The sequence below is a fragment of the Aythya ferina genome (genome assembly GCF_964211825.1).
Source record: "Aythya ferina genome assembly, chromosome: 2".
Lineage (NCBI taxonomy): Eukaryota > Metazoa > Chordata > Aves > Anseriformes > Anatidae > Aythya > Aythya ferina.
The window spans coordinates 114588564-114705559 of NC_140297.1; the positions used below are offsets into that span (position 1 = coordinate 114588564).

Below are 116996 nucleotides of genomic sequence, written 5' to 3' on the forward strand. Positions count from 1 at the left end.
TGGGATAAGAAAAAGCTCTTTTATTCATATTGCAGTACATTCACAAGCCATAACAGATACCAGAGCTCCTCTATAGGGAGCTGAACATAAATATAATGAGCACTCATTAGTCCAGAGTTTACAGTCAGAAGCCATAGGTCTGCAAGTGACTGCAGACTGCACCTGCCCCACTGAATTCTCTCATGTCATCTGCACAAACTTGCATCTGATTAGCTGAGAAGAGCAACATTACTCATCCTCTTTAAAAGCAGAGGAAGCATCAAGTATTATGCAGTAATAGGAACACAGAAAACACAGAAGCAATAATTTAAAAAAAATACATAGATAACCAGTACAGAATCTTATTCTAAGCAAACAGACTTTTAAATCATGACCTGAGCATAGACAGGGCGCCTGAAGGCTACAATGCTCTTCTCAAAAGTGGACTTCATTTTAACTGCAATTACCTGAATGAGCTAGTAAGAAAATCAAATCAGAATAAAAAATTATCTCACAACAACTTAAAATGTGTAAGCATAGTTGTACAAAGAAAATTTCCATAGTATTTCACAGATGTGAAGCTTCACAAGCAACAGATATAATCTTTTTATGAGAAATAATATATAGAATATTCTAGCCCATTTCTTCTAATAAATAGCTTACACAACAACAACAAAAATTAGTAATCCTCACAGGGCAAATACAATATGTGTTTCATCATACACTAAACTGCATTATGAAAAATAATAATAATAATCAAAAAATATAAACTACATAATGCAATCATAAACCAAAGTTTTAATTTATTTTTCTCTGTAATTTATTCATGTTGTTCATTACTGTATTGAAATGTCAATAAGCTTTGTTATTTTATGTAAGGAATATTTTTCCTCCTGTACATAAAAGAAAAAAATTATCATTTGGAAATGCAAAAATAAAATACTGAAAATATGTGAATCTTTTTATATTATAATTCAGTCTTTTTTTTTCTACACTTAGTTTTTCTTGTATAATGGTATAAATAGGACATATTTTTAAGTACTGCACAAAGAATAAATACCAAAAACATTCCCTGGAGAATGCGGGCATCGATCCCGCTACCTCTCGCATGCTAAGCGAGCGCTCTACCATTTGAGCTAATTCCCCATCTGAAAAAAAAAACTTTGAAGCATAGACTTGTGCACTCCAGACTTGCTGATAACAACACAACCATTCCTGATTACAAATTCACTGTGTCTTGCTGAGTCATTCTTTCTACTCACCAGCAGCTGACAGCAACTCACAGCTGGAATCACGCAGTGTATATTCCAGCATGTATGCTACCAGAATAATCTTAATTTCTGTTATAACACAAGTCTTTGTTATTCAGCTGGTTTGATATATAATGGTCTCCAAAATACTGACCTATATAAGGAAAAAAAAAAAAAAGGTGTTATTATAAAAAACTTGTATTGAATAACTCTTCCAAATTCAACACGAAAACCCAACTTCTTTCCAATTTTGAAGGTGTACACATGAAAAAAATGGTCCAGGAAACGTTTAATGAGTGAAAAATATTACATAGCTGACTGAAATGGTTTTATAATCTAAATGTATACACATATATTTATCTAAGGAAGCACAAATAAATAAGGGAGCAGGCTGGATGGTGGTATTTTGGTAGCTCCTTAAGTGGTTCCTTTTCTGACAGGCTGTACAGCTTACAAGCCAGGCGGGGTTGCCCTGCTCCTGCCACCTTCCTTTCCACTCCTCCGGCATCCTCTGTAAGGAAAAGACACGGAACTTAACGATTTAAATGGGAAAAATGAAAAAATACATATATATAAATAAAAGACCATCTCCGTTCCGGTGGTCAGGAAGCCGAGAAATTCAGACTTGGGCCGCGAGGCGGCAGCAGGGGCGAGGCGGCCTCCCTCAGGGCCTGGCCCCGCTTCCTCAGCAGCTGGTTCCCCTTCCACACACACCGTCCTCGGTGCCCCCCAGCCTCGCTCGCTGCCTTTCTCCTTTTCTCCTGGGCTTTCTCCTTTTCCACTCCCTGCCCCGAGGCCAGCAGGTGACACGAAACCTAAAGCTGGGATGAGGGAGTCAGTCAGGAGACCAAAGCAAGAGGCGCCTTGAGCTTGAGCTCAACCGCGCCGTGTTGCTGTTCTGTAACAAATTCCACGTGAATATTATTCATCAACACGTGTTTTTAGAGTTTAACCAAACTCAGGCTGCCTTCCACTTTACACTTCCCTGTTGTTTTAACAACAGAAGTCTCCCAAGTATCTCTGAAATACAAGTTTGCTACTGTACCTAAAAGGATGCACTCAACAAGAATTGACACTCTGGTTCTCTGCAGGGCGAGAAGAATTCACAATTTTTCCCTAGTTTTACATGGTAGTTACCGTACTTTTTAGCTCTTCTCTGCAGGTAATAGGTATTCCTGCATGTACACCTAAATTATACAGCACATTAGCCACCATAAGGTGACACCCTGTTACTTAAACTTCCATTTTTCCACTTACAGAGGCAAGGAGATCATTCTTGCGCTGCATTAGTGCTACACCAGACAATGAATTTTAGCTAAGTTAAGCCGTGTTTCTCACTTCACAGAATATGACAACAGAGCAGAAGGCATTACTCACCCATCAAGCCGAAGTCAAGCTAAGGGGAAAACAAATCAGATGGTGAATGGATGTAAGATTGCTACCTGACTGGTTTCTAGCTGGCCTGCCTGGTTTTCATGTTGCCTTACTGGCTTTTGATGACAACAAATGGGCTGGCTTATGTACATTAGCACTAACATGACGAATTGCTTGGATTGCAATTCAGTTGTTTCTGGAGCTGGATTCTCAGACAAGTGGCAACACAAAGCTGGAATAATTGAAAGCAACTCACTCTCTTTATTCTGTACAGCAGTTATCTGCATGGTGCTTGAAAGGCTTTAGTGTTGATCTGCTACAGATTTCATGATTGTGCCAGCCACAAGAAAACGGCATGTGGAACAAAGAATAATGGTATTTGGAAAGGATGTAGTTAGCTGTCAGCTCTCTAATACTATGAACAGTCCTAGTGAGAATAGGAATTAGAAATAAAGCTGTTGTGAAATTAACTGTTTTTAAATTTAAGCTGTGTTACATGCATTTTTTAAAAATACTAAAACTAGTCCTGCCAGAGTTAAATACCATTCTTATTTTTTGTTATTGTTTTCGTTTGTTTGGGGGGGGGGGAGGGGGGAGGATGGACGGATGGGGGCGTAGGGGTATGAATGTTTGTGCGTCGTTTCTGAATGTTTTTAGAATGTTTTAAGATTAACAATCGCATTAAATTGATGTATCTGTAGCTCTTGTGAAGTAAAGAGATATCTTTTCAATATAAATAATTAATTTTTCTATGCCAGCTGCTATAACATACAAAGAAGATTCAGCACATTTTCTGCACTCAAAACACTAGAGGGAAAACAGAATAGCTTTTGGTATCTCAACAACTCCTCTTTCTTATGAACATTAATTAAACTAATTAATCAACTACTGTGAACACAAAGCTTGAGTAGGCCATTGGAAGGCACCAAATCAGACATCTGTGAAAAAAGTGAAGTCTGGATAGTTACAAGAAAAACTAGAAAAGCTGCATCTGTATTTCTCACCTGCAGAATCTTTCTTACAGAAAGCACTTCACTGGTAGTAGCAACTGTGATATAAAATCCCGCAGAAGTAAGGCATATGTTTTTCATGTGACCTTATTTATGCAAATTCAGTCACCTTTAGGACTCTCATCTGGGCCTAGGAGTACCTTAATCATCTGTAGGAATTTAGAGTGAGGTAGCTAACCAACGTTAATTATTCCAAGGTAAAGGTCAATCACCTTTAGTAGTGATGACAAAGATCATAGTTAGACCAGACATTCCTGAGTAACCAGAAGATTGGTTTTGTGTTTTTCTCCATTACCTTAGAACAACAACATAACTTGTATTTATCTTTATCTTTTGAAAAGATGAACCTTTCATGACTCAACTTCTTTAGAGATGAAGATTAGAGATTCTTTAGGTACCATCAATTCAAATACTGCTATAGTTTTAATTGACTGGTTAACAATTCAAAGCCTACATTGATCTTGTTTAAGTGGTACTATACACCAAATTTTCAGAACCTTTTATTTGAGAAGTATTGAAGTAGCTGAAATTTTACTAACAATATTTAGCCAAAGGAGGACTCCTGAGCTACAGAAAGGCATGAGCTTTTGTCATCAGAAAACTATCTTGGCTTTTGCCTGAAGAAAATTTTGAGTTCCTTGTTTCTTCCTCATTTTTTTTTTTTTTTTTTTTTTTTAATATTTAGCAATATGCAAAGACAGTGAAGTTACAAATGCACAACAGATGGGCTACTGCCAAAATTTTCAGAGACTCCAAGGAACTGAGACAGATGGGAGCAAGCTGGAGCAGCAAAACCTACATAATTTGAGCAGCTGTGCTGGAAGGAGAGATCAACGGTGGGTTTTCCCATCCTCGTGAAAAATGGCCTTTGCTTGCTAGCAGTTAACCTGATGTCTGGTGTTGACACTTGAGAGATCAACATTTTTCTTCTGTAGAACAGGGCAAGTTTTTACAGTTTACAAACCAGCCCTATGTTTTATAGTCTCTTTAAGAAGGAAAAAAATATGAAAATAACAGGGAAAGATATATTGTATATCCAAGTAATTTAAAGAGTCACGCTCCCAAGTGCCATCAACTACCAGGAATGTGTTTATGACATAACAATTCCATCCTCCGTAAACATGGATTGATATACGTATTTTTAAATTACTTTTTCTAGCCTTCACCTTCACTGCAATGCCTTAAAAAATGCATGGACGTAAATCTAATTATGAATTTACATGTTTAAAAATTTACAATAAGGTATTTTTGCTTATTTAAAGGTCTATACACTTGGCTGCAATTTTTGCTACTTTGGCCATCACATGTGAGAAACCTAGGGCAAAACCTGCTCTTGCCAACACTGCCTTCCCTATCCCTGAAAAGTCCAGTAGGCAGCTGTAACGTTGGGCTGCTTGGGAGGGAAGATGAGGGCTGGATGCCATGAAATGCCCTCACTGTACAGGCGAGGCTGTACTTTTGGAGACTTACCGACTGGCCCAGCGATAACATCAGGAGCTAGGATGTGCCTGAGGTATGGTGTCTCTCTGTGCGTGTGATGGTGAACCTCTCCTCCCAGCTGTTTCATCACCTCACATGAAGAAGAAAAGGAAAAAAAAAAAAAAAAAAGGAATAGGGGTGTTGGAGGGAAGAGTTATGCTGGTGGGGTGCTGCAACAGAAGGTTCCAGCACCGGGTGGAGCCCTGGCAGCTTCTGAGGGCGGGAGGAGGAGAGCCCTCGGGTGTGGGTTTGGTGTCTGCCTGAGCAGCCCTCGAAGGAGAGGAGGTTTGTGTGCAGTCTTTTCTGTAGTCTTTTCCTCAGAGAAAACTGTGGGTTTCACAGTGTAGTGTGAAACCCACACTGTAGGGGTTAGGGCACGCTGGCTCTGAGGAGGGGCGTGCAGGTAGGTGCCCTCAGCTGGCAGTGTTAGTGGGGTGGTCCTGGGGGTTCTTCTGTGGTGCTGCCGTGGCTCGGGCTCCAGCTTCCAACACCTTGCACCAATTTTGTATCATGTTAGTTTAATAGCTGTTGTTTCTTTTATCTTCTGATGCTGCTCAGCTGAAGTTTGCTCAGTGTATTGTTATTATGATTTCCTGAGCAGAAATCATCAAAGTTGGTGCGTATTGTATCCTTTCACTAAATTCTGCTGTGCGTTTGTGTGGTGAGGCACATGCAGGATGTTTATTTCATGCGAGAATGTGGCAAAAAGAGAAGTAAGCTGTGAATAATGATGACTTTTCAACTGGAATTTGAGAGATGTGATTTTATGATGTTACAGAAGTACAGTATGTAAGATGCGTTAAAATCATATAATTAAAGTCTAGCCCCCCATTTTTTCCATGGAGAAGACATAAACCAGCTTTGTAGGTGGGGAAATACTACCTGAAGATGTATTTTCTGCTGTGCTTCTGTTTAAACTGAACACAAAGAGGAGCTGCTGTAGGTCACTGTCTGTGTGTGAAGGATGGAAACAAGCTCAGGGATGTTTCTGCTGCTTGAAAATCTTACTGAAGGCTGAGCACCAATGCCCCTGTTCCAGCACAGACTAGTCCTCTGTCTGCAGTAGTACCAGTAAAGACAGCTAAGTCCAACTGATACTAAACAGGTTTTATAAAGCAGAGTAATTTTTTTTTCTTTTAATTACAAAAGCTGTATTTTTTCTATTTAATCAGAAATAAATCTGATATTTGTCTATATTAGATAGAAGTAGTAAACTGGGCTCTTTGTGGTGCTCAGTTGATCTTTCCAAATTTAAAGCAGAAACCAGAAGTGTTAAAATACACATTGGATGGAAGCTATTTCAAAAAACATTTATCTAAATTTCAGAATAAATTTCTGGTCGAGAGAAAATAGAGGGAAAAACAGGAAAAGAAATTACGTGATTGATGAGCAGGGCAAGGGTGTGCTTTGAAAGGTAAAACCTCATTCTTCAAAATGTTGAAGACTATATAAACAAGGAAAATGAGATCGTCAATTCTCATCCAATGTAAAAATGTCAGTGGAAAAAGAGTTTAAAAAAAAAAATTGATTTTTTTTTTCTTAAGGTTGTCAGGCAGAAATATAGAAAGTCTGTCAAAGAAATAGACAAGGTGTAAAAGAAACATTCTGGGAGAGAAAGAAAGGGGCAAGGTAGAAGGAAATAGATTACATTCTTGTATTCTTGTTCATTATAAAGCCTAGGGCCTATTGGTGCAGGGAATGTGGTGGAGGGAGTGTCTCAGGTTCAAGTAGTAGAAGAGGTTAAAGAATATATTATTTTCTTTAAAATATATATATTAAAGAAAATTGCCAGAACCGGTGTGCGCAGTTGAGTTGTAAGCCTGAGCCTGTGTGGGCTTCCCTTAACTAAGCTGTGTAGCTGTGCTTTACCATTCAGAAGCAGGCATAATGTAACCAAGTTCCTGTCTGGGCGGCATGGACACAGGGATAATAGTAAGACAAGTAGAAAGGTACTGTTTGTTTGCTTACAATATAGGTATTTTTAAGTCTTAGTTGACTTTTACTCAGAAAGAATACTAACTAAAAAAAAAAAGTGGGGGGAGGGGTAAATCTGTAAGGTTTACTGGCCTTTTTTTTTTTTTTCTTTAATTGCTTTGAAATAGTTAATAAAATGCTGAGAGCTACATATTCCTGTCTGTTGGTGAATCGTGTTATTTTGTGAGAGATTTTAGATCATCTATTTTTGTCAATCATATGGCGAGCAGAAGGCATTTGGGCTAAAAGAAGGAAAAAAATATTGAGTGGAATTTCTAGTAATCAAGCCAGCTAACGTAGAGCTATTTCGTTTCTTTAGTGTTTTGAAATGTACAGTGCCATGACTGGCATAAATCCAAGTCACTTCTGAAAGTGGGATTTATGTCACTCTACTGCTCTGGAATGTTCTCATCATAACAAAATGCTGTGTTTCTAGGTACTGCGTGACTAAATAAAGCAACTTCTGAGTCTTTCAGAGCTTTTTTCCCACAAAAATACAACTGGTCCTGTAAAAACATCATAGGGTAGAAGTCCCAGCAAGCTTTCTTACTTCGCCAGACCTATTGACCGCTGTCTGTCAGACAGCTGCAGGAATGTCTATGGTAGCTGCAAAATAATTGCAGCTGTAAGAACATAATTATTTTCTACAAATGAACTTCAGGTGCTTCTATCTAAGCTGATTAAGTTTTAATCTCAGAGGGAAAATATTTTTTTCCCCAAACCAGCTGTTTCAGTCAGACTGAGGGAGGGAGCAAGTAACAAGTTTGTTAATGGGAGAGATGAGCGTGTGTTGGACATTTGGCACAGGGGTTTGTGGTTAAACCGCTGGTCCTCATCAGGCAGGGAGAGAATTGGGATCACGGATGCTGCAAAAGCATTTTACAATTTCAGAAAGTGAGGTTAACGCTGGTGATATAACTAAGGGGAGTGCTGGCTGGTGAATTGTAGCTCTTCTCTCTCTGGTCAGTGATAATTAGCATCTTGCTGCTTCACCTCTTTGGTTCTCCTGCTTCCTCTAGAGGATTCTGCTTGCTCTTCTTTTTGTTACCAGATGTACTGTTCCTAAAATAGTAGTATTTCCAGAATACCTTTGGGTTTAAAAAAAAAAAAAAGCTGGAATTGTTGTGAACCACAGTTGTTGTTTTATCTTGTTTTATCTTTACTTGGACTTCTCTTGGTTAAGGTGTTCAGAGGTTTTCTGTACTGTGTTTTTGGAAGCAGTGTGCATCCTGAAACATGCCATGCTGTGACACTTCTAAAATCTTACCAACATTTGACTTCTGGTACTTAGAAACTACAGATATCGTAGTGCTTAGAATCTACAGATACCATGATGGGTATTGGGCAAAGGAAAAGAAGAAGGAAGGGACTTTTATTGCTAAAGGATGATCTATGTGACTTGTCCAAAACAGCAGGATGTTCGGGAAGAAAAACATTGTCATTCATAAAAATTGTTAACACTGCCAGTGGAACTTTCAAGAAAAGTAAAGAGGTTGTGTTTTGCATTAAAGTATCTCCACAGAACATCCTCATCCTTTCTAGAGTTAGTACTTAGAACCATTTCATAGATTCTTAAAGAGAAATGTAAACACGGGATGCTTTGCTTTAAGTGTTTTTCTGTGAACCACTTCTATTCCCTTTCTGAGATTCCTAGTCCTGATGCCACAATACTGTGCTTAAAAAAAAAAAAAAAAAAAAAAAAAAAAAGGTTTAGGTAATATTTTTAAAAATCTGATTTCAATTGGAAGAGCAGGACCGCAACGAACTTAATTCTCAAGGTTTAACAGGTGACAGACAGTAAGTCTGCAGGAAATGGCATATGAATAGTTGCTTCTGTGTTAAAGTTAGTATGCCCAGAGTACCAAATACTTTAAACACTGGATATTTTTAAAGGGTTTTAACCAAGTTAATTGCTTGCCTTTCCATTACTGCCTGCTTTTTCTTTTTATCCATTGAATTGTCGCTTTCTGACTGCCTAATAAGCAAGCAGTTGGTCAGTGATTAATGTGACACACACAAATTATGGCAGTTGTCAGCACTCTGAAGCAGCAGCTATTTGGGCAAAGCTGTTCGTTGTGGCTTCAACCCTCCAAGCTGAGTGACAGGATATAGAGATTGTGTACGTAAGAGGCTAAAACCTGTGTTGGTACTTGATTGTTGTGGCAATGAGATTGTCAGTCATAATAGGTTAACAAATCTGCATGTTCCAGTTCTAGCAAAGTAGATCTCTTTTGCTTGCTTTACTTCTAATTTATATCATAATTCACTTATAGCATAATCATAAATGATTTTTTATCATCACTTTAAGAGAGAAGACTCTAGTAATTGACTTAAAATAACAGCAAATGTTCTGTTTTCTCCGTGTTTTCAGACTCCGATCCTGCAGAGCTGAAACCAAAGCACTGGACAGAGCTTTCCATGCTGTTTCATTGCAGCCATGATTTTATAATTATTATTATTTTTTAATTTTTAATTATATACGTCTGATTTGTATATGTATATGTGAGTGTGCTTGAGTATCTGGTAGTATAGTCACCCCTTAAGAGCTCCCAAGAGAGGCAGGTAACAGGAACTATTATTTTGTTTCTCAAATGCTCCTTTTGCATCAGAGCTTTTTGGTTTTGTCCCTTGTGTAACGTGGGCCCTGAGCTCTATTGCCACAGGAACAACTGGAAAACCTGCCGCTGTATTCTGCAGTCACGTCTGCTAGGTTGTGAAATGTGGAAGTGGCACTTGGCTCATGATCTTCCACTTCGGAAGTGGAGTTTCCTCGAAGCAGGCAGAATTGCTTGGTGTGAACATAAAGCTATGATTGCTTAGAAGCACAGCCCTTCTGTTACCCAGATGCAGTTCAGCTGAGTTCAGCCAAGGAGTCCAGCTTTCTGGCTAGGCCAGATTCCCCCCGAGGCTGTCAAGACCAGTTTGTTAAAACGAAGACCTAATTGCTTTGGCATTGCACTGGAAAGGGGTGGCCTGTTATCCCCCACCGAAGGTGCTGAAGGTAAGAAATTGGGCTGGAGTGCTGTTTGGGTGCAAATTGGGTGGGTGTGGGCTGACAGCATTGCTTGTCCCTGAGGGAAGCAGGTCGCTGTGGCTGGTACATAGCGAGCCCGGGCGGCCCCTGGCGGCCAAGGGGAATTAGCTCAAATGGTAGAGCGCTCGCTTAGCATGCGAGAGGTAGCGGGATCGATGCCCGCATTCTCCAGGGAACGTTTTTGGTATTTAATCTTTGTGCAGAACTTAAAAATATTTCCTATTCATACCGTTATACTACCAAAAAAAAGAAAAACAGGTGACAGTAAGTCTGCAGGAAATGTTGTACGAGTAGTCACTTCATTTGCTGCCTCCAGCAGTTCCCTCTATAGCCATGAGGAAATGCTTCCTGGTTTTTTGTTTGGTTTTTTTTTTTTTTTCCATTACCAGTCAAAATGGTTTTCTTTTCTGCTCTGGGAGAGACATTTGTAAACTTCTGTTTTCGCTAACATTGTGGGAGGTGCCTGCACACACAGACAAAAAATGCACACAAAAAATATATTCCTATTGACAGGTTTTAAGGAGTGAAACAAAAGCACCCTGACAGGTATCACTGCCTCTTCTGCTTTTTGGCCACAATACAACTTTCGTACCCTATTATGCTGTAGGGCTTTTTAAAATACAGACACATTTTCCCAAAGCAGTTTTGTAAGGATTAAAATAAACCAGTTTTAGTAAGCGTCTGCAGAGTGTTAATGGCTTAAGCTGTTAACGTTGATCAGAGTGCCTTTTTAGAGTGCAAATCGTTTTCTTATAAAGGGTTGAGCAACAAATTGAATGAATGATGAGAGGATTGAAAGTGAGGCACTGTGAGTGACTGGGGGCAGAAAAGCAGGTGAGCTAACTAGCTAAATAAGCTAATTTTGGAAAATTGATTTGTAAAATACAATGCGTGATTAATGTCACTTGAAACTCTGTTAGGAAGATGTGTGTCCTGTCAATCGTAGATACAAGGCATGCAAGGAAGCTGGAGAGATGGCAATTCTGCAGTGCACTGAGGAGATATTTATATAAAATACATGCTGCTGTGCTTCCTTACAGACAATTTTGGTAAATTTACATATAACCAAGAAAAAAAAAATCACACACTAAAAGCCAATGAAATGGTCAGAAATTAATTTTAGTTGCTGTGTTACAGAATAACATTGCTTTTTTTTTTAGATTTGACAAGCGTAGCCCACTTATTGAAATTTCTTCACGTTCAGTTTGTCTCATGAAATGGTGTCTGTCACCAGATAAGTATTTTCTTTCACAAACTTGAGAAATTTATGGAAGAAAAGCTTTATCTTCGTCAAGCACTGGGGTTTGGTCAAAACACTGGAGAATGCGGGCATCGATCCCGCTACCTCTCGCATGCTAAGCGAGCGCTCTACCATTTGAGCTAATTCCCCTTGGTGAACACTGCAGAGAGTGGCCGCACTTCTGCAGAATCGCTCCCGGCTGCTCTCATCCTTCCCTTTTGCTGAGCTGGTTGGCTTATCCTGGAGCGCTGAATCATTGGTGTGCTTATGTGCAAAGTCTTTTAGCTTAAAAGTCAGTGTTCACCCAACACAGGAGAAGCCGTGCTGCTGATGCACTTTCTGCTGCGTTACTTTGATAAAGTAATACTTGGGCAACACCTCCACTAGTGTTTTTGTAGGAAGACAAGAGAACTGTTTTGTTTTTTACTTCTTACAATGCAGATACCGAAAGGCTTGTAAATGTAGAAAGTACACTGATAGTAGTCACTGAACGGCAATTTTGTTTTTCAGGTCTTCCTTTCTTTTCCACCTTTATTTTCTGTTAACATTTTACTTAGCTGTATGTAAATGATAAATATAACAGTTCAAACACTCATTCTTTTCATAGGTTGTGGAAATAAAGTACTCATTTATCTCAACCTGCTAAATTATATTCTAGGTATGTCTACCTTTCTGTATTGACTTTGATGATTCAGATACAATAGTATGGCACCTTAAATATATGGGGTCACTAAAAACACTTCAGAAATAGAAGAAGTCAGGTGTGGCCAACCAACAAATTCCTTGGGAAGTTATTTAGGAAAAAGGCTGCTGTGGATTTGTGAGAGGCTGTGGGGGTAAAATACAATGCGAAGTCTGCTCATACAGATCATGTACTCTTAATCCTAAATCAAGTCGTACTTTGCAGTAAGAAGTACTTTGGCAAAGCTCTGTTGCCAGGTTGTTAAATCAAGGGGTGCTTTTTAGATTTAAAGAATAAAAACATAGTTTACAATGAGAAATGATATATCAGTGTAACCAAAGACAACAGAGGCAATGAAAATTATATAATGCAAGATTTCTGACTTGCAGTTTAAATGCAGAGAAGTTGGTTCTGGTAGTAAAGTAAAACACGCAGCAATCCAACAGTGCATGCGCTGTCAGTTATTTTTTCTAATGGCTTTAGCTTACTGACAGCATCCTCTCAGAAGAAAATAAATTATGAAATTAAATACCACCTAGTTAGAACTTGTATAGAGTAAGATTGTGTTTAAAAACTAGCACAATACAGATTCAGGATGGGACATGGAACTGAAACTGCTTTAGTATCACTGCAAATACTCTCCTATAACTTACACTCTTCTACATTTCCTCAATCTCCACGCAATAATAGATAAAGATTCGTTCTTACAGCTCCTTGCAGTACCTTGTAACTGACTATATCGGCCTCATTGGAGTAAACTGGAAAACAAATGTGCATAAGTGCTTTGAGTCCTTCCCACATCTCAGGCCAGGTGATGGCCCACGGCAAATCTGCAGCTTGGATCTTTCCCATGTGGAATCTCACAAGGTTTGCCTCCATTTCCAGTTTTCTTTATCTACCCTGTGCAGCCTGAATCAGTTTGAAAATGGCAGATGACCTCTCTGTACTTCTCATCAGCAAATCTCTCTGCTGCCACTGACATGGCTAAGGCTTGGAAAAGCCAGCTCATAGTTTATTTGATGCCTAAGTCAGATAAGGGTGAGGGAAGACCTCTGCAATAGTGAGTGCTATTTCCGTTCATTAAAAATGTCTATTTCATTTTGACAGTCCATTGTTTTGTGATCTTGATTTGTTATGATTGCAAAGTTTTTTCATGTAAGAAGATGAGTAACACTTTGTAACTTCTCCTTTAGGTTGGGAGAATTTCCTTACCCACATTGCTGCAAATAAGCCAACCTTTTTAATTCCTTTTTTCTTCTCTGTCCTGTGTTTCAGCTGAGAAGGCCTCATGTACGCATACTTTTGTTTAGTGTGGATCACTTCAGTGCATCTGCTTGGCAATGCTAAAACAAACTCATACAAGCTCGTGTTACCAGCTTGGACTTCTGCTTTCTAGGCAGTTGTTGTAGGGAACCCCCGGGTAAATGCAAGTTTTGCATTATCTTTAAGCTGCTCCAGTGCACTGTGACGTTAGTCACAGAACTAGCTGTCTCATCAAAAACAGGGTAAATCTAGTGTGAGTGGGTGGCACTGACGGGCTGCAGGCCCTGAGTTTGTCATGTAAAGGAGCATGAAGTGCCTCAGCACGTGACTGTGAGAGTTTATAGGGAGATTGTATTTGACTTTTAACTCAGAAGCAGCCTGTCTTTTGGAACTTCTCCCTCATTTCTTCTCTTGCCTTTCTCTCAAGGAAACATTGAAACTTAGGAAAAACTTGAGGAAAACTTGAATCTTAGAGAAGGATTGATGCAGAGACAAGCATAGTAGAAAACCTCCTCAAACAATAACAAGTAAATAGCACTATTTCATCCCTTATATAGATGCCTTGTACAGTGAACATTACAGGGAGAAGGAGCATGCGTCTACGGTTGAGTGAAGCAAAAAGTGGTATGTATGTTTTACAGTTATTGGGGATAAAACTGTTACCATGATGGTAGATCTGTCATGGATATGACATGAGCATGCAGTGTGCTACTATACCCGGAAGTATGAACGTGTAGATGTTTCCTGCAAGGTGCAGTAATGCTTTCTGCAATTTCCCATCATAATAACTATTTTACTCATCCTGTTTTACTCTGTAAATACACTCCTAAATGTTACCAACTCAAACCTTGTGTTTGAGCCAGTGACATGGAGTGCATTTTTTGTTAATTATGGTCTAGCAAGATATCAGTTATTCCAAGGAATATAATCTTTACTTTGCTTCCCCCTCTGCCCTTCACAGAAGCAGAAGTCACCTCACTTGCCCTAAGGTTTTGTATTTCTTTTGTATTGTGCTTCCTTAATTATCCCTGGCATCTCAGAGCGGGGGAAAAAATAGACAAGCTCAAGGTCAAATAGAAGTATGAGCTCTGAACAACAGCCTTGGGGTTACTACCCACGATAAAGGAACAGTCACTGAAGGCTGTTTGTTTTTGTGACTACTAAAATCTGTGGTTGCAGGGTAAAATAGCATGGTGGGGGGGGAATTAGCTCAAATGGTAGAGCGCTCGCTTAGCATGCGAGAGGTAGCGGGATCGATGCCCGCATTCTCCACTGTCATGTTTTGTTTGTGGTGGGAGAAACCAATTCACTACAGATGTTTTCGTGTATTGAACGGGAGTTTTGAAGTGAGATAAATCATTATGTGTATAGATGTTCATGCTTGCTTCTCAGATGCCAAGTAAGTAACTCACCAAGTAAATTTAAATAGTGACATATTTTAAAAATATATAAATAGAAATTGACTTACCAGTTTGGGGTAGGGGTATAAAATGCCCAAAAGTAATTCATCCCAAGAATTGCAAGCAATTTTTGTTGTTGTTTTTGTTTTTAATTTTATATACCTGGAAAGCATGTTTTTTTCTGTGTTGCCTTGTTTTATTTACCATTTTGTTTGGAAATACTTAAATGAAGTATTAAAGATTTGATTTTATAAACTTGTGAAATTGCAGTTGATGGTGTCTTCACTTATGGAGAGACCAGTGCAACAGAGGAGAAATAAAATAAATGTATTTAAAATCTGCAGTTCCATATACTCTTGATGCTCGAGGTTTTATGTTCCCTAATAATGATAAAAAGTGGGGGAATTAGCTCAAATGGTAGAGCGCTCGCTTAGCATGCGAGAGGTAGCGGGATCGATGCCCGCATTCTCCAGTGTTTTGTCGAACAATTAGAAACTACTAAAACAAAATATGTAACTATTTCAGTTAAATGCTAATTTTGTTTTAATCAGAGCAAAACTGAATTCCTTCTTTCCTCCTTTGGTGTGTGCTGCTAAAAAAATCAAGCTTATTGTAACTGTCTATGTTAGTTCTCTATCCTAACTCTGAGCTGTACCTGGTCAATTTAAGTCAAATTTGGCAGAAAGACAGAATTCTGCGATATGAAATTCTTACAGGCTTGATGAAAAACACTGGGTGAATGAAGGTTAGAGGCCTGAGTCAGTGTCTCTTCTCCACCTGTCCAACAAGGACATTTAAGAATTTTTGTTCTTCCCCAGCTGTCCGTTCTGGTCCCAACCCAGAAACACAGCATCTTCTTTTCCTTTAAGGCTTTTGTGAAGCTGTAGTGTGAGCTGGGTCAGGGAGCCAATTCAAGTTTAAGCACAAAAATTGTTACCAATCTTACCACTTCTTCTAGGTAAGATCTTGTAGGCCTGTGTCCTACAAAAACATGCTGCAGCTGCTGTCTTTTAGCTATGTGCAGGTTACAGTCAACCTAAAATCAAAGGCTTCTTAGCCTTCTCTCCTATTTTTTTTTTTTTTTGTCAGAATTGCTTTTAGAAGAAGCTAGTGCCTGCCACACTTGTATTAGAGCTTTGGTGATAACCTTGACCAATCTATTTGATTAATTGACTTCAAACACCTTATTAGTTCCTTCTGATCCTTCTCCAGGGGTTCTTTGTGCTGCACTTGGCCCTGAGCCTTCCAGAAGCACCTGCACAGCTTTTTAGGTATTAGTGAGCTAAATCTGCTGTGTCAGAAGTAAGCACCTTAAGGTGTGTGGAAAGTCCTACTAATTTCTTCACATCTTCTGTCAGTTTATGGCTGAGGAAGGAAATAACGCATGCAACTAGCAAAACACTGTTGTTATTCCATTTCTTGGCAGGTCTCCTTAGGCTGAAAACTTACCCTTCTCCTTGAACTCCTGGGTGTTCCTAAAATAGCATGTACAAATCTTAGTAGACAGGACCCCCAGAATTCTCCTCCTGAATACCATTATTCTGACAGCAGATGTGACTTTAACTACTACATACTTATGATGGTGTGTTCTCCTCAGACACTTCTTGCCTTTGGTCTGGCCTTTTGCTTTGCTCAAACGCTGGCTGTTGCACCCTAGCAAGGACTAACAAAGGAGTGTTAACTAAACGTGTTGCAACTCTGATCCCTTAACGAGAAATTGTGCTGGTAAAAGCCCGCTTTATACAAGGAGAAAGATACGTATGGTAACAATTACGAGAGAGTTGGAACACAGAACCACATCAAAAACCTGTGGGTTTTATTATCAGGTTTATAAAGGAAATAATTTAACCTGAAGATGCAGCAGAGCTCCCAGAACAAGTGGTGGATATATTGCAGTGGTTCCCTCCTAAGATTTCCTCTCAATATGGTATTTGGAAATTCAGCTCTTCATTAGAAACGGTGCTCAAATTTAGGCAAAAGCTACCCAAACACGCTCTTTACCCCCATCTGGTTGAGAGGTGGGACATGAACAAGAGTCATGGATCAAACCAAGTGGATGTTTTCTCTGTTATCAAAATACAGGACACTGAGGGAGTGTTTTAGGGTTCAACAGAACATTAAATAATTATTTAAATAGGTCCCCTGTTCAGATTTTATGACTATTTTGAAAATACGTTTTGTACTAGCAAATAAAACACTATTTTCCTTCTCAATTTGGAGTCCACAGATGCCAGTCACACTGGGAGCCTGGCTGTAGTTAGTCTATAAACAAGCTGTACTCCTAAAACCTTACAACTTCAATTAAATAGCTTTTTGGTTTTGAGCATTAAATAATTCAAGCTGGTGCTAGGCTAAATGTAAATGTTGTTATAAAGCAGCCGTAAAAACTGAGGCTTGGATGACAGCTTCCACATTGACTGTTAGTTTACCTAATGGATGATGAATATCATGCTTTTTGAGTGAACTACGCATGCATTTTTTCAAGACTATGTGTGGTCTTGCAGTGCCAGTAACAAACAACTGCAAATTGCTTACTTTCTTCAGTCCGTAGTGCTGTATCCAGATGGTAAGTTACACAGCAGCTCTAACATAACGACTTTACAGAAACATACTTCACAAGCGGGATAGAATTGTTTCCCTGACCAGCTATTTGACATACAACCTTCAGTACAATTTCTTCTTTTCCAGAAATAATCCTGGAAGCTGTAGTACCTTCTAGGGAGATAAAACTGGAATTCCATGGTGACTGCCAAAATTAAGAATGAAGCTTGATGAGGCTGACTTAGAACATGGTCTTAAGGGGTATATTATTTGAGGTGTGATGGCCAGAGGATAACCCTGACACATCACCCTCACCTAGGACTTCACACCATCTGCTCTTAGTGAAGAACTTAACAAAACCAGTCACGATTAGGATTGAAGTCACTTTCAAATCAAGTATCATTCCAGGGAAATGAAGCATACCTTTGAAACCAGTAACAGTGGTAGCAGGTGACATTTTTGAGTGTATCAGCTTGTCTTAGTTTTCACCCCCCTAGAGTACCTGGTGATGGCATTGTGTGCTAGAAAAATAGAAGTTTACCTTGCATTTCACTTAGCTGGCAGCTTTTCTTTGTAATGTTAGAAAGGTGGCAAATCACTTAAGTCACTCTTAGAGGTCCTTATTTATTACAAATTTCTGCCGGTAGGTTTGTAACTTTTTATTATGTCTTCTGTAGAACAGAACATACAGAAGACTTAAATGCCTTTCTTCTCTGTTGTTGCTGATGTTATGAATGTCAAGTTTCTGGCTGGAACTCTTCTCCCTGATCATACTTCACTGAAACTTTGAATGACTTGGGTTTAAATGAATTTAGATATAACTAACAGCACAGGGTAAATAAAGCAGCAAATTAGGCCATACATGGAGTTTGAAACTGTCACACAGAGTAAGGAAAATATTCTCAAATATGCTAAGTAACTTACTTAGATCTTCCTTTTGCTCTCTGTACATTTCATTAGTGTATGGGTGTTTAAGATCTTTTATGGATTAAGATCTAATCTATTTTTCACTAAGCAAGACTGCTCACAATCATTACCATTCTATATCCGCCTAACCCCAAAGTGGCACTTGTACTCCTTGATAATCAAAAAATAAAAACACAGTTGGAAAACAAGTCAACAATTACTATGTAAAAGATGCAAGAGCCACCTACTGGGGTTATTCTGTAAGTGACACTGTGAACACTAAACTGAATAATGTTTTTGATGTTTTTTACTTTAATAGAAATGTAAATAGTCATTTTAGATTTTAACTCCTTTCCAATTTAACTTACAAACAAAACTTCCTTCAATTTCCTAGAACCCTTGATTTTACAGATATACAATTTAGTTTACATTTAAAAGCACTGGATAAACAGAGCAATCTATATTCAACAGTAGGAGTCTCCATGCTGACAAACAATTTTAACTTCAGGAATTTGGGTGCTGTAGCTACACGTATCACTATGTTTGCATCCTTGGGCTTTGTTTGTACTTTTTTTTTTTTTTTTTTTTAAGGACAAAATCATCTTTTAAAAATTAAGAAGCATAAGAAAAATTCATAGTGCTGTTTTCATCTGATAAATGGAGGTACCGAATAGAAAAGGTAGCCTTAGTAAAACTATGGGAGTGGAATAGCAGGGGAGAAAGTCTTGTGAACTGAGGTAGTATTTCACAGGCCAGGTAATGTCCATGGAAAAAGTATACAAGTGATAGCTTTCAAAAGTTAAGTGAAAGATAATTGCTTACACTTGTACCAGTCTCATATAAAAGGTAATTGAAATAAAGGTTTGTTACAGCAGGGAAAGGAAAGAAGGGGTCACAAGATGGTTACTTTTTAAACAAAATACATAGCTAATACAATGGCAGAGAAGATCCCATAAAACGAGTGCCATTAGAGAATCTGATTCCAGCCTTTAAAGTAGTTTGGAATTTTATTAGACTCGTGTTTCTAACATTTTTAAACTGTTGGACAGAAGTACAGCTCCTCCCTTGCATTTAAAATGAATCATAGAAAGCTCAATTAAAGTTAAGCAAATACTATCTTGCTCATACATGTATAATACATGTAAACCAGTAGGCAAGAAAAAACAGGCTCTAACAGGTTGTAAGTTGCCCCCTCTTACAAATCAAGTATATTCACTTCATGTTGGATGCAGTGGCACAGCGTACTCCTGCACTGTGCATTCCCTTATTTCAATCCTTTTAGCCTGAAATAGCTTAGTGACCAGCTGAGTTAAGCCCAGTGATGACTGCACTGAAATGAATTAAGGGATGCTTCTGCTAGCTTAACTGTTTAAATTGTAGCAGTTAGTGCTGACCAATGGCTAAGGGCATTTATGACTCAAGCTGGGTAGAATTGGGGAAGATTCTCCAGTCATGCACCACTGGGAGCTCATTTCTTTTAAGACTTATTGCATGGTATTGCAATAAATAGGGGTATCCTAATTTATCCAGTCATATTTAAGATTGCAGTAAGAACACTTAGCTTCAAGTAAGAGATACCTGCCTTTTTTACCTTGAGGGTAACAAAGCTTACCTTGGGGGTAACAAAGCATACTAACACCTTCTTTTATGCTCTCAGATATCTTCAGAGAAATTACAAAATCGTGTTCAACACACTGTATATTTATTTTCATTTGAAATTAATACTAAAAACACTTTTAAAAGTGTCAAATAACTTTATTTCGGATTACAGCAAAGTCAAGTTTCATTTATCAAAGTAATTTAAGTTGAATTTTTATAATTCATTCTGAAATACAAATCGTACTGTTAGCATGGTCTAAAAAAACATGGCAGTTACATTTGGTCAAATGTAAATAGCATCATTCAGCTAGGGAGTTTAAGACCTTCGTAATGGTTATTACTATCAGCGCAAGAGATTGAGTGGCACTTCTTATAGCAAGTGATAGTTCCAAATCTTGAAGATCTTGCAGGCTAGCAATATAGTAAATAAGGTGAAGTAAAAGCCCTTGCAAGTGGCTTGCAAGGAAAGACTAACTTAAAGCAATCTAACAGTTTTTCCAGTCACAGTCAGGAAGTCATCATCAGCCAAGGCACGAAGTGCTTCCTCAAACATTTCCTTAGTGACAGCCTTAAAGAGAAGGGATAAATCAAGTAAAGATGGAGAGGAAAAAGGACAACAATAACAGCTTACTTCCTGCTACTTTCCTTATTAGGTTTTCCCACCTCACACCTGCAAACTTTACTTATTTTTTAATTTGAGATCTGTCTGGCTGGTGTGGAACACAGGCAAAGATTCAGAAATTGGACCTCATGCAGTGGAACTGGTTTTCCAGTTATATTAAGAAGTTCAGGTCTCACTTCTCCTTCATAATGTGATTTGAGGACAAGTTGATTGGTGAAAACACCATGCTTTGAAATTAATTAAAATGTAAAAACAAACCAGGGAACTTACCATGTCAGACTGTGCTCGGAGATCCTCAAAAAGCTGTTGGTATTTCAAAGCTGGTGTTTTTCCCTTTGACTGGATAAGCTTCCTCAAGGCTTGAGCCAACTCCTCTTTTCGCTTACGAGCTGTTGCACTCATTCCTTAAAACAAGAAAGTAAACAGCCTTTAGAAATAAACTAAGGAGGACAGGTTAAGTTGCATTTTCAAGTGACAAAAACCCCATAACATCCCAGCTTTATCACTACAAAACCACAAACCAGTAGTGAGAATGGATATGTCCACAATGCCAGTCCTTGGATCAGTAGCAGACTGCTTCAGAGCTTCCCGATGGAGGCGTTTCGCTTCTTCTACGTCAATTGTTTCGACTTTCTCAGAAAAGCGTACTTTAGCATGTGCTTCCGCCAATCGTATCAGAGACTCAAGTTGTCGAGGATATGCAGAAACCATTCCCCTGCCACTACCAATCTTCCTCATGTCCACATATGCCTGAAAGGAGACAGGCATTAACTATTCCAGTAAATCCTGTTACTGCTCTTATTTTCAGAGTCCCTTTCACCCCCCACCTGTTATCTCAGACTATCAGCAACCACAGAAAGCCATTCAAAACTCTATTTTTGTTTGTGTACCTTCACAGTTCCTGCACGATGAAGAATACCTGCATAGATACATCTTTTCCTGATAAAGCAACTGAGCTGTAACGGACAGTTTTGAATGTGTATGTGTCTGTGCTGACAAGATACTTCATTACAGTAGAATTTTATGCTTTTATAACATTGAATCAAGGCAACACATCTGAAAGTAAGCACAGAATGGCTTCCATACTAATCCCTCCTTCCTTTTAAATCCTTGTGATTTGTTGATATGTTTTACAGAGAAGTTGTATATATAATCAGAAAGCACACATAGTAGGGGATTTTGCCATTTTTGAGAAGTCAGCGAAGCCTTGGAACGTTAAGAGCAGTTACTTTACCTCAATAAGGGCCTGGCTTGCTTCTTCGCTTAACCTGGGATTTACATAACAACGAGCATAGGCAATGTAATCCCTCAGTACTGCCATGTCCATGTATTCCTCCTCCATCCTTTCTTCACTTTGATAGTACAGCGAAACCAAATGGCGAGCAAGGCGCCTGTCGTAGGCTTCATCACGTGGATCCAACATTAAAAAAATCAAGTCAAATCTGGAAGAGAGAAGAATCCAATACTTAATGTATATACTGTCTTGCAATTTAAAGTAGTCTGCTTTATGATTTTTCACTTCATAAGTAGAGTCAGGAGTTACTGCATGTTCTATTAAACTGAAAGATAATTCTACAACGCTGAAAATCAGAATATCAGGGTTTGGATTTGCTTTCAACGTATGTGCCTGAACATTTGAAGATGAGATGCTCTGTGAAATTCAGTTCCCTTGTTCAGTGCTGATGGCTTGTTTCTTTTTGTTTGCTTGTTTTAACCAAACAAAGAACAAAATTACTGCTAAAGGTGCTGCACTGAAATGCAACAGCAAACAGGGTGCATAGCTATCTAATTATTTTATGCATAGAGTATGCAGATAAAATAAATGAAAACACTTTGTTCAGTTCAAACCTGAAAGAAGAAAATACTTTGCAAACAGTAGGTACACTGTAGATTATCAACTATAGGTTGATGTGAATAAGAGAGTTTTAGCTAGCCAATCGTGTACTTAAATCCATACATAAACTTAAATCCAATAAATGGTGAAAGTGAGACACTGCTCAAACCTGGCTTCCTCCAGTACACCTCTACTAAGGTACTGTTTGCCACTGTCAGTGGCTAAATTAAACAGCCCTTAATTGAATTGTAAGCAGTAGGTGTTCTCAGAATATCCAGCATACCATCCATGTACTTCAGATTTCCACTTACAGGAACTTCTCAAAGATGCAATTGCAGCACAAGGTTTAATTTTGTATCAGCAGACAGTGAATGTTAACAGCTATCATCCAAAAAGGATGTCACTGCTTGCTCCTAACTGAATTTCACAGAATAAAAATAAGCAGGCACAGAGCTTTAGAGTCTTCCACATCCAGTGCAAGTTCCCTAAATGCCAGTGTTTCACTTCAAACTTCTGTGGGTCTAAGAAAAAACATCCTGTATTTTTGTTCAAGCCATCAACCACTGTAAGTTTCAGGATAGCTCTTCTAGGAGGTGATTATGAGACAAAGAAAAAAACAACAACTAACAGAAGTAGATGAAGAGATCCCTGCAGATCTCACCAGATGATCTGATCAAGATGTATATACTAGAAGGCAGCGTTCCACTCATGCAGGAGCTATAATTCTGATTTTACCGTACTGAATCAGTTTCACAAGAGGAAGTATAACATCTCAAAAATGAGACGTGCAAGGAGTTCAGTACCTTGATAACAGTGTATGAGGAAGCTGGATGTTTTCAATAGTAGTCTTTTTTGGATTCCATTGTGATTCTATAGGGTTAGCTGCTGCTAGGATAGATGTACGAGCATTCAATTGACAAATAATTCCAGCCTGTCAAAATGAAAAGCAGTTGTGAAATCAGAAACTTCAAGAGATCAAGTGTTACTGAACAGATTCTGTAATCAAAAATTCTATTACAAAAGCCTTTTAGAGTAAAGCAAAAAGAAAAGCATCTGAAAATAATACAGTTTATGCTATGAAAGCCATGTTCTTATGTGAGAGATGCTACATAATTTAGGATTGATCCACAGACACCAGAAGTCTACATACAAACCCTTGTTCTTCTGGTAACGTTAGGGTTTTAGCTGCTTAGCAGACACCATGCTTAGAGCAAAGAATCAGGAATTGAATGGACACTTACCTTTGCAATGGACAGAGTCTGTTGTTCCATTACTTCATGCAGAACTGATCTTGTGCTTTCATTCATTTTATCAAACTCATCAATGCAACAGATGCCATTGTCGCTAAGTACTAGAGCGCCTGTCTGAAGAACCAGTTGTCGAGTTTCTGGATCCTTCATCACATATGCAGTGAGACCAACTGCACTTGAGCCTTTCCCGGATGTATACTGGCCTCGAGGAACCAGGTTATACACGTACTGGAGCAGCTGTGATTTACTAGTACCAGGATCACCACAGAGAAGAATGTTGATCTCCGCACGGAAATTGCCTCTTCCTGTGTTAGTGAAATCCTTTCTTGACCCACCAAAAAGCTGAAGCAGAATGCCCTAATAAAAAACAAGAAAGAACTCTTTAGTCAAAACATCAGCTCACATATAGTTAACAGAGCCAGTCTAACTGTTGAACTGAACCATAATAAACTAATAAACTGAAACAGTGTTAAAATTAACTTGGACATGAAAAATGACACTGGAATTTTTTTTTTAGAAGTCTAAAAAGGGTTTGTTCTTTACAGACAGCCTCAATTCCAATTAATTAGAAATATATCACAGCTTCTAACTTAAGTTTCAAGTTATATTTTTTCCATATCTAGTCCAAAACTTACGTAATCAAAAATTTGGTAACTAGTTCTGATGACAACAGAAAAGCCAGAAGACACTACTGTTTACCATGAGACTATATGTTTTATCTAGGACCACAGTATTATTACCTCTATCGTAGCATTTAAAAAAAAAAAAAAAAAAAACAAAAAAAAAAAACACTCTGTACCAGCTTTTTGTTCAAGACAAACAAAGTATTATTTTTATTTATTTATTTATTTATTTATTTAAGAAAAACTACTGTGTTCACGAAAGGACCAACATAAAAGTTCTTTACATGCTCATAACAAGGTGTTTAAGGTTTTTGTTTCTTTGGAATGTACCAATAATTCCTCCTGTATACCTCCTGAAGAAAGTCAGCGATGGAAGTTTTAGTAAAGAAATTTTAGTAAAGAAATAAAAGCAACTTAATTTTGGTATTTTGAAAATATTGAAATTACTAGTATAAACATATACTTTTAGTTGTATGAGTTAGCTAGAATTACCAGAGAGGAGTGTTCCCTCCTCCCAGATTTATCAGCTTGAAACTCTGGTATTTGCTAGGTGTGGGGTTTTTTTGTTTGCTTTGTTTTTTGTTTTTAAAATATTTTCTTCAGCAGCATATATATACACTAAAAAGTCATTAACTATCACTTCTTTTCATTGACAAGCATGTGGCAGCTGGAAGTAGGAAGGAAAAGGAGGAAAACTGTACACTACTTCATGGAAGGTTTCTACACAGCTTCTTACAGCACAGAAGAAACCTTGCAGCACAAGCATGGAGTGAGCTATTTATATTAGTTCTGTTCTTACTTAGAACAACTTCCAGAGGTTGCACTCCAAAGCATGTCTATTTCAGGCACTTTTAAGTATTAGTGACAGAAGTTTGGGATGATGTTGTCTAAAAACATTTTGGTCTAAACCTGAAGAATGTCCCTTGTTAAAAGAGTCCCTAGCTTTCCTCAACTTCACTTCTTACACCCAATGTGCCACACTAGTTTGGTGAGGAAATAAATAAAAAGAGACAGTGTTTCCATTTCCGTTTCAATTTCATCACTGCATGGCTTTGAATTCAACTTAAAGCCATTTCAGCAACCTGTGAATTATGATAATACACAAGTCTGTGAAGAAAAATATGTAATTTTTTTTAAAAGAGGTTTGTTCCAGTGTCTAACATTGCTTTGAGACCCACTACTGAGTTTATTTTCCCAGTTCTGATGCCCTTCTACCTTTTCAACACCTTCCCTCAAATTAAGTCCTGAACAACGTGAAAACAGTGATACCCTTATGAATCAACTCCTGACAAGACCAGATGTGCCAAGGACTGCTCAAGATCCAGGGCTTTTGTTCATTTGTTTTTAAATTTTGAAGCCTCATTTCTATAGCAAATAATAATTACAAGTGCACTTGCAAATAAAAATTTACAAGACAAATACAGAATTTAGTTTACCTTTTTGATATCTTCATGCTCATAGATACTTGGGGCCAATGCTGAAGAAAGTCTTTCATATATGTCTGCTTTTTTAGAAAGCTCTTTCAGAATTTCCACACGTTCCTCTGTAAACATTTTTTGCTCTGTTTCCTCATCAACACCATGCAGGCGTTTTGCATCAGTCTTGCGATAATGTATGACATCAATGTGGGTTTTGTAGACAGATTTTACAACACTGACCCTCGGATTAACTCGAATTGGGACTGCCCTGTAGATACCTAAATTCAATTAATGACAACATTAGATATAAAGGTACTGTAGATACAGATACAAAGAAAAAGGAAAACTATCCAAACTGAAAATTTTATGTTTTTCCTTTGCAAAAGTAAAACAGACTAAATACTTGAATCAGTTTATTTCCCAGTACCACTAAGTCACTTGGAAGCTGACGGAAGATACTTAAGTCATCTATACCCTGTTTTTGCAGGTATGTGTTTCAGCATTCCTGTCAAAAAAGCCTCCTCAGCAAGTAAAATGCTTAAGCATTTCTGAAAAAAGAAAATTTAAGGCTTGATACTTTTGAAACACCTGCTGCTTGAAATCTGAAGTCAGCAATTTCTTCTTTTTGGTAAGCGCCAAATTTAATAATAGGTTTATAATGCATCTGTAACTGCTGGTAGTATGGCAGTTGTCTTAAAGCAGTGTTGTTTTTTAAAAAAAATAGTTGAAGTATCACAAGACATTCTACGTTACTACTCTCCTGACAGCAGACACTATTTAAGATGCTGCCTTCTCACCAACATTCTCAGAAGCACAGAATCGTTGAGGCAAAAAGGGACCTCTCTGACAATTGCTTGAAGGCACATACATTAAAAAAACAAACAAACAAACACCTTTCTCCTTATGTTTTGTTAACGTTTCCTGGAGGAAAAAAAAATATATATATAGAGTGCCTGTTTCCTTATGCATTGTCACTGGGCACCACTGAGAAGAGCCTGACTCTAGCTCTATGACTCTCTCCCACCAGGTAACCGTAAGCACATTGTAAGATACCTCGAGCCTTCTCCAGGCTGAACAGCCCCAGCTATCTCACTCAGCCTTTCCTCATTTGACAGAGGCTCCACTTTGCAAAAAAAATCATGGCCCTTCACTGGATTCACACCAGTACGTCTATTTCTCCCGTATATCAGAGAGATGGTGCTCCAGATGCAGCCTCACCAGTGCTGAGCAGAAGGGAAGGATCACTTCCCTCGACCTGCTCAAAATACTCCTAAATGCATCCCAGGAAGCTGAATGGCAAATCAATCACCTTATCTACCAAACACTGCTTCCAACCATTTTTTTGCAGGTTTACTGAGGCTGCGCTCCATCACACCATCCAGGTTGTTAGCTAAGATTTCTAACAGTACTCGGCCCTGATTTTGATCCCAGGGTACACTTGTGGTGTGGTGACAGGCATCCAGCTGGACTTGTGAAACTCATCACGACGCTATGAGGCTGGCTGAACTGCCAGATTTTAATCCATCTCACCGCCCACTGACCTAACCCATACTTCATCAGTTTGCCTGTGAGGCTGTTATGGGAGGTAACGATGAAAGCCTTGCTAAAGTCAAGCACAAACAACATCCACTGCTCCAGCCACCTCATTGCAGAAGGCTGGTATCCACTGTAAATTCATGCTACTTCCAATCACCTCCTTGTCCTTTGTATGTTTAGAAATGCCTTTCTGGACTACTTCTTCTATCACCTTCCTAGGGGTCAAGATGAGGTTGACTGGCCTGTAGTTAGCTCCCCAGGTCCTCCCAATTGCCACAGCAATGACACTGGCCTTCTTCAGTCCTAAGGAATCTTCCCCAGTCACCATGATCTTTCAAATATAATTGAATGGTCTTACAAAGACACTGGCCAGCTCCCTCAGCACTTGCGGGTGTATCTCATCAGGTCACATTTACCACAGATCACTCGTGCAGGTCTATCTGCCTGTAGACTTACGCTATCTGGATCTGTGAAATGGCTCATCCACAGCATTTGGAACTGCATCCCACTCGTGGTTCCCTTAGCTGATTTGATTTTAAGTGAAGCCTCACAAATACTTGAAACAAACAACTGAAGGTGGCAGATTACGGCTGCAGGGGGCACACAAACATCTGGAAAGAAAGAAGTATGCTGCATAGCCGTTTTTTAAGCTACAAACAAGCAGATGTAGGTAACGCTATACAGGTTAGGCTGGATTTCCATTTCACAGAATTTGTTGGATGCACATTACTCATCCTATGAAGCATTCAACTCTCAGGCATACTCAGATTAAACTGCTAAGATTCAGTGAAGGTGGATGCAAATACTCAAGCCAGATTTTACCTGTGACGTTAACTCTGTCGCCTGGTTGAACTTTATCAACGAGGTCATTGTGAGCGAACAGTGCCACTGTATGAGGCGTCTGCCCAGCTGGCATATCTTCAGGAGACTCCTGCAGTTTGATCTAGCACAAATAAAACACACTGAAGTTTAGTTTCAGAAAAGGAAAAAACTGTCTACAAGGCATTACAACAGGATCTTGTATTCAGTCTTCTGCGTCATTTGGAATCAGGAACGTTGCTCACGAGCAAAACATCTCCAAACAGCAAAACTGATTGGTAATAAAAAGATATGGTGAAAATTAAAGTTCTGTTCATTATTACAGGTACGGCTAAAGCGCTGTTTATAGAAAACGCTCATCTGGTTCAGATAGAAGTGGGCATACTGTATGTAAAGGGGCTTCCATTTGGAAACATTCAGATATGCATACGTACTTCATTTCATCTTTTCACCACACTTCTTCTCCAAAGTATGGACTACACTTTCACTAATTCATTCCAGATGTGAAAAGGGGGAAAAGCACTTTGCCCTTCTTCAAACCTACAGTCTCAAGAAACACACTGCAATGCTATTGATGGTATTAGGGGTTAGGGAGCAAAAACTGAAAACTTTCATTTTAGCCACTATCAAAGCGCAACATACCATCTGTTTGTCAGAGAACATGGATCTGTTGTGAATCAAGGCCATGCTGTGCGTTGTGTTACAGTGCTTGCATACCGATGGTTCAGCAATCCTGCCACGATCAATTTCTACTCTTGTGGTGAAAGCGCAAACCTGGCACTTAAAGAACGCTTCTTGCATCTCAGGAATTAACTGGGAACTTCTGATGACCATGCCACTGATGGTAATAAGTTGATCAATATCTACAAAATACAGATACTTATGTCATTGTGTCACGCTCTTTAAAACAGCCTTTCAAATTCCACATTATGTTAGTTTTTAGGTGGGAATTCAGTGGGACATTCGATTACCTACCAGTACTATGTCCAAAACAAAACAAAAATAGTTTGTGCAGTACAAGTATACTAATTCACATCAGCATTCATACAAAATAGTCTTCTGCACCTGAAGAACTAAGAATGTAGGTAGTTATGTCAGAAACATTTCCTTTACGGATATGTTATTCAGCATTTGGGATCTAGAGCACTAACTTCCAAAAGAGACGTATATAAACTGAAGGATATGAGTCTGAATGTACTACAAGTCCAGTTCTACACAGTCATCGTGTAAGTTCTGTGTTAACATTAAATAGGTTTATATAATTCCTTAGGATTGTTTTTTAACATGGCTATCAAAAGTTTACCTTCAGGATTCAGACTTCTCATATTCCTAGTCTTCAGTGCATTATATGGCCGTACTTGAATTTGATGTTCTAATATGGAATCAGGGTAACGATCAAAAAAGATCTCATTTGCAGCCATGTCAAACGTTGGAATGACTTCCTGTATAAAACAGGAACATTTAAGCTTAGAAGTTTAAAAAATAAAAATAAAGAAAAAACAACAACAACACCCCACATCACACACAAACAAAACACAAACCTCACAGAATGAAGTATTTTTGCATAAAGCATTTTAAGTGTTGCTGATCAGCCAGGAACGACAAGAAAAAGGTAATGCCAGCTAAGCATTTCCTACATAACAGGCAACTCACTGTTTAAATCAGGTTTAGTTATTTGAGCATTGCAAAAGCAACAGATATAATACTTAGAACATTGCAGTTTACCAGCTCATTTTATATTTATGATAGACTCACCGTAAGATACAAACTGTAAGTTTTAACCACTAGGAAATAAAGCATTAAAATGAAGAAATTGAATACAGACCTTACACTGAACATAAAAAACACACGTTGCATTTAAACAAAAATATTGGAAGCTGAAAATACAAAAAGGCCTCGTAACAGCCAGAAATCAAGCGTATTACTTCACCTGAGGATAGCAGATCAGTTGTCTGTAAAGATTTTCATCAAATGCTCTTAGATGGTCACAATTTACATTCAGAAATGGTTCCCCGACCATATTAATCTGCAAAATATTTGAAGAGAAAACTTAGCTCAATAGCAGGTAATGCCAAAAGAAAAAAAAAGAAGCTACATTTTGCTATGTTACAAGTACCTCTTCAAGGCGCTGCATGTAGCGCGGCTCATTAAGATCCAAGCCGATGTCTTCATCCTCTTTAGCCAGCGGATCAATGAAACGCTGAAGAAACCTCTGGATACCCAAGGTGGCAGGGAAAGATGTGTGAAATTGAGTAGTACATGCCTCAACTTTGTATGAAATTTAATGTGCATGAAATAAATTAGCTTTTCAGTTGGAAAAGGAGGAGGAGCTGTTGGCCTACCTGGAATTTTTCCTTGCAGGCGGTGACGTTCACATCGGTCCCCCAGATAACCAGCTTCTGCCCCAGGGATTGCTCACTGGCTACCAAATCCTCAGCCGGCTGCAGGGAAACAAAGGAAGCAAGTAGAAATATGAGCAGCCGGGCTAAAGAGAAGCAGTTCAGATAGAAAGCGTGAGGCGATGGCTTACCCCGTCCGAGTGCAGGTCGACTTGTCTGGCTTTGCGGGCCGAGCCCAGGTCCGGCCGCTGCCTCAGCGGGGTGCCGCGGGCGCCGCTGCGCGGGGTGCCCTCCACCCGCGAGCTGGGGGTGCCGTACGTCAGCGGGGAGCTGATGTCGAAGTCGAGCGGGATGGCTGCGGGGAGAAAAGGGCTCGGTTAGCCCCGTCGCGGGGCCGTGTCGCGACAGAGCCGCGCCGAAAGGGCTGCGGGTACCCGAGTGCCGGAACTGCGGCGGGCTGGAGAAGAGCGCGTCGGCGGCGCCGGGGCTGCGGGCGTCGGCGGGCGGCGAGGTGGGCAGCGGCTGCAGGTCCCCGGGGGAGGCCGAGTCGTCCGGGCGGCGCCTCTGCGACGGCGGCGAGCGGGCGTCTTGCGCTGCGACAGAGCGGCCGTTAAACCGTTAAGCGCCGTTAAACCGACAGCCCCCCCTCCCTCCTCATCATCCTCCCCGCTCCCCTTCCCTCCGCAGCGCACTCACGGGTCGCGGGGTTGCTGCTCCGGCCGCGCTTGCCGCCGCGGCGGCGGCTGGGCGTGGAGGCGGGCGACGACATGGCTGTGGCAACACGGCGGCCCGCTGCGGGGTCCCCGGCTCAAAATGGCGGCGGCAGCGGCGGCCGCCCCCCAACCCGTCAGCGCCGCTTTCCCCCCCGCAAGCCCGCCGGGGTCCCGCGCCGGCCGAGTCACGCGCGGCCCGTCTCGCGCGCTTTCCGCCCAATGGGCGCGCGCGGCGCGGCGGGATATCCCATCGGCGGCAGGGCGGGGGGGGAGCGAGAAGGGAAGGAAGGGTGAGGGGGGAAAACGCAGCCCGTTGGATCACAGCGGTGGGTTTGGTGGGGTGCGCGTAGGGACGGCGTTACGCTGCGGGCCGCACATCATCCTGACGAGCCGTAGGAAACGCCGCACATGCCTCACATAATATCCGCCTCCCCCTCCAGCCTGCAATGGACCCACCCCCTCTCCGCCAAATTTCGCGGCAAAACGCGGCCGGGCCCGCCCATCCCGCCTCCAGCAGAGAGGGGGGGCGGGGCACCCCATTCCCCACAGTGCAGGCGGGGCGTGCATCCCGCTCCACCCCTAACACCCCCCCCACACTGTTCCGCCTTGGTGGGTGCCGGGCGGCATGGCGGGCCCCGTGCCGGGCGCCCTGCAGCAGCTGCAGGCCTGCCTGCGCCACCCCGACCCCCCCGGCGCCGCGCTGCGCGCCTGCGGCCTGCTCCGCGCCATGGCCGAGGCCTGCCTCGCCTGCCCGCCCGGCGCCGCGCAGGGTACGGGGGGGGGGGGGGCAGCGCGTGGGGTGGGGGCAGCGCCCGGCCCCCGAGCCCCATCCCTGACCCCCCGCCCCTCTGTGCCGTCCCCCCGCAGCGCTGCACGCGTCGCTGGTGCTGTCGGCCGAGCAGGGGCTGCCCGCCTTCGTCTGCCGCTCGCTGGGCGCCGAGGAGGTAGGCGGGGGGGGGGATGGGGTGGGGATGGGGGCGCTGCCCTAAATAAACACGGGGGCGCTGCCCTAAATGCTGCCCTGAACGCCGCTCTCGTTGCAGTTCCGGGAGTGCCGGGAGGAGGCGCTGCGCTTCCTGCGCGTCTTCATGGAGAAGGTGGGCGGCGGGGCGCACCCCTACGCCCGCGGCATCAAGGTGGGCGCTGCCACGCAGCGGGCTGCTCCCTAGTGTGACAGCCTTTTTTTTTTTTTAAAAAAAAAGTCCTCAATGTGTTAGCAGCAGAAGCTTTGGAGGTGTAGGTGAATGCATCGTTGTCTCTTGCTTTTTCTGTGTTTGCAAGTGTCATAACCTCTTTTTCCTTCCCTACCTAGCAAGCTTGTCTTAGCGTGTATACAAAGGATAGGGCAGCCAAGTGCAAGATTCCGGCTCTGGAGCTTCTGATCAAGGTAAAGTGCATTTTATAATCTCTCTTTTTTTTTTTTTTCCCTAGAAAAATCTGTTGTGTTGCTATACATACATATATATATATATACATATACGCACGTGTGTATATATATATATATCACAGAATCGCAGAATTTCTAGGTTGGAAGAGACCTCAAGATCATCGAGTCCAACCTCTGACCTAACACTAACAGTCCCCACTAAACCATATCCCTAAGCTCTACATAAAAGCACAAGCTTTATCTGCATATAAGCACAAGCTTTATCAAGTAGAAGATCCGTAGTCCACAATAACAAGACATCATTAATACTGTAATATTAGATCTTTAACAAAAGATAGCTCTTAATGATAGGTTGTTGTTGGCATTCCTACAGTAAGTCGCTCAGGTGCCAAAGTGTCATTCCTTCGCCTGATACTGCAAGGCACAGTTGCTCTGGAGGCAGCTGCAGATTTTCTTACACACTTTATCATGCTTCTTTAAGGAGAGTTTTTCCACTTGTATACTTAAGAAAAAAAATATATCTCATGTAACTTGTTAAAATAGATTAGACACAGTGTGTGAAAGGTGCAAAGGAGGGCCTCTTTCAGGAGGCTTGTTACTGTGTGCAGCAGCAATGTTGTTTCTTGTTTATTCTAGTTGCTCCAGAATTTACGAAATTCCCATCTTATGGAAGAAATGAAAGTTGGGGAGATCTTTAACAAGTTTTATGGGGAGCTTGCAGTTAGAAGTAGAGTTTCTGATACAGGTAGGTTTTAGTTTTTCTGTCAATGTCCTTCGTTTTATTTACTCCAGTTTTGTTTTATTATTGCCCACAGAAATGTATAATTGGTATTACCATGGCAAGTGTGTTCAGGAATGGTAGCTGTCAAGTCTTGAAGCTAGTAAAATTTGTTCAGGTTTTCTGATGGTGATCACAGAATCACAAAATTGTCTAGGTTGGAAGAGACCTCAAGATCATCAAGTCCAACCTCTGACCTAACACTAACAAGTCCTCCAGTTAAGTGTTTCTTAGCAGATTTATGTATGTGTATAAGCTAATACGTAGGAACAATTATATATTTGAATTTAGTGGTGGCAATCTGTACAGCATTTTAGCATAGTTGATGTAAAAGAATATTTTTATGTCTAATCTGTTGTTATTAGTCTCTGAATGCCTAAATCCTGACAGTAATTCCAGCTTTCTTGGTATAAACTGATTTAGCTTGGCTAATCTGTTAGATTTTTTTGTCTGGATTCAATGTTAATTCGATGTATCTAAGGCTTAAAAGTTACTCCTATACCTGCTTTATAACAGGTTATTTCTGCGTATAATGTTAGCTTTAAGAGGAGTCCTGGTCCCTACAGTGGGCGCTCTTCTCCACAACAGAGTAAATTCCAGGCTGTCAAATCCCTGTCAAAGTTTGTGTAAGCCCCAGCTTGGTTGCTAAAGCTTGTCATAACCTTATTCCAGCCCTAGTAACTTTTATTTTCCACAAAGCTGTAGCTTAATTCTTGAGTTTATCAGTTCCTGCCTTGCCTAATTACATTGTTTTAGAATATTAAGATTACTAATATGAACTATAGTCTGATGTTCTTGGGTAGTTCCAGCTAACATTTTGGCTTGACAGATTCAGCCCTTAGAAAAGTTGCTGTGTCTGCATGGAACCCAATTAGGCTGAACTCAGGCGTAGTAGCTTCTGCTAGATGTTGGCCGTCACCCTGGTGGTACTCAAAAGACTTGGCATAACCTCAAGGCCAGCAGCAAACTTGAATGATTGGTAAATGCTTCTTCAGTGGATATGGCCTTTGTTTTAAAAAAATGGCCATGTTTTTAAAAAAAAGAATACATTAATTAATATGAGATGTGTGCATCTCACATCATAATATGCGGACATGTATATGTTTTTCCCACATGTTAATCACAAAGTAAAATCCTCAGTAGTGGTTGTCTTCTGGTTGCAAGTTACATAGGAATTTCAGAAGAAATTATTTCAGTAATTAATAATAATAAATTGCTTTCTAGTACTGGAGAAGATCTATGAGCTTTTGGGAGTTTTGGGAGAGGTCCAGCCCACTGACATGATTAACAACTCTGAAAAACTGTTCAGAGCTTATTTGGGAGAGCTTAAAACACAGGTATGTACTTTTCAGATTCTTGCATTGCTTGTTTTTGTTTGTTTTTCCTTTGGTATTTTTGGTTCTGTATGTTTTAGTACTATTCTTACTTAGTACAATGTGTAGAGATCTAACTGGACAATCATAAAGGCTTCCTTGAGTACTGTTAAGGTTATAGTTCTCCAGTTCTGAGAAGTTTTTCAAGTAAATATTTAAGGCCTCAAGTGACCATAAAGGAACAAATTTACTGTGAAAAAAGATGTCACATGATGATCATTACACTTTGTGCCTGAGCAAAGTTATATTGCCACTCACTGACCGTTTCTGATTTTGGCTCTACTAGCTGTGGAATCCTTGCCCTTCAGGTAAATAGCATGCTTCTGCCAACTTTGCTTTCCTATGTTCCATGCTTTTAAGAGGTTAGTGTGAGCTGTCTACGTTTAGCTGTTGTTAGTCTTGGTGGAACATATTTCATGGTTGTCAAAGGATTTCTTACACTTCTGTAATTAAACACCTTCAAATTGTAGGAGGTTTCTGAGAAGTAGGTATTTCTGTAAACTTATGTTCATAGAGGTGAGTGCTGACGTAGCTGTACAGAGTTGGATTATGTTATTTTATCTGCACTTCTGTGAACTGGGAAACCTTGGAGGTAAATTTATTTTATCTTGAGGATAATATTTTTTTTCAATTCCCATTTTTGTTAGATGACATCAGCTACAAGGGTACCCAAGCTAACCATTGTAGCAGGATGCCTGAGGGGACTGACTGCACTCATGTACAACTTTACCAAATCTGTGGATGAAGGTATGTAGCTTTCTACATGAAAGACAGTTGAACAATTTTGATATATTTTAACTGTTATACAGCCAGCAAGCATCAGGGTTTCTAGTTGTGTACTCAGAACAAATTTTTCCCTGCTGTTAGATGGTTTATGCGAAAGCAAGGCACATCCAGCCATGTGGTCCTTGTAGTCTGTGTGGGGTAGCTTGATCACCGTGTTTCTGTATGTAAAGGTTTGAAGTGCTGTTTTCTAACCAGAGATTGGACAGCTGTGAGAGCAGTATTAAAGCTAGAGTGCAGTTTATACAGAGATATGTTTCCTTTAGAAAATATATCAGTTAAAATGTGGATATTCAGAATAATCAATGAATATAATGTACAATTATTTTATTTTATTTTATTTTTAGATTTAAGAGTGTTTTAGGAAAAAGCATCTCTGCTTCTTAAAATTGAATCATTAAGGATTTCCAATTTATTTCTTCGTGGAAAGCTTTGGATAAAAATATCTTTTGTTTTCACTCTATCTCTTGCGTATCAGTAATGAAATACTAATTATTGGATTGTTTCACAGATCCTGAAACTTCAAAGGAGATTTTTGACTATGCAGTGAAGGCAATCAGGCCTCAGGTAGATCTGCCACATTTTAATTGATCCACATAAATTATTTAGTCCCGTTAAGAGGAAGAATTAATTGCATATGACAAATGTTTTTTCGTATTACAGGTTGATCAGAAGCGATATGCAGTCCATCTAGGTAAGACTAAATTATTTCAGGTCATCCTGGGGCGGGGGGCGGGGCAATACCATTCATGCAAAGAATTTTGCCTTCTGGAGATGTTTATTCTCTATTGGTTCTCTTCAGATCACTCTAGTTTTCTAAGCTGATCAGGAAACAAAACTGGTGTACTTTACCTAGTTTAACCAAATATTCATTTAACTCTTAAAGTCTAATTGGCTTACAGCAGTATTACACTTGATGCCATTTGCTCTTATGCAGTCAATACAAAACCCTGGTATAAGAAAAGGATCATAGTAGGAGTAGAAATAAGAGGAATGAAGCAAATGAGGCAGTAATGAAGCAATTTCAGCAAAAACTGCATTGCAGTTTGGTGGAGGAGGGGACTTGGGCCTGACTGCAAAACCAAATCCTCGTGAATTTGTGATCGAGCATATTTATTTGTAACCACTAGAATCCATTTCTTTTTTGCTGCTAATATAAATAATTTCAGAACAATGCCGTGCTTTCCATAGTGGTGTACATTAAAAGAAGAGGATGTTCGAGGGTTGTGTTTATGCTTAAATTCTTAGTGTTTGGATATTGATACTATAAAGGTTACAAAAATACATTTTTATCTCTATCATGATAGATATACCTACCTAAAGTCATAATATGGACTTCTATCGTTCTGTTTTTAAAAAGCGCAATATAAATCTGGGTTTTAATGAGAATTGTTTTTAAATTGCAGCTGGTTTACAGTTGTTCAGCTTTCATGCTGCTCAGTTTGGTACCCTACTGTTGGACAACTATGTCATACTCTTTGAAACAATGTGTAAATGGTGTGGCCACCCAAATCAAGAGATGAAGAAAGCTGCTAATTCTGCACTGGATTCATTCCTCAAGCAGGTATTGCAACTTCTAAGTCAAATTTCCTGAAATAGTGGGGATATTTGGGATATTTGCTGCTTGGAAGTTCAGTGATTTTTTTTTTTTAAATAGTTAATTTGATTGAAATGCTTCATATTACAAGCTGTGTATCTTTTAGGATCTAACTGTGTTTGGTGTTTTTTGTTTGTTTGTTTGTTTTGTAGTTTCACATGTGGAAGTCCTGACGTTTTAGTGTCTCTTTTACAGATGTCTATAATGGTAGCTAAGGATGCTGAGCTACACAAAAGCAAATTGAAGTTCTTCATGGAGCAGTTCTATGGAATCATCAGAAGAATGGATTCAAGTAACAAGGAGTTGTCCATCGCTATTCGAGGATATGGGCTTTTTGCAGCAGTATGTACATGAATTTTGTTTTGATAAAGCAGTTTACTTGAATTGGTTTAAAGCTAAGATTCATACATCACTCATTTTACAATAGTGAACATCTTGTTTTATAGAAAGTGTTTCTGTTTCTGGATTAAGTATTGAATTTGATTAGCTGCACTGTAAACATGTTATGGTTGAAAGTTACTGAAATGCATACTGAATTTAATGGGACCACTAGATTGTAGTTACTTCTGCTTCTGCACTGGTTCTAGGGTGTTAAAAACATGGACTTCAGGTACAGATGTCACAAAACTTAAGGAAGTGCTTAATCAATTAGGTACAGACAATACCTCCTTAGCTCTGTTTGCATTTTAGACAGCAGAGTCCAGGCCAGCTCTACTCTGGAAGTTCAGATAGTTTCCTACAGAGCAGGAATCTCAACCTGAACACCCAAAGTGTGCTGCTAACTGTAGGAGACTAGGAGGTAACCCGTGAAACATCCGTAAATTAAAAACCAAAACCATGCTTATATGCTTGAGTAGAGAGACAGATCAGTCTGTCAGGAAGCACTGTTAAGAGTCAGTTTCCAAGTTTTGTCAGTGGTTGATTGAAATGGGAATATCACAGTAAAAGTTCACTAAAAAACAGTATGTGTCAACAGCATATGTGTTTGATGGTGCTATCCCAAAATTTATACCACAACATTATAAATATTGATATTCTCTCCCCCACCCCCCAAAAAAAAAAAAAAAATTAGGTTGTTATTTATTTAGAGAAGGCTAGGAAGTGTGACAGTATCTGGTTCCTAGCTGAATCCTTTACATTTTGCTGCCATTTGAGCAGAGTGCATTTGTTTTGTAGAATTTTCAGCATTTGTTTTTGAAACCTAGTCTTCTTTGAAGATATGAGCTAGAAAACAATTGAGTTAAGGTTCAGTTAATTCTCCCCAAAAATGAAGCACATCAAATTACTAAACTGACAGAACAAAGTTAAAAATAAATGTTACGCGATACAAGAAATTGATTTAAATTATATTAAAATCACATCATGTAAATACCGATATAGTAATATATATATATATATATATACACATACTGTTGATATACACTCTATATTACTATAGTGTTTATATATACTATAAAATATTACTGTTTATTATATAATAATATAATTTTGCAAACTTTAACGGGGAAAAAAAGGATTTTAATGATGAAATACCTGTAAATCTTTAATGTGTTAAGAAGCACTAATAGTTGTTAGCCTGTTCAGACTAAATCTTGGCCTAGCCTCAGATGATAGGTTGTGAGGAAGCATGTCTTGCTGTCACTGCACTTAGTAACCTTAGCCAGAAAAATGTTCAGGGATTGATTCAGGTTCAAGGCAAACTCTTTTAGAGTCTAATTGCTAAAATAATTCTGATGTAACAATTGCGGTTTTACAAGTGATAAATGGATACTCTTTATCTTGTTACCCTGTTCTTAGGCAGATTAGATTCAACCTTTAGCTTAACTTCTCTTTTTTGTCACTGCCTAAATTGGTCCATTCTTTTTCCACAGTCCTACCATGGTTTTTGCCTGTAACCTGTTTCCTATTTGTGTACGAAGCTGCTAAATCAGTATTTTATTTTCTATCTCTAAGCCCTGCAAAGCTATACATTCTAAGGACGTTGATGAGATGTATGTTGAGCTCCTTCAGCGCTGTAAACAAATGTACCTCACGGAGGCAGAGACGATAGATGACAATATGTATCAGCTACCAAGTTTCCTCCAGTCTATTGCAAGTGTGATATTTCATTTAGATACAGTAAGTGGAGTATTTAAAGTACCAGTCATTTTTTTTATGTAGCTTGGGATGTGTAAGAAGGTAGTAGCTATGAACTTGATACCTGTGATAAAAGGTATTTCTTTAACTGAAATGTGATGACTTTTAGCTCATAGGGGATGAAACAATGTCAGGAGAATACTCTACTAGGTTTTATTTGAATGAAGAAAATGTGTGAAATATACTTAAAAAAAAAAAAAAAAAAAAAGTTTTTAGAAAATACTAAAACATTTTGATACTGCTACTTAGCATGTTCCATGAGGCTGATGATTTGATTTTTCCATTGATGCTGTGTTGTCTGTGTTGTAATGAAGGTTTTCTGTATCCTAGCTGAAGCTGGGAAGTAAGGCTAAGGAGGAGAAGAGACTTCTTAATTCTGTTTTCAGATTACGGATGAACAGATTATACTGCTGTGTTTTTCTTGTTCAATTAAATTGGTACTTTTCTGATAACAGCTCCACTGGAATCAGTCCTAAACTTATCTGTTTAGGAACCACTTCTCATCGTGTATTCCAGTAAACTTTTTTACTCTGTTTTTCTTGATGTCTGAGATGAATTTGCTTGCTAAGTCTTCTGCTATTTCTTAGAGTAGGTCGTCATGTAAATTCTTCTAATGAAGTTTCTTGCTGAAAAACTTTAACATAATTCTGCATGCTAATATTGAACTAGAATAATTGTATCCACGTGTTTTTTCATTTTTTCTAGATTCCAGAAGTATATACTCCAGTTCTTGAACATCTTGTTGTGCTACAAATCAATAACTTTCCACAATACAGTGAAAAAATGCAGTTAATCTGTTGCAGATCTATAATAAAGGTATTTCTAGCCCTCTCAGGAAAAGGTCCTGTTCTCTGGAGTTTCATTGGCACCGTGGGTGAGTCTGTGATACTAACTCTGTTTGTTTGTTTGTTTTTCCCTAAATTGATTAACTAGTTCTAAGAAAGGTTTATGGAATAGGCATTTGGTGTCAGAAAGGAAGCTTTTTCCACTTTGTAATAGTGAAGAGTTAGGGTTATCATTGTGTTGTGTTTTTTTTTTTTTCCCAAAATCCATTGTTAAATCACTTAGGAATTGTATTTAACAGTTGCTTTGGATGACAGCATGTGTTATGATCAAGGACAGGAGAATGTATGTTTTTCATAATCTGTTTAAATGTAACACTTAGATTCCTGCTCTGGAGGACTGTGGTAAGAAAGAGCTTTTACAAAGAATGTGCAAAAATCTGTTCAATATTCTTTCAGTTACCCTTGTGAAGTATCACAGGAAGTAGAGTTAGTGTAATCTATTAGAAACAGTCGTTTCTGTGCTCTCGAACTTGTACATAGTAAAAAAAAAAAAAAAAAAAGATTCCAAATATGCAGTTAGTAAGATACAGTCTTGCAAACATAATAAACGTGTTAGTCTTGGTAGCTGACAATTCTAGTAGTTTCCAGCATGCTGAAGTTTCATTACAAGGATTTTTAAAAATGATTTTTGATTTTTCAGTTATTTACAGTGGCTTTTCTCTATTGTGGTATCTTCATTGTTTCCCTGTTCTTTATTTGGGATATGCTGTACACCCAAAGCACTGTGCCAGAATGGATATCCTAAATGCACGTCTGTGAGAATCATTGGGAGTTACTGTCTTATATCATATGGGCATTATGGGGAATGCCTTAATAGTCATCACTGCATTCAGACTGCCAAAAAAAAAAAAAAAAAGAGCCAAAGTGATTTTGACAAAAAGTAATAAGATGAACGTTCAAGATTGTTCTTAAATGACAAGTAGAGCCAAGACCAGACCAATAAATCAAGAGTATTTGCCAGGGAGACAATCTTTTTTGCTTCTGCCTTATTCTGATGAAATATAGAAAAAAGGGAACTCATTTAATTCATGGCTGACATGAGGAGTTGTATGAATGCTATGCCTTTTGAAGTCTGCTGAGGCAATTTTATTTTGTTTCAGTGCATCAGGGATTAATCAGAGTCTTCTCCAAGCCGATGACGTTTTCGAAGGTAAAATAATTGTTTAAAAATCTAGATGAAAAATATATTTAAAGTATGCAATCCAGTTCTTGAAAATCTAGCCCAATAAACAGGTAAAAGCCTAAAGATAAAAACAATAACACTGTCTGTTTTGAATTGTGGCCCTGTTGTTACCAGTCTCTCGTCCCTACGTTTGCTCAGAATAGTAAGGATGTCCCTCTTGTACTGAATGAAATAGAAGGAAGCATACACTTGTTTTCTGCAGTTCTTCTTTGCCTAGGTCATCTAATGGGGTTGTAGTTAAGATCATTCATCTTTCTTCCAGGTTAACAAATTTTGGAATTTAAAAAAAAATGTACTCAATGTATGTGTCAAGAGAGAATCCTGTGCAAAAGGAGTGTTTCGTATAATTGAGGAAGAGATTTAGAGATTTTTGAAAGGATATGGTGTTCTTTTTACTCTTTTCAGATTGGTTAAGTAAGAAAGCCAAATGTTTTGGGTTTCTACCTCCAGAAGTAATTTTATATTGTGCATTGGTTTGAGTCAGGTAGTTACATATGTAGTGTTTGTGAAAAAATGCTTTGTCCTTTCAGGAATTTTTTGGAAAAGAAACTTCTGAATCAGAAGACTCCCCTGAAGCCGGAGAGACTGGGACAGGGAAATGGAAAGTACCAACGTATAAGGACTATCTGTATCTTTTCAGAAGTTTACTGAACTGTGACACAATTAAGGTAAAAGCATAGTTAACACTGAGTCTTATCGTGGCTTTTTTTTTCCTACACTGCTGTAGGAGAACTATTTAAAGGATTTAGTTGGATTTTGTGGCTGGTAAATTAATTGAACAGGGAGGAATTTCAGCTTCCATAGCTGAGAAACCTCTAAAGCCTGATTCTCCAAGTCTTTCAAACCTTGGTTTGTAAATCCAGGAACTAATTCTCATTGGTATTTTAAAACGTGAACCTTCTTCCTTCCACGAAGGAATCTGTTTTTGAAGATGAAAACTTTCTAACTGGAAATTCACCACTGCAATCCCTGAGTCGTTTGCTATATGATGAATTTATAAAATCTATTTTGAAGATTATCGAGAAATTGGACCTGACTGTTCAGAAATTGAATGTTCATGAACAGGTGAGATCTGATGACTTGTCCATTAATTGTTGCTATTACAGGGGAACCAAAATCACATTCCTCATTTTGTCTTCTTTACAATTACATAAGCTTCTTATAGTGTCCTTGCAGTAATATTCATAATAGTCAAAACAGTTTCTTCATATTTTTTGACATTGCACTGTAGCGTTAAGAGATGAAAACGCCAGATTCAGAAGTAGTTCACAGAATCTGTTGTTATAGGATCCATATTCTGGCATCTAGTGTTTTTTTTTGTGTTCACTTTTTCCTTATGAGCAAACATTGTTTATTTTTTCTTTTTGTATTGATGTGTCAACCATGAGTCATTTGTCTGTTTCAGACTGTTTCTAGCAACTAGAAAAAGAGGAAGAGACAGATTATTTATCTGGGGAAAAAAAAAGTTGTAAATGTCTGTGTTGCTAGAGATTCAGTGTTTTTTTTTTTTCAAAACTTATTTTCAGGATGAAAATGAAATTGACAGTGCTTTGATTGGGCCTACTTCTGACCCAGTTTCAAATCTTCAACCAACAAAGCCTACAGACTTCATTGCCTTTATAAATCTAGTGGAATTCTGCAGGTACTAATGCACTTTTATGTAGTTTAGAAGTTACAAATGGTTGGAAGAAATTTGGAGGGAGCTTTATTTAAGATGCTTGTTTCTGACCTATGACCACAATCAATATTTCAGAATGCAGAAGGTGATTAGAGGGGGAACTGTGTTTTAGACATCTGGGTCATGGGTGAAAACATGCTAGCTCATGAGCTTTTTTTTTTTTTTTTTTTTTAAGAGTACAGGAGACATTGTTTTGTTATTTGGCTGCAATTGTCTTCTAGTGCATGTGGTAACTTCATATTATACTGGCCCTATATACACTAAATACTTCAGAGATCAGAAAGTCTTTCTGAAATTGTATCAGACAGTAAATGAGAGGTATAGCGTTGCTTGCCTGTGGAGGTCCAGTTGATTTCCTATAGCAATACTGCAATCTGTCTCAGTAGTGAAATATGATATATTTGTTTGTTTAGGTAAATGCAATAATGAGCTGTAATGAGAATAAGTGTATTAGCACTTAAAAAAGCAACACAAGAAGCAAAATAAAAATCTTTCTATGCTTACCTCAAAAGGTGGCATGTAATTGGTGCCTTGGTGCCTTTGGAGATGCTCTTTTGCAGAAGTGCTAGTCTTCCTTTTACTGACATGAAAGTTTGAGGTGGGGAGGGGGCAGGAAACAAATATTTTTATCTAGATGTTTATTTTTCTTCTGCATAATTTCCGTGCATCTGTTTTAGAGAGATACTTCCAGATAAGCATGTTGAATACTTTAGCCCTTGGGTATATTCCTTTGGTTATGAGCTTATTATACATTCAACAAGACTACCTCTTATTAGTGGATTCTACAAGCTGCTTTCTGTTACAATGAAAATTGCCAAGAGAATAAAATACTTTGAGGTGAGATCTTTTCCCGTTGGAGGGGTAAGATATTTCATTAATGATGGTGTAGTTCTTTTATATAAGCCTTTTATACATCTATGTGCAATACTGAAAATTTATTGTAACTGTTAACTGTTTGTTTGTAATGTCTATGGCATCCTATGTCATATTTAAAAGCATTTAAATATGACCTATATTTAAAAGCATGTAGAAAGTCAACACATAGACTAGAAGCTCAGTTTCTGAAGAAACCCCATCCATGGGTAGTGCTCGTTTCAGAATCCTGAGTGGAGCGAACGGAGTGATGGGAAGCATGCTTGCAGTGCAGACAAAGTAGTTTGATTATCAGAAACAGTCTAGCCAGAACAGAAGAAACATGCCTGGGTTAATTATTCAACTTTTGCGGTGTACTTATATATCCTTCTTACTGATTTCCACAAGAAATATGATGCACCATTTCTGGTATGAAAGCTATTGCAAAGTGATGGTGTTTCATCCCATTAAGTGTGCAGACCATCACACAGCCCAGAACTTCTCTTGCTGCTGGTGATGGCACCAAGTGAAGCAAAACTGTTTCCCAGTCTATATTCTTATACTGTAGATGCTGCTGTGGACTACTGTTTTCTTATTCCACCTGCTTTCTTGCCACCTGTGCATCCACTATTAGGGATTTTTTTTTTTTTTTATGATTTACTGAATGGGAAGGCAAGGACAGAATTAAGTGTGCATGGTAACAGTGTTATGTTTATTCTCTCAAAGCTTAAACAGCCTTTGTAAGTTTTCAGTGATGCAGATTTCTTCAGTAACGTTTGTTCTGAGTTAAGCTTGTTACATATTTGTACTGTGTGCTATGCTTTTTAATACTGTTGATGTACATTTTCTGTTTGGTAGGGTGTTAGTCCAAAGAGTCTCAGAAAATCTACTGAAGACCCAGAAAAGAGTTCTTGCTTTGCACTGTTTGTGAAGTTCGGAAAAGAGGTAGGTCATTTTGCTGACTAGCTTCTTTAGTCTGAATTTAAGCATAAATGTCTCAATCAAAATTGCATCCTCTCTGAAATCTCGTGTACATGACAGCAGTATTCCAGCTGTTTGAATTACACAGTATAATAGGGTTTTATAGTAGGCTTCTCTGTGTTTTTATTTAATGTCAGTAGCATTGTATTGACCATTTACAGTTATTTCTCCTTTGAACATCAGTATAATTGTTCATTAAGTGCTACATGATAACCATTTGCAGGTGAATTAGATTCTGGTATTGTTTTTGAGTTGTATATTTTATGTAGATAATTATATAGGTGATATTAAGATCTTAAAAGGTTTGTGTTTGTTCTTAACCTGTTTATCTGAATTTTAGGTTACAGCAAAAATGAAACAGTATAAAGATGAGTTGTTGGCATCCTGTCTGAATTTTTTACTTTGTTTACCACATGACATCATCATGCTTGATATCAAAGCATATATTCCTGCACTGCAGGTGAGTCAAAATGATGTATAGTTGTTTTTTGTTTTTGTTTTTGTTTTTCCCTAAATCATGCTACAAAAAAAACATGCTCCAAAGTATTGGAGCAAATTTAGTATCCTGTTGAGCAAGTAAGATAACATCCCTCAAGCTTTGCATTGTCTCCAGTAAGAAGAAGTACCAATGAGTTGCTTTTTTGAATAAACAAGTAAATTGTCAGCATTTACTTAACTGTCTCAATTAGTGCTTATGTTGCAATAAAATAGATGTTTCCTCTGCTGATGTTGAAAGAGATGTTAAGCATCAAAGTTACTAAGAAGGAAGATACATTGCATGCTGAATGCTTACAAATATGATATCTCCCTTTAAACCTTAGTAGTTATTAAAAATGAAAAACTGATAGTTTTACATTTGACACACAGAATGCATTTAAACTGGGCCTTAGCTGCATACCACTGGCTGACCTGGGACTGGATGCTTTGGAAGACTGGTCCACTCACATCCCCAAACACATAATGCAGCCTTACTACAAGGATGTTTTACCTCTTCTTGACGGCTATTTGAAAAACTCTACCCCTACAGGTACATAAGCACAACGAATTTTTAGTCTTGAGGGAGGGGGAAAAAAAAAATCATAATTATGCCTAGAGACATGGAAGTTATATACTTTTTGTCTATTTTGTGTTCCTTGTAGTATTATTTCTCTTAAACCCAAATGTTTATTTTTTATTCTTGAAGTAGAATAGGTGATGTTGTTCTGTTGGTTGGTTTTTAAAGAAACCATAACCAAGTACACATGGTACAGGTATACTAAGCTAATGTTTATATGCTGGTTTTCGTTCATCAGCTGAACCCCAGGATAGCTGGGAAGTAAAGAAGCTTTCTCGAGCAGCCCAGAAAGGACTTAACAAAGTTGTGATACAGCGTTTAAGAAAAGCAAAAACTTCTTCATTGGTAAGAACACTGATGCTTTTTAGAGTTAAACGTGAATTAATCACCTCCCACTGCTTCTCTTCCTATCATGCATACTTATTTTTTTCTTAAGATTGTTTTTAACTCAGATCAGTTCAGTGAGACTTACTCTACAGTGTGGCTCAGAAAGCCAGTACATCAGCACAATTGGAAAGACGTCATTCTAGGATGGGAATGACAGTGAAGCAGGAAAGGGAACTGAAGAAATCTGTTAAGTCAGAATCATTGCCAGACTGATGTATAGTGGAATGGATAATTTAACTCCCTATACCTAAAATCAGATAGCATTGTGTGAGTGTGCAAGATGGTATTTGCACAGTGTTGGATGTGTAACTTTCTTATTATGTTAGGTTCAGTCTTAAAAGTCAAACATACTGATCATTTTGACCAGTTGTTTCTCAAATAGTTCCAGATAAGTGTAGTTTTATTTGTATATTCCAGTGTGCAACCTGACTTGGAATAAATGTAGGCATCTAACTAATGATTACTCCTATATGGATTATATAGCTCCTTCCAACCTAATGGTCTTTAAACAAAGTGAGTGAATTTTACATCCCACACAGGCTGCTAGAACCTAAATTATATGTTCTTGGTTTAAAGTAAATGAAAGAAAAATTTTTACTTCAGACTTCTTTCCACTTTTTAGATTATTACTTCATTCTGTAGGTGTGTGTTATCTGTGCTGATAAAAAAAAAATTAGCCTTTACTTGAGAAGTGATAACTGAAAGACCACAGAATGTGATGAAAGTGCTTTCCAGTGTTCATTCTGCTTACTGAACCAAAATTGTTTTATTGTTTGATGCTGTTCCCCTCTCTGGGGAAACAATGTCACGGGTTCTTCACTGTTCCTTCTTCATCAGTATGCTAATAAATGCCATAAATCCTCCATTCACTATATCAACCATGTTAGCTATATTTAGAAGTAACTCTTCCTTCACTAATATTAATTTGCTGAATTTTTCAGGATGACAATCCTTCCTTGGAAGCAGTAAGGACTAGAGTGGTACGCCTTCTTGGATCTTTGGGAGGACAGATCAACCACAATTTAATTACAGGTGTGTGACCTAAAAATATGTATGTGTCTCTGCTATCTCAACACCGCTTCATGAGAATGCTCAAGCCTTTCAAGGAAAGCTACTTTTTACTTTTTTTCTTTTAAACAGAGCTGCTTTTATTCAGTTTCAGAGTTCAGGAGAACAGTGTTAATCTAGTTGTATAAAAGTTTTTATTTTTTTTTAATGCTTATGTTTGTGTTTTTTTCTGCTTTTATAAACAATTTTCTTTTTGCCAAGTCTTTCTTTTGCTAATTTGGAAATATTGTGAGAGACTAACATTATTACCTGAAGTTAAATACAAAATATAATCAGACTTTGACCAAATTAACAAGTGTGGAAATAGAGGGAGAGAAGGAAGTATAGCAGTTTTCTCTAAAGGTATAGACTTTGGAGAATGTAGCCATACATGTAGTCATTCCTTGTGCAACTGTAGAAATCTATATGTTGGATCTGATTTTCAAGAATTGTTAGTTACAGTAGACAAGTAATGTATTGGATATTTTAAAGAAGTATTTTAAATCAAGTGTGGTTCCATGTCTTACAAGTTTATAATTGTCTCCAAACTTAACTGTATTGAAACTGAAGGCTGCTGCAGCTATCTGCTGAAATGTTGGTTGCAATTATTTTTTTCATATGGTGTCTAAAATCTGTTTGGATGTGCAAGTAAAACTGGTCTTCTAACGTACTTCTGGTACTTGCAGCATCCAGTACTTTATAAAGCCTTAATGTTCAGTGGAAGGCTATAAATTTTTTTTTTGACTGAGCTACAGAAGTACTTGTTCTGTGTATATTACAAAAAGCTTTTTTGTTGTTGTTTTAATTTATTTTTTTCAAATGCATTAGCTACTTCAGCAGAAGAGATGATGAAGAAATGTGTATCCTGGGACACCGAGAGACACCTGAGCTTTGCTGTACCGTTTGCAGATATGAAGCCTGTCATCTACTTGGATTTATTCCTGCCTCGTGTGACTGACCTGGCTCTTTCTGCAAGTGACAGACAAACAAAAGTATTGATGAGTTTTTTGCATTTTTGTTTATGCTAGCTAATAGATATTGTGTATAATAATGTCTTCTTTATTCAAAAAGGCCTGTTTTAATTAATTATAGAAATTAATTATATAAATAATTATATAAATATTTAAAGTTTTAAATATAAATTTAAAATATAATTAATGTATATAAATATTTATATAATATATGATATATAAATATTTATTATATAAATTAATTATATAAATTTTAAATTAATTATAAACGTACTTCTTCCATGTTATTTCATTGTGGTGGTACTGAGAGTTTAAAAACTAAAGAGCAAATGTTGCTATTAGCTCTGTCAGACAGCAGTGTGCCTTTTTGAGTTAGACTTATGATAAAAATTTAAATTTTAAGCTAGTTGATCTTCAGTGTTGTTTGATGTCCTCCTCATGCCTAGCCTATGAGCTTGTGGGCTCAGTCCAGCAGAGCACTTAGCAAATATTTTCATTCTCTGTAATGTATATTCCAGCAAATATTTGCTTTGCTCAATTGGGCTATTGATATCCAAACATTCTGGGATGGAGGTATCCCTGAACACACAGTGATGGTGACTTATCCAGTGATGCGTTTTCTTCTGTTGAAAAGTGACTGCATTTGATAGACACTAAAACATAAGGAGAAATGCCAGGTAGAAAGTATGTAGATTATTTACTTGGATACAATCTCTTCCTGAACTGGTGATTTTGCGTAGATTGAATTGATTTCTCAAGTATACCCTTTTTTGTTCTCTCTTGCCCACAATTTTGTCTTCGCTATGGAAGTAATGAATGCATAACTAACAGGGTTTTTGAATTTCAGGTTGCAGCATGTGAACTGCTACATAGCATAGTTGCATATATGCTGGGGAAATCATCTCAGATGCCAGAAAGACGTGAGGGTCCCCCACCCATGTATCTGTTATATAAACGATTATTTCCAGTACTGCTTCGTCTTGCTTGTGATGTAGACCAGGTAAACAGAATTGCTTATAAGTATTTTAGCTTGTTTAGAATACCTGTACGCATTGAAATAAACTTACAATTTTATTTTGAAGTTATTCTGCCAGCAGTTATCCAACGTGTTGCCTTTATTTCAATTGTAATACATTTTGGAAGCTGAAATTCTGTTTTAGGGATAGTTTTTCAGGCTTTTCTTTTTTTTGGGGGGGATAGGGAAGTAGAAGCCTTTTCAAAGACATCAGTAATGGAGCGCAGTCCAGAGTAATGAAAGTAACTCATGGGAGTGTTTGAAGTTTCAATATTCATTTAAAGAGTTAATAGTAATAATTGTTCTTTAGTTCTGTATTTGATTTTTGTTTTTTTCTTTTTCTCTGATAAATTAATTTGAGCAGAAATTGATTCATTCAGTATGGAAAAGCATTTGGGAGAGAGATTGTAGCTTCCTCATTGATAGCTGAGGGGGATATATTTAATTCAAACATATGAACTTATTATTTCTCCACCTTTACACAAAACAGGATAGAAATCTCAATGGCACATAGGTTCAGCTCCCCTGAAATTATGGATATCATGCCTTTTCAGATTGCTGTTTGGGACCTTGGCAACTAGATTTGATTTTTAGACAAAAGTGTTCCTGTTAAAATACACAGGAGACTGTAATCAATTTAAGTGAAACCCTTTTTGCTGGCATATGGCTGAACATAAAGCATAAATAATAACCCTGAATAATGGCTGGATTGGTCCAAACCAATGCACACAGACTGTATTACAAACATGCATGTATGCATATATATTTAATGATTCTTTCCTTCATGTTGTAGAATAACAGGATTTGATCAGGTTAACTTAGAAGTAAAAATGTTGAAATTGATCAAATTAGAATATATATATATATATATATATATACACATATATATATATACATATATATACATACATATATATATAAATCCTTATGTGAGAATGTAATATGAAAGCAATTGTTAATTTTACGGACCCTTTTTCAAAGAAGTATTGTCTCTTATTCTTGCATGTTTTAAATAGCATAGAAATATGTTTAAAGCCAACTACATTTCCAGGATTACTTTTTTCAGGTAACAAGACAGTTGTATGAGCCTTTAGTCATGCAACTTATTCACTGGTTCACCAACAACAAAAAATTTGAGAGTCAAGATACGGTGGCATTCCTGGAAGCTATCCTGGTAGGTCCTAAGTTGTCTTTTTCAGTTTTCTGTGCCATCTGACTTTGGTTTTAACTAGCATCATTCTAGTACTGAAATAAGCAGAAGCACACAAACCGATAGAATAGCTCCTTATTTCTCTGAATAAAGGACACCAGTTTATCAATTTTATGACCAGTTAGTGTTCCTATTTCTTTGACATCCCTGATATGCAGTTCGTGTCTTCATAGTCTTTGTAAGAATAATGAAACACTCTTCTATCATCATTGTGTACAAGTAACTACTAAAAGACCTTTTTCCCCCAACTCTGAATGAAAGTCACTTTTGATGCATGTTTAATCTTCTTTTAAGCTTCCTTGCTTTCATGAGGTGCAAAAGCTTTCAACTTAACACTGTCTTAAAAGCTGAAGTCATGTCAGGAGATTTCACAGTACTTCTTGTAAAGAAAAGTCATTGTTGTCACACCACTTGTAAAGCAGAAGAAACTGGTTTATCAGAAAATGAAATGACTTAGTCAAGGCTTCTATACTGGTTACCAGCTCAGGTGGAAATAGAAACCTAGGTCTTTGAGGCTTAATCCAGTGCTGTGAAGGCTGGAAATACTGTCCTTCCTCTGGACAGTACTAGTTCTGAAGCTTTATTATTTCTGGGAAACTGGGGAAACTGAATATATTTTTTAATTTAGAGTTGCTACCAATGTTGTTTACAACGATGCACTGAGACAATGTTTTGTTTTGTTTTATGTTTTCATTCTTGTAATAAGATTATCTTGCATTATTTCAGGGTGGCATAGTGGATCCAGTTGACAGCACTTTGAGAGATTTCTGTGGTCAGTGTGTACGAGAGTTTTTGAAATGGTCTATTAAGCAGACAACACCGAGACAGCAGGAGAGAAGCCCAGCAAACACCAAGTCTCTTTTTAAACGATTATATAGTCTTGCTCTTCATCCCAGTGCTTTCAAGAGGCTAGGTGCAGCACTTGCTTTTAACAGCATTTACAGAGAATTTAGGTGAGCAAACAGAGCTTGGAACAGTAACCAACTTAGACTAAAAAGTTCAAGAAGATAAAAAGAATTGAGTGTAGGACTTGAACAGTCACCCATTGGCACTCATTCTGTTATATGTAATAGCTGTAAGATTGTGTTATTTGGATCATTCATTGATGTAATTTAATTATAATTGTGTAGTTTGGCTTTCTACAAGGGAACAACATGGAAGTTTAAATTGCTATCACAACTTTATGGGGAGTTATGTTTTTTAAAAGTACTCAACAAACTTTCATTGCTATTCTTTTTGGAGTTGTTTAGGTGTATTTCTGTAGTACAAAAGTATTACACAGTTCATTTCTGCAGTATTTTAATTTGTTTTTTAATTAGAATTTCACACTTTGTGCTTCTTCTACTCATGTTTCTCATCACATTTATTTCTGATTTTAAAGGGAAGAAAACTCTCTGGTGGAGCAGTTTGTATTTGAAGCATTGGTTGTATTTCTGGAAAGTCTGGCCTTATCTCATACAGATGAGAAATCATTAGGTGAGCTATAACTAACTGCAGGATGAAAATGAAAGCCATCCAATTGAATTAATAGATAAACAAACCAAACCATTAGTCTGTAACTTCAGGAAAAGTAAATGGGCATAATTTTGCAACAATGGGAGTATTATTTTTTATTTTTGTCGGTTTTAGGTTGTTTGTTTTTTGTTGTCTTGTTTTTTTATTCCTCATACACTCTGATTTTCATCAATTAATAATTAGAACAGAAAGCCAAAATCTGACGTTCTGAGGCTTTATTTCTTTCAGAGAGGCAATTTGGGATATCATAGAGGTAGCTTCAAAAGAGATACTTGTATGGGAAAAGTTTACTCTTTCTCTAAGCATGAGCACAAAAAAAGCATATACATTTTTGTAGCAGAGGCCTTGCTATTGGGTCAGGCCTTGTTGACCTCTCTGCTGTTTGATGGTCTTGTTCTGCAACCTTGAAAAACATACAATAGAAGCACAGAATGGTGGAGGTGATATGTGTCAGTCTTTTGCACCGTTTCTGTAGCAACAATACCTCACCTTAACCAAGTTACTAGTATTTATGTAAAGATGCCTGTTCTCTCTTTCTGGCAGGTACTGCTCAACAGTGTTGTGATACTATTCATCACCTGAAGCGCATAATTATGCATAAAGCTCCTTCTCTGAACAAGGAAGGAAAGCGGCGAGTACCACGGTCAGCAACTTGCCATTCTTTTGCTTTTTAAATATTATGTTATATTTAACAATGTATGCAGTTTCATTAAACACTTTAGATTCTGAAAAGGAAATTCCTCCTGTGACTGTTGCTAGTGGATGCGTGTTCCCAAAGCATCAGGAAAAGTTCTTTCTTTCCCTAATAATGTCTGTTGAACAGTTCTTTCTTTCCCTGATAACACCTGTTGAACCACAGGTGGGAAATGCTGGATGTGGTAATAGAGGTTCATAACAGTCATTCTTTATTCCTGTGTGGTGAAGTCAGAACAGAGCACTTGCTTTAATTGTGTGGGGTTGTGAGGAAAAGAAAAGTATGTTTCCCTCACAGCTGTGCTCATAATAATGTTAGTGCTGGTATTAGAAAGCACTTGGAAGAAACTTCTCTCAAGTCTTTTATTATTGCTTTAAATAGTAGCAGAAGTAGGACTAGCTGCAATAGGATGATCAGCAAATAAAGAGGCATAATGGTAAAAACAAGAGTAGATTCGGTATCAGGCTGGATGCTCCGAGCCACCTGTTCTGATCATATAGCTCACCCTCCTTTGAGCAGGATGCTAGACTAGAAACATCCTTAGGTTCCTCTTGACCCAGACTATCCTGTGTGTTAAAGAAACTGGCAAGTGGAGTCTGAGAGTTAGCTCACTGCTTGGTATGCAGTAAGCTAGGAGACCAGATAATTAGGGAGAGGAAATACTATGCAGGCTTATTTAAGCCTTAATCTGTCTCTGAGTGTTACAAAGAGAAGAAAAAAGATCTAAACTGATCTAAAAGATCTAAACAGCTTTCTAAACTGTTGCCACAAAGGCTATGCTCTGGGTTTCCAAAGCAGAGTGAGGAAAAGGGAAAGCAGTACAAGCCATGCTTGTGGAAGACCTCTTACTTGTAGTGCAAATGGATTTGGGTTAGATAGATAAAACAATGTTCATGATTTTCATGAAATGATGTTTTTTTAAACTGGAAGACTTTGACTTCTTGCTAGATGCGACGAGGTTTGTTAATCCCTATTGTTTTTGTGCAGAGGATTTCCAGCCTCTAAGTCTGTGTGCCTTGAGGACATTGTCATGTGGCTCTTGGTGCAGTGTGGGCGACCTCAGACAGAGTGCAGACATAAAGCCATGGAGCTGTTCTATGAATTTGTTCCTTTGTTACCAGGTACTGTAAGTTACAATATATTATTCTTTGCTTTCTAAATTCCTTCCCTATACCTTTTATGTGTGATGTGTTAATTATTAGAAAAAATAGTTTTGACGTAAGTGCCTCTTCAGTCACTGCTATTAAATAGGAACTGAGTAGTTGCTAATGTTGGAAATCAAATACTGTGAGAACTTCAGGGCTTGGGATGGGATTGTGGATATGGAAGAAGCTTTTATTGCAGACATCCTTCTGGTCAGGAAGGAGAACTTCTAGGCCCAGAACTGCAGTTGCATCCAACTATGAAAGCAATTATTTGCTGACTGGGAACAAGTGGGAGTGGCTCACAAATTGGCCTTTTCTTTGTGGGTAACTTAAGCAGTATGATCAATACCTTCTCTACTAGAAGATTTGGCTTAAAACACAAAATTTGGGCATGATGGCCCATTTGCCTCTAACTTCTTGCCAGCTTGAAATGTGTTTCTCCTATATAAGTTAAATCTGTTTTTATTCCTATCAGGGAACAATTCTCCTTCTTCTTGGCTAGATGATGTTTTAAAAAAACAAGATGTGTCTTTCCTTATTAACAAATTTGAAGGAGGTGGCAGTGATGCCAAAAGTCCATCTGGGATTCTGTCTCAGCCAACTCTCCGTTGTATGCAGGAGCCCTTTAGTTTACAGACTGTCATGCGATGGATGGATATGTTCTTAGCAGCACTGGACTGCTACAATACATTCTTTGAGCTGCAAATGATAAAACCTCATAAGATTCTGGGTGAGTGTTACAGAAACCACCTCCAAGAGGAGTTCCTACCTTGGGCTTGAAGCTTTTCTCTGTAATGTAGAGTTAATGAGTCTTGAAAGCTCTCCTGAAGTGAGAGCAGTGACAGTATTTAGTGCTGGATGTTTTTTTGATGAGAAGTACGTTGTCAATACTGTATCTTAAAATGTTTCCTTTTGGTCCTAGAAATATACCATTAAACCATGCACCAGTAATTTGTTTTACTCAGTCTCATCTTAAAATATTATGCTGTACAGCTCACTTCCCTCTGCTGAGGAGTGCTATAGATTTATTTTTTATTTAAAAAAAAAAAAAAAGTCCTTCCAGGTCTGTTTACTTGCTCTTTATTGATGTCTGGAGGGAGCTATGAGAAAGTAATAGAAGTCTCCTTTTCACTTTAAGGCCCTCAATGTGCTGTCTTTCTTCAATCTCTGATGTTTCGATTTTAACAGCCTTGCGTTTGAGTCTTGCTCATGTGTAAACATAGGGTCTCAGCTTTCTTTTAATTACTCATGCAGGACTAAACAAAATGCATTTTATCGCTAACAGTACAGTTGCACTGTTACTTCATGTATGAAGTTTTGTGCATGTAGTAGGTAGTCTGCCTGTCAGTGTCATCTCTGTCTTCATTTGAAGCAATGTTGTAAGATTTTTATTGGATGCTTGTAGCGTAGAGACATATTATTCATAACTATGGATTTAATGTTTTAATCCTTATTAATAAATGTGCTTAAAATCATCGTTGGTAATTACATGTTTATAATGATCAGCAATTAGAAAGCTATCCTTCACTGCCCATATTTTTAACATTTGGAACTGACATAGGACTATCAGAAAATGCTGTTGTGAGATGTGGTAGTTTTCTGTTTGTCATCTCAACACAGCTGTTTTCTTCCAAACACAAAACAGCGTATTTGAAAGTTGATAGCTGCTGTCTTGTTTCAACTTATTATGATTCTTCTTAGGTATAAAGAAGAAAGGTGTAAGATCCTCATTCTTGAAAGCCGTGCAATTCTTCCTTGAAACTATTGCTTTGCATGATATCCATGCAACAGAGCAGTGCTTTGATAGCAGATCAAAAGGCAACGTGTTCAGTCCACAGGAGAGAGAAATGTATAATTACAGCAAGTGTACAATTATAGTCCGAATCATGAAGTTTGTAACCCTGATCCTGGAAACATGCCAGCAGGATTTCTGGGAGGTAGGCAATGAAATACATAGTGAGTAAAAATGCGAATTTTAGATGTAGTTAAAGATTCTGTTGCGGGTTGTTTGTTTTGTGGTGTGTTTTTTTTGTTGTTGTTGTTTGTTTGTTTTTTTATTGTGAGGTTATTTTGCTGGAGAACATCATTATTAGTGATGCTTTAATTCAAATTGATGGCTAAGCATCATCAACTGTTACAATCTTTGCATGTAAGAAAAAAAAAAAAAATTGTGCAGTTGAATTTTACAGGTTAATACAGTTTTAAACAGAGGAATTAATCTTTTCTAGGAAGGATATTGACCATGAGATTTGTCATTCTGCATGGAGTACTTGCACAGAGTATTTCTTGCAGGATGCCTGATTGTCTTAAATGTGTGAAGATGATAGTTGCTTAAAAAGCAAAAACTCAGATTGTGGCGATTTCTTGAATTCAGAAAAAATGTTCAGGTTTCTCAAATCTTTACCTAGCCTTGATGTAATGCAAACAATAATTAAAGATATACAATTGCAATACATGTGATTCTTTTATGAAATACATCCTGCAGGTTTAGTTCTGAGATTGTCTCTTGTTTTAAGTAGATATTTAGTAGTGTGCACAGGGCTGTACAGTTCAAGTATCGATGTATAATTAAGACAAGACTAAAACAAGCCTATGTGGACATAAAAGATCTGAAGTGCAATTTGATAGCATACATCTTATATATATATATATTTATATTTATATGTATGCAAATTTTGTGTATTGGCACAATCCATTGAAAGTCAGATGTTTCACAGGGAAAGGTAATGCAATTTCATAAGAACAGTTACTGTTCCATCTTTTGTTTCCTTTAAACATAAGGAGTAATGGTAAGTAATGAATAAAATAAAAGGATTTTGAAATAAAGGGATTTTGAAATAAAGATTTCTTCTTATGACTTTTTTTTTCTAGCTACTTGAGAAGGAATTGCTTAATGAAAGCTTTGTAGAGCTTCTGGTGATGACAGTGTGTGATCCATCGCATATAGGCTTTAATACAGCTGATGTACAAGTCATGAAAAATCTCCCAGATATCTCAGTAAGACTCTTGAAAGCTTTGATGAAATCTCCCTATAAGGAATCTTTGAAAGTGTGCTTAAAAAAAAGAATCACACCACAGAGGTAAGTAGGGACTTTCTAATAAGTACATTATGCTGAACAAACGAAATGAGAAATGGAAAATAATGTGTATGGTTACAAATATAGCTCCCCACCAATGTAACGTTTTTGCTTCTCTTTTCTCATTAGTTTTGAGGACCTCTGTTCTGTTGATCTGTTTAATTCAGATGCACGTTTTGATCAAGTTAGGTTTAGTGCTCTCCTTTCTGCCTGCAAGCAACTCCAGAAATCTGGCCTGCTTCATTCTGTTCTTTACGATCAGGTAATTGCATTTCCAGAAATTAAAAAGCTGGTGTTGAATGGGACCAGAAATAAATGTTTCATGCTTGTTCTACAAATCTGGGTAGCATAATATTGAGGTTTAAACAATCTTAATAGTTATGCCTGTCTTTCTTCAATTTCTAGGGCCTGTAGGTGACAAGAATCTACCCCAAATTTTCCCCTCTATTGAGCTTCACAAGACAGAAAGCTCAAAAAATCAGAAATCATTAATCACTTAAAGGAGGCATTTTTAAACCTTTTTTTTTAAAGAAAGGACATTCAAAGCGATGAGGGAAAACTTAAAAAGGAATACATTTTAAAAATAAATATATATACGCATGTGTAGGTTATTCAAACGTAACGTATATACTCAATACCTAAACGTATATACACATGTGTAGGTTACTAACGTACATGGGTACGTTACTCAAAAGAACTCTTTCTACTAAATTTCTGATTACAGGCAATCTCTGTTTTATTTTGGGTAATTAAAGGAAAACAGGTCATGGAACAGCCACAAGGATTGAAGGAATATGTCAACTGGTGAGCAAGGCTACATTTAGCAAGTAGCAAAATATTTCATTTCTGTGGGGTACTCACCATCCATCCTCTGTCTAAACAAAAGCTAGAGCTGAGATTATAGGGCAGTGATATTCATGGAACTTGCATGGTTTACCTTTTACAGCCTACCCATTCTCATTGAGCCATTCAGCCGTCCATTTTATTCCTGTAGTAGTTCTGTTATCTTAGAAAGAAATACAGGAGAGGATCAGAAAATGTTTCAAAAATAGTTTGTTCTGAACCTTGTGCACAACAGGGTTAGTCTGATTTAAAAATCTTGCTATTCAATTATTAAGGTGTCACTTCATTGTCACTTCTTTGTTTCTGTAGGATGAAAGACCTCATTCCTCCATTGGCTCCAAGCTTCTTTCAGTTGTTTATAAAGGCATTGCACCTGGTGGTCAAAGGATATCTCTTCCATCATTAGACATCAGCAGTAAGCGACTAGCTGACAGACTTCTGCAGCTGTCCTTTGCTATTGATGACCAGGTAGGATGTCGTTCTCCAGTTTGACTACTTAATCCTTGGCTTTCTATTTTCAGGAGCTATTCTGTAGGACAAACAGAACCTTTATTTTGAGTGAAAGAGGATGATGTTTTATTCACACCCTTGCAGAGAAACTGTAAGCATTCTCTGGCTTAATTGGGGGACAAGGGGAAATTTTAGGTAACAAGCATTTCAGTATTCAGTTTGTTTCATTCTTGTGCTTTCTGATAACATAAATCAGTTCGGGATTGAAGCTTTAAAAAAAAAAGTCTTCCCAGGAAATTGGTGTAATTTAATGTGCTTGAGATAACTCTGTCTCTATACCTTAATTTTAACAGTGTGAGGAGCTACTAAGTCTGCTGCTGAACACGGTGGTGTTATCTGTGCCATTATCAGGAGCATTGCAGAGCAACCTGATCAATTTCTCTCATGGACAGTATTTCTACAGCCTATTCTCGGATACTATCAATCAACAGCTGCTAAAACATCTGGATGTGATCATACTCCAGCTTATGGAATCATCTGCCAGCAATCCCCAAATGGTATTGATGTCTTCAAAAGGACAAAATCAAATGGAAACAGTAGAAGTAACACTCTTGTTACAGATGGATGTAACTGTGTGCAGTGGAACAAAAGTGTGTTTGGTTGCAGTTGGAAAATGTGGCACTGATAGACAGGCTGTGCATCATCTCATTTCAAACTGAGTGGAGAAGTGTTTACCCACTTCCTACCCTGAAATCTGTGAATTTCAGGATTTTTTTGTATAGTCCTCTGGATGAAGAACATCCCTTTAAAGCAAGTCTAATTGTTCCCATTTACTCATGGGAACAATTACTCATTTAACCATGCTTTGATATTTTTTTGTATTTTTTTTTCATTGTGTAGTGGTTCTAGAACATGAGGACTGGATTCATTTTAGATAAAATTAAACTGGAAATTAACTTGAAGTGGTAGTGGGCATTCAGTCCACAGGGCTCGAGTAGAGCTAGATGAAAGTATTAAAAAGAAACAAGCATACAAACAAACACCCATGACCCGAGATGAATACAACATAGGTGTCAAGTACTCAGTCTCAGCACTGTTTGTTTTGCTCAACGGATTTTCTCCTGAGGGTCCACACTACTTAATATAGAGCTCTCCTTCAAGTCCATGTAGGAGGCATGTTATAATTGGGAAGCCTTCTTTCAGTGCTGCTGAAAAGCAGAAGGGTCAAAAAGAAAGATGAAGTCTTCTTTCCCTTTTGTTTAAAAAGATGCTCAGAAAGGCAGGTCATCCCTTACATATTTACTTTCTTTTTTTTTTTTTTTTTTTTTTAATTCAAGATGTTATGCTTAAAAGTGTTTCTTCCAAGCATTGTTTTAGAACATGAGGGGCATATTTTATGATACCAGAATCATTTGGTTTGATGTAGGGAGATGTATTATGGTAAGATAAAAACTTACTATGGTGATTTGCTAAGACATTTCTTCTTTAGTTTTACGTGGTTGTTTTAAAGTATGGGAAGAAGAAAATAAGGTGTTTTTCTTTTTACCCTACACATCCAAGTCCTGTGAAATCACAAGGCTGTTAAAAAAAAAAAAAAAATCCAGTTTATTAGGTGATTGCTAACTATCAGAGAGAACTCAGAATTTAGTCTTGAAGGTCTGTGATTACTAGTGTTAGTCACATCTTCCTTAAACTGTGAAGAAAAGAGATTGAAATATAGTTCATATCTTGTTTGACATATTTTATTTCTCTCTTCAAAATTTATTCAAATAAGTTCTGTACTCTCCTATTTCTGAATTCCATATCAATATTTTCAAATACTGGTATTCATTGTTACTCTTGGTTATTTATTTCTCCATATTCACTCAAAAGGTATGGGAAGAAATTGCTGCCTTGTACTCAGAGTGAAACAGAAGTAAATTGGGTAGAAGTCTTTTCAAAAAGTAGTTTGTTTGCTTGTTTTTTTAATTATTATTATTTTTAAAATCTGTTTCTCCTTTCAGGTTGGTAGCATTTTGAATGGCATGTTAGATCAGAGTTTCAGGGAGCGTACCATACGCAAGCAGCAAGGAGTGAAACTGGTCACAGCTGTACTAAGAAACTGGAAGAAACTTGACAGCTGGTGGGCCAAAGGCTCTACTCCCGAGAGCAAAATGGCAGTCTTGACCCTGCTGGCAAAAGTTCTCCAGGTATGCATTATTTTATAACACACCTTTCCTTATTCTGTAGGAAAGTATCTTACTTTAAGGGAATGGGGTTTGGGTTGTTTTCTTTTTAATACAGACATTTTATGTTTGGGAGAGAAAAAGCTGGATAATATCAAAGTACAAAACATATTTGGATAGGCAGAAATTACTGGACTTTACTCCTTCTGTTCCTTATCAGATTTAAAAAAAAAAAAAAAAAAAAAAAAAAAAAAAAAAAAAAAAAAAAACTTGATTCATGTTCTTGATGCCTTTTTTCCTAATAAAGAATTGGTACAAGTACAGGCAGTAAACTTTGAAAGTGAGCAGCCTCTGATAACATTCCTTCTTTCATGTTGGGATCTGCAAAGTCATAGTAGAGGAGTTCTACCCAAATCACAAGATTGCAGAAAGATCTTTATTTCCAAGACCTGTAAATTCAGTTACATTGGGGGGTTTGCTCTTTATTTTTCAGACAGAATATATCTGTTTGTCCCAGACTTTATAGGAACTTGTAGAAGTAGCCACAAACAAAGACGCACGCAGATCACTTATTGAGGATATAAGTTATTAGTAATTTCTTAATACATGTAATTATTTGCAACTTGAATTCTTTCAAAGGTGTGTTTTAGTCAACATCAGAGTCATATTTCTGTATTAGCTGACAGTAAAGTGACAAATAGGAAATTTGGTTTTGAGAGACAGCTTAATATCTTTTGAACTGGAACGTATGCAACATGATCTTGTTTGTACTTCTGGAATTCTTATTGATAGGTCTTCTGAAGCCAAATTGCTGTGTGTGTATTTTCTGTTGATTCAGCATACTTTTAGAAACATAAATCTGCAGCATGTGGTGCGGGTTGTGTTGTTGTTTTTATTGTTCGTTAATGTAAGGATTTCTTTGACTAGTTTAAAAATAAATCTTAATTTTAAACTTCTATCATTCCAGATAGACTCTTCAGTTTCTTTCAATACCAATCATGAAGCATTTACAGCTGTTTTTGATACCTATACCAGTCTACTTACTGATCAGAATTTAAGCTTAAATCTTAAGGTAAATTGCTCACTTAGACACCTTCCCTGCTCTCTACAGATCAGAATGTTAGTGGTTGGTGAAATCCCCTGTTACTCGAATTAAATTTTACCTTGGTTTGCACAGTAACATGGTGTCCTGGTTTCAGTTAGCACAGAATTAATTTTCTTCCTAGTAGCTGGTGGAATGCTGTGTTTTGGCTTAGAATGAGAAGAGTGCTGATAACACCCCGATGCTTTAATTGTTGCAGAGCAGTGCTTATACTAAGCCAAGGACATCTCAGCCTTTGCTCTGTCCTGCCAACGGGCAGGCTGGGGGGGTGCAGTAAGAGCTGGGAGGGGACAGACCCAGGACAGGTGACCCAAACTAGCCAAAGGGGTATTCCATACCATCTGACGTCGTGCTAAACAATATATAGGGGTGGCTAGCCGGGGGGAGGGGGCCGGACTGCTCGGGGTTAGGCTGGGCATCGGTCAGCGGGTGGTGAGCAATTGCATTGTGCATCACTTGTTTGTACATATTATTAGTAGTAGTACTATTATCATCATTGTATTATTATTATTATTATTATTATTATTATTTTCCTGTCTTATTAAACTGTCTTCATCTCAACTCACGAGCTTCACTTTCCATTTCTCTCCCCCGTCCCAGAGAGGGAGGGGGGAGGGTGAGCGAACGGCTGCGTGGTGTTTAGCTGCCAGCCGGGTTAAACCACGACAGTCTTTTTGGCGCCCAACGTGGGGCTCGAAAGGTTGAGATAACGGCAGATCTGACCAGAGTGTGTTAAACTAAAATTGGTATAAGTATTAGACCTGCTTAATAGTCACTTGTCATAATGCTGATTGCTTTAATCTCAACTGTGCTGCGCCTGTTTTCCAAATTGAGTATTATAGCACGTTATTTTCCGTATGTGCTCTCTGTCATGTTGTTTATCCTCTCCGGGCCCTGGTTTCAGACCGTTATGGTACTGTGTGTTGTATCAGTGGCTTATGAGATGATGAAATATCTGGCCATGACTCTAACCTGGTATTTGTACTCAGTAACATCTTCGATTCTATACTTTGGAAACTGTATTTTGGAAACTATTAGCAATTGTATCTGTTGCCTTTTTTCATTAGGGAGTCAATCTGTGGAGGGGAAAGGGGAAGATAATTTTTCTTACTTAATCACTCTCCCTTTCTCCTTCACCACCCCTGTACCCTCCTTGATCACTCTCCCTTCCTCCTTCACCACCCTCTTATCCTCCGAGTTTATTACAATAGCTCTCCAAGATATTGAATATCCTTGGGATACTCAGACCAGCATAGTCCTGTTGTTCTGCCTCCTGAATGCACTTCAAGTTCTGCTTAAAGTTAAACAACTTCTTAGGAAGCTCATCCGGAGATCTGCCCGGAGGCAGTATAGTTGTGGGTGGCAGGGAGTATGGGTGGATATGGGCAGGCATCTAGAGCAGTTGGCACCCCCAGTGTGTTGGAAATTCACCCCTGAACAATGGCAAAATCCTCAAAAACTGGCAGAATGCTTGAAAAAAAGGTGTAATGATTCTGGCAGTTCCAAAGTAACACAAATCATTGTAACGTGCTGGGGCCTGGCTCATGCCTATCGAGCTGCCATTGATACTGCTGTCAACTTAGTGACAGACCCTGCGGCCACTCTAAACCCTGTGACAGATCCAACGGCCACTGTGACCCCTACGGTGGATTCTGCAGCCGCTCCAGTCCCAGCTCCTGCAGCCGCTCCAGTCCCAGCTCCTGCAGCCGCTCCAGTCCCAGCTCCTGCAGCCGCTCCAGTCCCAGCTCCTGCAGCCGCTCCAGTCCCAGCTCCTGAAGCCGCTCCAGCTCCAGCTCCTGAAGCCGCTCCAGCTCCAGCTCCTACTGCTGCTCCAGTCCCAGCTCCTGCAACTGCTCCAGCTCCAACTCCAGCTCCTGTAGCCGCTCCAGCTCCTGTGGCCGTGTCAGAGAAACGAGCTGTAGCAGTGCAAGTTGACCCTACAGAGGGCATTCCAACCCCTGTGGCAGACCCTGTAACAAAGTCAGAGAAACGAGCAGTAGCAGTGCAAGCTGCCCCTGTAGAGAAGGTGAAAATATGGTATAGAAATTCAAGTCGTTTAGAACGCAGAGAGTCTTCTGCCAATCCAGGTAAGGCTTCTGCCAAAACTAAGTATAGAGATGACGAAGATGATGACGACGCTGGGCCGTCAAGGATTCAGGAGGAGGAAGATGAGGATGCCGAAAGAGCAACAGTAACTACCCGAAGCCTAAACGAGCGCGAGCTACGAGATGTGCGAAAAGATTTTGGTCGCTGTATAGGTGAGCAGCTTGTCACCTGGCTGCTCCGGTGCTGGGACTCTGGAGCCAATTGTGTGGAATTAGACGGCAGGGAAGCCAAGCGGCTGGGATCCCTTGCTCGAGACGCCGGCATTGACAAAGCAATTGCAGATGGAGCACGACCCACCAGCCTCTGGAGGCGTCTCCTCTCAGCTGTGAGGGAAAGGTATCCCTTCAAGGAAGATATTTTATGTCTACCAGGCAAGTGGACCACTATGGAGAAGGGAATCCAGTACCTGAGGGAATTAGCCGTACGGGAAGTGATTTATGAGGATCCAGACCTCAAACAAACATCCACAGATCCAGATGAAGTCAAGTGTACACGACCCATGTGGCGGAAGTTTGTACGGAGTGCACCATCATCATATGCCAGCTCATTGGCAATAATGGCCTGGAAAGAGGATGAGGAACCCACAGTGGGTGAAGCGGCTAAACAACTCCGGCAGTACGAAGAAAGTCTCTCCTCTTCCTTACAGGCCTGCGTCTCAGCTGTGGAGAAACTTTCTGAAAAGGTTCACCAACTTGAAGAGAATCTATTGTCCTCCCCACCTGAACCAACCAGTGCCCACCGACCAAAGGAGAACACTTGGGAGAAACTTTCTGAAAAGGTTCACCAACTTGAAGAGAGATTATTCTCCTTCGCACCTGTACAAAGCAGTGTCTCAGCTGTCAGGGGTAGGCGTTCACCCACACAAGGAAGACGATATGGTGGGTACTCACCCCGTGCCACCCTGTGGTTTTACTTACGAGACCATGGAGAGGACATGAGAAAGTGGGATGGAAAATCTACCGCGACCCTAGAGGCACGGGTACGTGAGTTGCAAAAGAAAACAATCAGGAAAAAGGGATTCTCCGAAAAGTTTGCTGCTCCAACTTCCAGCAGACAGTCCTTCAAACACAGAAACGAGGAAGATTCTGACCAGGATTAGGGGGGCCCTGCCTCCAGCCAGGGGGAGGAAAGGGACAATCGAGTTTATTGGACTGTGTGGATTCGATGGCCTGGCACATCACGCGCACAGAAGTATAAGGCTTTAGTAGACACCGGTGCACAATGTACTATAATGCCATCGAGCTATAAAGGACCAGAGCCCATCTATATTTGTGGAGTGACAGGGGGATCTCAGCAGTTGACTGTATTGGAGGCTGAAGTGAGTCTGACTGGGAATGAGTGGGAAAAGCACCGCATTGTGACTGGTCCGGATGCTCCATGTATCCTTGGCATAGACTATCTTAGAAGAGGATACTGCAAGGACCCAAAAGGGTTCCGGTGGGCTTTTGGTATTGCTGCCTTAGAGACAGAGGGCATTAAACAATTATCTGCCTTGCCTGGTCTCTCAGAGGACCCCTCTGTTGTGGGGTTGCTGAGGGTCGAAGAACAGCAAGTGCCAATTGCTACCACAACTGTGCACCGGCGGCAATATCGCACCAACCGAGACTCCCTGATTCCCATCCATAAGCTAATTCGTCAATTGGAGAGCCAAGGAGTGATCAGCAAGACTCATTCACCTTTCAATAGTCCCATATGGCCAGTGCGAAAGTCTAATGGCGAGTGGAGACTAACAGTGGACTATCGCGGCCTGAACGAAGTCACGCCACCACTGAGTGCTGCAGTGCCGGACATGCTGGAACTTCAGTATGAACTTGAATCGAAGGCAGCCAAGTGGTACGCCACAATTGATATCGCTAATGCATTTTTCTCCATCCCTCTAGCAGCAGAGTGCAGGCCACAATTTGCCTTCACTTGGAGGGGAGTCCAATATACTTGGAATAGGCTGCCCCAGGGGTGGAAACACAGCCCTACCATTTGCCATGGGCTGATCCAGTCTGCACTAGAGCAGGGGGAAGCTCCTGAACACCTGCAGTACATCGATGACATTATTGTGTGGGGTGACACAGCAGAGGAAGTTTTCGAGAAAGGGAAGAAAATAGTCCAAATCCTTCTGAAAGCCGGTTTTGCCATAAAACAAAATAAAGTCAAAGGACCTGCACGGGAGATCCAGTTTTTAGGAATAAAATGGCAAGATGGACGTCGTCAAATCCCAATGGATGTGATCAACAAAATAACAGCTATGTCTCCACCAACTAACAAAAAAGAAACACAGACTTTCCTAGGTGTTGTGGGGTTTTGGAGAATGCACATCCCAAATTACAGTCTGATTGTAAACCCACTCTACCAAGTAACTCGTAAGAAGAATGAGTTTGAATGGGGCCCTGAACAACGACAAGCCTTTGAACAAATCAAGCAGGAAATAGTCCATGCAGTAGCCCTTGGGCCAGTTCGAACAGGACCAGATGTAAAGAATGTGCTCTACACTGCAGCCGGGGAGAACGGCCCCACCTGGAGCCTCTGGCAGAAAGAACCTGGGGAAACTCGAGGTCGGCCTCTGGGGTTTTGGAGTCGGGGATACAGAGGATCTGAGGCCCGCTATACTCCAACTGAAAAGGAGATATTGGCAGCATATGAAGGAGTTCGATCTGCTTCGGAGGTGGTCGGTACTGAAGCGCAGCTCCTCCTAGCACCCCGATTACCGGTACTAGGCTGGATGTTCAAGGGAAGGGTCCCCTCTACGCATCATGCAACTGATGCTACATGGAGCAAGTGGGTTGCACTGATTACTCAGCGGGCTCGAATAGGAAACCCCAGTCGCCCAGGAATATTGGAAGTGATCATGGACTGGCCAGAAGGCAAATACTTTGGGATATCATCAGAGGAGGAGGTGGGTCGTGCTGAAGAAGCCCCACTGTACAACCAGTTGCCAGAGAATGAAAAGAAATATGCCCTGTTCACTGATGGGTCCTGTCGTATTGTGGGGAAGCATCGGAGATGGAAGGCTGCTGTATGGAGTCCTACGCGACGAGTTGCAGAAGCTGCTGAGGGAGAAGGTGAATCGAGTCAGTTTGCAGAAGTGAAAGCCATTCAGCTGGCTTTAGACATTGCTGAACGAGAAAAATGGCCAGTTCTCTATCTCTACACCGATTCATGGATGGTAGCAAATGCCCTGTGGGGATGGTTACAGCAATGGAAGCAAAACAACTGGCAGCGTAGGGGCAAACCTATCTGGGCTGCTGCATTGTGGCAAGATATTGCTGCTCGGGTAGAGAACCTGGCTGTGAAAGTACGCCACGTAGATGCTCATGTGCCCAAGAATCGGGCTACTGAAGAACATCAAAACAACCAGCAGGTGGATCAGGCTGCTAAGATTGAAGTAGCTCAGGTGGACCTGGATTGGCAGCATAAAGGTGAATTATTTATAGCCCGATGGGCCCATGACACCTCAGGCCATCAAGGTAGAGATGCAACATACAGATGGGCTCGTGATCGAGGGGTGGACTTGACCATGGACGCTATAGCACAGGTTATTCATGACTGTGAAACATGTGCTGCAATCAAGCAAGCCAAACGGTCAAAGCCTCTTTGGTATGGAGGACGATGGCTGAAATATAAATATGGAGAGGCCTGGCAGATTGATTACATCACACTCCCTCAAACTCGCAATGGCAAGCGCCACGTACTTACAATGGTGGAAGCAACCACCGGATGGCTGGAAACATATCCTGTGCCTCATGCTACCGCCCGGAACACCATCCTGGGCCTTGAAAAGCAAGTCCTATGGCGACATGGCACCCCAGAAAGAATAGAATCAGACAATGGGACTCACTTCCGAAACAACCTTATAGACACTTGGGCCAAAGAACATGGTATTGAATGGGTGTATCACATCCCCTATCATGCACCAGCCTCCGGGAAAGTTGAACGATACAATGGCCTGTTAAAGACTACCTTGAAAGCAATGGGCGCTGGGACGTTCAAAAACTGGGATACGCATTTGGCAAAGGCCACCTGGTTAGTCAATACTAGGGGATCTACCAACCGAGCTGGACCTGCCCAATCAAACCTGTTACGTACTGTAGATGGGGATAAAGTTCCTGTAGTGCATGTAAAAAATATGCTGGGTAAAACAGTCTGGGTTACTCCTGCCTCAGGAAAAGGCAAACCTATTCGTGGAATTGTTTTCGCTCAGGGACCTGGATATACTTGGTGGGTGATGCAAAAGAACGGAGAGGTCCGGTGTGTACCTCAAGGAGATTTAATACTGGGTGAGAATAGCCCATGAACTGAATTGCACCATGTTAAATAGTATATTATACTGTATGTTATCACTACCATGATTACTATAGGTGACTAATTAGAATGTATGGAAAAGAGTGTAACCTGAGCATGACATAAATGGTATGGAATAAGGGGTGGATAGATGTCCTGGTTTCAGTTAGCACAGAATTAATTTTCTTCCTAGTAGCTGGTGGAATGCTGTGTTTTGGCTTAGAATGAGAAGAGTGCTGATAACACCCCGATGCTTTAATTGTTGCAGAGCAGTGCTTATACTAAGCCAAGGACATCTCAGCCTTTGCTCTGTCCTGCCAACGGGCAGGCTGGGGGGGTGCAGTAAGAGCTGGGAGGGGACAGACCCAGGACAGGTGACCCAAACTAGCCAAAGGGGTATTCCATACCATCTGACGTCGTGCTAAACAATATATAGGGGTGGCTAGCCGGGGGGAGGGGGCCGGACTGCTCGGGGTTAGGCTGGGCATCGGTCAGCGGGTGGTGAGCAATTGCATTGTGCATCACTTGTTTGTACATATTATTAGTAGTAGTACTATTATCATCATTGTATTATTATTATTATTATTATTATTATTATTTTCCTGTCTTATTAAACTGTCTTCATCTCAACTCACGAGCTTCACTTTCCATTTCTCTCCCCCGTCCCAGAGAGGGAGGGGGGAGGGTGAGCGAACGGCTGCGTGGTGTTTAGCTGCCAGCCGGGTTAAACCACGACACATGGGCATCATTTCCGTGGGTTTTTTATTCTTCCTTTCAAGTTCCTAAACAATAAAATGTAAGTCATTATGTTTGATCTTCAGAGAGTGAAGGCAACATCACAGATGATGTGTTCTTGTCTTAGGTGTTTTTTTTTTTCCTTGTCCTGCTGAGAGGCATGTAATTTTTAGGAAAAATCTACCATCAGCTGCAAATAGTTTCAAATAAACACTTTAAAGTTGTAGAAATGACAGTTAATCGGGCTTTTAGCAAGGACTGGCACTTCCTACATGTCAAATTCCAGATGTCTGCAATGACTATAGGATACATGTCTGCAAGCATGCAATCAGTACTAATGGATTAACTGCTATATATGACTTGGTCAAGAGGGGGAGATAAAGTACTGCATACTGAAAGTGCAAGTTATGAAAGATGCTGGAGCATAAGCTTTGGTCTTGAAGACTAAAAATTTTGTACTTAGAAAATAGTTCTGCATGATTGCTGCTGTCAGTCTACCTTCAACTAGGCAGTTGTGTACTTCACTGTGCATTCAAAAGAAATAAAGCTTGGGATTTTGCTCTAGCTGCCAGGTTGTGCGTTAAAAGCAGTGACTTCTGTGGTAGTGGATGCTTGTTTAAAAGAAGAATGAAGTCTTATCATACCCATGTCAGCCAAGAGCTATTAATTAGCTTTTAACTCCCTCTCATTACTAACCATTGTTTTCTGAATCAGCACCTTACAGAAGAGCAGCTACATGGTATGTCTTTATCAGTACACTGAGCTTTGGAATCAGTAAGCATAGCCCCTGCTGACTATTTTGTGGTCCTCAGCTTCTTTCATAATTAGAAAATAATTTTCTTTTAGTTTAAAACTGACTTTCTTTCCTTTAGGGCCAAGCAGTGATAATTCTTCCATTCTTCACTAACTTAACTGGAGAAAAACTCAATGACCTTAAGGATGCTCTTGATCAACTTGTAGCTTTCAATTTTCCCATGAGTTCGGATGAGTTTCCCAAAGGAACCTTGAAGCACAATAACTATGTAGACTGCACAAAGAAGGTTAGTAATTTCAACAAAAGAATATGTAATTAGAAGCCTGATTGAACTGTGTCTAGAAACTATGGAAAGGAAATCAACTTTTTGATTTCTGGATTTTGTTTTCATCCAGAAGTTTTAATTTACAGATACGGATTACAAGCATACATGTATATCTTCAGTATTTTATTCTTATTGGCACTGAAAAATTACACAAGGAGGTGGACTTAATTTGATCTAGTTTGGCTCCTTATTTTATACATTGCTTTCTTTTCAGTTTTTAGATGCCTTAGAGTTGTCTCAGAGTCCAATGCTGTTGCAGCTGATGACAGAAATTCTCTGTAGGGACCAAAGACATTTCATGGAGGACCTATTTCAAGCCAGTTTCAAAAGAATTTCCAGAAGGTGAGTTTGGTCCATTGCATTTTGCCTTTGTTCACATGGAATTTCTACTGAAGCAAATGTGCTTCTTGTATTATGTCGTCCTTCTAAAAGTTAATATAACATTTTATTTTCATTCAAATTTTACTTTTGTCTTTATTTTGAAATATTTTTGAAGTGTTAATAAGTGGTACCAATTTCCAGGTGGCACTTGCAGTACCTGGGCAAATTCTGTAAAGCATTCTGTAAATTGGCTTGATCCAATTGAAGGTAGTAGTTGTGTGTGATACCTATGTTTGCTATCACTGTATAACCATGGTGGTCAGCTGAATAAATAGCGCTTAAATTGATGGTGTATTACTTTCAACAACCCCTTTGAAAATACACCACCATCTTGTAGGATCGTACCCAAGTGGATATGCACGCAGGTGATTAAAAAAAAATAAAAAATCTATAGGGAGTTTTAAAATGTAAATGGAGTCTGGTAAAAGAGTTTTCATCTCGAGATTTCTATCTTGTTTAGGAGCAGCACTGACAAACAAGTGATACTGCTGGACACTGTTCACAAAATGTTCCAGCGTGAAGACCATCTTTCAAATACTACCCGTCAAGCTTTTGTGGATCGCTCTCTCCTCACTCTCTTGTCACACTGCAGCTTGGATGCACTGAGAGAATTCTTTAGCAACATTATAGTGCAGGCTATGGACGCACTTAATTCCAGGTTTACAAAGGTATGGACTTTTAGTAAGTTAATAAATAAATAGAAATTTGAGGAATGTCTAATAAGAGGTTGGTGTCACTGCATATATTTTGCTTAACTTTGAATCAAACACTAATTGAAATCACTTGCTTTCCATTTTTCCAGTTGTCTGTATCTTGAAGCAGAAGTTTTTGCTGATTACATTGATTATTGGTTGGAAGCTTTTCCTCATTCCCCTTCACGCTGTTGCTTTGAATTTCATGTATGTTCATGTATCTACTGTATATAAAAATCAAAGATGACATGACATATATTTAAAAAAAAAAAAGGGGGGGGGAGGGGTCTGGTATCCTGTCAAAACGCATTCTAACTTTGAATTATAAAAGGCATACAAAACTGTAGCCTTATTACATTGTAGAAGAGCTGTGTAGCAAATGCTTTTAAATTAGATGCTATACTTCTAGAGGAAGGTACACATCTGTCTTTTGATCATTGCAAAGATCCTTCAGTGAGGTCAGCACAGACCTTCCTCTCTCCATGTACAGCCTGTCCTCCAAATTGGTTACATGCAATAATTTTGTTAGTGGAAGTGGAAGCGTCTACTGTTGCTGTAGTTCTCCCTTCCCTTTTGCTAATGCATCTGTTTCAGGGCAGCAGCACAAACAAGATGCTAAAATGATCCAAATTTAGCGTTTTATTTCTATTTTCTTGATTACTATTAAAGACTTACATGGGGTCACACGCACAATTTCTTTTGCTGTAAATGTTAGCAAAAAAGTGAGATGCATAAAGAAACTCATGGATAATACCCAGTATGGTGACTGTTATATTTTATGAAATGGTGGTGCTGGTAGTAGTAGCACAATGTCTTATTTTGGTGCTTTTTTTGTCAGTTACATTTGTTTTTGTCTTTTGATTATTAATGTTTATCTTTGTTACTTTAAGAAATAATCCATCCTGGTTTTCATGGGGAAGGATGTTATGTGTTTTCAGCTCATGCTGGGCTAAGGAGCTTTATTTATCTTCAGGTTGCACAAGTTGCTGTTCTCTCTCAGCAGGCAATTCAAACTGACAGATTGCTTTTATCACCAAGTGTATTTGTCTCCTTGTGTTGCTCTTACAGCTGTGTGTTTTGCTTAAGGTGTCTGAGTCCAAGAAGTTGTTCGGTATTCTGTACAAGTTATTCAAACACGACTCTAATGATTTAGCCAATTGTAGTCAACAGCTTACCTGATAAGAAAATCATCTTATGGTTTTAATAACTGTATTAAACAGGAAATTAGAATCTCTGTTCTCTTCTGTGTTGTAGAAGGTAGAAGTAAGATGAAGGCTAACTAGAAGAAGCTAGAATAGCCAGAGAGCTACTTAGCAAGGGCAGAATCTAGAAAATCTGTTTCTAAGGCTTTGCTTATTTGTTTTCAGTCCAATGAATGTATTTTTGATACACAAGTCACCAAGAAAATGGGGTATTACAAGCTGCTAGAAGTGATGTATGTACGTCTTTCAAAAGAGGATGTTTACTCCAAGGATTCTAAAATTAACCAAGCCTACCGTGGCTCTATAAGTGTAGAAGGAAATGAACTTACCAAGGCACTGATAAAGTAAGATTATCATTTCTATTTCCTTTTAATTTCTAATTAGGTTTTGGTAGATACTCTTCTTAAGTATGCCTTACAAAGCAGAAGATTTGATTTGCTCAAGGGTAAACATAATCTGTGATGTAGCTTTTGGTTTTCAATGGAATAGACAGTATTGAATTTGCATTGATAAAGGATTGTAGTTTATGTTTAAGATCATGTCAGGATGACTCCTGTCTCCTCTTTTTGCCAGGTGTTTTCTATTTGTTAAGCTTGTGCTTTTATTTTTGCTTTTCGGTATGGTTATTTGCCTTTAATTTGTCTTCATAATTTCAGTTTCATTATACTTCAAACCACAGTGTACACAAATGTGTCACAAGATAGTTATTTATATGATCAGTGAGAAGATGGGATGGATTTTCATTTACACTTCACAATACAGCAGCACATCCAGCAGGTGTAGTTTGCTTTAATTGCTCTGCAGGGGGGAACAGAAGATTAATACTGAATATATATATATGCTAATAAATACTATTTGGTTTGTTTAGCATTCTGAAAAACATGTAATACACCTGAATTGTTCTTTTTTTTCTCTAGTTTTACAATATTATGTCCTATGGGGACCGCATATAATTTCTTGACTGTGATTTGTATAAGATCTATAACAGGCTATGAGCAAAAGACCTATAAAAGTTGCATTTAAACTGGTTTTCTCTGCGTAATCTGTAGTATAGCTTAGCATGCCTGTCTATTGATGTGTTGCTGGGAGAGGACCACAAGTCATATCTTGAAAATACATCTCCATCTTCTATGAAAACATCCTCTTGTATCCCTGACAGTAAGGATGGCTGTGTAAATACCAGCAAAAGTTGGCTCACTCATTGCTGAGTGGTTCCATTTCAGAGCAGTATACCCACTGAGAGCTTGAATAAAAGCCTGAGGTGATTTACTGCTGATACTGCTATAATAATAAAGATCTTCTGAAATACTGTTCAGTCTGTCTCTGGCTGGGGGGGGCCTTTCTTGTCGTGTTTAAAGAGAAGGGGAAAGCCAAAAAGACCTATGATCTTTACTTGCCTGTTTGTTTCTTTTTGTGTGTGTTTTTATTTTCAGGTCCTGCTATGATGCATTTACAGAAAATATGGCAGGGGAGAGTCAGTTGCTGGAGAAGAGGAGACAGTATCATTGTGCAGCATATAACTGTGCTATTGCTGTCATTAGTTGTGTCTTCACTGAGACTAAATTCTATCAAGGCTTTCTTTTTACAGAAAAAGCAGAAAAGGTGAGAAGTGATTGTTGCTGTTAGTGTTTCATGGCTCTGGAAGCTTTCCAAATGATTTTATTTAATGGCAATAAATCAAAGAATCAAACCTGAATGACATGCAGTTGAATAATGAACTACCCTGTGAGGCAGTAGAAGGAGTGGTAGCTGACTTTCTTGCACCCTTTGTGTCATTTGAATTGCTGATGGAGGCTTTAACGTCTGCTTGGGAGTGGGTGATCAATAATACATTTACCATGTTTTCTCTCCACTCTCAATGGACTTTTTAATATACAGGAAAACACCTGTTATTTAAGTTCTTCAATGCATGGAATGTACTTGAATAATAGAGACCCTTTTCGCAGAGTGCATTGTCTGTGCTTTGAATTTCTTAAGAAAATGTTGCTACTCAACTATTTAAATGTTGATCCAAGAGAAAACTTGCCACATTTTCTGTACTGTACTGTGAACTGTTGTATTATAGGAAAGGAAATTCTTCTCAGAATAATTATTATTGAGTGCAACATTATAATTTTGACATTTCCAAATATTCTTTGGTTCGCAGAACTTGCTGATTTTTGAGAACTTGATAGACTTGAAGCGTCAGTATACGTTTCCTGTAGAAATTGAGGTGAGTGGAAGTTCTAGGTTCTAATGTCTCCAAGTAAAACATGAGTATGTCTTTAATAGCATAGTTACTGTAGAAATGCTTACTTGTCACATCCAAAGAAAGAGAATTCTGTAGTTAACAAAAAATGGAGTACTTCTCCAATATTTTAAAGTGCATTTTTCTGAAGGAAATAGAGACTTGACATTTGCAACAATCTCGTGGTAAAAGTTTTAATACATGTTTTAGCAAACCTACTATGGTATTGAATAGCAGTAGAGATAAGTGATTTAGCTGTTACTATGTGGCATTAATAATCAGTACTTGTAACATGAAACTTCTGTTTCTTTTTATGTGGTTTTGATGATTTTTGCCAGTTTTGAGAAGTCATTCAGTAAAAAAATTTAAAATAGTAATAATTTTGAAACTACCTCTTGCTGTTTTTCAGGTGCCTCTGGAAAGGAAGAAGCGATACATTGCTATTAGGAAGGAAGCCAGGGAGGCTGGAAATGGGGATCCGGGTATGAAGTTCATTTATGACTATGGAAAAAATTGCCATCTTAACCTTTCATACACTGTTTATTGACACATTGTTAATTGGCTTTACAGTATCAAGAGCACATAAAAGCATTCACTTTACTTTGTCATACAACCAATTTCCATCCACTCTCAAGTTCCAGTGGTCAATAAAGGCTTGTTTGTTTGTAATTACCTTGATTAATGGTCTCATCTTTTTTCTATTTAGATGAACCCAAGTATTTAGCTTCTGCATCATACATGATGGATAGCAGTTTGAGTGAGGAAATGAGTCAGTTTGATTTTTCTACTGGAGTCCAAGGTTTTTCCTATAGTTCCCAAGATGTAGCAGCTAGCAGTGCTCGTTTCAGGAGAAAGGTAATTTAGTGACTTATGTGCTATGAAAGAAGTTTATATGCTTCTTAGCAATTGCATGTATTTATTGAAAAATATATTTTTTTATGGTGTATCATGCTGAGAAATACAAAATGGTTCCCTGATGTTAAAGCGGAGTATAATTGCTCTCTAAAGCAATCTGTATAATAGCTGTAAATCTAAAATTAAAAAAAAAGGTTTGCTTTGCCTGTCAGTAGTGATGCTCAAATATTTTAACAGACTTAGAAATTAAAAAAAAAAAAAAAAAAAAGTAAGGCTTATTTGTTGTTAGTCTTACTGAATTTATTCTTCAGCTGTTACTAGTAGATGTATCAAATGACAAATAAAAGGCAGTCACTGAGAAGAATGTTCACCGTGAGAAACTTTAAAAGTGCTGAAGTTAAAGGGCTAGTCTCATCTTCTACTTGAGGATGTGTTCCTCCAGAAAATGAGAGGACTCAAGCTGTATTGCATTGGTTGCTTTTCCGCTTCACTCTCTCTCTTTCTCTCTGCACTGTAAGCTGGAGAAAAGCAATGCCCTACCGTGGTTTCATGGTTTTCTAAAGCTGAGTGATGCAAGCAACCTGAGTTGTAAAAAGATGACTTTTGACTTCTTCATGTGCAGTCACTCAGTCCCGCAATGGTTGTGTTCTCCTGTTGGTCACCTGGTTTCCTCACTTCCTTCGTTTGGTCTTCAAAGATACTTAACGAAGCTGACTGATCTTTAACCAAGCTGGCCGATTCAAATGCATACTATAAATGATCAAACACAGTATTATTTTTATATCTGTGTTGGGGTACCTTGTCTCTAACCGCTCTTGGAAGATAATAATTGCTGCTTTTCCAAGTCTTGAAGCTGTGTTCCTTCTGCAGTCAAAAAGTGTCTCATCAAAAGTAATACAGATAAGTTAAAACTTGTAATAAAACAGAAAGGAAGCTTGTAACAGTATGATAGATACTGTAGATGAAATCTGTTAAAATAACAGTTAACATTGGAAAAGATAAACTGTTTCCATGTTTTGGAGCAAGGAGGTGTTTTAGCTGCAGTGACATTAACCAGAAATGTACTTTGTGTCTGCTTTGTGTAATAACGTTATTTCTAACTGCAAGGTTTTCTTTTGAGATTCTCTCTGTGCATTAAAAGAGCTCCTGTGGTTTCTAGTCAGTGTGAAACAACACATCCATAAAGATAAGACTTTCCACTTGCGGAAGGCATTAACACATTCAGCTATGAAACAAAATCATTTCCATGAGCTTCAACTAGCTGTCTCCTTCCAGCAGTTGCTACACCTACACTAGCAGGTATTAAAGTCAGAAGAACACGGAGTTGCATTCTGTTGACACAGAAAGTGAGTGCTATGCACAGCTGGTGAGGTGGTTGTTTGAACAACAAATCCGATTTATTCCCTGCTGCAGATTCTGAATGTATAGGCAAATCTGTAAAAACAGATAAAATCAGAATGACTCATGGCTTTATCATATTTTTTTTTAAAAATACGGTCTTGTAGTAACAATAACAGTCTTCATTAAAACTTTCTTTTTTTTTTTTTTTTTTCAGGAGACCTCAGAATATATGGTTTTAAAGGATGAGATGGAACTGGAAATGGATGAACTCAACCAACATGAATGTATGGCATCTATGACCACTCTGATTAAACATATGCAGAGGAACCAGATCACACCTAAAGTGGAGGAGGCCAGTATTAGCCAAAAAGATGATATAGCTTCACTAATTGTAACACACACACACACAAGGGGGAAGTCGTGATTTAATTAGTTCATTTCTTATTTTTCATGGATACATTACAATGAGACCTGTGTGGCTTGTGCTGTTTTTTGTTGTTGGCTTGGTAAATCTGTTTAATTCCAGAATTGTATTGATATTTTCCTCATCCCCTTTAAATTTCAGGGGACGGTTCCAGTAGACCTTCCTCTTTGGATGAAATTTCTGCATGGTAAATTAGGAAACCCATCAGTACCACTAAATATTCGCCTCTTCATAGCAAAACTTATTGTTAATACTGAGGATGTGAGTAATTTTTTTTGTCTTTTTTTTTTTTCTTTTAATATTATAGTTTTTATTAGAACATCAACCATGTAGCTCTTGTGTGGCAAAATATTTCATCAACTGAGACTTTTGGGAGGTTCAAATGTAGTAGTTTGAACTATTACTAGTCATGATAAAAGGGAACACATTCATTGCCTCAATTCCAGATAGTGCCAATATTTTGAGTGTAATAGAATTACTTTTTCATCCAAAATCTATTTCTAGCAGTAGAGTGTGTCCACAATATGTGTCTTCTGTAAATATAACTAATTGATTCATTGATGCTGGGCAAGAGATATGGCTGATTGTTTGCCATCTTTGCAAGAACAACAAAAAAATGTTTTTTAATGGCCACAGATGAGTCTTCTGGAAGCCCTTAGATCTAAATGATGATCTGGTTGCAGACAGATGTGAGATAATGTTATGTGTCTTTGTGAAGAACTATTTTCTAACTTCTGTCCTTTTTCAGACATTGAGTTTAAAGTATAATTTTTGTTTGAAAAACTCCAAGTCCAAAATACAAAAGGCTAAGTTTCGTAATTAGTTCGGGAAGCTTTAACACCCACTTAATGCTGCTTTCTTAGTAAAGCTGTCTGAATCGGAGATTTGGAAGGTTAGATGAATGACATATTCTTTCAAATTCCATAGGGGCAGATTTTTGCATTAAAAGCTCTTATAGGGATGTATTATGAGGGCCCTGTGGAAATACTTATAAGTTGATGTAAAGATATATGTATGAAGGATTCTAAACAGAAGTGAAGAATATGGTTATGGATACCTTAAATTTGAAAGTTATTTTAATTTTTTTGTGGTTAGTGCTTCAGACAAGGTTAAACGAAGAGCTAAAAAGATCACATTAGTCTCACTAATAATTAATTATTAAATAATTACTGAGTTGTTGAACAGTATTTAATAATTTATTGAATTCAGGATTTTGAATAGTTGGATAATCTGTATTTGATCCCTGATTCTTCCATTTTCCATAGGTTTTCCGACCTTATGCAAAGCAGTGGCTTGGTCCGTTGCTGCAGCTTGTTGTTTCTGGGAATAATGGAGGTGAAGGGATTCATTACATGGTAGTGGAAATAACAGTTACTGTTCTTTCCTGGACAAGTGTTACCACTCCCAAAGTAAGAAAATGTGAAATTAATTTTTATTATTTCAATTTCAATAACTATTTATTAAGGAACGAGTGAGACTAGTTTTTATGTACTTTTTATGTACTTGTAATAATTTTCTACATCAGTCCACTGTTTCTTTTGGATATTAACTTCAAAAATAGCTTATTTACTTACTATCAAAAAGCAAAATGTTTATGTTAATGATGGAGTCGCTATGTTTATTTTTGTTCCCTATAGGGAAATGTTAAGGATGAGATTTTAGCTAACAGATTGCTTGAATTCTTGATGAAGAATGCTTTTCACCCAAAAAGAGCTGTGTTCAGACACAATCTGGAAATCATAAAGACAGTTATAGAGTGTTGGAAAAACTGTCTCTCCATACCTTATAAGTAAGTAATTCAGAACTTTCTTTTGCCAATATTTCAAGACTATAAATGAATATTATCAAAGGTGATGACAAGGTAAATGCAGCTGCTATAGTAAACTTTTCGTCCCTGGAATTGACAGTAAAACTTCAGTACTTAACTCTCCAAAGGTTGAAACTTAATTTGTTAAACAGAGAAGAGACAGAGAAAGACGGAGAGAACATGTAGAGAATTACAACAGCAACAACAGAAGCAAGAGTAATCTTTGCAAAGAGTTGTTTTTTTTGTTTGAAATATTATGTATTGTCATTGAATACCAATGTATTCTTAGGAAGAGTTTTGTGATCTGCTGTGCTTCTGAACAAACTCTTGTTTGGAATTTTAATTTGTAAAGTCTTATTCATTGAAGTGAATTATTTTTTTCTTAATGTTTTCTACTTTTGGTGGAATGTAGATGCATATATATATGTACACATGCTTTCTATATATGTACACATGCTTGTTTTGGTGGGGTTGTATGTGTCTACATACACATGCACAAAGTGAATGATTTGTGGTGTGTATATTTTTTGGCTTTATCATGTATATCATTACTTATGTTTTTATCCAACAGTTTAATATTTGAAAAGTTTTCTACTGGAGATCCTGATACAAAGGACAACTCAGTGGGAATTCAGTTGCTGGGAATTGTTCTTGCCAACAATTTAGCTCCCTTTGACCCAAAGTGTGAAATAGATCGTGGCAGGTGAGAAAAATCAACTTTCTGGAGAAATTAAATTAATAAAACATAAAGACAAAGAGAGTAGCTCTATCTCATCAGCATAAAGTACTGGAGTTGTATTGTTCATTCATTGGAAAGTTTTGTCCTATTGTCCCTCAGCTACAGTCTGTCACCATGTAATGCTTTTTGCAAACTGCAGAGCTAATTTATTTTGGAAAATATTGTGGAGGATGTAGGCTTTCTTACAGTGGGCCCCTGGATTGCAGTTTCATGGGAGTTAACAGAGTCAGAAACTCCCAAAGCAGGGATTTGAAACACTGTAGGTGGGAATCTGTATTTTGCTGTACTGAGCTCTTCTAAAAGCAATCACTGTGCCCCTAGGCAGCTCAGGTGAGTTCTTGTTTCAGTGTAAAAATGAATGCTGGAGTGGTGGCTTACAGCAGATCTACCTTTTGTGTTAGGTATTTCCAGGCTTTGACCAGTAACATGGGCTTATTAAGGTATAAAGAAGTTTATGCAGCTGCAGCAGAAGTGTTGGGACTTGCTCTTCAATACATTGCTGAGAGAGAAAATGTGAGTAACTGTTTTAGATGTGTGACCATTCCTGTCTTAATTCTGTGCATATCTTTTATATGACTACTCAATTCAGCTCAAGAAATAAATGTTTTTAAAACTCAACAGTCTTTGTCCAACAGATTAAGTTAAGGGTTTAAACTATTAAAAAGAAGAAAGGTTTAGAACAGACTTAAGTGCAGAGTTTCTGCCCCACTCTTTTGAAGCTAGCAAATGGGCTTTGTTCAGCTTCTGCCAACCAGCAATGCTGGCGTGGTATACTTTAAAGTTTTGTGGGGTTCTGTGGTGGTTGCTTTTTTTTGTTGTCGTTTGTTTTTATAAAAACAAAAAGGGGGGGAAATTTGAAGTTGGGAGGCTTGGGGCTACCTTTTGAGTAGCTGTATCTGAAGGTGTTTAATAACTTGCTAGTACTGATGTAAAATTCAAAGCTATTGTCTTCATTTTTTTTTAGCACTTGTTGTGGTAGATGTGGATAATGAATCTATTTTCTAAACAGTGGATGAAGTGAATGCAAAACTGCTATTCACTAAATCTTGCAGTGCTAGAACCAGGGGATAGTGCTTGTTCATAGAAATCAGTTTAAGGCAGATAGTAGAAGTATCTCTTTACAATTAGTTACCCCAGCAGGTTCTGGAGGTAAGTAGCATTAATAGGTTCGAGGGCAAATTAGGCAAATTTATACACAAAAAAATTCCATGGACAGGTTCTGAAAACAGTAGACAACAATGTACAGTCTAAGTTCCCTAACCTAATGATGGATGCATGTTTCGGTCTATGAGATAAAAAGAAGGACAATGCAGCCCAGCTGCTTTGCTACCCCTAAATATCATTCTGCATCTGCTGCTACAAAAATACCAAGATATTGACTAGGTCTACTATTAGCCTGATGTTGTGGGACATTCTTACATCTCGCCCCATTTAATTACTTTTATTTTTATTTTATACAGTTTTTATAACATCCTTTGTATATGGAATTACTGCAGCCTTTTCTTCCTTAGTTTTCCAATTTCCATTAAAAGCAGTACTTTGAATAAATTAGTAAATAAATATTTTATACTACACAAAGCTTATTCTTTGATGTTTAGTGAAGGTTGCTGATGCATTCACTAAATGTCTTCACTAAAAATGTCTTTTTTACATACAGTAGCTGGAAATCTGCCATACAGAATAGTTACTATTTATGTAAGCATACTAAGCAACTTGTATTTCAAAATTAAGGCGTTGGTTCCAAACCAATCAACGGAAGCTCAGAAACATATTGTTAAACTAGGCAATCGTGTTCAGCAGCCATGAAGCACCATAAATGTCAAGATGAGGCAGGCAAATTTTACCTATCAAAATGTATTACAAACAGTACAGTAGCAATAGTCTGTGTCATTAAGGCGATTGAGTTTCGTGGCTATGCTTGACATACTGTCTTTCTAATTCTCAGATACTTGAAGATCAAGTTTATGATTGTGTCGTAAAACAATTAAAACATCATCAGAACACCCAACAGGACAAGTTTATAATATGCTTGAATAAAGTAGTCAAGAATTTTCCTCCTCTTGCTGACAGGTATGTCATGACATACATGGTACGTGCATTGTAGATCTAGAGGAATAATAGAGAATAACATGCTTTTTTTCACGGGCTTCTGGTCACATTAAGGTTTATGAATGCAGTGTTCTTTTTGATACCGAAACTCCATGGTGTGATGAAAACCTACTGCCTGGAAGTAATAATGTGCCGGGCGGAGGAAATACCCGATCTCTACTTGGAATTGAAGAGTAAAGACTTCATGCAGATCATGAATCACAGGTAAGTAGCCACATGGTTACAAATGTGGAGACATAGTCTAAGATTTGATGATATGTTCTGCGTTGGCCACAAAAATTTTATGCTCCGGCTGCATGTTCCTGTGTTGGCCATTGCTCTCCTAATTTGAGCAAACAGAATCTGGATGTTAGCTCACTGTGAAAAACAAATAAAAACCCCTGCAAAGTGTTAAGATGAAATACCAGCTCCTATTCACTAGGATGTGAATTTCATCTTCGATATGTATTGATTTAGTTGTATTCTTACTTCTAGGTTGGACTGAAAAGTATTTGCTTAAAGCCCTTTATGTGAAAGCAAATACTATTGTTAAAAAGTAAGCTGATACTGTGGTTCTATGTGTAACAATGGAGAGTGAAAACAATGCAACTATTCTTTTTTTTCTTCTTCATCTTTAGGGATGATGAGAGACAAAGGGTTTGTTTGGATATAGTATACAAGATGCTGTCAAAGCTAAAACCACCAGAACTTAAAGAATTTCTTCCTGGAGTAACAGGGTTTATTTCTCACCCTTCTGTACTATGTCGACGGTCCATGTATGACATTCTGATGTGGATTTATGATAATTACAGGTGCGTATTCACTACAGATGCTGTCTTTCAGTGGTTTGTCACAAGCAGAGTGAAACTTCTCCTAACATTATTTTCTAACTTATGTCCCTTGGTATGGGATTTTCCCATTCTTGAACAAATAGGTCCTGTGGCTTGCCCTGGTAGCCTCATACCTTTGGTGACATTTTATTATTTAAACTAAGGGACAAGGATGTGGAGCTAACTTTAGCCCAAAACTAGGATACTGCATCACCACAGCATGATGCCATAAGAGGTCTTAGCTCTGATGCTTCTGCTTTTTTTTCCTGTTGCCAGAGTTTATAACTTGTAAGAGTTGTACACCTTAGAATGAACATCTTTATACCATAAGATTGAACAGATCCGGATAATGCCAAAGTGCCTTTATTTCTGTTTGACTTAGGAAACAGTCATACACTTTTTGCAAGTAGGTTGCTGTTGTATTATCTAACGTAGTGGGGTCCTGTTGTATGTTTTTGAGTAATATAACTGTTTACTATTTAAATGGATAATTACGGTGAAGAAAAAGTACAGGTGATTTTTTACTTCAGTGTCACTTGGGAAAAGGTGTCACTGTTTTTTTGTCAGTTTTAACCTTGCAAATTCAGCATTATTTCTGCCAGGCCTTTATAGTAAAAACCTAGCAACTCATTTAGCCTTCTGATTTTTATTTTTGATTTTTATTTTAAGTAGTGAGGAGGTGAGCCATTTCGGAGAATAAAGACCTCATGTTATGAAAAATGTTTGTTGTCATGCCAAGTTGATATTTTCTTTTGAGAAGGGTGGGTTCTTTCTTCTCTCCAACCATCCTTATCCTCCTATTTTTTTAATAAGAGAATTCATTAAGAAATGTTTTTCTCCTATCCTCAGTGATCCAGAAAGCCAAGCAGATGGTGATTCTCAGGAAGTACTCAAACTGGCAAAAGAAATCCTGCTTCAAGGACTGATTGATGAGAACGCTGAACTGCAGTGAGTAAACAGTGCTGTGATTGCTGTCTGAAGTAACAAATCCTTGAATTGCTGTTTCCTTGTTTGTAATATAAGCTTTGATCCACAGCAGTTTTTAAAGTATTTGAAATATGAAAGAGTAACAGATAACATTTCCTTTTCTTTCAGTAAGTTAACTTATAAAATTTCATCCCATACTGTCACACCAAATCTAAGTGTAACTGAGAGCTTTAAGCCACGGAGATGTTTTTTCAGTATGTTAGACCTAATTCTGTGTTGACATTCTGAAGTTTTTGAATAAGGTGCTCGCTATACACAGACACAAAAAAATAACTTAACACGAACATCTTTCTCAGTGTAAACCTTTATAACACCAGTTAAATGCAGTAGAGCGTGGTAGATGAATGTGGAAATCTATGTAAAAGGCACATCTATGTGAAAGGTTTAACTGAAGACATTGTTATTTATTTTAAATTGATCTTTTTTTGATAGTGTTGCATTTTGTTTGCTGATAGCAAAGAATAACTTCATTCCTTATCGTTACAGATTAATTGTTAGGAATTTTTGGAGTGATGAGACAAGGCTACCTGCAAATATTCTTGATCGCATGCTGGCACTGTTAAGCTCTTTGTATTCTACCAAGATTGAAACGCAGTACTTGAGTCTAATCACAAATTTTCTGCTTGAAATGACCAGCAAGAGCCCAGATTATTCCAGAAAAATGTTTGAGCATCCACTATCTGAATGCAAATTTCAGGTGAATAGTATTGTGTTATCCTCAGCGTAACCATGTGACAAATTCCAATCCTGATGGTAGTTACCACTTTGACAAGAAAGGTGTAGTGAGGGAGTTGATTGAAAACGTGTTTCGAGATCCATAACTAATATCTTCAACAGAGCTGGGTTATGCATGGTATCAGTGTAATTTTGTGGGGGGAATAATTTTGCTTTCTTCTCAAAAAAAGAAAGATTTAATTATATATACAGGTATAGCTAATGTGTAGAGTGCTGAAATACTTTTAAAGAGAATAGTTGGGGTGGAAGTCGTGGGGAGGATAGTAGAGAAAAGCAAATTAAGCTGGAGAAAAATTGTGAAAAAACGAGAATACTAGTACAAGAGCTATAAATCAGTCCTCAGCTGACCAGTCTAAATTAGTGAGCTTTTTTGCTGAGCTCTGGGAAAGTTTTACTTGGCTTTACTTGTTTGTTTTTTGTGTTGTTTGTTTTTAATGTCCTGCCTCTGTATGTAGGATGATGTTTTAAATGCTATGCTTTCATTTCTGTTATCCTGTTTCAAGGAAGGAAAGAAAAAAGCCTTCACTCTCATTATTCTTATTAAAATATTTTTGCGTTTACAGGACTTTGTAATTGATTCCAGTTGGCGTTACAGAAGTACTATGCTCACACCTATGTTTGTAGAGACTCAAGTTTCACAGAGTACTAACAAGAATTTGTCACAAGAAAGATCCCTGTCCTTTTCTGGCTCAGTAGGTGGTCAAGTGAGGGCTACCCAAAGACAATACGAATTTACTCCTACACAGAACGTCAGTAAGTCCAGACTGGTATCTTCTGAAATCATGTTGCTTGCTATAAGAACGATTCCATTCTCCTCATTCCTGCTGCATGTGAATTTTTGATGTAAAAGTAAATGCACTTAATACTCTATTTTCAAGAGCTTTTTGTTGTTGTTGTTATGAGAGAAAACATAGCACACTTTTATTTGTCTGATACACTTTTTATAGTCTGCTTAATTTAAGTGTTTCTTACATAACAGCTTGAAATCTGTTCTGATTATAAACACTGGGAATTACATTTTTGGGGAAGGAAAATTTTGCCTCAAAGATGTTTTCATCTGTATTATTACTGTTTTACAATTACTTTTTTACAGGTGGTAGAAGTTCTTTTAATTGGCTAACTGGAAACAGCATTGACACATTGGCAGAGTATACGGTTCCTTCATCCTTGGAATCCTTGTCTTCATCCATGCTGTTAGTTAGCAAACGGAGTGAAAAATTTAAACAAGCAGCCTTTAAACCAGTGGGGCCAGATTTTGGAAAAAAAAGGTTGGCTTTACCTGAAGATGAGGTGGACAGCAAAACTAAAGGTCTGTTATCTTTGTGGCATTCTTATTGAGGTTCAATTTGTGAGATCTTGTTTCCAGGAATGTGTGTTGATACTTGCATAAGCATCAACATATTTGTGTATATTGCCAGAAAAAAAAAAAAAAGACTTCTAAGAATTGTAAAAACTGTACATTGCCAGACAAAAAAATTAACTGGGTAAGAAGCCAGCTAGTGTAGTCTATCCTTCTGCCATCTCAGATGAGGTAGTGTGAATGTCAGTTCTGTCCCTTGTGTTTTAAATTTAACTGCACAGCTCTTTAAAGAAACTGAACAATTTGTAAATATTTTTTCCTCCCCACTTCAGGTGTGTAGATATGTTCTGCAACAGGATACAATCCAGCAGTGGAATAACCTGCTTTTATCTGAAAATGTTCCTTTATCCACCCAGTTTACAACCAAAAAAAAAGTTAGCACTGCTCTATTAATAGCTTAGGCTCCTTCTCTCCATTTTCTGCTCATTTTGTCTTTACCATCCTTGTTATTAAAATTTTGACTGAAAGGGTAAGTGTAGAAGCTTAGGCAGAGAACTACTGAAATTGGCCTTTTCAATATGAGAAGCATCTCAGGACAGTTTTGAATGGATCATAGAGAACAACTGAAAGAGAAGTCGGTCTACCTCCCAATCAGCCCCTCGTCTTCTACCAGCCAAACACAAGTTATAGTGGTATGCTTTTGTTAGCTCCTTCCTTTTTTTTTCTAAGGAAATGGACTGAAGAGAACAGTATAAAATGGATTTTCTCCATGACTAACCTGAGCAGGAGTTGCTCCGTTGTCAGTTCTGTAACAGAAATTTAAAGAACAAAGAAATATGCTGTTATCACCTGCTGTTATTATGTGATACTGTTGCGTTACATCTGAAGTTTGAGAAAAGAAAAGCTGTGGGCATGAATGTATGTTCTCCAGAACTAAAACTGTAAGATGATGTTCTACTTTATACCCAGGTATAGAAGAACGAGCAGAAATTCTAAGATTGCGAAGACGTTTCTTGAAGGACCGAGAGAAAGTCAGTCTGATTTATGCTAGAAAAGGTGTGGCTGAGCAGAAAAGAGAACAGGTTTGTCAATCCAGATAAGTTTAAAACCTTAAGTCCCAATCTCATCTGCAGTCTTGTACTTCATCTCCAGAAGCAGGTGTGTGAAGAAGGAGTAGGTGTAAGATGCCAGTTGCTGCTTTAAAAGGTTTTAGTTGGAAATATGCTATTTTTGTGCTTCAAGTTAAATGATGTTACTTGGTGTGAGTGAGAGAAGTACTGGGTAACATTCCCATTCTTCTGCTTTGTGTACAAAGTGATCTTATATGATAGAATCACCAGCAGCAAAGAGAAATGTTCACACCAGAAGCTCTTTACGGTTGTCATCCTGGAAACTAGAAAGCTTGAAGTGAGAATACTCTGCGTAAATAGTTAGAAAACATTATCCATTTTCTGAAAGTGAACTCAAAAATGTGTTACAGCTGATAGGCTAACCTGAACTGCTGAGGACTTTTGACCTGAAGGAAAGTCAGTAGTGAGTGAGTGTTTATCAGAGCCACAAACTTGATACTATACACATTACTTAGTACTATATGGCTGTGCTTCATACTCATGATTAATTTAAAGACACTTGAAGCTCTGTAGAAGTTTTTCAAAGGTTTGTGTGACCAAAATAATATATTGTCATCCAGAGATGATAACAGTTAAACAAGAACAAAATAACATGGGACTGAGAGTTAAGTTTAAGACACACTTGTAATTCTGTGCTGCTGCAGACATCTATATAAATTGGACTTATATCTGGAAGAGCCCCACAAACACCTATTTCTGCCACCTTGTTTACTGTTAGACCAAAGCTCCCCTTTCTTCCCACCCTGCAAGAGAAAGAAGCTGTAACAAATGTCTGATGGGGCAACAAGAAAAAGTAGATCATGAGCAAGAAAGTATTTGGAAATACCTTTAGCCAAGGCCTAACTTCTCCCAGGATATTTCTCTCGGATGTCTTTTGAAAATAATTCCTTTGAAGTTGTGTAGAAGAAAAATGGGCTTAAATGACAAGATGAGAAGTGTTTAAAGTTGAGAAAAAATCTTCAAGCTTTCTTCTGTTTCCCTCTTCCACTATGCTAAAGTATACATTCTCTCCTTTATGTAACTGTCTGTTAAGATCATTTGGGGTTTAACCATATTACAGCTTTAGAGAAAATGTATTTGCTGTGATTACATGTCTTATCTAGATACATCTCTTTCTGTTTAACATGACTCTTTTTTTAACGTTTCAGGAGATTAAATCTGAGCTGAAGATGAAGTATGACGCCCAGGTTACTTTGTACAGAAGTTACCGTGTGGGAGACCTTCCTGACATCCAGATTGAATACTGCAGCCTCATTGCTCCTCTACAGGGCCTTGCTCAGGTGTGTCTTCTTTTCAAATGGCATTTGTGAAGTTTTCTGTTTTTGTAGGGAAAATGACATGCGGTCAGGCAACTGCTTTCAAAATTGATTTGTTGTTTTGTAATCAACCACCATGATATGCTTTCAAAGACCACGTTTTGAGGTACAGTGTTTCTCCTATGCCTCATCCAGCGATGAGAGAAGATGTACCTTGCCTCAAGAAGTTGAGCACCTCAGAACACTGAGGGCCTCAGTCAGCAGCTGTTGTCCATTGCCTCTGGGTTATTTGCTTGAGAAACAAATGGTGGTGGTTTTTACAGACATTGCAAAGGACATCTCTTGTATAATAACAAAATGGCCATTTTTTTCTTTCACATGGCTATAGTGGAGTTGTAAAAAAATGGAGTGGAGTGTACAGGCAAAGTCTCTGTAAGTGGGCTGAACTTGGACTAGTCAGTAAAACTAATCTAGTATTCCTTTTCATATCCATGAATGGTAGAAACCATAGGTTGAACCTATCCAATTCTGCAGTGTTTGGGAAGTCAAAGTGTTCCTGACTATCTATGTATTTTTTTTTTTTTGATGGTCCCGTATCTCAATGTAAAAGGAGGAAGTAGTACAATCATGAATTATCTTAACAGCATTAAATCAGGAGTTAAACCAAACTCCAGTCCCATTATAGACTAGGATGCATAGGATTATGTTACATTTGCTAGTGTGTTTCTGGGTTGAAAAGATGCCTTTATATCTCATGTGGCACCATCTGTCTGTACATGTCTCTGTGTTAGTTCCCTGAATGTTTGGGTCTGGTTTTCTTCACACATTGATGTCTTCTGGTTTTGGTTGCTGGTTGGTTGGTTTGTTTGTTTTCCTGAAACCCTCTTCACTGGCAATGGTGTCCATAAGATGATACTGGGTGTCTGGCTCCCATAGCAGGAATTGTGAATATGTGAAAATGGTAAATTCTATCCTCTCCACTAGCACTCTGACCTGAAACCTACATTGCCTACAATGTTTTGGAGTTTCGTTATGTAGAAAAATTAAGGTAGGGCTTGAATGTATGGTACAGTAACTCTGAAATGATTCCCAGCATAGGTGTGGGGCATGCAATTATTCCACTCCCTAACTGTGTCCACATAAGGACAAGGTACAGGATGGTTCATAGCTCTTAATTTTATTGTTAGTTTATTGGGTCACAGCAAAATTCAGTGACCATAACTGCGTTTCTTGTAATTCACAGAAAGATCCAACATTTGCCAAGCAGCTTTTCAGCAGTTTGTTTGGTGGAATTTTCCAAGAGGTAGAAAAGTCTAAAACCCCTTCTGAGAAAAAAGTCATCATCCAGAAGCTGCTGAAGGACTTCAATCACTTCCTGAGTATGAGCCTCTCTTACTTCCCACCGTTCATTGCATGCATCCAGGTAAAGCTTACCTTATGTCATGAAAGTAGCAAAGCATAACATGTTTGTTTCAATGTGTGGTAAAACCAGTGGTAGGGAAGGTTAAATACAGTTACTGAAGTTTTAACAGGTGAAAATAGAATTGTTAACAAAATGATTATTTCAAGCAGCTCTTGTTAAGTTGAACACAGTAACTTCAGGCCTGTGAACTGATTTTTTCAAGGTTTCTATGATTTCTAATCTGTAGGGTTTGAGTCACCTTCTAATGTTTTTAATTGCAGCAGAAACAAGAGGAGACTTGATTTTAAATGAAAGCCATGTGAACAATTGAAAAGGTTATGTGGGTGTCATGGTGCTCATATTTCCTGTTTCTGGGAATGCTTATTGAGGAATACTTCAATGTCTTGAGCATATCAGTAGCTGTCAGATTGTTTGTTGTTAACATCTCTTATTTATTTTTTCAGCAACATTTTCAAATTATTCCACTGAAGTAGTTGTCTGGTAATTTTCAGTAATGATAGAAAGATTTGTTTCTACCAAAGTCTGAGTGCGTGTGTCACAGCTCTACCACTGAAAAGGAAGCACAAGCCTTTCTGCTTTGCTTCTGTGTGCTTCTAATGCTACGAGAATATGCTGACCTGGAATAGTCTGTGAATTTCATCTTTTATCCGATTTTTTCAGAGATTAAAAAACCTCATCACTACGCTCATCATCGCTATATTTAATGATTCTTCTCATCTGTGTTTATTTTAATGTTATGTTTGATTTGCAGCTTTCAAAACACTTTTTTTGAGTGGCAGATAGTAGTTTCCTCCTCCTGTTGTGGAAGTTTAAATACCCTGTGACAGTAGGTGTCATTCGTAATACAGGAGGAATATCTAGTTTGGACTAGCTTTTCAACCAGTGACAAACTTTGCTTCTTAGTACTTGTATTTACACATCTGAAAAAATGTAATTTCTTGTTTACTTTCTTCTGTGCAGCTGCATAAAAGGTCAAATGCTATGGGGATTTTTTTTGGGCTGCCTTGGTATTTTTGGAGCCAGCATCTCACAATAGCTATCTGTTAATATTCCCTCGTGACATTTCATTTGTTGGTTCTCTGTCTTGATATTATTCTTATTTGTGTTAAACTGTGCTATTAGACCCTCTTTAAAAACACTGTGTTAGGCTACATTTTTTTTTTCTGAAGAGACGTAACATAGAGATTCAAAAAACAGATTATTTAAAATCAGTCAAAAAGGCAGACTTTATACAAGTGGTAAGGGCATCTCTTTGCCATCCCTGTTGAAAGCACAGCAGCACAAAGGCAAGCCTCAGCTTGTGTATTTGAGCATCCCTGATGTAATCCATAGAAGTTGGTAGCAGGGGAAGGTATTAGTGTCTGGGGCACATGTAATTGATACTGGCAGAATGGTAGATAAAATGTATGCAGACCCCTTGTTGGGATCCACCTGTTCTGTAGCTCAGGAGGCTACAAGAAGCTGTTCTCTTTCTCTCTTCTATTGAATATGAATGTAATTGGCATGTCTCAACTCTACAAAATGTGTAATGAATTTTGTAAGCCAGATTCATATGCCACCATTTTTGTGGTGCTTGCCGTTGGTAAGAAAATATAGCCTAGGAAATGTAGCTTAGTTGCTCTCACAGTCTCGTACTACAATTTCCACACAGTGATTTTTCACTTAGTATTCTTGCGTATACTGTATTGCAAGAATCAAGCATTAATTTTTGTCCTAAAATACATTGCTGTTTCTTGTAATGAAAGTTCTATTGTCTACTCCTTTTAAGGAGTAGTTTTTTCTTTCCCTTTTGTTAAAGGTATGTAAACTCTCCTTCAGGTTCTTAAGTGGAAGAAAAAAAAAGGCTTTAATAAACTAGTCTGCTACTTTTCAGAAATATTTATCGTACTTAGGATGATTTAAGTATTAAAAAGAAATTTCAGGTAAACAAGAGTATTTATTCTTGAAAAAAGGGTTATTCTGTATTTGAACTGATGTTAAATAGGATAAAGATCTTCTAAATTTTGTCTCTAAATCAGGCAGGACTAGATGTACACAAATGAGCCTAATGAGTATTTTTATGAATATGAATATGAATATTCTACTAGAACTGAGTAAGTATGTGGATAGAAAGCCTTTAGTTCATAGTTAATCATGCCGTTGGCTCATAGCAAGAACACGCTACACAGTAGGTTAAGGAAAATGCAGCTGTTGTGTAGCAGGCAGCACATCACCAACAAAAAAAAAAAAAGAAGGGAAGCTTCAGACTGTGAGTGTGTTCATTTACCTCTCTCCCACTTCCAGTCAGTTTCTGTTTAGAGAGTGTCCAGAAAGTCACTCAGGTGTAGCAGGTTGAACAATATGCACAGAGTCACGATTTCTTGTTACTTACAACTTTGTTTTGAGGTAGCTTCAGTCTTCGATGTCCCTGGAGACAGATGAAGTAGAGGGGTTATTCTCTATTGTTCTCTGTTCGAAGAGCAACTGCACAAAAAGAAGAGCATTCTGGATTTTTTGTTGTGTTTTTTCTTTTTCTTTTTCAGAGTTGAGATCTTCTGGAGATTTAACTCCTTATTTCCAAAGCTTGCACTGTGAGAAAGGGATACCAAATAGGTGGCCTAGGGAAGGCAACTGTCAGTGTAGTTTTATACCAGGTTGACACCTGTTGTTTCGTTCCATCTCACAGGAAATGAGCTACGAGCACAGAGAGCTACTGGAACTGGATTCAGCTAATGTGAGCACGAGCTGCCTTGCCAGCTTACAGCAGCCAGTGGGCATCCTGCTTCTGGAGCACGCCCTGATGGCTCTCTGCCCGGCGGAGGAGCCCCCGTCTAAGCGGATGCGTGGGAGGACAGAGCTTCCCCCAGACGTGATCAGATGGATTGAACTCGCTAAGTAAATTCTGGGTTGAGACAAGTTACTCCTAGTCAGGTTTGCCTTGCGAAGAACTCCGCCTTTATGGCTTATGGCATTTGGGTGTTTAGTCCTTCCCTTTGTTAAAATTCAGTATGCTTTTGAGGTCTTGTCAGTCAGTTAGTGTCAGTTAGAGCACTTAGACTTGGGAGATGTGCACCCTGATGATGCTGTCTCACTACTGAAAAATGTCTTAGAATTATAGAATATCCCAAGTTGGAAGGGACCCATAAAGGATCATTGAGTCCAACTCCTGGCACCACGCAGGTCTACCACAGGTCTTACAGCTTCTCAGCTGCCAGAGCTTCCAGTGTTCAGGTGTTTCCCTACAAGACAAGATGACGTTTATCTAGTTAAATATGTATTTATAATTTGATATACGAAATATGTATTTTTAATATTACAAGCCTATAATATTATTGCAGATTTATTTTTTTTATTTATTTCATTTTTAATAGCTTACACTTCCCTTAATGTACTTCCATTCAACTAATTGAAATATTTGCCTTCTTCTTATTGCTAGGCTTTACCGGTCTCTTGGAGATTATGATGTTCTTCGTGGTATTTTCAGTGGTAAGATTGGGACTAAGGAAATTACACAGAAAGCATTACTGGCAGAAGCAAGGAGTGATTATGCTGAAGCAGCTAAATATTATGATGAGGTAAAATGAAAACAAGAATTCTGTCTCACAAATCTTTCTTGTAGCTTAAAACTAATAAGCCAAAATGAAACATTTTGAAAAGAAGCGTGTTCTTTAGGATGGCTTTTGTTTTGTTTGATTGATGGTTCAGTCTATAAAGACATGTGAACAGATGCCATGAGCAGTCAAAACAGAGCAGTAAGCATGCAACTTTTAACAGTTTGTTAGAAAGCTTCACATGCACCTAAGCAGACAAGTAGAACACTATGGCCACGCTACCCCCAAGAGAGCAAACTGCATGTATTCATGGCAAATTCCAGTTACAGTAGGTACAAACAAAGAAGAATCTTTTTAGCCTTCTTTTAAAGACTTGGCTTTTTAAAAATGCAAGTTTACTGAAAATGGCTATCTGAAATTAACTTATGTATAAATACTGACTACCTTGAATTTTCTGCTTTTAATGGTTCTGTCACATTCTGGTAAATAGATATTTTCATGAGACAATTATTGTTCTTAAGTCACTAGTGACTGGGTCAGAATCTGACATTGGTTTAAATTCTGAGAACATTCCTCTCCTTTAAATTCATTCCCTAGGCACTCTCTCAAGAAGTCTGGGAAGATGGAGAGCCAACAGAAGCAGAGAAGGATTTTTGGGAACTTGCATCTCTGGAATGCTATGACCACCTCACAGAATGGAAATCATTGGAGTATTGTGCTACTGTTAATATTGACAGCAGTAAACCCCCAGACCTAAGCAAAACATGGAACGATCCATTTTATCAGGTTTTTACAAATCAACTTGATACTGTGTTGTTTTTATGTCTGCAGGGGTGTCCTGCACCTGAACATGATTACGGTTAGCATTCAGCTGCATAATTTGGGATACTTTTATTATGGAAATTAGCAGACAATCTCATATATTAGTAATTGAAGTAGTTACTTCTGCCGTTTTTAGGCTGTTTTATTTTGACCTGGAGTCTGTAGCGGATCAGACAGCACCAGATCTAACCACTACTTCTTGCAGTATTTGTGTTACTTTTATCTCTTCTATTTGTTGCACGTTTTAAGAGTTACCAAACCATTGTTGTTGAAACTGGTGGAATTTGCTAACAACTTCTTGAGCAGACAAGGCTGCCTGCGGTATGTTCACAAATTGTAATTTGTCTACAGGGAATTCATTTAAGAAAATGGTTCAAAATATTATTATATATATATGATCTGCCACAGATAATAAAAAGATCATCTAATATTCGATTCCTAGAAATAAAGATTATGTTTTCACTTTGTAGGAGACATACCTGCCCTATATAATACGCAGTAAGTTGAAGTTGCTGCTTAATGGGGAAAACGACCAGACTTTGCTGACTTTCATTGATGAGGCAATGAAGACAGAACAGAAGAAAGCAGTTATAGAAATGTATTATAGCCAAGAGCTTAGTCTCCTTTACATCCTGCAAGATGATTTTGACAGAGCCAAATATTACATTAGCAATGGCATGCAGATATTCATGCAGGTAATGGTCACTGCTATATCAAATGTGATTTTTCTGTATAAACTCGTGGAATAATAAAGCTGTTGTTGTTACTGCTGCTAGATTATGCTCTTGGGATAAATGCTTTCCCAAATACAATGAAATGTAGGTGCTTTCCAGTCATATGACAAAGCTTCCATTGAGGTCGCTGCTTGCAATGATGAGAATTGAGCCAGCCAGTGGAGTTCATCATCCTCTGTTGTAATTTGTTTTATTCTGCTCGGTTTCATCCATTAGAAATTTTTCAGAGTAATTGTGCAGAGAAATGGCAATTTTGCGTCATTCATCCTTTCAGAAGCCTACTGCTCCCAGGACAAATTGCAAAATGAAGTATTAAATTGAGAGGTTATAACTTCCATCTGTTTTAGGGACTATAGCTAGAATGTGTCTCTATACTTGTTCAAGGCAGAGTTGATGTCAGATTACATGTCTGTTAAGTAACTCATAAAAGGCTTGATTGTAGAGCGTAATCTGTCAGCGCTAGGTGAAAGTTTTTGTTTAGCACTAAGTAGACCATGTTGCATCTTTCATCCTCTCCCTTTTCTTTCAGAGCTATTCCAATATTGATTCTTTGCTATATCAAAGTCGAATGACCAAACTGCAGTCTGTACAAGCTTTGACGGAAATACAGGATTTCATCAATTTTATGACCAAAAGAAGTAAAAGAAAATCTTAAGTTTATTTTGTTTTCGTTATATTAAATAGTCCTGGTTGTCTGAACTTCTAATTTCTGTTTCCGTACCTAGAGGACTAAACTCCTGTTTGAATGGGCATGGGTCTGGAATTACTTACTGTATTCTTGACAGTAAGAACTGTTGTGGTTATTTAAGGTAGATTTGAACATAATTCTCCATTCTTTTGCAAATTTTTGCATATAAATTATTTATATATTAAATTTAGTTAACAATTCTACTGTATTCCAGCATACTCCTGTATGGTAAGGTACCTATCACTGGTGATTTCCAGTGACAGTTGGCACTGGTGTTCGCATTGAATCTGTTGTGCTTTAGCAATAACCAAAAGTATGATCACAAAATAACGTATTTAATGTAAATACAGAAATGCAACTGGGTTGTTTTTATTGCAGTTTTGAGGTTTGAATGTTAGATTGTTTGGTTTTAGGCCTTTTTCATGCTGTTTGGTTCTAGATGCTTTTAAAGTATTCTTAAATTGATTTCTAGGTAACTTAGCTTCACAAGCTTCCCTTAAGAGACTTCTCAGAACTTGGACAAGCAGATATCCAGATGCTAAAATGGATCCCATGAACATCTGGGATGATATCATTACAAATCGGTAAAGTGAGATTCTTTAGTTAGCTTTAATTGTGTGTGCCTGTTGAGTTCTGGGAGATGCTTTATCTAATACTGCTTGTTTACATGGGAGGAGGGGAGTGGGAGAGTGTCTCTGATCCAGTATATGACTTCTTTTGAACTATTCTAATAACTTTATCAATTATCACAGTTTGCTTTTTGTGGGACTAACTTTCAAGTTTTGATAGAGAAACATAATTATTACTTTGGGCATTTTTTTTTTGCGTCAGTAACTACACATACTGCGCAAAAATGCTGGTGAGAAGTCAAGCTGGCCCCCTTCAGCAGCCCTCAAACACACCCACGGGTAGTTGAGTAGATCAGCTGTATTTTTCTCACTAAAACACCACCCTAAAGTCCTGTCCGTTATTAATAAAAACGCTTACCTACTTTGTGGTCACTGTCAAAATTAGGGAGTGTACGAAATCCTAGCCCTGTCACTCTCTGTACTTCCGATGTTTATAGAAAAGTTAATGACCACTGCTGTAATCAAAGGCTTCTGCTCCGCAGACGATGCTAGAAAGAACAAAGGTTCTCTGGAGACTGTTTTGGATTAGCTCCGAAGAAGCTGGAATGCTTTTTCAAATTGGGAAGTTTTCTGTCCTCCCAGTGCTATTTATCTTCATCCCAATACAGTCTTCCAGTGCAAATCTAAATTTTTTTCTCCTTTTGAAGGGACAATTTCTTTAGCAGCTTTACTGATAACCACTGTGCACTGTAATTTATTTTACGATCTCTGGGTGTCAGGAAAGCATGGATACATATAGAGCTCATTGCCATTAGACACTCGGTAGAATAAATACATGGTGTGGTATACTCCTTTGCAAAGTTTCAAAATGTTTATTTGTTAGTGTCTTACCAGGGTTTTCTAAAATCAGATAGAACTGTTTCTCATCTTAATTTAGTTATTAAAATATGCCTTTATTCAATGCCAAACCCCACTCCAGACTCCAGTGTTTTCCCCTGCATTGAGTAACAGTCTACATACTGAGAGATACTATTAAATTAGATAGGATTAATTGTAGAATAAAAAGGATTTAGCATTGTTTCATGGTAATTTCCTTCTCAGAAGCTGAGCGTGGCCACTGGTCTTCCCTTCAATGCAGATTTTGAAGTCCCTTTTTACAAGTCTGTGTCATATGTACTGAATTGCAGGTTTGCATAAAATACAGCCTGGCATGTTTCTGTCACGTTGGAAGTGAATCATAGAATAGAATCATTAAGGTTGGAAAAGACCTCAAAGATTATCTGGTCCAACCATCACTCTACTACCAATGTCACGTGCTAAACCATGTCCCTAAGCACCACGTCCAACCTTTCCTTGAACACCCATAGGGACGGTGACTCCACCACCTCCCTGGGCAACCCATCCCAATGCCTGACTGCTCTTCCTGAGAAGAAACGTCTCCTCATTTCCAACCTAAACCTCCCCTGGCACAACTTGAGGCCATTCCCTCTAGTCCTATCACTAGTAACCTGTGAAGTTACTGCTTAGTGAACCTGGAGGCTGTTGTTCATGCTTAAAAGAACAAACCAACAAAAAATCCCACTCTATTATGGACATTTTCTAATACTTACCCGTATTGTTTCAAGATTCTGGAATGTTCTCAGGGTCAACCTATCCCTGGTTGTCACTTTCAGACTCTTTGGGGAATATGTTTAGCCCTTGCTAAGGGTGATTGCTATAACTTGCCATTTTTTCATAGCTATGTTTACTGTCAGAAAGTTCAACGCTTCTGAATATATGTTCCCTTGCCTGCATGCCAGAGTGATTTGTACTCCTGTTGTCATTGTGCAGGTGTTTCTTTCTTGACAAACTGCAAGAGAAACTTCTCAGTGATCAGGCAAATGATAGTATGGAGGTGGACGAGGAATGTGGTATTGGTGAACCAATGGAAGTAGATCAACAGAGTGAAGACATTCCTTCAATGATTCGAAGCTGCAAATTTAACATGAAAATGAAGATGATAGAAAGTGCCAGGAAACAGGTGACTGTACTGTCTGATAGCTTCTGATTTTTGTGAGAAAATGTACAGAAACTACAGCTGGAAAAGCCTTATAGGTCTAGCTGGGTGCCTTTTTCCAAAGGCAGAACTTGTCTCCTCTTCATCCTGCTATCCTGGACATTATGAATGCTCAAGAAATTCAGCTCTACAGAGAAAGAAAACAATAGATAAATGTTGATTTAAAAACTTGGTGATAATTTGTCATTATTGGAGATGTGCCTAAAGGCCCCTTTGATCAACAGATGGTTTCTGATACTCTTAAGGGTGGATAAATAAAGTATTTGAAATGCTTCAGTCATTAATGGATGAGATGCTCATAGCCAAATGATACGCTCTCTCGTTTCCAGTCTATTCTAGACAAGAATGCAAACCAAATTCAGATTGAATCAATATCATTTGCTTCAATCAGCAATGATGAAATGTTTTGGGAGTTTTTCATCACTGTTTTCATTAATGCTGTGATCATATACTAAAGTTAACCTTTTTATAAAAAGCTAAGTGACTTAGAAGTTTTGCTTTGGATGTGACTGTTACAATTACTGAAATGTGGCCTTTCGTCACATTTTTGGTCATAATGCATAAGTGATTTGCTTAATGGTATTACAAACCAAGTTATGTTGTCCATATGCATTTGCACTGCAGGACAGTTAATATCTATTGAATCATGCAGATAAAATTATTTTAATTTCCTCGGTTTGTCAAACCTCTGTTCTTTGTTCCTTCTCAAATTTCTCAAGTTTTGAAGCACTAATCTGTTTTTGAATATGAGACCAGAGAAGCAGTGGGCCTCTCTTCGCTTTATGATAGCGTTATGCTACCTAAATCCTCCCACCCCTTAATCTGGTCACAAAAAGATTTTATTTCCTCTTCAGACACATTATCTGAAAACCCTGTCTTAATCTGAATACAGAACAGCTTCTCAGTTGCCAGGAAGCTTCTGAAAGACCTGCGCAGAGAGGCCAAAACGAGGGAGGACTGGCTGGTGAGGTGGAACTGCTCATATTGCCGCTTCACACATAGCTTCAGCCGGAACCAGAGTCATCCTGAACGAGTGCTCTCCGTGCTAAAAACCACCTCCCTGCTTGGTAACAGCCTTCTCCTTGCTTCACTTCATTTATTAATACAAAGCTTCTTTTTTGTCAAATTACCAGCTTTCTTTTTGAATTCCAACAGAAGATACCAACTCTGACTACCTCAGCAAGAATGTGATGGCCTTCCGAAACCAGAATCTTCTTCTGGGTACTACTTACCATATCATGGCCAATGCTCTTAGTCAGGATCCAGGATGCCTTGAGCAAATAGAGGAGGAGAAAGCTGTAAAAATATCAGTACTGTTGGGAGAAAGTCTGGACAGTCCTGAAAAGGTAAAATAGGGGGACACTTTTGGGTATTTCAGTATTCTATACGCTACTTTAATAGATAGTGAAGGGTATGGATAGATAAAAGAATATGAAACCCTGCTATTAGCTGATGTCTGCAGGAACACCAGCTGTGAGGGGGGAAAGACATCAGATTTAAGTAGTTCACGTGCTCTTTTTAGCAAAAATTCTAATTATAGCTGTTATGCAGATGTTACAGATATGTCTCCTTATGAAAAAATACCATTTTAATTGTTTTCTGGTAAATTCTAGTAACATGAAATTTTGTAGTTAAAGATAGCAGAGATTAGTTTTAATTTAAGTGTTTTATATTTTGAAAATTCTGGAATAATTGCTAGAAATAGCATGATATTTTTTTCTTTATACCAAGCTTCAGTTTCAAAAAGACTTGTTGAATGCTTCTTGCTGATGTCTTTTTCCTTTTTATGGTTAAATTTCAGGTATTGGCAGGTCTGAACAAGAGAGCTTTTCAGTATTTCAGCAGTGCTGCGAGGAAGTCTGAAGAGGAAGTGCAGTCCCACGCCATGGAACATGTAGATGTGATGGGAGTTATCGATGCCTATATGACTCTGGTTGGTTTCTGTGACCATCATCTGCGTAAGGAAGAGGAAGGCTTGCTTGGTCAGTCAGTATTTCTCTTAAGCACGTGAGATGGTTTTATCTGTGATGTGTATGAGCTTTTGTGATACCCAAGAGATCTCCTAGAGCAACACAGCTTGGATTTAAATGGAATGGTTTGTTCTGCAGTTCAACAGTATTTATAGTCTTTTCTTTTCTCCCCACTATTACTGCTAGCTCTGGTACTAGTGAATCACTTGTAGTCTCCCTCTCAATTGTGAGATATGTATCATAGCCAGCAGATGCTTCCCTTTTTCCTTCCCAGACCTTAACAGTGTTGTATTTGAAACAGGCAAGTTACCAGTGGTGATGCAGCTTCCTGATAAAGCTAATCCTTATAGTCTCCAAGTACATGTGTTGCTGATGTGTGCAGTTCAAACAGATGGGAAGGAGAACAAAGTAAAAATACAAAATACACTGGAAAAAAAAAATACAGAATAGTGGAGATGAATGTTCCAGATGATCAAAGAAATGAAACAAGTGATGGTGTTTGTGATAACTTTTGTTTTAATGTCTCTTGGCAGAAATTAACACTGCAGAGCTGCAGCTATTCCCAGCTATTGTGGTAGAGAAAATGATAAAAGCTTTAAAACTGAACTCCAGAGAAGCCAGGCTGAGATTCCCTAGACTGCTGCAATTAGTTGAAAGATATCCGGCAGAGACACTGGGTCTAGTGACACGAGAGGTTAGTTGCTTCCATTTTCCTAGCAGCCAATGTTGTTATAAATTGAATTTAAAAGGTCGAAGGTGGAGGCTAGATTGATAGAGAGGTTCCACTGGTGAGTTTTGCTTCAAGTGAATCAGATAAATTTTATCCCATCGTTGTTCTTTGTTTTTCTCTGTCTTGTTGAGTCTAATCAGTATGCAGAGAAACTTTTCTTTAAAATTGAACTTTTGTATTATGATTCCAAATACTAGTTTGAGAACTGCAGGAGAGAAATGACTTTTTTTTCCCCTTCTGAACTATTTAAGTGGGTTGATGGAAGTGGATAGGATTAAGAGTTGTTTCTGTAGGCTGAATCTCCTGCATGCAGGAAACCAGCAGCCCTTTCACATTCATTTTCTGTTTTTCCCACCTCTCTCCATCCTGCTTCATTTTGGAAATCCACTGCAGCTTCACCTCCTTCACATTTCCCACTTCCTTCTTTCCATTGCCTGTTTCTGTATTGCTGTCAGGATGCCGTGTGCCACGCTGCCTTCCCTTCTGTCACGGCACAGATACACTGAGTGCTCCTCTTTGACTCATGCCCATTCTTGTCTTGGCCTGCCCATATTTTCAAGCTCTTTTCATTGTGCTGGTGCTCAGGGAGTGCCAAGCCCTGTCAGAGGAAGAACTCAAAGGCATGAGAGACAGAAATATAGCTTAGTTATCTTAAGAAACTGAAAACATAGCAAAATGGCTAAGGTGGACAAGGTGTGGCCACAGTGAAACTCTGATGGCTGAAAACAGAAGCTGACGGCTGGTCCAGCTAACAAACCTCACCCAAAAGGGAAGTTCACCAGGAGTTTTTGTCCTTGCCTCTTTATTCCAGTGAGGCTAAAACTGATAGTCCACCAAACTTAAACTCCATTAGAAAGGTAGGAAGGGATGAGGCAGGGGAAAATGAGTCAGTCAGCCTCTTGCTATCACAAATAAATATATTGTAGCATTCCTTTAAAAAATGATGCAGTTTTTGGAGGGAGGTGAGCATGAATTGCATTGGGGTGGAGGATGGGGAGCTGTATTGAAATATTGTCAGCAAGCCCAAATCTGTTTAAAGGAAGAACAAAACTTTGGCTGGAGTTCCAGTGTTCCACTTCCTGGGTTCTTTTATTCAGATCAAGACTTGAACTCTATAATGTTTGAGTTGCCCCATCAAATTTTTGAGTTGTTTTTATCTATGTTTTTATCTAAATTTTATCAAAATTTATTACATTGCATCCAGATAGAAAAACCACAGGCTTGAGTATAAGGGTTTATCTTGATCAACAAACTGCAAATCTTTGCAACAGAAAAACTGTTTAGTAGTAGTAGTAGTAATAATAAATCTCTGCTTCAGTGGGGGATGATTTGTGTAAGGTGGCTGTCATTCTCTGTTCTAATGTGTCCCAGTCTGTCAAACTGGGACACAGAGCGGCTTTGTTTGTGTTTGCTATGTTTGGTATTTTTAAGGAAGACTAAAATCCAAAGCACTGTCTGTTTTGCAGCTTTCTTCCGTTCCCTGTTGGCAGTTCATTGGTTGGATTAGCCAGATGATGGCACTACTTGACAAGGATGAAGCAATAGCCGTGCAACATACTGTTGAAGAGATTGCAAATACCTATCCCCAGGCAATCATCTACCCTTTCATGATCAGCAGTGAAAGTTTCTGTTTCAAAGATACTGCAAATGGTTGCAAGAACAAGGAGTTTGTAGAAAGGTGAATTTGCAATTGGCATAGTTCTTTTGTGTATTTTTTTTATTCTGGAGGGGGTGCATTTATTTATTGATTTATAAGAAACTGTTTTCTTTGAGGGGCATGAGAAGTGTTAAGGGTACTCCTATGCACACTGAGCTTTGATTTAAAGGCTCGGGGGAAAAACAATATGTAAGCTTTCTCAGTCTTAGATGTACCCAGGTAACAGTCTGAATGCTTTCAGCAGATTTAGAATCATAGAATCACAGAATCATTAAGTTGGAAAAGACTGCCAAGGTCATCTGGCCCAACCATCCCCCCACCACCAACATCACCCACTAAACCATGTCCCTAAGCACCATGTCCAACCTTTCCTTAAACACCCTCTATGGTGACTCCACCACCTCCCTGGGCAACCCGTCCCAATGCCTGACTGCTCCTTCTGAGAAGAAATGTCTCCTCATTTCCAAGCTGAACCTCCCCTGGCACAACTTGAGGCCATTCCCTCTATGAGTTCCCAGGTGTGGGGGGTTAGGTGTCTTTTTTTTCCTCAAGAAAAACAAAAAGAGCCAACCCCGTCCTACAGGTAACTTTTCTAGTCAAAAGTTTCATCTTCCTCCTCTGAGGCTGAAGGAAAATGGGGTGCATGATTAGACTCTTGCTGTAGGAGACTTCACAGTAGTGACAGTCAGTACCCATGAGAGATAAAGCTTGCTTGGATACTTACTCTTTGTAATACCATGAGAGAGTGGCGGGGATGTTAGAATAAATGGTCCTATCAGATTTCAGAGATGGTCAGTGAAATTCATAAACACTTTGTTTTTTTGGGGGCGAGGAGGGGACAGCAGCTCTTTATTGTATTCTCTGCTTATGTAGCATGAGCCTACTGTAAGACCTACCTTGCCTATTTTGCCATGCAGTAAAACCTGAGTTAATCCTCAGAGGAAAAAAAAAAAAAGTCAACTTTTATCACACAGTGCTGTAGAACCACTAAAATAATTTTAGGTGTCAAACTTCTGATATGTTTGCTGAAAAGTTTATCTTCAAACAAGAAGGTAAAGACTTGTACTTCACAAACTTTTATCACCCTTGAATAACTGTCACGACAGGATGTGTAGTCTTGTTAATGCCACTTTCTGTTCTAAGTATGCCTTCCACTACCCACCAAGCTGCTATTTTCATAGTGTGACAGTTAATCACCAAAAAATCAGGAGCTGTGCAGTTAGGACAGCCAATTTATTAACACCTATGCAGCCCAAGAGACTTCTGTGTCCTCCTACCCGTTTGTGCCTCCCCCACCCCACAACAGTTTCACCAGATTCTTGGATATAGCAGATGATCTGTATCATTGCTTATCTGCAGGCTAGGTGGTGATGCTAGTTCCTGTTGAATTGTGATGCCTTTTTTTTCCTTTTAAAGGATCAAGAGTAAGCTGGACAGGGGAGGAGTAGTTCAAGATTTTGTTTGCTCCCTGGAACAGCTCTCCAATCCTGTAATGCTTTTCAAGGTAAAGCATATTATTATTTTTCCCTCCTTCCCCACGCTGTTTAGGAAAGAAGGTGCTGGGCGGAGCCAGCCGCAGTTCAGTTGATACCGCAGGCGCAGGAAGCGGTTCAACCCAGCACTGGCTGGCGATGGTGTTCAGGGTCCTCCCTGCAGCTTTCATTCACCTTGGTCTCCATCCCCTGTGCCAGCTGACTGCTTTGCAGTTGCCTTTCACAGCTTTCTCCTTTCAAGGCCTCTGTACTGCTTCGTGGTCAGCCCTCCTGAGTTGTTCCAAAGTCATTACTGAATTAGCATTTGTGACCATCTAGAGACTTCAGAAAAATTCTGTCTTCTGGTGTTCTTGTGCCTTTTCCCAGCTCTCTGCTGGATTTCTCTGCCTGGATTGTAAACCCACTGCTGAAAGGATTCTCTTGTTTTGTTTGATACCACTCCCCGCCCCATAGGGGCTTTCTTAGTTCGCACTCGACACTATGGTAGTAAACGTAATAATTATGTTGGTAAAATAGAAATGTTTTATCGTAACATGGAGTCAGAGTGTTTCCACAGCCTTTTGATCACTCTTGGCTTTCAAAAGATGTGTTAATTAGCTACTAGTACAGAAAACCAAATGCAATCTCAGCAAATTACCAGAGACTTGGGGTCAGCAAACTATTTTTGTCAGCACTCATCTGTTTCCTTCTGCTTGCAGGACTGGGTTGAGGATGTCAGAAATGAACTGTTAAAAACTGAGAGGAATAAGAATAAACTTAAGGAAATGTATGAAGAAATGTACAAGAATTTGGGAGATTTGGAGGCTCCTGGCCTTGGATTGATGAGAAAACGTTTTATTCAGGTACGTGTGGTCACTACATAGTGTTGGCGTTGTGAGCTTCTGTAGAATGCACTAAAAAGTCAAAAGAGAGCCACCAGATCACAGCTTTCACAGGTGCTGCAGCACTTGGTTAAGCAGGAGATCAAATTTAGGAGTTTGTGACTAGTATTTTGTTGCTAGAAGCTATGGGACTGTTACGAAGTTACGCTATGAAGTCTAGCTATGTCCCATAGCTAGAAGCTATGGGACTAGTCAGCTTCTGCTTCTGACTGCCCTCTGGGTGCTGCCTGCCCTGCCCTGCCCACCCCCAGGTCCTCTGTGCCTTGGCCTCTCTGCCCATCTGTGATCCTGAACAGAAATCTGGCCTTGTTTTTTCCCTGCTGCCAAGGACATATGAGCAATTTAAGGTGTTGTGCTACATGATGATACTCAAAGTTGCTATTGATACTAAGTTTTTAGGATAAGTTAATCAAAGTGTTACAACTATGAGGAATTACAGAAATGATTCTATGAAACTAAATGAGGACTTAGCATAGTGAGAGTTGGCGTAGAAAAATGAAGTGAGGGAGAACACCTAACTTACTCATAAATTTCACATGTGAATTGTTCATGTCCAAGCTCACTATTGCAAATTTGAGAGCAAGATCTTGATTTGTTGATAGTTCTGTGGAAACATCAGCTGTGAATACTCAAGAGCTGTCAAGAAAGCAAAATGACTGTTAGTCATTGAGAACAAAACATGGTTTTACACATTGACATAGCAGCCTTCTCAGATCTACTCATTGAACACTGAGTAGTCGTAGTCCACACATCTCAACGTGGACATAATGGAGCTGGAGCAGATTTAGTTGGCAAGAATAATCAGAGCTACAGAGTACTTTTGTACAAGGAATGACTTTAAGATTCCTCTAGTTAGGGGAGAACAAAACAAAAAACAAACAAACATACAAAAAAAAAAAAAAAAAGAGAGCAGATACAGCTAAAGCTCTTAACATCAAGAGTGCCAAGCATGGAGAAAATATGCTGTGGAAGTGATAGGTTCAAAACAACCAGGGTGAAGTGTTTCCTCATTCAGTGCACAGTTAAGTGCTAAACTCCTGCTGCAGGATATTGTGGGCGCTTTCATGGGTTTGAGTAGTGGCTAGATAATATAGCATGGGGAGGGGGAAGATGCTTTGAGAGATGTAAATGCAAATGTGCCTTTCTGGGACCAGAAAGCCCTGAACTGCAAGCTGCTGGAGGCCAGGAGAGCAATGCTCCTGTAGAAGCAGGGCTGTATGCTCGTCCTTTGTGTTCACAGACCTGTGGCTTGGGCTGGGCAGATTCAGGTCTCTCGTGTATGGCTGCTGTTCTTAGTCACAATCACATGAGATAAACTTATCGGAGTCTCTCTGGGATTCCTGCCCCATCCCTTCAGGTGGGGCAGAGAGAGGAGGTGGAGGGTGAGAGTCAGGCAGGGCAGCAGGCAGGCGATACAGCAGCAGAAAGGGCAGTTAGGAGTTTTGGGGCTCTCGAGCCATTTCAGTAGGCTGCCACGAGATAAGCTGGGTCTCTGATGATAACAACTTTAAACCTTAGAGTAAGGGGATGAGAATTTGCAGGATGTGCTGCTGTCAGGATGGGGGCAGTGGGAGGGGAGCAGCTGTCTGTTCAGCCACACAGGGGCAAGCGCAGCCAGGGGCCTAGCGGGCACGAGGCCAAAGGCAGCCTGCCTTTGGGTACTGGGATGGTTTATGTCAATTCTGTCCCACTGAAGAAAAAAGGAGGGGAAAAAAGTCTCTTTTGATCACGATTGAATTAATAGCAGGGAGAAAAGAGCAAGGGAGATACTGGAAGAGGGGGCGCAGGATCCTTCCCTGCTGCTGAAGGGCAGAGGTAGGGCTGCGTTCATTTTACATACTAATGGCTGCAGCAGAAGAGGGGCAGGGTGATGGTGCACAGATGCTGAATTCTTTGCCTTTGTGCTGCTGTATTAATGGAGAAACGAAGTGTGCTGTAGGGATGACAGCATGACTTCTGGTGTCCTTGCTGAAAAAGCTGTCTCCTGACTGACGTGCAAAATTGCTCTAATATGTGGAGTAATTCAAGCTTATAATCTTCATCCCTATTATCTATGTACAACTACAGTTATAATTTAAGCAATAAACATTTGCATTTATTTTTAACGTGAAATTCTGTAACAAGTAAATTGAATGCTATTGATGGGTTATACTAAGTAAAAGACAGTATTAAGGCTGTTTAAACATTTGCTACCCTTAATTTTAAGGAAATCAACTGAACAGAGGAAGATATCAGATAATCATCTGAAATCAGATTTGAAGGGATAAAAGCATTAACTATAGCAGTCCCTTTTTGAGAAGGATAATGTTTTCTGTATTTTCACTAACTTCAGTGAAATAGCTTTGTCCTTCATAGCTTTGGAGAAAAACTGTCAGGCATTTTAAAAACAAGTGAGCTTACATGTCTCTTCCAAGCTGTTAATACCAGTGAGGTCCAAGAGGGGACATCTGCTTTTTTTCTAGAACCTTGAACATGAACAGAAAAAGTCAGCTCAGTTAACTACTTACAGATAATACTTGTTTTGTTTATTAAATAGATTGGTATGAAATGTCTTTGCAGTTTTCCTTTATCAGGGTATTTTAAATTCTTCTAAAATACATTTTTGTACGTTTTTATATCCAAGATTTTTTCAAAGCAAATAGAATAAATAACGTGTTAGTAAGTAAAATATTTAAGTTGACACTCTCTAACATGATAAACAAATTAATTTTAATGCTCAAAGCTATCTAACATGCATTACGTGTATGTGTAATATACCTTTTGGTTAGCAAAAAAGTTATGTACAAAATTAGCTATGCTGTATTTACTTTGCTATGGAGTATGCTTGCTGCTAGTATTAAAAAATAATAAATCCATAAAGCACAAGAGTTTTCCAATTTTAAGGGAATACACATATTTGTATTTAATATTTCACTAGCTGTTCTTAAATGCTTACAAACAGACAGGGTACATTTTAAGTTTTAACAAGCAGCATTATTGATACACTGACCCAGAATCCAACTACAGTTGGAGGAGGTTAAGGGATAAGCTTCTGGTTTTGACACAGCAAGAAGGTTTGTGGTCTAATTCTACAGGTCTTCAGTACCACTGAGGTAGTAAAATGTTGATCCTAGCTGGTGGGGTCTGTCAAACAGGCAATGAAAAGGTTCTGATAGACTAGAAGCAATGGAGGGGGAAAAAAAAAAAAAAGAAAAAAAAAAAAAAAGAACAGCAGTGGAAGAAAGATTGAGTTGTTTTAGGAGGCCAGATGAGAAACTGTGTCTGGATAGCAATGGGTGCTGTGTGGGTGCTCTTAGGGGGTTTCTAGCACTGTGTTTAACTGGATTAATTTCTGTAATGAACCACAGGCTTTTGGGAAGGATTTCAACAGTCATTTTGGAAAAGGTGGTTCAAAACTGCTGGATATGAAGGCTAAAGATTTTAATGGGATAGTAACTTCTCTCCTCGCAAAAATGAACGAAAAACATAGAGAGCCTGGAAATCTGAAAGAATGTTCACCATGGATGAGTGATTTCAAAGCTGAGTTCTTGAGGAATGAGCTAGAGGTTCCTGGTAAGTTCCCCTTTGGTGTCAATGGTGAACTGTCCCTTAAAAGAAAATTGCTACTTCTGAGCTCTTTCTTCTGATAGGTGCACGGCCCTTCATCCTCACCATACACAGCGGTAGACTTCATCTGGAATAGCTCTGTTTTTTCATCTCTTATATCTGTTCTTAAGCTGTATGCCTGATTTTTAAAGTTGCATCTAAAATTGCATCTCTAACCTAAAACCTTTCTTTCCAAGGCCTGATTCCAGGAAATCTTATACTTAAATCTACTATAGATTTAATTTCAATTCAGTGAGGATGTCTTCTAAACCTATTAATATCTGAAAATCATAATGGCTTAAGATAGAATATTAGTAATTCAAAGATAAAAACGTAATGGAAATTGATTTTTGTGATTTTTGATATATTTTCTTCAAATATACCACTCTGCAACATTCTGCCATTTTTACAAAATATCTGCAAGAGTTTTCTGTTCTTAAACACGTTTTTAAATAATAGTAATAATATTTTGAATCAGACTGACAATTTTTCATTTCCCCACCTCTATCCCGTGCCCCCTACAGGTCAGTACGATGGGAAGGGGAAACCACTGCCGGAGTACCACGTGAAAATCTCTGGATTTGATGAGCGGGTATGTTTCTAAGTTTGAGTCAGAATCCTGCTGGTATATATTTGAGTCCATATTCAGTCTGAAGAAGTCGACAATAGAAAGGTGGTTGCTGTTTACACGTCTTGCAGCACATATATAAAGTTCAGCATTTTGGTTTTGAGTAGTAATTCAGCAACCTGATTTTGCCATTTGGGGATGCCAGATACGCTTAATTTCAGTGATCAATCTGCAAGACCAGGCCTTCTGTCATAAATATTTTGCTTTTTCCTCTCTTTCAAGATAAGTGTAATGGAATCCTTGAGGAAACCGAAGCGTATAATAATCCGAGGCAGTGATGAGCAGGAGTACCCTTTTCTTGTCAAAGGTGGTGAAGACCTGCGACAAGACCAGCGCATTGAGCAGCTGTTTGATGTAATGAACATTATCCTTTCCCAAGATGCTGCCTGTAGCCAAAGAAATATGCAGCTGAAAACTTACCAGGTCATCCCCATGACAACAAGGTAGGACTTCATCTTGAAGGGACAAAAATTCTTATGCTAACAGATTCCGGTTCAGAGTGTTTTGGGTCTTGGATTGCTTTTTTTTGATGCATTGAAACTGCTTCATCTGGAATCTGTTTTTCAGGGTGTATTTAAATTGGTAGCTTTCAATGGTCTTTTAGCAGGCACTAGCATGTGTTGCTCCCTATTTTGTGTTGTTCCAACCCCTGAGCTATTTGTTCGCATCTCTGGTTTCTTTGTTCCAGACTGGGGCTCATCAAGTGGCTGGAAAATACTTGTACTTTGAAAGAATTCCTGAGGAACAGCATGTCTGAAGAGGAACAATTCAACTATAACAGGTGGTTCTTGGGTTAACTGTGTCCTCTAATAGAGACCACTGCTAATGGGTCGGTCATGGTAGTGACAATCTTGTGGCAGCATTTTTCTTTATTTAAAAGGAAGAGAAGTACCTATAAGCAAGGAGGCACTTTGTACTTCCTGACCCAAATTAGTAATTAGCAACTGTTTGTTTAATGAGTACCATTGTACCTGGAATATCCTCCACCCAGCTTGTTTAAACAAGAGGCTTATAATCGTGTGTGATGTCATTATCATCACCATTTCCTTATCGGCAGATTGATTTTTACAAGCAAAGGATTTTGATCTCTTGATTTGATCAGGCAGGAAATGGACGGAGGTCAGAAAGGGGGGAGTGAGGGTGGAGGGGGAGCAGAAAGAGAGCTACTCTAGAAACTGTTCAGAAGTCAGGGATAGAGGAAATTGGCAGATGTACAAAACAACAACTGTAAAAGAACATTGACTGCATGTAAATGCTGGATTTGAATAAATTAGCTTTTCTGTCTCTGGATTGCTTGCAATTAAGGGATGAATATTTGTAAAATTGATGAATTCTAGGACATCGTCCCGTTTCTATTCTGGAATTTAGAAACATGATTTGATTTACTGACTTTGTCCCTTAGTACATAATCTCTGCTTGGGCTTGTCTTAAGTGCTGTCATCATGGTTTTAGTAGTTCTCTTGCTTGTAGGGCAGGTTGGAGGAAGCTCCATTGTGGAGGCTGGACTCCAAAGAGCCTTGGTTTCTAGAGCTACTTGATTTTTACTGAGCTTTTAGGAACTGCTTCAGTTCCTGCATTACTGCTATCAAGTTGACTTCTGTGATCAGCAGCATTACTGTTGATCCGACTTCAGTTACTAGAAGAGTGGAGGACTTGCATGGAAACATCTCATGAAGGGAGTCAGGAGGTGATCAGTGTCTTTTTAAAATCAATTAACGATTTATCCTAAAAATAGCTTGATTTGATTGTTGTTTACAGATTTGAAATATTTTCCCATATGCTCTTCAAATGAGTCAATTAAGACAATTTATACTGAGCTATGGTTGAATAGCACCACTCCCAAAGGAGAATTCCAACAAAACTCTTATCGGCAATATTTCAGCTGGGGTGAGGGGAAATAACCTCCTCAAGTGTAAAAGTTCTTTTCTGTATCCAGAAATGATGGCTACACGGTCTATAAATGATAAACATTTGTTAAATGGGAAGGATCTCTATATCTCAGAACATCCTCTGGAAGGAGAAAAGGCAGGTGGTGCTCTAGTAAGTGGCTGCCTGTCTGGAATAGAACAGCAGCTTAACAGCTAGCACAGTGATGTATTCAGATAAGATGGGAGAAAAAATCAAATTATTCTGTAATCTGTGTAACTAATGAAGTCTAGCTTCTCCTGGATTAATAACTGAAGTCCTCCCCTCCTGTACATGCGGAAGAGATAATGGACTGCCTTCCTGCATTCCTTACCTGTTTGGATGGACAAATAGCAATGGGCAATGTGGCAAGCTATGTAATGCCTCAGGTGGAGAAGAAATAGCATTAAAAATATCTTTCCCTCTTTGGAGCAGTTGAGTCTTTTTTTTTTTTTTTTTTTTTTTTTTTTCAAGGCAGCTTCTGATTTTTACAGTATCTGTTGGAAAATAATCTCATTGAGATATTAATGCCTAATCTTTCCTTAAATGTGACTGAAGTACATTCAGGGCCTGGGGGTGAGGAGATGGATGGATCAATGCATACAATGACTGCGTAAACTTCATTTCCTTAGCAAGGCTAAAAGTAATGTAGGCTGTAGCTTCCTTATGCCTTCTGTGCCTAAAAATCTCAAGGGTCATAGCAGCATATGCTCAGTTTGCAGATATTCAAGTACACAGTGGTAAGATAATGTGGAGAAACTGAGACTTTTTTTTTTTTTTTTTTGTCTGTAGCCAAAAAGGACCTCGTGCTGCCTATATAGAGTGGCTGGCCAAGATGAGTGGGAAAGCACAAGGCATCTCTCGATACCATGCTATGTACAAGTAAGTTTTAAGAGAATTGCATGCATTGTATAGAAACTAAAGAATGCACAAATACACGGTTGTAGACATTACATGAAAAAATAATCTGCATTATAGTACACTGTCTAGACCTGATTTTCACCCATTTTACAACTTTGTCTAACGTGAGATGCTCTGCAGAAGGAGCTTAGTACCGCTAAAATTCTAGCAGAGTGCAGGAGTGCTTTCAGAAGCTTGCTTATTTTCCTTAAGAAGGTGTCTAGAAGCAGGTGCTCATCTTCAACTGTATTTTGTAGCTCTTATTCCTGAGTATGCAATTAGGTAGGCTGCCTTGGAGCCAGAGCAGCTGCTAAAGTTGGACAAGGAGTGTCATTGTGATTCAATGATGGTTTAAGAATACATGATGGTTTGGGTCCACACTTGAGTATCCTCAGAAATTTCTATGCCTGCCTCATTCTAATGCTATGGTGGAGGAAGAGAAGTTTCCAGTGGAGGATTTCTGATGAGCTCATAACCTGCTTAAACAAGTTTCTTGTTTCTTTAGGGAAAACTTTGACTCATTTATCTGAGTGCATCTATGTTAACATTTTTATTCATATCAGGAAAGTGCTTTTGAAGTGAATTCCCAATCTCTCTCATGTTGGCTTGCATCGCAGAGCTGTCCCTGAGCGCACAACTTGGCTGCTTTCAAACAGAGCTTAACTGGAAGCAGGGCACCCAGTGCATTCCAGCTGCTCACAAGCATTTGTTTCACAGGACCAGATGTGGGCTAGCCCAGCACAATCACCCTCCCTCCCCCAGATGTGTATGGCATAGATGTCCTTGGCACCAACCATGTAGCGCTGTTGCCTCCCCTTCTGCAGCACTATTTTCTGGTGTGCTGCTGCGTGTTGCTGGGAGATTCGACTTAGTTTCTCTGCATGGAAGAGACTATCCAACCAGAAAGAGCACAATTGTGTTGCTTTAAAAAGCTTAGCCCATCTACTTAATTTGGGGAAGAATAGACGAAGCTACATGCTATTTCATAGTAAGAAATTTCAGTCTTGAAAATAACTGCCTGGAAAAAGAAAAGGGGATTCACTTTTAATACCAGATAAAACATTTAGGGCAAACTCTGTGTGTGGCTTGCTCTGTTGTTTCCTGATGTAAACAAACGTGCAGATGTAGTCATGTACATACCTTAACTTCTAACATCCCATGTGCTGTTGCCTCAGTAGCTGACAATACTCTTTCATTAATTTGCAGAAACGCAAGCCGTACAGAAACAGTTATTTCCTTCAAAAGCAGGGAAAGCAGTGTTCCAGAAGACCTGCTGCGGTAAGTGCACTGCTAATGACTGCTCACTGTGAAACAGAAGCTTACTTTTTTTTTTTCCTGTATTCAACAAATTCCTTCTGTTTTGTTAAGGAGAGCCTTTGTGAAAATGAGCACATCTCCAGAAGCCTTCCTGTCTCTTCGGTCACATTTTGCCAGCTCTCATGCCCTGATGTGCATCAGTCACTGGATACTTGGTATTGGAGACAGACATCTGTCCAACTTCATGATTAACAAGGAGACAGGCGGCATGGTGGGAATAGATTTTGGACATGCATTTGGATCAGCCACACAGGTATGTTTTCTTTAAAAAAAATAAAAATAAAAAAAAAAATTGCTACAGCTTTTTTTTTTTTTAATTTGCTTTATGCAATTATGAGTCAATTCTCAATACTAAATTTCAGGTATTTCATTTTCATTTGCCATTGTTCTGATTGTAAAATAATATTTAAAAGTTATTTCTGGTTAATAGAACAAAATCTGTGTTTTCAGACGTATAAACTGCTTGTCTGAGAAATGAAATTAAGGAGTTTCATATAAAGGGGAAAGGGAATGAAAAAATACATATTCAGCCTGTGTGATGGTGTTTTGTACAGTGTAACCATGCTTTCAACCACTGTCACTAAATACTCACAACCAGAGCTCTGATGGCACAGTGTGGTGCTGTTCCACCAACCTGCACGTGTTCAGTTAAGTTACAAAGAAGGTTTTTCTAATCCTTTGTTCCCAAGGTTATTTAATTCTTGTTTTCTTTTGACTATCCTTGCCCTTGGTTAGATTTTGCCAGTGCCAGAGCTGATTCCTTTTCGTCTGACTCGCCAGTTTGTTAATCTGATGATGCCAGTGAAGGAGTGGGGTCTCATTTACAGTGTGATGGTACATGCCCTCAGAGCTTATCGTGCAGATCCAGATCCCCTCATCAACACGATGGATGTATTTGTAAAGGAGCCTTCTCTGGACTGGAAGGTGAGGGTTTTTTTATTTCCTTTTTCCTCATGTAAAAATTCTTTAAACTCTAAGAACAAAAGTGATCAAAAAAGGAGGTATTTCATGATGCTTGGTCTCAGTGCTTCTTCTATTGAGTTCACAAAGAAACTGGACAAAACATTTAAAATGACAGAATTTCGTAGGGATGATGATGGACAAGGAAGAGTTGCACATGGCTGTGCTGATAATGTACCATTCTTTGTGTGATAATCCTAAAAATGCGGTTATCTCTTGAACACATTATGTCACTTAATGGCAGCAGCGTAAGTATTTTCAGCTTTTTGCATTGAGCCCCTTAAATTTTTATAACAGCACTGTATTTATCTAACAATTACAGAGAAACAAAGCATCTGAAACAAACTGCACTTACTTAAGGAAGTCCAATTGTAAATTAAATTTTAAGTCGCAGGCAGCCTAGATACTATCTCAGCACTTCGCCCTCCACTGCATCTCCTATTACGAGTTGCTGGCTTGACTTGGTATGATGTGGCAGCATAAAGGTCTGTTTAAGTATGATGAATATAATAAATAGAGCAAAATTATTTCCTCTTTAGAACTTTGAACAAAGGCAGCTGAAAAAAGGAGGCACGTGGATTAAGGAAATAAACACATCTCAAGTAAACTGGTACCCTTTGCAAAAAGTCAGCTACGTCAAAAGGAAGCTTACAGGCTGCAATCCAGCAAGAATCACTTGGTAAGATGCTCCCCTTTTGTTTTAAACTGTTCCACTAAGAACTTTGGCAGGCTCCAAAACTTGTCGGCAGTTTTGCTCCCTTCAGATAGAATGGCAGCTAGGAAAAGAAGAGGCAGACAGGGCAAAATACTTTTAGGAATCATTTTGGTCCACATACAAGCTCTCTGAATCATCCTGCCAGCCAAAACACCAGATATCTCCCCAACTGTTCTTGCTCCAGCTCAGGCCTCTTGAGCAGTTTTACTGTTCCTGGCAACAAGTTTGTTCCCACCCTGTAAGCTGGCTTAAAGAACAGCAGTCTGAAGAGTGAGAAACTGTTCCATCTACACAGCTTTTAGGCTAGGGCTAGTATTTAAGAATCTGATGTGCTTCTGCTTGACACTTGTTTGGAGGAGAACCTGAAATAGGTGTAGAGGAGGAATGAAGGTAAGCTGCTTTCCAAAAACATCAAATTCAAACCTGGTGGCATTCTCAGGTTATTTCTGTCAGTCTAGTCAAGTCTGGCTCAAATCAGAACGTCTTCAGAATTCAGTTAAAGTACAATTAATCCCTTCCATCCTCTTTTAAAAAGGCATTCTGGATTAATAAAAAAAAAATGGGGGGGGGAGGAGAGTAATGAAAACAAGGAGAAAGTGAGCCTGTTTTAAAACCATACAAAAACTGAAAAGCATAAGACTCGGGAGGAGTCTCTTTCGCTGTCAAGGCTGAACTGGAAAAAGCAGCAAAAGATTTCTTGCAGACACAAATCAGCAGGGCAGGTAGGGAGATAAATCAGCTTGGATGTGAAGTGCTGTATCCTTCTTCCAGTTAAGAGGTTTTTGACCAGATTTAAATATTTGTGGTAAATATTCACTAGCAAAGGACGCCTGAAATCACCCAGCTTTGATTGGCCAAGACTTCCACAACTATTGAACTCCACGTCTTGAAAAATAAAGCTGCATGAATGGTGTCCAAGTAGCATTTCATAGTTTAAAACCCCCTACCTAAGACTTCCTTGGCTTGTTCCTCTTAATAAGAACTTACTTTTGTGTTCCCTATTTAGTGATGAGCTCCGCCTGGGCTATGAGAAGTCATCCTTTTACAACGATTGTGCAGCTGTGGCTCGTGGTAACACTGATCACAATATCAGAGCCAAGGAGCCCGAGGACGGACTGTCAGAAGAAACCCAAGTGAGATGCCTGATAGATCAAGCGACAGACCCCAACGTTCTTGGCAGAGTCTGGGAAGGATGGGAGCCTTGGATGTGAGGGGTGACTTTCTAAAGCCAAGGGGGATGGACCCCTACGCACAGCTGCAGCCAGTCAGCATTTTAAGGCCAAAATGGGAAAACCCACTTAACCACTTTTATCATCATTGGTTAACTTGACTAATATAGAAAATATTTTTGTATGAAAGCTGTGTTTAAATAGTGATTTGTTTACGTGGTTCTGCACCCAAGCAGCTTTATTGTTTTTGTGTTAAAGTCGGTGTGGAAAGAACTGGCAGGGCTTGCAGAGCTTTAAGAGTGATTTGAAAGGCACTCTGATCATTCAGAGGAGAGCCGCGAATCCGTACCCTCTGGACTTGTAGGCATCCTTGTAGTAAAAGTGTGTGCTTTGTGTTTGTTTTTTTTTGTTTGTTTAGAGGCTTTACTGGCAGTCAACTGAAACCATTCTGCACACACGAGAACCTTCTAGTTTTAATTAAGAAATAATATCAACAGAAACAGTAAAGCACATGCTAAAAATGATCAGAAAATGGTGTTTAGTTCTAGATACCTAAGGTGTCTGGATGGTTATTTCATTACTGGATAATGAGAAACTAATGATGAGATCGTGCCAGTTTGTTACAGCAGGTTGGTTTTTAACAATCAGGGATTTTAGTCTGTGCCTCTGTACTTCAGAGGTCTATGCTCCTCATGTTTTATTGATTCCAAATCAGTTGTTTGGCCAAAGCCAGACATTGGCGCTGGCAGCACAGCAGAGTACTGTAAGCTTCTTGCCGTAACTGCAGAATAATGTCTGCTGCACTTTGGTGTTTACTCATGACAAAGCTGAGAAGTCATGCAAGAGTTGGCTCTTACTCTCTGGCAGCCGGTTTTCAGGTAACCTTGGTGGCAAATGCAGTGCAGCACAGACAGCAAGGTGGCAAGATTTTTTTTTCTAAAATATCGCAGTTGTTTATTACCCGTAATTCACTGTCAAAGATATCTTCCATTTATGTTTTTAATAATTATCATAAAAGGTATAATAAAAATGAGTCTTTGCCCTTTCACCACCTACAAGCTCTCCTTCCTGCCTCTGTGGCAAGGGGGTAGTCTCAGTCCTGTTGAGGCTGTGGCTGCCTCTGGCACCGATTTCAAGTGAACCTTGCAGCTGGAGAGCAGAGGAATCTGTCCTTGGTAAAGGCTGTGGAAGTCTCAAGACTGGGAAGTCTGCTGGCAGAAAACTAATGAATAGGGCAAAAGCTGTTCAGTAGTGCTTTTTTTTTTTTTTTTTTTTTTTTTTGTTCTAAACATTTTCCAGCAACTACTGTTTTTTACCTTGCTTCTTATTAAATATGATCAATTGTTTGTCAATACTTAACATTATGAATCAAAAATTCGAAATCTTTATATCGGATTTATTTATTAAAAATACTGTTCACTCGTATTTTTGTAGAATAAACATTACAGATAAGACCGTTTATTTAAAAATAAAAATAAACCTTGAGATTTACTGCTTGCTCTTAAAGTTGATTTAGGGCACTTTAATCACCTAAAACACCAAAATTTACCCACTTATGCAGGTGATGATGAACAGACAGGGTTTTTTTCCATAGGTGTGCAGTATAGTTATTTTTATATACACATGTGTGTCCTGCGTCTCGGTGCATTTAGTTCTTTTCATCTCTGGCACCAATAAAGCAGGTGGCATTATGACTAACGATTGGCTCTCTGAGGCAGCCTGGGTTTCTTGGTGTCACTGCAAATATGAGAAAGTTAAAGCACAATAAAAAGCTATATGAAAAGGCGAAGGGACATTTAGAAATGAAGTGGCTGATCATACGAGGTGTTAAATTGCACTTTTGGCACATACCTTAGATATTTACTAGGTACTTTGACCCGTACCATGGCGGACAAAGTTCAGGTTTATAGTTTAACGAGGCTCTT

The 116996-nt window shown here is 38.7% G+C and overlaps 2 protein-coding genes and 2 long non-coding RNA genes across 8 annotated transcripts; 2 read left to right on the forward strand and 2 right to left on the reverse strand.

Annotated features, from left to right (window-relative positions):
- Window positions 1-1500: 1500 nt before the first annotated feature.
- LOC311432835 lies at window positions 1501-5290 on the reverse strand. Its single transcript, XR_014690373.1, has 2 exons — window positions 5084-5290; window positions 1501-1740 (listed from the first exon to the last, which is right to left on the reverse strand). It is a non-coding gene; the product is annotated as an uncharacterized lncRNA (long non-coding RNA).
- LOC311432834 lies at window positions 5281-27830 on the forward strand. Of its 5 annotated transcripts, none has more exons than XR_014690368.1 (5): window positions 5281-5377; window positions 9438-10067; window positions 12733-12889; window positions 13843-13909; window positions 23520-23762. It is a non-coding gene; the product is annotated as an uncharacterized lncRNA (long non-coding RNA). The 5 variants fall into 5 exon arrangements; XR_014690369.1 differs by lacking the exons at window positions 5281-5377; window positions 23520-23762 and adding exons at window positions 11948-11998; window positions 26203-27830 and having other exon boundaries at window positions 7269-10067; window positions 13843-13913; XR_014690370.1 differs by lacking the exon at window positions 5281-5377 and adding an exon at window positions 11948-11998 and having other exon boundaries at window positions 7269-10067.
- MCM4 (minichromosome maintenance complex component 4) lies at window positions 19867-31219 on the reverse strand. Its single transcript, XM_084511320.1, has 16 exons — window positions 30869-31219; window positions 30607-30765; window positions 30364-30527; window positions 30176-30274; window positions 29950-30045; window positions 29764-29859; window positions 29137-29275; window positions 28476-28696; window positions 27837-27957; window positions 25497-25756; window positions 23429-23794; window positions 22991-23118; window positions 21588-21795; window positions 20875-21103; window positions 20624-20757; window positions 19867-20299 (listed from the first exon to the last, which is right to left on the reverse strand). Exons 1-16 carry the CDS (start codon window positions 30939-30941, stop codon window positions 20207-20209), a joined length of 2586 nt encoding a protein of 861 aa, XP_084367446.1. The 5' UTR covers window positions 30942-31219; the 3' UTR covers window positions 19867-20206.
- A 245-nt stretch (window positions 31220-31464) lies between these two features.
- On the forward strand, window positions 31465-116562 carry PRKDC (protein kinase, DNA-activated, catalytic subunit). Its single transcript, XM_084511315.1, has 86 exons — window positions 31465-31655; window positions 31753-31829; window positions 31929-32021; window positions 32198-32272; window positions 32909-33017; window positions 34275-34387; window positions 35071-35170; window positions 35718-35773; window positions 35870-35900; window positions 36613-36770; window positions 36999-37145; window positions 38757-38921; window positions 39645-39813; window positions 40885-40934; window positions 41498-41635; window positions 41883-42032; window positions 42494-42609; window positions 43323-43482; window positions 44356-44442; window positions 44819-44938; window positions 45346-45505; window positions 45771-45877; window positions 46861-46951; window positions 47795-47958; window positions 48785-48937; window positions 50019-50126; window positions 50889-51115; window positions 51544-51638; window positions 52221-52320; window positions 53359-53492; window positions 53992-54246; window positions 55218-55453; window positions 56388-56596; window positions 56723-56855; window positions 57746-57904; window positions 58240-58443; window positions 59890-60075; window positions 61019-61123; window positions 69139-69306; window positions 69560-69687; window positions 70187-70394; window positions 71786-71964; window positions 73054-73222; window positions 73767-73832; window positions 74257-74329; window positions 74554-74702; window positions 76258-76395; window positions 76609-76728; window positions 77733-77876; window positions 78105-78256; window positions 78846-78977; window positions 79415-79526; window positions 80959-81083; window positions 81177-81326; window positions 81740-81913; window positions 82781-82879; window positions 83405-83615; window positions 84217-84406; window positions 84747-84962; window positions 85923-86035; window positions 87232-87363; window positions 88583-88762; window positions 91428-91636; window positions 92178-92316; window positions 92890-93078; window positions 93585-93809; window positions 94378-94486; window positions 95009-95120; window positions 96936-97125; window positions 98054-98228; window positions 98317-98507; window positions 98963-99143; window positions 99665-99825; window positions 101328-101539; window positions 102935-103022; window positions 103710-103853; window positions 107240-107444; window positions 108002-108069; window positions 108328-108548; window positions 108794-108886; window positions 110803-110892; window positions 112117-112188; window positions 112279-112480; window positions 112963-113151; window positions 113727-113866; window positions 114909-116562. Exons 1-86 carry the CDS (start codon window positions 31511-31513, stop codon window positions 115111-115113), a joined length of 12423 nt encoding a protein of 4140 aa, XP_084367441.1. The 5' UTR covers window positions 31465-31510; the 3' UTR covers window positions 115114-116562.
- The last annotated feature ends 434 nt before the right edge of the window (window positions 116563-116996 follow it).

Bases quoted from the DNA above. Each gene is read 5' to 3' on its own strand.
- PRKDC (XM_084511315.1), top strand. From the start codon at position 31,511: ATGGCGGGCCCCGTGCCGGGCGCCCTGCAGCAGCTGCAGGCCTGCCTG. The intron at 39,814-40,884 runs GTGAGTCTGTGA...ATTTTGTTTCAG, and splicing joins GAGTTTCATTGGCACCGTGG to TGCATCAGGGATTAATCAGA. The intron at 77,877-78,104 runs GTAAGAAAATGT...TGTTCCCTATAG, and splicing joins CAAGTGTTACCACTCCCAAA to GGAAATGTTAAGGATGAGAT.
- MCM4 (XM_084511320.1), bottom strand. From the start codon at position 30,941: ATGTCGTCGCCCGCCTCCACGCCCAGCCGCCGCCGCGGCGGCAAGCGC. The intron at 30,766-30,868 runs GTGAGTGCGCTG...GCTCTGTCGCAG, and splicing joins GAGCAGCAACCCCGCGACCC to CGCAAGACGCCCGCTCGCCG. The intron at 29,860-29,949 runs GTACTTGTAACA...AATATTTTGCAG, and splicing joins ACATGCAGCGCCTTGAAGAG to ATTAATATGGTCGGGGAACC.